At 41.3% G+C, this 144,179-nt stretch overlaps 1 protein-coding gene across 1 annotated transcript; it reads right to left on the bottom strand.

Annotated features, from left to right (window-relative positions):
• Nucleotides 1-19,462: 19,462 nt before the first annotated feature.
• On the bottom strand, nt 19,463-92,971 carry TNFRSF21 (TNF receptor superfamily member 21). The gene is made up of 7 exons (XM_025383636.1): nt 92,760-92,971; nt 92,383-92,700; nt 70,135-70,786; nt 68,139-68,633; nt 42,108-42,373; nt 23,000-23,228; nt 19,463-20,883 (listed from the first exon to the last, which is right to left on the bottom strand). Exons 2-7 carry the CDS (start codon nt 92,476-92,478, stop codon nt 20,654-20,656), a joined length of 1,968 nt encoding a protein of 655 aa, XP_025239421.1. The 5' UTR covers nt 92,479-92,700; nt 92,760-92,971; the 3' UTR covers nt 19,463-20,653.
• Between the last annotated feature and the right edge of the window lie 51,208 nt (nt 92,972-144,179).

The following is a 144,179-nucleotide window of genomic DNA, read 5'->3' on the forward strand; positions in this document are numbered from 1 at the left end:
ATAATTGTAAACTATGTATTAGTTAGGAAGTATGTATTTCATAATCATGTGAATTTGGGAAATGATGTGTTAAATAATGTTAAGCAGGTGACTTCATGGCAGGACTTTTTGAGTGTATTAATATGCTACTAATGAGCATAATAATATTCAAGGAAGGTGAAGGGGGTCAGAGTACGCAGCTTTTTTCAAATGTACTGGCCTACTGAAGTTTTTCCTGTAGAACACTCTACACATCTCGCCAAAACTTTTCCAGAACACTTTGTGAGAAATCCTGAGTGATTTCAGCTCCAGCCTTTGACACTGACCTGGATCCACTCGAACAGGGAAATTTCCCTCTGTCAGAACCTAAACAGAGCATGTTGGTCAAGACATCTCTGAATATGAGAATGAAATTGGATCCTTATTTTACACCGCACACAAAAATCAACTCAAAATAGATTAAAGACTTAATCATAACACCTTAAACTGTAAAACTCCTAGAAGAAAATATAGGGATCTAGGAGTGGAGGACAGACCAAGATGGCCATTTAGAAGCAGCTGCAACTCTCACGGAGAAGAATGAAAATGACAAGTGAATTTTGCACCTTCAACGGAGGTATCCACGTTCTTGCATTGCGACTGACTAGGCAATCAGTGTGACCCACGGAGAGCCAGGAAAAGCAGGATGGGGCGACAGCCCACCCAGGAGTGGCACGAAGCCAGGGAAGTCCCCACCACCAGCCAAGGGAGGTAGTGAGTGATTGTGCCACCCTGCCCGGGAAACCACACTTTTCCCACAGATCTTTGCAACCCTTGGATCAGAAGATCTCCTTGTGAACTTGTCCCACACCCCTAGGGCCTTGGGTCTGATGCCCAGAGTTGTGCAGGCTTTTGGCAGCTTCTCAGGCATGCACAGAAACCCAGGAATTTTTGCATACTCTGGCCCCAGGAATTCTGGTGAGGCAAGAGATCGGTCTGTGCATTCCCCTAGGAAGGAGGCTGAAGCCAGGGAGCCAAGTGGCACCATTCTGTGGACCTCACTCCCATGGCACCTCACAAGTTAAGACCCACCGGCTTGGAATTCCAGCCAGCCAGCGGCAGCAGGCTGGAGAATACCTGAGACAACCGAGTTCCAGAGTGGGGAGGGGCAGCTGCCATCTCTGCAGCTCGAGTTGGGGGTCCTGGCCTGCTGACTTTAGAGAGTTTAGGCAGTCCAAACCATGAGGAATTCCCCACAGTGCAGCACAGTTGCTGTGGCAGTTCACAGCCAGATGGCTTCTTTATGTGGGATCCCAATCCATCCCTCCTCACTGGGAGGGGCCTCCCTGTGTGAATTTCAGCAACTCTGGCCAGGATTTTACTGACAAAACCCTGATCTCCCTGGGACAAAGTCCCTGGGGGGAGGGGCGGCCATGGTCTCTGTTATTCAGTGGACTTAACCTTTCTTGCCTGCTGACTCTGGAGAGTATGGGCCGTCTGGATGAGAGGGGTTCCCCTCCAGCACAGTGCACCTGCTCTGCCAAGGAGCAGCCAGACTGCTTCTTTCAGCTGGTCCCTGATTTTCCTCCTCCTGACTGGGTGAGACCTCCCAACAGGGGTTTCCAGACACCTCCTACTGGAGCGTTTGGGCCCCCATTAGATGAATCCCCCTGGGACAAAGCTTCCAGAGGAAGGAGCAGGCTGCCATCTTTGCTGTTTTGCAGCCTTCACTGGTGATACCTCCAGGTGTGGGAGGGACTGAGACAATTAGGATCTGGAGTGGACTCCCAGCAAACCACAGCAGCTCTACAGAAGAGGGACCTGACTGTTAAACAAAATAGAAGGCAACAACAAGAACAACATCAATGAAAAAGACCCCACAAAAACCCCATTCAAAGGTAAGCAACCTCAAAGACTGAAGGTCGATAAACCCACAAAGATGAGAATTAATACAAAAATGCTGAAAACTCAAAAAGCCAGAGTGCCTCTTCTCCTTCAAATGATCACAACACCTCTCCAGCAAGGGCACAGAACTAGGCTGAGGCTGAGATGGCTGAACTGACAGAAATAGGCTTCCAAAAATGGGTAATAACTAACTTCGCTGAGCTAAAGGAGCATGTTCTAACCTAAGAATCATGATAGAACATTACAGGAGCTGATAATCAGAATAATAGCCAGTTTACAGAAGAATATAAATGACTTGGTGAAGCTAAAAACACACATGAGAACTTCACAATGCAGTCACACAAGTATCAATAGCCAAACAGACCAAGCAGAGAAAAGCATCTCAGAGATTGAAGACTATCTTTCTGAAATATGACAGGCAGACAAGATAGAGAAAAAAACGAAAAGGAAGAAACAAAACATCTGAGAAAAGACTGAACCTACTACTGATTGGGGTACCTGAAAGAGAGGGAGAGAACAGAACCAAGTTGGAAAACATACTTTAAGATATCATCCAGAAGGCCAGGTGCAGTGGTTTACACCTGTAATTCTAGCACTTTAGGAGGCTGAGGCGGATGGATCACTTGAGGCCAAGAGTTCAAGACCAGTCTGGCCCCATCTCTACTGAAAACACAAAAATTAGCTGGGTGAGGTGGCATGTGCCTGTAATCCCAGCTACTCAGGAGGCTGAGGCAGGAGAATCATTTGAACTCTAGAGGTGGAGATTGTAGTGAGTCAAGATTGCACCACTGCACTCCAGCCTGGACAACAGAGTAAGACTTGGAATAAAAATAAAATTAAATTAAATTTAAAAAAAGAGTATCATCCAGGAGAACTTTCTCAACTTAGCAAGACAGGCTTACTTTCAAATTTAGGAAATCCAGAGAAACCCAGTAAGATACTCCATGAGAAGTTCAACCCCAATACACATAATCATCAGATTATCCAAAATTGAAATGAAAGAAAAGATAAGGGTAGCCCGAAAGAAAGGCCAGGCCACCCACAAAGGGAAGCCCATCAGACTAAAAATGGGTCTTTGAGCAGAAACCGTACAAGCCAGAAGAGATTGGGGGACAATATTCAACACTCTTAAAGAAAAGAGTGTCCAACCCAGAATTTCATTTCCATCCAAATTAAGCTTCAAAAGCAAAGGAGAAATAAGATCCTTTTCAGACAAGCAAATGTTGAAGAATTCATCACCACCAGGCCTGCCTTGCAAGAGCTCCTGAAGGAAGCACTAAATATGGAGAGGAAAAACTGTTAACAGCCACTAAAGAAACACTGAAGTACACAGACTAGTGACACCATGAAGCAACTACATAAACAGGTCTGCAAAATAACCCACCAGCATCATGATGACAGGATCAAATTAACACATAACAATATTAACCTTAAATGTAAGTGGGCTAAATGCTGCAATTAAAAGACACAGAACGACAAGCTGGATAAAGAGTCAAGACCCATCAGTACGCTGTATTCAAGAAACCCATCTCATATGCAAAGACACACATAGGCTCAAAATAAAGGAATGGAGGAAAATTTACCAAGTAAATGGAAAACAGAAAAAAGCAGGAGTTGCAATCCTAGTTTCTGAAAGTATAGACTTTAAACCAACAAAGATCAACAAAGACAAATAAAGGAATTACAAAATGGTAAAGGGTTTGATTCACCAAGAAGAGCTAACTATCCTAAATATATATGCACCCAATACAGGAGCACCCAGATTCATAAAGCAAGTTCTTAGAGGCCTACAAAGAGACTTAGACTTCCACACAATAATTGTGGGAAACTTCAACACCCCACTGATGATATTAGACAAATCATTGAGACAGAAAATTAATGAAGATATTCAGGACCTGAACTCAGCTCTGAATCAAGTGGACCCGACATATAACTACAGAACTCTCCACCCAAAACCAACAGAATATACATACATTCTTCCCATTGCCACATGGTACTGACTCTAAAACTGATCACATATTTGGAAGTAAAACACTCCTCAGCAAATGCAAAAGAACTGAGATCATAACAAACAGTCTCTCAGACCACAGCACAATCAAATTAGAATTCAAACTGGAAATTCACTGAAAACCACACAACTACATGGAAATTGAACAACCTGCTCCTGAATGACTCCTGGGTAAATAATGAAATCATGGCAGAAATCAAGAAGTTCTTTGAAACTAATAAGAACAAAGAGACAATGTACAAGAATCTCTGAGATGCAGCTAAAGAAGTATTAAAAGGGAAATTTATAGCACTAAATGCCCCACATCAAAAAGCTAGAAAGAGCTCAAACTGACAACTTAACTTCACAACTAGAAGAACTAGAAAACCAAGAGCAAATAAACCCCAAAGCTAGCAGAAGACAAGAAACAACTAAAACCAGAGCTGAACTGAAGGAGACAGAGACAAAAAAAAACCCTTCAAAAAATCAACAAATCCAGGAATTGGTTTTTTGAAAAAAAAAATTAACAAAATAGATAGATCACTAGCTACACTAATAAAGAATAAAAGAAAGAAGAATCAGATGGACACAATAAAAAATGATAAAGGGGATATCACTGCTGACCCCACAGAATACAAACCATCGGAGAATGCTATAAACACTTCTACGCACATAAACTAGGCAAGAGAAATCTAGAGAAACAGATAAATTCCTGGACACATACACACTCCCAAGACTGAAACAGGAAGAAACTGAATCCCTGAACAGACCAATAATGACTTCTGAAATTGAGGCAGTAATAAATAGCCTACCAACCAAAAAAACAGATGAGGAACAGACGGATTTATAGATGAATTCTATCAGAGGTACAGAGAGGAGCTGGTACCATTTCTACAGAAACTATTTCAAATAACTGAAAAGGAAGGACTCCTCCCTAACTCATTTTATTTAGCCAGCATTATCCTGACACCAAAACCCGGCAGAGATACAGCAAATAAAAAAATTTCAGGCTAATATTCCTGATGAACATTGATACAAAAATCCTCAATAAAGCACTGACAAACCAAATCCAGCAGCACACCAAAACTTCTATCCACCACGGTCAAGTTGGCTTCATCCCCAGGATGCAAGTTTGGTTCAACATATGCATATCAGTAAACATAATTCATAACATAAACAGAACTAAAGACAAAAACCATATGATTACCTCAATAGATGCAGAAAAGGCCTTTGATAAAGTTCAACATCGCTTCGTGCTAAAATCACTTAATAAACTAGGTACTGAAGGAACATACCTCAAAATAGTAAGAGCCATATATACAAACCCACAGCCAATAAACTGAATGGGCAAAAGCTGGAAGCATTCTCCTTGAAAACTGGCACAAGGATGCCCTCTCTCACCACTCCTATTCAACATAGTATTGGAAGTTCTGGCCAGGGCAATAAGGCAAGAGAAAGAAATAAAGAGTATTCAAATAGGAAGAGAGGAAGTCAAATTATCTCTGTTTGCAGATGACATAATCCTTTATCTAGAAAACTCCATCATCTCAGCCCCAAAACTTCCTAAGCTGATAAGCAACTTCAACAAAGTCTCAGGATAGAAAAATCAATGTGCAAAAATCGCTAGCATTCAGATACATCAGCAACAGGCAAGCAGAGAGCCAAATCATGAATGAATTCCCATTTGCAATTTCTACAAACAGAATAAAACACCTAAGAATACAGCTAAAAAGGGAAATGAAGGACCTCTTTAGGGAGAACTACAAATCATTTCTCAAGGAAATCAGAGAGGACACAAACAAATGGAAAAACATTCCATGCTTATGGATAGGAAGAATCAATACTGTGAAAATGGCCATACTGCCCAAGGTAATTTATAGATTCAATGCCATCCCCATCAAGCTACCCCTGACTTTCTTCACAGAATTGGAAAAAACTACTTTAAAGTTTATATGGAACTGAAAAAGAGCCCACATTGCCAAGACAATCCTAAGCAAAAAGAACAAAGCTGGAGGCATCATGCTCCCTGACTTCAAACTATACTACAAGGCTACAGTAACCAAAACAGCATGGTACTGGTACCAAAACAGATATATAGACCAATGGAACAGAACAGAGGCCTCAGAAATAACACCACACATCTACAACCATCTGATCTTCAACAAACCTGACAAAAACAAGCAATGCAGAAAGGAATCTCTATTTAATAAATAGTGCTGGGAGAACTGGCTAGCCATATGCAGAAAATTGAAACTGGATCCTTTCCTTACAGCTTATACAAAAATTAAGACAGAGTAAAGATGTAAATGTAAAACCAAAGACTATAAAAATGCTAGAAGAAAACTTAGGCAACACTGTGCAGGACATAGGCAAAAGCAAAGATGTCATGAGGAAAATGTCAAAAGCAATTGCAACAAAAGCAAAAATTGACAAATGGAATCTAATTAAACTAAAGAGCTTCTGCACAGCAAAAAGAAACTATCATCAGAGTGAACTGACAACCTACAGAATGGGAGAAAATTTCTGCAGTCTATACATCTGACGAAGGTCTAATATCCAGAGGCTACAAGGAACTTAAACAAATTTACAAGAACAAGACAAACAACTCCATTAAAAAGTGGGCAAAGGACATGAACAGACATTTCTCAAAGAAGACACGCATGCATCAAACAATCATATGAACAAAAGTTCAACAACATAACCAACCATTAGAGAAATGCTAATCAAAACCACAATGAGATATCATTTCACACCAGTCAGAATGGCTTTTATTAAAAAGTCAAAAAATAACAGATGCTGGTGAAAAAGGAATGGTTACACATTGTTGGTGAGAGTGTAAATCAGTTGAATTATTGTGGAAACTGGTGTGGTGACTTCTCAAAAACCTAAAGGCAGCAATTCCATTCGACCCAGTAATACCATTACTGAGTATACACCCAAAAGAATATAAATTATTCTACTATAAAGACACATGCACACATATTCATCGCAGCACTATTCACAATAGTAAAAACATGAAATCAACCCAAATGCCAATCGATGATAAACTGAATAAAGAAAATGTGGTACATATACACCATGAATGCTATGCAACCATAAAAAGGAACAAGATCATATCTTTTGCATGATCTGATGGAGATCATCACGGATGGAACTGGAAGTCATTATCTTCAGCAAACTAACATAGGAACAGAAAACCAAACACCACATGTTCTCACTGACAAGTGGGAGCTGATGGATGAGACCACATGGACACACTGGGGGAACAACACACACTGGGGCCTATTGGCCGGGGAGGGAGGGAAGGCATCAGGAAGACTAGCTAATGGATGCTGGGCTTAACACCTAAGTGATGGATTAATCTGTGCGGTAAACCACCACAGCACACGTTTACCTATGTAACAAACCTGAACATCTTGCACATGTACCACGGAACTTAAAATAAAAGTTGAAGAAAAAAAAGAAAATATAGGGATAAATCCCCTTGTCATTGTTCTTGGCAATCACTGCATAGATATGACACAAGAAGCACAGGCAACAAAAGCAAAAATAGACAAGTAGGACTACATCAAACTAAAAAGCTTCTGCAGAACAATGAAAACCATCAACATTGTGAAAGGGCAAATTATAGATTGGAAAAAAATATTTGCAAACCATTTATCCAACAAGGAGTTTTTCCAACTATATATTTTCAAAATATATAAGGAACCCCTACTACTCAATAGCAAAAAATACTAATATCCCAATTTAAAAACGGGCTAAAGACTTGAAGAGACATTTCTCTGAAGAAGACGTACAAATGGTCCACAGCTATATGAAAACATGTTCAATGTCATTAATCATTAGAAAAATGCAAATCAAAACCACAATGAAATATCACTTTGCATCTGTCAAGATGACTGTTATGGAAAATTTTAAGGTAATTGTTGAGGAGGATGTGGAGAAATTGGAACACTTTCACACTATTGATAGGAATGCAAAATGATGCAAACCCTATAGAAAACAGTATGGAGGTTCCTCAAAAATTAAAAATAGAACTATTGTGTGATCCAACAATCCTACGTCTGGGTCTTTATCCAAAAGAATTGAAATCAGGATCTTGAAGAGATGTTAGTGCTCCCATATTTATTACAGCACTATTCACACAATAGCCAGGATATAGAAACAACCTAAATGTCCATCAATACATGAATAGATAAATAAAATGCATATATAGACAATGGAATATTATTCAGCCTTAAAAGAAAAATCTGTAATGTGTGACAACCTGGACAAACCCTGAGGACATTATGATAAGTGAAATAGTCACAGAAAGACAAATACTGCATGATTCCATTTATATGAGGACTCTAAAACAGTCAAATTCATAAAGGCAAAGACTGGAATAGTGTTTCCAAGGGGAAATGGGGAATTAATAACCAACAGGTCTAAAGTTTCAGTTAAGCAAGATGAATAAGTTCTAGAGACCTACACTACAACATTGTGCCTATGGTCAACAATACTATATTGTAAACTTGAAATTTTAAGGGGGTAGATTCATGTTAAGTGTTCTTAACACACATAAAGTGAATTTTTTTAAAGAAAATAAATAAGAATGAGATTGTAGTAAGTAAACAGAAGTAAGCATCAGAGCATTTTCCTTTTTTCTTTTTTCTTTTTTTTTTTTTTTGAGACAGAGTCTGGCTCTGTCGCCTAGGCTGGAGTGCAGTGGCAGAATCTCGCCTCACCGCAACCTCTGCCTCCCAGGTTCAAGCGATTCTCGTGCCTCAATCCACCACCACGCCCAGTTAATTTTTGTATTTTCAGTAGAGATGAGGTTTTACCATGTTGGCCAGTCTGATCTCAAACTGCTGACCTCAGGTGATCCGCCTGCCTCAGCTTCTCAAAGCGCTGGGATTACAGATGTGAGCCACCACACCCGGCTGAGATAGCACTTTTCAATTTTAAATTCTTACTTAGTTGCATGTCTTCGTAACTTTTTTATTTTTTATTTTTTATTTTTTGAGGCAAGGGCTCACTCCAGTTGCCAAGGCTGTAACACAGGGGCGCAATCTCAGCTCACTGCAGCCTTGACCTCCCACGTTCAGGGATCCTTGAACCTCTGCCCCCCAAGTAGCTGGGACTACAGGCGTGCGCCACCATGCCTGGCTAATTTTTTGTATTTTTAGTTAAGACAGGATTTCGCCATCTTGTGCTGGCTGGTCTTGAACTCCTAGACTCGAGCAATCCTCCAGCTTCGGCCTCCCAAAGTGCTGGGATTACAGGTGTGAGACACTGCACCCAGCCCATAACTTTATAAATTTAAGTTTGTACCACTAGACACTTAGTTGAATGACTATAATAAAGAATATTGACAATACCAAGGACTAGCATGGATATAGCGCAAGTGAATCTCTTATACATCAATATGGGATTATATTACAAGATAGTGTTGTAGTAGTTATTCAGAAATTATTTTAGCCAGATAGAGAGGAAAAAGGATCCTTGGGAAGTTTTCGTTTTTAAAGCAGCTCTTAGAGCCAGGCCAGCAACCTTTGATATGCAAATACAGGCTATTAGAAACTGGGTCCACCCAAACATGGCAATTGCCTTGGCCTTCTTGCCCTTGCCCCACATGTTCCTGGCAACATGCCCAACCCCACACATCCCCACGTGTGTAGAACCTCAAGCCCTCAATTTGCATATTAAAAGGCTAGAGTGGGAGTGCCAGCTTTTTCACTGGCTGCGTGAATGACATACCTGGTCAAACCAATCCCCTGAGCCCTATGCAAATCAGGCACCGCCTCCTCCAGCCTACTCATAAAACTGACCGGTATCCGTGGCACTTAAGTTGCCTCTCTCAGCTTTGGAGCCCCCCTCCCTCTGTCTCTTTACAGGGCAGCAGTCTTCTTTCTTTCTTCCCCCTTCTTTCTTGCCTATTAAACTCTACGCTCCTTAAAACCACTCCGCGTGTGTCTGTGTTGTTTTTTCCAATTAGACTGGAGACAAGACCCCTGGTGTTCCTCCGCTGATCAGAGCTGTATCAATAGTACCACTACTGCGAAAACAGCTTGACAGTCTATTATAAAGTTAAACATACATTTACCATATTCCCCAACAATCCTACTCTGATGTATTTACCCTAAAGAAATGAAAACTTAGGTCTGCACAAAAACCTGTATATGAATGTTCATAGCTTTATTTATAATAGCCAGAAACTGGAAACAGTCCAAATGTCCTTCAAAGTTTGAATGGTCAAGCAAACTATGGTACATCTATACCATGGAATGCTACTCAGCAATTAAAAAGAACAAACTTTATTTTTCTGTTTTTTTCCTGCTACAACAAAAGAAACTTTAAAATTTTTTTTACAGACATGAGTGCTTTAAAAAGCTCTTAACCATTATGGAAATGAAAAAATTAATAATTAATGTTAGTGTAACAGACCTCTAAATGTTAATACACTGGCAAAATAAAATAGACTTAAAATGAAAATGAATCTTAAAGCTCTGCTCTCTCTGTAAGAACATTTACCTTCTATTTTTCTTTTTCTTTACAGGTGATAATGATTACATACAATTACATACTGCTAATATAAATAGTTTTTATATTAATGACACACTTTTTAAAATAGTCTGTGGAATTTGTTCAAGTTCTTTATGGACGCTGGAAATTAGACTTTGTCAAATTCATAGTTTGCAAACATTTTCCCCCATTCTGTAGGTTGTCTCTTTACTCTGTTGATAGTTTCCTTTGCTGTATAGATGCTCTTTAGTTTAATTAGATCCCATTTGTCAATTTTTGCTTTTCTTGCAATTACCTTTTTTGTCTTTACCATGCAATCTTTGCCTGTTCTTATGTCCAAAATTGTATTGCCTGGGTTGTCTTCTAGGGTTTTTATAGTTTTGGGTTTCACATTTAAGTGTTTAATCATGTTGAGTTGATTTTTGTATATGGTGTGGGGAAGGGGTCTAGCTTCAATATTCTGCATACGGCTAGTCAGTTATCCCAGCACCATCTGCTGGATAGGGAGTCTTTTTGCCATTGCTTGTTTTTGTTAGCTTTGTCCAAGATCAGATGGTCATAGGTGTGTAGCCTTATTTCTCAGTTCTCTCTTCTGTTCCATTGATCTATGCTTTTGTTTTTGTAAATTTAGAAGAGAAAAACAACCCCATTATGAAGTGGGCAAAGGATATGAACAGACCGTTTTCAAAAGAAGACATACATGCAGCCAACAATCATATGAACAAAAGTTTAACAACATAACCAATCATTAGAGAAATGCTAATCAAAACCACAATGAAATACCATCTCACACCAGTCAGAATGGCTATTACTAAAAAGTTAAAAAATAACAGATGCTGGTGAGGTTGTGGAGAAAAAGGAACGCTTATACATTGTTGGCTGGAGTAAATTAGTTCAACCATTGTAGAAATTGGTGTGGTGATTCCTAAAAGACCTAAAAGCAGAAATACAATTCGACCCAGTAACACTATAACTTGAGTATATACACCAAGGAATACAAATCATTCTGTGATAAAGGCCAGGCACAGTAGCTCATGCCTGTAATCCCGGCACTTTGGGAGACCAAAGTGGGCAGATCACTTGAGATCAGGAGTTTAAGGCCAGCCCCCGGGCAAAATGGTGAAACCCCATCTCTACTAAAAATACAAAAATTAGCCAGGCATGGTGGCACACACCTGTAATTTCAGCTACTTGGGGGAGGCTGAGACAGCATAATCACTTGAACCTGGGAGGTGGAGGTTGCAGTAAGCCGAGATCATGCCACTGTACTCCAGCCTGGGCAACAGAGCGAGACTCCATCTCAATAGAAAACAACAACAACAAAAAGAAAATGTGGTACATGTACACCATGGAATACTATTCAGCCACAAAAAAAGAACAAGATAATCTCCTTTTCAGGAACATAGATGGAGCTGGATGCCATTATCCTTAGCAAACGAATTCAGGAACAGAAAACTAAATACCACATGATCTCACTTGTAAGTGGAGCTAAATGATAAGAACACATGGATGCACTGAGGAGAATAACACATATTGGGGCTGATTGGAGGTTGAAGGGTGGAAGGAGGGAGAGAATCAGGAAAAATAAGTAATGGGTAATAGGCTTAATACCTGGGTGACAAAATAATCTGTACAACATACCCCTATGACACAAGTTTACCTGTATAACAAACCTGCACATGTACCCCTGAACTTAAAATAAAAGCTAAGTTTTTGTTTGCTTGTTTGTTTGTTTGTTTGTTTTAAGTCCACGAAAATCTCACCGTATTTGTTTTGTTTTCTTCTTAACACTGATATACAAATTGGGACTCTTCATTCTGGGGAAAGCATCAAGTTGTCTCCAGCCCCATCCAGGTGAAGAATTTCAAAATCATGAATAAGGAGTACTGATATGCAAAACAATTGTGGTCAGGTCTCAAGGGGATTATGCTGAGTGAAATAAGGTCAATCTCAGAAGGCTATATCCTGTATGATTCCATTTATTTAACATTCTCTAAACCACAAAACTATAGTGATGGACACAGTTGCCAGGGTTTACAGTGGAAAGTGAGGTATGAGTATAAAGTTAGCAGAAGGAAGTTTCTTTGTGTGAAGAAACAGTTCTATATTCTGGTTATGATGGTGGTTCCCAAGTGAATCAATACATGTGATAACATTTCATACCCACTCCCAAAAAAGTGCAGGTTAAAAGCTAACATGAACTGTGTTCTGTAGTTTTAGTTAGTAATATTGTATCAATGTCAATTTTCTGATTTTGATAATATCTATGGCTACACAAGATATTATTCTTAGAGAAAGCTGTGTGAAGAATAGAGAAACTATTAAAATACAAAACTAGGTGAAGGAAACAGAAACTCACTGTGGTATTTTTGAAACTTGTGTGTTTTGGCCGGGCGTGGTCGGGAGTTCGAGATCAGGCAGAGGTCGGGAGTTTGAGATCAGCCAGACCAATATGGAGAAACCCCGTCTCTAGTAAAAATACAAAATTGGCGGGGCATGGTGGCACATGCCTGTAATCCCAACTACTAGGGAGGCTGAGGCAGGAGAATCGCTTGAACCCGGGAGGCAGAGGTTGCGGTGAGTCAAGATGGCGCCTTTGCACTCCAGCCTGGGCAAAAAGAGCGAAACTCCATCTCAAAAATAAATAAATAAATAAATAAATAAATAAATAAATAAATAAATATAAAAAAAGAAAGAAAGAAACTTGTGTGTCTTAAATTATTTGAAAGTACAAAATCCTTTACTAAGGAAAAAGCCCTCTACCCCAAAATTCAATTTCAGTTCAGTCTAGGTGAGAGGCTCTAGGAAAATAGGAATCAGATCCACTTTATTTGCCATTTTGTCTCCAGGATTTACCACCATGCCTGGCTCACTCATCTCTACCACAAGCCTTCCTGGCTATACCCTTTACTAGCTGTGTGACTTTAGGAAAGTCACTGTCTCTCTTGGCCTCAGATTCCTCATCAGTAGAATGGAAATAACAGATCCCACATCATAGGATTCAGGGTAAGATTGAAGAGTGAGTAATGCCAAGTGCTTTCAATAATTTATAGGAAGAATCTGTCCATGAGGGGACGTATATCCTTTCTATCCTCTGAGTATGTGATATGCGCAGAGGAATAGCATGACTGGGCCTCATGTCTTATCTTATCTTATCTTGTAATGATGGTAAACAACAAGCCCGGGGAAATGGTGGAACAACCAATTTATAAACAATACGAAATCCTTGCTTATAAAATCATGTCTACAGTATGCCTATATTTTTCCCTTTGTTTTCTTCCCCTTTTCATCTTCCTTCCTCAAGCTTTGAAATGCATGGAACTGCAACTGTCAGCCCTTTGTTTTTGACACAATTTTCTTTAAAATTAATAAGAAAGAAGGTTTACGGTAGGGGATCTTGCAATATTTTTCCTTGATTCATGTTTAGTTTCTTGCTTTCCTAGTATCTTCTTCATATTACTATCACTTCACTCGGATATATTTGATGATGTTCATAAGTCTATTTCTCTTTCTAAGCTGTGAATTCTTGAAGCCAGGATCATGCATTCATTTATTTATTCAACATTGTAGTGACTGAACAACTACCATGTTCCGGGCATGGGTCTAGATGCTGAGAATACAGCCGCGAACTAATGCCTTGTTCTCATTGGTAGTTACAATCTTGTATCACATTCCTCTTTGTACTTCTAGCTTCTAACATAGTACCTTGTAGTTGCTCAAATGTTTCATGGATAGATGAGTAGAGTGATGGAATGAATGTTTCTGTGGGAGAGTGTACTACATTTAAACAGCAACAACAACAACAAAAAGCCCATACTATGAAATTGGCTGTTCTAAGTTTCTGGAAGCAGTGAGAAACAATTGTCATGGGATTCTTGGAAATGAACTGTCTTTCTTTTTCTCCCTTCCCCTTGAGATTTCCTGTTTGGCATGTTACTGTGGATAAAGCAGTAGATGAGTGACCATGAGACAGTGCCAGTGCAGAACAGAAGCATCTCCTTTGGAGAGATGAACTGCTAAAGGATCCTTAAGAAATCTTTGATATTTTTCCTCACAGAGACATTGATTATGAGCGATATGTTTTTTTTTCTTTCTTTTTTTTTTTTTTTTGAGGTGGAGTTTCGCTCTTGTTGCCCAGGCTAGAGTGCAATGGCACGATCTAGGCTCACCGCAACCTCCTGCCTCCCGGGTTCAAGCAATTCTCCCGCCTCAGCCTCGTGAGTAGCTGGGATTACAGGAATGCACCACCAGGCCCAGCTAATTTTGTATTTTTAGTGGAGACAGGGTTTCCCCCTGTTGGTCAGGTTGGTCTCAAACTCCCGACCTCAGGTGATCTGCCCACCCCGGCCTCCCAAAGTGCTGGGATTACAGGCGTGAGCCACTGCGCCCGGCCTGATTATGAGAAATTTCTGTGATAAGAAATATAAAAAGATGTTTTGGCCAGAAATTAGCTACTCTGTCCCATCTCCCTAAATTTCAAACTTTGAATTCTCTCCATTTGAACTTTGTATTACTTTTGTGTTTGTGATCTAAGCCCAAGAAAAGGATGTCAAATTCTCACGAAGAGGATGTGGAGGGGTGGGGAAGGTGGCCACTTCTCCTGGAGAGCAGGGCAAGAGGCTGATTCCCTTTGCAGATTTTACTCAAATGCTCCTCAGAAAGCTATTGCTAGCATTTTAAGTCTAGTGCATACGACTCTTACCTTGGGCTTCATCAGTGCACATTTCCTGGAAGCCATAGAAACATTCTACAGTTTTTATTTACAACTTTTTGAATTCAATAATATATACAAATATTGTATTACTCAAAACGCTCAAAATAACAAATCATGACAAGAACATGTCCTTCTTTGCCTCCTGTCTCCTTGCTAGCCCATTTTCCTTCCTAGAGGCACCCATTGGCATGTTTCTTATGAATCCTGGCAAGTTATTCTATGAATATCTGTATTGGAAATCCAAGACTCCAAAATCCAAATGTGTTTCATGTAAACAGCTACTTCAAAGTCAAGTACAATAAAAGCCTTTTTAAAACTTAATCCTTACTCAGATGAGTGGATTTTGTTTTCTACTTACGTTCAAGAAAGGTAGTAAGAAAAGAAGTAAAAAGAGATAGCTTGGAATAATAAAAGAGTGCTGACAGGGGCTAAGGTGACCAGGCTCCACCACTAACTAGCAGATGTGAGTCTAGCTCCTCCACCAGAAAACCACAGGGCTCTCCAGGTGATGTCCAAGGCTCCTTCCAATGTAAGGACCTCAATTCTGCTCAACAAGAGATCACATCTTTTTTCTCCAGTCAAAGGCCAGCATAGGTACCTGTTGTATCTGCAGTATTGTACAATAGATTGCTGCTCCAAATGGCCCAGTCTGAGACTCTAATATAGTCAGGGCAGTTTCTTGACTCATTATATTTCACTATATCTCTTTGAAAATTGGTATTCTATCAAATATAAATACAGTAACTTAAATCATAGTAACATGATTTCCCAAATATTCTTGACTAATAATACCCTATACATTTTGCTAAAAACCATGAAGAATTGATTACTGTACTTGCAGGTAGGTTCATCAATGCAATTGAGCTTGAAGGTGTTGCCTCATCAGTGCTTGGTGTGTATCAAGCATAATCATATAAATCTTACAGTAAGGTTATGGGTCCTAAAGCAAACGTGCAGAGTCAAGTAGGCTATAGCAAAATCACTTTTCAGTTACAGATCTTCAGGTTAACTCCCTGCGAGGTTTGTTCATCAGATCTTGGGTGAGGCTTGAGAAAGGCTCTCTTCCTAAGCTCTCTTAGCTGACTATACATTGAGATCCCCTGGAGAGCTTTAAAAAATGCTACTCAATCCCATTACTGGGTATATACCCAAAGGAATATAAACCATTCTACCATAAAGACACATGCATACATATGTTCATTGCAGCACTACTCACAGCAGCAAAGACATGGAATCAACTAAATGTCCAAGTATGGTAAACTAGACAAAGAAAAAGTAGTACATATGGAAAGTGGTACCATGGAATACTACACAGCCATAAAAAAGGATGAGATCATGTCCTTTGCAGGAACACAGACAGAGCTGGAGGCCACCATCCTTTGTAAACTAATGCAGGAACAGAAAGCCAAATACTGCATGTTCTCACTTATAAGTGGAAGTTAAATGATGAGAATATATGTACATGAAGAGGGGAACAAGACACTGGGGCCTATTTGAGGGTGGATAGTGGCGGGGGGAGAGGATCAGAAAAAATAACAGATACTAGGCTTAGTATATTATTTGGGAGACAAAATAATCTGTACAATAAACTCCTGTGACAAGAGTTTACACCACACACACACACACACACACACACACACACACACACACACACACATATACAACCTGCCCATGGACTCCTGAACCTAAAGTAAACCTTTTTTTTTAAAGCTCCCCCTCCATATAAAAAAAAATTTAAAAATTTAAAATGAAAAAAAAAGTGCTGCTGCCTAAGTCCTATCTCCTGTGATTCTGACATTGTTGGTTTTGTGTATGACCTGGGCATTGGGTCTCTCAAAGTGTTCCTGCTGATTTCAATGTGCAGTCAGAATTAAGATCCACTACTGTAGAATTTGCCCAAGATTGTCTGGTTCTGGAAATCTCTTTGGATCATCAGAATCTGTTTACTTCTCTCACATGGAAGTGGTATAATCTCCCATATTAGTGCTACCCTTTGTATGAAACTGAGGCATAATTGGCCTGTTTCAGGCTACCCAGTGTTATCTGACGACCAGGAGCATCCACATCACACAGGAGCTTGTTAGAAATGCAGCCTCAGGCCGACTGCAGTGGCTCACGCCTGCAATCCCAGCACTTTAGGAGGCCGAGGTGGGCGAATCACGAGGTCAGGAGTTCGAGACCAGCCTAGCCAACATAGTGAAACCCTGTCTCTACTAAAAATACGAAAAAAAAGTAGCTGGGCATGGTGGCGGGCACCTGTAGTCCCAGCTACTTGGGAGGCTGAGGCGGAATTGCTTGAACCTGGGAGGCAGAGGCTGCAGTGAGCTGAGATTGTGCCACTGCACTCCAGCCTCGGTGACAGAGTGAGACTCCATCTCAAAAAAAAAAAAAAAAAAAAAAGAAATGCAGCCTCAGCCCAGTCCCACAGACCAATTAAAACCCAATCTGCCTTTAAGATACCTAAGTGTTTCATTTGTATATTCAAGTTTAGGGAGCACAACATAGTGGCCTCAAATTCTGCATTCCTAACACAATGCTTCCTAGTGTTATGGATACTGCCGGTCCTCATCCACAGTGGCAAGGATCTAAAGCACTTTCTCTAAGTGTGGGAAACTCATTCTGGAATTCACCACAAACCTGAATTGAATTCTCTCCGAAACTGCCTTTTTGACTGACGGCTTATTCCCAGGTGATTAGTTACATGAAAGTTTGAGAACCACTAATGCAGGCCCAACTTTTTCCCAGAGCAGGAATCATTCTCTTATTTGAAAAGCAGCTCAGTCTAATTGCACTTAGCCTACATCAGCCTAGAGGAAAGTATATTACCCTCTGGAGAAAACTACATCATCCCTTCCTTAGCCCTTTAAATAACTGAAGCTCATCTTTCTCCTGCTGCCTGGTCTTCATTGTCAGGCTTAGATTTGCTGACAGTTGCTCCTGATTCTGTTTCTTACTCTTCTTGGTATCCCACTATATCCCCCTGACACACTGGAAACCTTTCACTTCAGCCATACTCCTCAAAGTAAGACAGCCCAAAGCTAGAGGAAAGCTCTGAAGTGAGCCACACAGTATAAAAATGACACTATCATCGGCTCTGATCAGAACTTTTTATTTTTTAATAATGCAGCTGGAGGTTGCATTCATTTTAGAAAAGATATATGTCATGTTAGTTCAATATTAAGCTTTCATTTAACCACATGTCCTATGTTCCTTCCCTATGGGTCATCAACTGATGTCACCTCATTCCAATACTTTCACAAGTACTGACTGAACTTGCATATAGGGCTTTACTTATAACCCAAATAAATTTCATCACTGTGATCTCTGCCCACTATTTCAGCCAATAAGGAATTTCTGGTCACTGGTCCTACATACACGGAACAGTCAGTCTTGGATACAGACAGTCAGAAGACATGGATTCAAGTCTGATCTCTACAACTTTGCTATAGGTCTTACACAAGTTATTTGGCCTTTATAAGCCGGTTTTTTAATCTATGAAATGGACACAATAATAGTACCTATCCTATAGTTGTGAGGATTCAATAAAGTAATATAAAAATTACTTTGTAAAGTATAAACCTGTGTAAATGTGAGTTATTAATGAAAGCATCGCAAGATACAAGGTACAAATAATCCACAAACTTAACCGTAATAACAATTTGTTCATTCTTTGTATTTTCTACCCCCACGTGAAATTAGTGGCAGTTCTGAAATGCAAACTCTTGTCTCCTCCACTACCATCTGTGACCGATTCTAGTTTGCTTTCCTTCCTTACAGAGTTTCTGTCTTTTGTCGACAAAAGAAGGGGAAAGCCGGTGTAAGAACCAGTGTCATTAAATACCAGGATAGTTCTCTAGAAACCAACCATGTGGAAGCGGATGAAACCAGAAAAACCCTTTAATGTCGTTGATGTGGGTGTCCAAATGTTCAAGCAAGGCATTCACTTCCAGTTTCTCATGGAAAGAGGAACTTAAAATTGCTGAGGTTCTGGTTGTTGGAATTCTGTAGAGCCATGGTCCCCAAGAAAAGGGAGACATGCAATGAATACCAACGTGAGATCTCACCCTGCCTCAATACCATGAGAGTCCTCTGAACTTATTCAGGAACAATGAGGTATCTACCCATTTCCTATAATAAGGACAATCTCAAAAACTGAATTCTCAGATTTAACCCAAAAGACTAGGAAATGCTTGGTAGTTTTCACTAAAGTCTCTCCCTACGAAACTCCAGGTACCTTTCCAAACACAAACCTTTGCAAATTTCCACGATTTACAGATTAGAATGGCTGAGGTTTTTAGAACACACATACTTTTGCAAAAGACTAATCAACACACAACTAGAGGAAATGTACAAAGCAAGAGATTTAACGATTAAATACACTCAGACTACTTAAGTAACAAACACCTAATGTTTATTAATAAATTAGTACACTTGAAGGCATTTTTCTGATATCGGTCCTTCACCACTACCCACGAACCCCGCCCACAAAAAGGGAGTCCACGCCACCTTTGCATTGGAATCTGGCAACTGAGCATTAGAAGGTACATTTGTAAATGGGAGCATAGTTGCAAATATATCAGACAAAGGTTCTTATAGCTGCAGCCATTTTTAATTAAAGTAATTGGTGAAGGAATCCCACCAAGACCAAGGCCTTGAGAGCAGATTGGACCTATTGACTATATGTATATAAAAAACAAGACATACGTTAAAGCAAAGCTGGGCAAACTCTCTATGGAAAGGGTGCCACTGGCACTTGATTTTGACTTTCCAAAGTGCAGCAATGTGTTCCAGAACAGCTCAATTCTTAGAAGGTGAAGTTCAAGTTCTTTGGTGGCCCAGTTGTCAAGCCACTTAAATAGCAAATCCTGATGGCTTGAGGATATCATTTCTCCAGCCCAGAGCATATTAGCATAAGAAGAGTACAAGTAATCAAGCATTCTACACAGTGTCCAGGTGAAAACCATACAATCAGCAACAGTGTGGTCAAGTTTCAGCCATGAATATGAACTATACAAGACGTATTTAAACTTAATCAAAGTTGAATTGCATTACAATAACTCAAATGGGGTCTTAAATTTTCTTAATCTTTTAAGAAAATTTATAAAGGACAAATAATAATAAAAATAGTAATAATATTTGTTTTTAAAAAGTAAGTGTGAATGTTAAGAGACTTAAAGACTGCTTATAGGATTCACAAGATGCCATTATACTTTTAAGAAGTTAAGAGCCTCACAATCCAGTGTGTGGGAAAAGTCACACTGCATTTATGGTAAGTTAAGTAAATTTAAAGTGCACAGAACAATCTTGAAAATACGTAAGAAGGCAAAATGGAGAAAATATAGAACTTAAAAAACTTTAGTGGTGGGTATTTCACAACAGTTACACCTTGCAAAGGCTTATAAACCAACTTCCCAGAAGAGTTATTTAAAAAAAAAGAGAGAAAGAAAGAACTCAAGCACTGGCCATATACTCTGTTAAACACACACACACACCCCCCAAACAATAAAAATCAGAAACAGAAGAAAATAAAAAAAACCACCCTGCCACTAAATTGAGTAATTTCCAGAATGCAGTAACTCTATGTTCTACAGCAGGTCAGGAAGATGGCTATAAACAGAGTCCAGGAGGGTCTGGCTGGCTTCCTGGCTCTTGACTCCAATAATTTCGAATAGCCGGTCCAGTTTGTCCTCAGCCTGGGGAATCTCTTCAATCACCCGCAGCTCCTCAGGATTTAGAATATGGAGCATGTCATCAAAGATAGGCTGCAAGTCACAGGGGTCCAGGCGTACCTGCCGCAACACTGTGTCCTTCTTTTCTGCAGAGAAGAGAGGGAAGCAAAGACAGCTGTAAGGTGACTGTACTGGCAAGGCCTGGGGGAAGGAGAGGGGGTCCTGGAGAGAGATACATCTGTTTCCTCCCCAGCCTATTATTATCCTTCCTCCATTACAGTGAGAGAGTGACTGACCCTCTGGCACATTCGAAACAACACAAGAGTTTTTACTGGCATTGCACGTGTAAGATAGCAAACAAGATTTGCCTGATAGAGAGCAGACAAGGTCTTGCTTGAATAGCTTGCTGAGGTATCGTTACTGTGACATTTGCCTAGACTTAACTAACTTCTAAATTATTTTGGAATTCAGAAGGTGAATGGTGAGATACTTAAAGAAACCAAAGAAACAAAAACACAAAACTAAAAAACTTTTACTACTTTCCCTAACTGTAATGTGTTTACTAAACTAAGATATACATAGGCCCACGCCTTTTCCAAATGATCAAAAATTCTAAGACAAAGTAGTCTACTTATCTGACTTTCCAATTACATTATGATACTTTAGAACTAAACTGCTGAGAGAGTAAAAGCACATAAATAAGAAAATATTATTTCTTCTCAGGTCATACCTTACATTGGGATGAGGAACTATAACTTTTATTACTATCAAAAAGCACCTTTTCTAAAATATAATATATAACATAAATATAAACTAAAATATAAATGTTTTATGTAAATGTAAAGGAGATTAATATAAATATATAAAGTATATAAATTATAAATATGTAAATAAAACATTTTATAAATACATAAAATATCAAATGTAACCCTTTCACTAAAATATAACTGGAATTACCCAAACCTAGAAAATTTCTTTAAAAACTGTCATAGTGTATGCTAATTCCCTAACCGATATTAAAAATTAAAAGTTGCAAATTCTTTGCCAAAACTACCAATCCATAATGTTTAAAATATTGGTATTTGCAATGTAGTTTAACAAAATGAATTTTAGGGTATTTTTAAGTCACTAAAACTTGTAGTTTTCTTTTTTTTTTTTTTTGAGACAAAGTTTTGCTCTTGTCACCCGGTCTGGAGTGCAGTGGCACGATCTCAGCTCACTGCAACCTCTGCCTCTCGGGTTCAAGTGATTCTTTTGCCTCAGCCTCCGAGTAGCTGGAACTGCAGCGGGCTAATTTTTCTTTTTTTTTAGTAGAGATGGGGTTTCACCATGTTGGCCAGGCTGATCTCTGGCTTCTGGCCTCAAGCGATCCGCCAACCTTGGCTTCCCAAAGTGCTGGGATTACAGGCGTGAGCCACCGCACCCGGCTAGAACCACTTTATCAATGACGTTCAAGCTTGGACATTGCGCCTACCATCTGGATATGGTGCCAGCCAGAGCCTGGACTTATAAAGAGGCAAATGAGGCACTCACCCCTGGTACAAAATTTAAGGTGGCACCAAGAAACTCAGTAGTCAAGTTAAATTTCAACGAAATGGGTTTTTTTGGTTTAGGGGTTGTTTGCTTGTTTTTGAGACAGGGTCTTGCTCTGTTACCAGGTAACAGAGTGGCACAAACTCCTGGGCTCAAGGGATCCTCCTGCCTTAGCCTCTGGAGCAGCTGGGACTACAGGTTAATTTTTAATTTTTTGTAGAGACCACGTCTTGCTTTGTTGCCTAGGTCGGTCTCGAACTCCTGGCCTCAAGTGATTGGCCCACCTCGGCCTTCCAAAGTGCTGGGATTACAGGCATGAGCTGCTGTGCACGGCCTAAAACCTGTACTTCTCACTCTTCAGATAAATTCAACTTTAAATCTTTGGACACAGCAAGCTTGGTAAATAATTTTCAAAAATCTTGCCAGACTACATTTTATCAGGCCTTCCCCGACACACTCATTTGATAGCATCATGAGGCCAAAGGGTGGCCCATAGCTCTCCACCAGGCAGTGTGAGCTGTAAAGATTTCGGAGGCGTGTCTTCGCCAGCCAATGGCGAGGTTTTTCTCGGGCCAGCGTATCCTGAAGTTTTGGGCTGGTCTTCCCGGGCAGGTAATTCAGATGACTCACCTCTCAACTACAACTGGACTGTGGAAGGGGAGGGACAAATCCCAGGGGCTCTTTGGGGGGTTTAAAGTGCGTGTGTGAGGTCTGCTGAGATGCCTGTACCTTTGGTAATAAAGGAACCGTTCCTGCTTAGCGCCGAGGAGCCGCTGGATGTAGAGTCACAGCGGAGAAGGGGTTCCGACTCATCCACGAAGAAGCCCTTGTTCTTGTCCTGGGGAGAAGGCTCCACCGTCAGGAGAGCGGAATTCTCAAGTTTCGCGTTGGGGCTGGGGATGGGGCTCGGGCTAAGCGGGCTGGGGCTCATCGGGAGAGCCAGTTTGTCAGTTTCCAGCTGTAGGAGGGAACATTTTTTTTTATTATATATAGACCAAAAAAAAAAACAAAAAAAAAAAACCGTAAAATTAAAATCCCTCCTCAGAGGCTATTTTTTTCCCATTTAATATTTTATATATTCATCCTCCCATTTCAGTTGACCATAACTTATTTATATGATTACTAGACATACACACAGACTTTTAAACCCTGCAAAACTACAGTGAGGATATGCATGAGTACTAAAAACTGGGAGGCATATGAACCAAGCTATTATCTCAGGGGAGTAGAAGGGAACATGGGTGTAAGGAGAAAGATCCCCAATTTAAAATACAATTTTGTAGAGCCGAAAGGAGTCTTAGATATAATTTAGTATTATGAGCTGAATGAATTATGCCCCTCCATGTTGAAGCCCTGACCCCCAGTACCTCAGAATGTGACTATTGGGAGAGAGGGCCTTTAAAGAGGTAATTGTGGTAAAATGAGGTCATTAGGGTTGGCTACACTCCAATATAACTGGTGTCTTTAATAAAAAGAAGAGATGAGGACACAAATACACACAGAGGGAAGACACAGTGAAGACGTGGTGAGAAGGCAGCCATCTACAAGCCAAGAGAGAGACCTCAGAAGACAGCTTTCTAAGGTTCCAGAATTGTGAGAAGATCAATTTCTGTGGCTTAAGCCCTCAGTCTGCGGTCCTTTGTTACCGCAGCGCTCGCTGACTCTTACACTCAGCTTCACAGGGAATGAAACTGGGGCCTGGAGAAGTGAAGTGACTTTCTTAACTAAGGGCCACAGGGAAGTCACAGAACTAAAACTAGACCCCAGGTTTTCTGACTCCCATTTCAAATGCTCAGGAAAAAAACTGCTAAAATTAAGAATGAGAACAGGAGAAAATGAGAGGCGTCAGTGGCTGGGAGGAGAGAGTAGTGACCGAAAGGACAGAACAGAGACTGTGAAGATTGCATTCTGGATTGGGGAGGTCAGAAAGACAATACCAAACATACAAGATGGTTTCAGATAAAGATGGTGAGCTTCACCACCACTCTGGCTGGTGGGTAGAGAATGGATTTTAGGGAGGCAAGAATCAAAGTAGGGAGAGCAGTTAGGACGCTCCTACAGTGGCTACATACAGTATGACTATGACTTGTACTGGGGGCGTGCAGTGGAGATAGTGGGGAGTGATAGGTGATGTGACCTCATTTTACCAGTGAAGTGACTGGGGCCCAAAGACAGCACACAGCTACTGGGAGAAAGCAAGCAACTCAGGCCTGCTTGACATCTCTCTTTGGCCCTTTCATTTGAGAAAATACATCAGAACTCTGGCAGGCACTTGTGGCCTCTCCTAGTAATTGACTTTATCTTTTTATTGGCTCTTCCGACATGGATTAAAAATCCTGGGAGCCAGCTGGCCCGATCACACAGAGCAGGGTTCAGGGAATGATGGGCACTCTCCCCAAGCTGTTAATCACCACTCAGAATCCTCAGCCCTTCACTCACACACTTCAAGTAAAATGTTTTCAAGCTCTTCGACGAAGATATTGATATTTCAGAGTATTACATGGAATAGTTATACAAAGCACAAACCAAACACAACTGCTTCTTTTACAAATTTTAAGGCCTGAGAAATTCTTGCAACTGATTTCAGATTGTGAAAGACAACTGATGACTGACTGCACATGTCTAATGTTCCAACAGCGTTTTTCCTCTGAACCACCACCCACGCCCTGCTGCTGCTTCCAGTGCAAGTTTCAGACTTGGGAAACATGCATACCTAGCAGTCCCTTTCTGATCTACAGACAAATGTTATGTATACGCTTGTAAAATTTTAATTCCATTGACCCTGGCACGTGCCCCTCCTCCTTGAAAATGCACATGGCCATTTATGCCAACACACTTCATTTATGTTTTGTTTTCTTTTTTTGTTTTGAGACAGAGTCTCGCTCTCATCCCCAGGCTGGAGTGCAGTGGCGCGATCTCAGCTCACTGCAAGCTCCGCCTCCTGGGTTCACGCCATTCTCCTGCCTCAGCATCCCCAGTAGCTGGGACTATAGGCGACTGCCACCACGCCTGGCTAAATTTTTTGTATTTTTAGTAGAGACGGGGTTTCACTGTGTTAGCCAGGATGGTCTCAATCTCCTGACCTCCAACACACTTTTTAAATTCATTCAGTTAGACAAAGAACATTTGTCTACATTCTGGTTCTCGGGGACAATACATTGGAAGACATGGTCAGTCAACATAGTACACTGTTCTTGCTTAAAAAGGAAATTCCCACCCACAAATCACATGCCAACAAACCAAAAAGTCCACCCACCTATTTCCTAAATTCATTTGAAAACTTTAAATGTTTAATTTTCCCCCCAATTTTGCCAAAAGGTCCTATAGCAAAAATTAAGCACACGATTTCCAACATAATTGGAAAGACAGAATGCTGAACTGATGCTCTCCTGTAATTAGCAATGAATCAGGTGAATATGAAAATGCCCCTACAAATGATATTAGCATCACAACAGAGCTCACAAGCATTGCTAAAGTCAGAGACCATTTAAAAATCATCTTTCTAGAAAATCTACTCAGTTACTAAGTATAAGTATCTCTTAATTTGTGCAACAGTAGCTGGTTGCATTCTGACTTCATCTAAAGTTGTTTTCATTTTTTCTCAAAAGAAAAAATAATGTTCATAGAAATTTCTTTCCTCACTTTACCATAATATATACAATATCCATCAAAGCTGGTTTGCAGTACTGCTACTGTACTAAGCATTGTGTTACTTCTGCTTTCTAATCAGAGCACTGGAGTCATCAGAATATGTGGAATAAATTAATTGCTTGTTTTATTAATTCTGAAAGTTCATGGTTCAGTATTCTGAGTTTAGAGCCAATGAAGAACACCTACAATAAGATTTAGATATTAAAGAGAAGACAAATACTCTAAACAAGAAAGCCGTATTTCCAGAGAAGAGGATCCTCTTATAAAAACTTTGAGCATAAACTTACCAAGATACTCATAATAAAATAATTTATATCCTAAGGTTCTTTGAGCTTTCCAAATTCTCTATGAAGATATATTAGGCTGGGCACAGTGACTCACGCCTGTAATCCCAGCACTTTGGGAGGCCGAGATGGGTGGATTACTTGAGGTCAGGAGTTCAAGACCAGCCTGGGCAACATGGTGAAACCCTGTCTCTACTAAAAATACGAAAATGAGCTGGGTGTGGTGGCGTGTGCCTGTAATCCCAACTACTTGGGAGTCTGAGGCAGGAGAATCACTTGAACTCGGGAGGTGGAGGTTGCAGTGAGCCAAGATCGTGCCACTGCATTCCAGCCTGGGTGACAGGGGGAGACTCTGTCTCAAAAAAAAAAAAAAAAAAAAAAAAAAGAAAGAAAGAAAAGAAAAAAGAAAAAAAGATATATTAACTTTTACAGCTAGAAAATCAATAAATGTTGTTTTTAAAAGCAGTCACCACCGATAAGTATATTTTCCTTCGGCTACCTTGAAAATGTTGTGACCACAGCAGCTCTTATTTATATGGGTAGCCAAGAAACAGGGTAGCAGGAAGATTATCAATGTGGCTGAGCTCCTCTCTATACTTTTGTGAAATGTTCATGGACTTGGCATTCATACATGCCCCAACTTATTTCAATGAGGCAGATATTAAGAAAATGTGTCCTGTAAAGGCAATGTATCTGTCACTTTTTTGAGGCTCCTTTGGAGAAACTTGAAAACTATAGTTCTTTTTGCTTACTGCGGTGATGTAATCCTAACTTGGAAGACTCACATGAGAAATGAGGTGAGGACAGTAAATAGACCAGAATGGTAGGGGGCATGGAGAGCTCCCAAAGCAGCCCAAAAGGGAACAATTCTATTTTGTGAACTTCAAGAACGTGGCATTTCTTTTGGCCAAACAAGTCCCAAATGTCCTTCTGATTAGTTTCCATGCAAACACACTTAGTCCTTCCAGATACTTATTAGTCCAAACTGATAAGGGAAGAAAGATAAACGGTTCAACTTACTCAAGGCTGAGTCACACCTAAAGCTCTGCTGCTGAACTAACAATTTTCCTTTCCAAGCATCTCTACCACTGAGTACAAGGAACCATCCAAACGGATTAGGTAAACAGACTACTGCTGGAAATCTGGGAATCTGAACATCTCTGGGCTACTGAGTTTGGTAGCAGTGTTTATGAGAATAATGATTTAACTTACATCTGGATGGTACCACAGTGAGCCATGACTGTCATCATTGCCCTTCCCCATTTCCAGCTGTGACCTTGCCAACCCTACATTCCCACACCAACCAGACTTCTAAAAAACTGAAGTACCCACTCTAGGTGCTCAACCAAATCAAAATTGGAAACTGAGGCTGGGTGCAGTGGCTTACACCTGTAATCCCAACACTTTGGGAGGCTGAATGGGCAGATCACTGTAGGTCAGGAGTCCAAGACCAGCCTGGCCAACATAGCGAAACCCTGTCTCTACTAAAACTACAAAAATTAGCCGAGCGTGGTGGCACATGCCTGTAATCCTAGCTACTCAGGAGGCTGAGGCAGGAGGATCACTTGAACCCGGGAGGCAGAGGTTGCAGTGAGGCAAGATCGTGCCACTGCACTCCAGCCTGGGCGACAGAGCAAGACTCCATCTCAAAAAAAAAAAAAAAAGAAAGAAAAAAGAAAAAGAAATGGAAACTTTAGCTCAAAAATAATTCTCCACTTCTAATAACAAACTGAAAAATCACTTCCCTGTTGACTGGCCTTTCCTGAGATGACACACTGGTGAGGGTTGCAGTATTCCCCTAGGCCCTGGGGATGGCAGAGCCATGGATGGTAAAGGAAAATCCTTCCAAGTTTTATTCATGACAAGGGTGGTAGAGAAATGAAATAAGATTTCGAGGCAGCAAGATCTGGCAGCATTCCTGAGTAAACTCTGAGAGCAGGAATGGGCGAGAACTCCAGCCTCAGCTGCCACCTGTGTGGCATGCACTTCATGTTCCCCATAGTCAGCTCCTAAAAATCAAAGTCATGACAATCCTGGAAAAAGCATTGCAAGAAAAGAGAGACGACATAACACTACTAACTGTGTGGTGCTAGGAAAACCACTTCCCTCATCAGACCTGTGGTCTCATTTCTAACCTAAACAGGTTAGACCAGGTCACTTTTGTGTTCCTTCCATTCAAATTATGTCTTAGTTATTGCTGGTTTTACTGTTGCTACTTCATTCTCCTCATGCCCTAATCCCCCACTCCAATTCTCTTTCCCCTTCCAAGTTACCCCCAACTGAACTACCTACTCAACTAAAGTTTACCACAAAGTTATTTTCAATTACTACCCAATTACTATCTCCCTGTGGTTGCACAATCTGTTTTCATAAAACTAATTAATGACTTTGATGCAACAGTAACCCCCTGAAATGAAGTACTAATTACCTGGCATGGATGCTCTTTGCCAACCTGCTAACATGGTTCAATTGAACCCCTTGGCTCCTGACACTACCCAGTTCAGTAACACCAGGCCCCCTTTCCCTAATATAACCAGATATGCCTGATAGTCCCCAGCAGAAAGCTCCTTACAGTAAAGTTGCTGTTTTGATTTACTTTTCCCTCCAGACCTCATTCAACACTTAGAAAGAAGGAAGAGTTCTATGTTACATTTGTGAAAATCCCTATCACTTTAATAATGGTTTTTAAAAGCCCTTTGCTAAATCTAACTGAAACTTACTGCTGTTCCACATGAGGTAACAAAAACAGACCCGAAGAAATAAGCCATTGCCGGTACTGTGCTAGGTGACTCAGCGGAAAGTATCTGTGATTCGTTTGCTGCTAAGGAAGTTGTATCAGCCCCATTTTATAGATGAGGAAACTGAGGCTCTAAGAGGTAATAACTTGCCCCGAGCCATAGAAACAGGATTCAAGACCAGGTCTGTCTAGTTTCAAGGTTACCCTCTTTGCTGCCAAGTCACTTCCCTGTCTGGACCCCACAGCATTTAGAGAGAATTGACAAACCCTGTAATCTGATCACAAGCAATCACATGACCACAAAGCATTGCCTGAGCCCCTCTGCCAGAGTGAAGGGGGTAGAGGTGAGATCTGTAAGTACCTGGGACTCAATGGCAGATTTACACTCCAGCTGGATGATTGCCCTGAGATAAATATGAAAGATTCTGTAAATACCAGATACCTCAACTGTAGTCAATAACTTTGTTTTCTATTGAAAATATTTCAGATCCCAACAGACCAGTGGCTGGTTTAAAAAAAAAAAAAATTCAATTTCTACTAAAAGTTTATCTCAAAGGAATTCTAGTCACAAATAAATATAAAATTACAACTATTTAAGAATTATGATATTATCTCAAGCCCGTTTCCCCTGCTTTCCCAGCTGTCCACATAATCAAAATCAAATTAGATTTCAAGACCTTCTATAGGCCTATATAGGCATATAAGATTGGGCTCTGGGAGGAAAAAAAGGCATATTTCCTTCGCCAGAAAAGTATTTCTTGATATATGAATCTATGGGGTCTTTAGAGAAGAGGAATTCAGATAATAAGAAATGCTTTCTTATTCAAATCTATGTGGTTCCAGGATTTCAGATATAAATGAGGGTTCATATAATGAGGGTTACCAGCCTGATCACAAAACAATTTATCGGAATCTATTCAATTCCTAAGTTCCAACACTGTAGAACACTTGTATATAATGGTTTCTCCCTTAAAAAATAAAAACAAATACATCATCCTAAAAAGAAAAAGTTTCAAATGATGAGAGACAATGATTTTAAAATTATTCTTCTGAGTGTGAATTCTTGTTCAATTCAATCCTGAGTAAGGGGTCTTGGCAAGTAGAACCCAAATATACTCAAATATTTTTGCAAACAAAAATCTTAAGAGGCAAATGGAAAAACGCTGATTTCTAAATGCTTGAAAGAAGGATTATCAGTTATAAGAAATTTAGGGAAAGTCTTCGAAACGGGAATATGGACTGGAAACGTATACATACATAGATAAAGCAAATATGCCAAAATGTGAATAACTATTGAATCTAGATGGTAGATTTATTATTTGTGGTAATGTGCTTCCAAATTTTCTTTGCTTTGTAAGGCTTCTCTTAAAACGTTATTTTAAAAAATTAAAGAGAAGGGCCAAGAGTCAAGTAACTTTAAGACAAAAATTCCCCAAACTTTTCCTGAGCTTCTGATCATTGAGTTAAAACCTCTTATTTTCTTTCCTTCTTTCTTCTTCTCCTGTGCAGCATAGACTTTAGTACATGAAGCAAGGAGGTGCTTCCACTGCAGAAGTAGGGAATAGCACCAACACTTAAATCTAAATTGTCCATTGCCAAGTGGACAGCGAGGGCCATCTGCTGTCTAGAGCTCCCTGGGATCACTGGATGTCATGGGAAGGAAGAAGGAACAGGAGTACAACACCAAGATGTTCTGCTCAGCTTCCTTGGGAGCCCTTAAGCCAGACCACAGAGATGCATAGGTGAGTGAACCTTAAGCTGGGAGCCAATGCAGAGCCTGCAGAACAAACTCACCCACCATCAAGGGAATCTAGGATTAACCTGGCCAAAAAAATGCCAAAACCACTGGGGAATTATTTTTTAAAACTCCCACTCACCCTAGATCCGTTCAAGCACAAAATAATGAAAAGGTTTTGTTTCAACTGCAACCTTAGTTAAGGCATATGAAGTTAGCCTAGGTTAGCTGGTCACGGTGGGTTTCTTGCTTAAATACCCCAAACTCAAATCGAGGTAGTTGGCTATAATTGTCTGTATCTACCTTGTCTTAGAATTCTCATTCTAAGAGTTAATTTCAAAATTGAGCTCCGACGTCTATAAATCCACCCCCATTTAAGTCAAAGTGTCAATAGCCAATCCTTGCCCTAAGCAAGAGAGCTGTGCCTTTCCTGTATGTACAGGAGAAAAGCCACAACGAATAGTGCTGCACAAAGCTGCCAAAGCTGGTAAGAACCAGCTGGCTCCAGAGGAAGGGAAAAGCGGGGAGGGCCCCCCCTCAACCGCCCCGCTGCCGGCGTGGGTGTCTGCAAGCTGTCCAGGCTGCTGACATCAACGGTAATGGTGCTGCAGCCCTGAGCTGACTCACTGACTAGCTTTCTCAAAAAGAGGAAGTGAGGACAGTGAATAAGTGGGTTCTCTTGATTCAGAGCTGGAGCCCACTCACGTTAGAATATGTTGCCAAGCCTTCTGAGAGCTCAGCACCATCAGAACATGAGGAGATCATGCTCCGTTGGAAATTCCTTACGTTTCCCTAAACTTCTATTGGAAAATCTTTCCCACAAAAAAGCCTTTCGATAATCCTATCCATGAGAAAAAGTTTCACAAACCTTTTTAAAGCTTGCCATAAGACACTGTGGAGGATGGAAAGAAATTTCAAAGGAAACTCAAGACCTTGAAGTAAGAAGGCTTAAGTTCATCTTTATGATTCAGGCTTTTTGAACTCAACAAATCTGATTAAATTAGCATTGCATAATAAGTCCATTAATTAGATTCATGCCATTAGAATTACAATGCATATGGTCTACAAGTCTAAGTTACCTTTGACTTTAACCTCTGACTTCCAAGTCTCGGCAACTCAGTTTCCCTCCATGGTGGTAACTACTGTTACCAAGTCACAATATACTCGTCCAGAGATAGTCTATACTTATACCAACAAATAAATACATATATTCTCCATCCCCCTTATTTTTTTAAACAGTTTTTAACATCTATGTATATACTGTGTGTGTATATATATTTGCAATATGGTGGCACAATGTACATACTGTTTTTTGTTTTGTTTTGTTTTGTTTTTGTGTGTCTCCCAGGCTGGAGTGCAGTGGTGCAATCTCAGCTCACTGCAGCCTCCACATCCCGTATTCAATTGATTTTCGTGCCTCAGCCTCCTGAGTAGCTGGGATTACAGGCACGCGCCACCAGGCCCAGATAATTTTTGTATTTTTAGTAGAGATGGGGTTTCACCATGTTGGCCAGGCTGTTCTCGAACTCCTGACTTCAAGTGATCCGCCCACCTTGGCCTCCCAAAGTGCTGGGATTACAGGTGTGAGCCACTGTGCCCCATCCTACATACTACTCTTCACCTTGCTTTTTCTCGCTTAACCGTTCTTGAGGTTAGCACATGAAGAGCTGACTCACTTCTTCTGACAAGTGCATGCTGTTCCACTGTATGGATGTTCAATAACTTACGTAACCAGTCCTCTAGTGAAGGGCATTTGTAGATCTCCTCATTCTTTTGCTATTACACATGACACTACAATGAATACACGTGTACTTGCATCATTCGGAATGCATGTGAACCTGTGTAAGATATCTTCCTAGATGTGGAATCACAGGTCTCTGTGCCAGCCTGAGAGGTTAAAAATCTGCATGTTTAAAAAGTCTTCAGTTTTCCTTCTCTGTGAACTGTCTTGTTCACAAGACTGCACATGGTTTTCTTAATGTGTAAAAACTCCTTATTTTTCAAGAAACTTAACCCAATGTTTCAAACAATTTCTACCTGTGATTATTTTGTCTTTTGATTTGCATATAGTGTTTTCTGGCTTGTGTATTTATTGTTAAGTAGTTGCATTGTTCTTGTACGGCTTCTGTGTTTTATGTTATTCTCTACTGTTGTGATTATAAAAACAAAACATTTCCCCCAAGTTTTTTTTTTCTAATACTTTTTTGGTGATAAGTTATTTTAGTTGTTGGGCATTTAATTTCAGTCTGTCCTCTGAAAGTCCAACTGTAGATCAATCAAAGTTTCCTCTCTGGCAACTGTTTATTAAAAAATCAGGAATGACATTAGTTTCTCCCAAGGAAATGGTGACAAATAAATGATGAAAACCTCGAAATTAACTGATACAAAATAAAACCTACTGCTGACCATGTGCAATTCCTCATCAGCAAGTGTACCTGTTATTGACACTTGGGTTATAACGGGATAAGGGACACTTTCACAAACACAGAGCGGAGAAGCTAGGCCAAAGCTGGAAGCTATTCAACTTTATCTAAATTGGTGCTTTGGCTTTAAAAAGAAAAAATGAAAATGTGCTCTCCTGCACTGGTAACTGATGGAGAAAATAAGTTTCTTTTCACAGTATTGATTCTGATTTCCTCACAATGCATTTTTTAAGAAAGACAGTAAGGGTGTAGATTAAAGGGGTGGGAAATGTCATCCACTAATAGACCCAGCCTCTTCTGAATGGTGAGATCCTCTGTCTCAGAAAAAAATTAAAGCCCACTTCAATCCCTCTGTATAGCAGCTTCACAGAATATATTCTCAAGTCTGGCTCACACATCTATCCCTCCTATAAAACTGTCAGTATCCTAAGGGATGATTCTGTTTTGTATTTTGTTTTGTTTCATTTAGTATCTCAGTGCCTGGTACAGGGCTCAATACATAATAGGTGCTCTGATAATCTATCAAATAAATTGTCTGTGTTAAATTATCTCAACCTTAAAAGCAATACTAATAAGAATGTGTGTGTGTGTGTGTGTGTGTGTGTGTGTGTGTGTGTGTGTGTGTGTGTTGGGGAGGGAGTGTACATTAATATAAAGACCCCAAGAATCTGTTTCCTAGACTTTTCTCCTTACGATCTGCATACAGCAAGCTCAACTACTACATTTTTTTAATTCTATGATGCGTATTTTTTTTCACATTTTAACATCTCTGAAATGGGGATGTCTCTCACAATTATAATTAGCAGTATTTTATTTCTTTCGCAGTAATACATAATGACAATGGTACATCTTACAATTGACACGGGATTCAATGAAATATAGTAATATATCTGTACTAGTCAGTTTTCATACTGCTATAAAGAAATACCTGAAATTGGATAATTTATAAAGAAATGAGATTTCATAAGCTCTGTAGCTTATGGTTCTGTAGGCTGTACAGGAAGCATGATTGGGGATGCCTCAGGAAACTTATAATCACGGCAGAAGGCAAAGGGGAAGCAGGCATGTCTTACATGGTCGGAGCAGTGGTGACAGGGAGAGGTGTCACTTGCTTTTATACAATCAGATCTCGTGAGAACTCTATTGCAAGAACAGTGCCAAAGTGGGAAATCTGCCCCCATGATCCAGTCACCTCCCACCAGGCCCAACCTCCAAAACTGGGAATTACAATTCAACGTGAGGTTTGGGCAGGGACACAGACACAAACCATTTCACTATCTTAATTAGAATATACCCACTTATACTTCTCAGGACCATGAAGCTTGCTAAATAAACCAGTTATAGAGCACCCAGACAGTGTTTGGGATGAAACAGATACTTAGCAAATGCTGGTCCACTTTCAACTTAATGGGCACTCATTGAAAACAGGATGCATTTGCTGTTAAGTCAAAAAAAGGGCAATGTAGAATTCAAATTCCAACACAGAAAACAGTTGCTAAGATGTACGGAGCCCCCTACTCTATGTCAAGTGCAGGACTGGGCATTTACACTCACTTCTAGTTCTCAGCGAGATCTTTCCAAGACACTTACAAAGAAACTGAGGCTTGGAGACTTTATAGGACTTGCCCAAGGTCACACAGTGAGTGGCAAAAGCAAAATTCAAACCCCATTCGGAGGGACAAGGTCAAATTCTTGAATGTATCAGTTCCTTCTAGGAGTTCCTGGAGATTCAAAGTGCGATCTCTAGCACGTGACGTGAAATGGCATATTAAAACCTTACTTCTATGCCTTAAATATTACAGAACTGTTAAGGGTTTCTAAAAAGCTTGCTACCGAGCAAAACAAGAATATAAGTAAAACAGACGTTCTTTGCAGAGTCAAAGATTTGAGAAGCCCTTAATATGAAAAAGCAGGTGGGGCTTCCTAGGAGGAAATCAAATGTGAACGCTTCAGGAAAGAAGACCAAAATACAGTCTTGAAAAAACACGAGTCTGATTTTTTAAAGTGACTTTCAAATGGACAAATATATATCTGCTCTAGCTTTCTATGTATTTTTTTGGCAGGTTGAGTACTCTTTCACTCTGATGCTTATAATTCCTCATGCACACTTCAATGATAATTATTTGCACATGCATCTCCATTGCCACAAGTGAGTTATTGAAAGGCACTGACCACTTCTCTTCTTTACCCAGTACCAGGCACACAGCTGGCGTCTGACAAAAGGTTGTCGACTAACTGAATGAAACCTTGGACTATGATAATAAATAGAACAGCCTGAAGTGTCATTAAAAATCTAAAGGCTATTTATAAACATTGCTCCTTTGTGCACAATGACAACTTTAAACACAAGCATCACTAAATGTTCCTGGTTCTAAGTGTGTCAGTCAGCAATCCCTTTATAACGTCCTCTTCTCACCACCACCCCAGAAGTTCCCTAGAGCCCGCAGTCACACCCTACGAATTAAGTAACTTGACCTTAAATAACCCTCCATGCTGTAGTAACACGGCAGAGGGCAGCTGCTAGATAATATGCAAGTTTAGCCGTTACCTTAGGTCCTCAGGTCTTAGGACAAGAATCCCTGTTTTCTAAGAGATGACAAATAGGAAAATTAATGACAAAGACTAATTTGAACAGCCAAAAAGTCAACAGTTAATGTACAGCTGGTAGTTGCTTCAACTCAGCCTCACTGTATTAAATTTCTGAAAATAGCTGGTCTCAGTCAGACCCGTAGATAAGGACAGCTGCATCCTGCAGCTGGTAAGCAAAAAATCAGTAACTGTAGTTCCCTCTGCAGCAGAGGCAGGAGTGCTGTTCTCACCAAAATAGAAGGGCCAGTACTTCTCTAGCTGTTGGGATTCTCCGAGTTGATTATACAGAGCAAAGCCATCCAGGCTCCAACACAGAGTCTACTATAGTAGAGAGAGAGAGAGAGTGCCTAAGTGCACAAATGCTCTGTTCCTGAGACATAGGTCTCCTATGTGGTTCTGGAAAGGACTAAAATACCCTAACAAAGAATCATTCTATTATATAGAAATCAACAACCACCACCACAAAACACTGGCGGTGGGTCCACTGGCTGTTAAATTATAGTGTAGTTTTCATCTACTGAATCTTATGGAAGGAGAGATAAGTAGAGCATGGATTCTCCACTCCACTGCCTGCTTAACATCAGTCCTTTATATTTGTGAATCTCTGATCAAAGCAGACAGCTAAAGGAACAATTTATATTATTTTAAATTGTTGCGGTTGTTTTCAATATCATCATTTTTTAAGTATCGATAACATTTCTTTTTCTGCCCCTTTCTCTCATGAAGCAATGAAGGGAGGCTGAAACTCTAACCACAGATATAATACTTCTGAACCTAGCTGCTAAGCATCACCTTAATATCTCACTCTAGTACGGCCCACAGTAATTTGATTATCAAAATTAATTTTGATAACCACTCCGAGTGTGAAGGGCAGGTCCTGTAATTCCCATTTTAAAAGGAAACATCTCAGAGTTAGAGAAATTGCTTGCCCAGGGTTTCCTATGGAGAAGAAACAGACTCCCTTCCTCCCACCCTGTCCAAGGCGCAGGGAAAGAGTGCACTGGTTAAGTCTCTCTGCACATACAAAGGCTGTAAAATAAAAGAAGGGAGAGAAAAAAAAAAAAAAAAAAAAAAAAAAAACATGGAAAACCAAATCATAAGGAAAACCAGAAATTCACTTGCTCAATTTTGTTTCTCTTTTTCTGCCCGCTATTGAGGAAGCAGACCATTATCTGCCTTGCTAGAGAAAACATCCCAGCCAGCCTAGGAACATGTGCTCAGGCAGTAAGCAACACATACCTACAGTCAGCTGGGATTTCCAGCTCTGGGGCACTGAACCCAGATAGCAGCCTTCCTGCTCGGCCATCTGCTTTCAGCAGTCCTGGAACTGGGTGGACATCCCCACCCAACACTAAGTGACCCTCAGTATTCAGCATCTAAAAGACCCATTATGTGTATGAGTTTTCACTAGTTAGGAACATTCTTCCATCTCTTTTGCCTCCAGAACCTGGAAATAATTGCAATATTAATAGTCAACATCTGACAAGGGCTTACAGTGGGTCCCAATCACCTCATTCTCAGAGTCACCCATAGGACAGGCTCTCATGTTGTTCCTATTTCTTCATGAAGAAACTGAGGCAGAGAGGCCAACTAATTTACTCAGGTCCCCAAAGTGACTATGTTGCCAGGACAGGGATTTTACCCGGCACACGTCTCCATACTGGTGTTCTGATCAGAGCCTTACTGGCTGGTTAGATGGCGATCCAGCACATTCCTCCTCCCGACCTCTTGGATTTACTCCTTTAGATTATCTACGTATGTGTCCATTTCTTCCTTCCATCCAAGTGTAAGCTTCCTTGATGGCATTGACTTTGTCTTACTCATCTTCGCATTGCCCAAAGTGCCTGTTATAATATTGTGCACAAAATTTGTTATGTAATATAGATTTAAAAATAAAATCACATCCTCTCCTTTACTGGTTAGCAGGGGAAACTTAAACCCAGGCATTAAACGACTAAAGGAAAATAACTGGCAAGCTAGAATTTTATTTCCAGCTATCCTTCAAAAAACTAAGGTGAAATAATGCAATTTATTTATTTATTTAGAGGGCACTTTTCAGACCAAGAAAAACAGAGTTTACTGCTGGAAACCTATACAGAGAAGTATTCTTTAGGCAAAAGAAAAATTATCTTAGGTAGAAGTTGAAGCTCCAGGAGGAAGGTAGTAAGAACAGAAAAAGATCAATAAATCCGTGTGACTCCTGACTGTGTAAAACCATAACAACTCTGCCTTTTAGCAGTATTGAAAGTGTAACCTGAAAATTCATGAAAACAAAAGCGAAGTGTAAGAGGAGGATAAATAGGATTCAAGCCTTCTAAGGTTGTTGTAGTATCTGTAAAATTGTAAGAAGTACATTTATTACCTATATGTCATAATTTAAGTACGTGTGTTGTAATCCCTTGGGTATTCATTAAAAGTGAAGTAAAAAATGTGAAATTAACAAGCTAACAGATGAGGAAAAATGGAATCAGGAAAAAATACTTGATTATTTCAAGAGAAAGTAAGAAAAGATGGAGAGAGAGAGAGGAAACAAAGAGGACAGGACACATTGAAAACAAAGATACGGTAGATTTAAACCTAAATATTTCAGTAATTACATTTTTAAAATTACATTTAAAAAGCAATTATATAATTACCTAAAAATGTAAACACACTGAAATTCTCTGATTGTCAAAAGCTATCAGACTAGATTCAAGGAAAAAATCTGAAATATATGCTTCTTACAAGAGACACTCTTTAAATAAAGACAGAGAAAAAATCAAAGTAAAAGGATGGAAAAAGAGATAACATATAAATTGGAATGCTGTATTAGGGCAGTGTTTTGTTTTTTAATAGCTTTGGCAAAATTGCAATAACTTCCAACTATCATCCCACTGCTTTGCTGCTTCTTCCAAATGCTCATGTCCCAGAAGGGAAGAATAGCTATGATTCTGGAAGGCTGGGTTCGGTTTAGATGTTGAACTTGAAAGAAGAGGGTGCTGAAAAATACAGCTCATACCTCAGATAAAGAAAGAGTCAGACTCTGAATGGGTGTAATTTAAAAATGGCGAATAGGCCACCATGGTTAATAATGAACTGGCTGTTCTTGACAGAGGCAACTAAAAGCCACACCAGGGTTAATCCTTTGAGTGGAACATAACATAGGCACCTTCAGGCTTATGAAGAGAAAAAACATTGACCATTAAAAAAAATGGTCATTTTTACCCATTAAGAGTCCATTAACTCCTGGGGCAAAGCCCCAAATCCCCAGCAGTACCACCACGCAGAGGGAGTACAAGCCCATCACAGGATGAGAATAAGAAGTCTCAATTAAGTCCCCTGCCTTCTGATTCTCTTGTTAGACAGGACAAATTTCAGAAATAAACTATGGACAGAGAGTAACATACTGTGCAATTACCACTTGAGCATCCCTAATCCCAAAATTCAAAATCCAAAACTTTTTGAGCGCCAACATAATGCCACAAGTGGAAAATTCCACACATGAGTACTTAACACAAACTTTGCTTCATGCACACACTTTTTCTAATTTTGTATAAACTTACCTTCAGTCTATGTATATAAGGTATATGTGAAACATAAATAAATTTCATGTTTAGACTCGGGTCCCATCTCCCAGCTACCTCATTATGTATATGCAAATATTCCAAAGTCTGAAAAAATCCAAAATCTAAAACACTTCCAGTCTCAAGCATATCAGATAAAGGATACTCAACCTGTAATAAGAACTGGCAGCCAGAAATCCATGTTCATTGGCTATTAAAATTAGAGTTAGAGCTGGATCCAAAATGCTGCTAGACATTGATGTATATTATTACAACGTGAAATAAAAAACTTAATATTGCCTTCTGAGCCTCCATCATAACTCATAGGGTATAGCAGAACCAAAGAGAAAGCTGTAGAGTGCTTTGACATTACTGTTCTCAAAAAATAAATAACAAAAAATAGCTACTATTAGAATCTTTTGGTATTATAGAAGAGATAAGGGGAAGGAAAGGATTCAAGTGTACAAGAATTTGGCACTTAGGAAGAAGGTGCTTTGTTCTCTTATTTGTTGATCTAATGATTTTATTATGAATCACTCTTTTTGACACGCACTCTCCCCTTTTTATTTTTCCATGGGCCCACCATAGGTTTGGGTTAACCAAATCCTAACCTTGCATCAGTTGTATGTTATCTTTCTTTTTTTTTTGAGATGGAATCTCGCTCTGTCGCCCAGGCTGGAGGGCAGTGGTGCGACCTCGGCTCACTGCAAGCTCCGCCTCCCGGGTTCACGCCATTCTCCTGCCTCAGCCTCCCGAGTAGCTGGGACTACAGGTGCCCGCCACCGCACCCGGCTAATTTTTTGTATTTTCAGTAGAGACAGAGTTTCATCATGTTAGCCAGGATGGTCTCGATCTTCTGACCTCGTGATCTGCCCACCTCGGCCTCCCAAAGTGCTGGGATTACACGCGTGAGCTACCGCGCCTGGCCATGTTATCTTTCTTTTAGGCATCATCAAGAACATTAGGTGACTTATTCTCACGTATCTAAATCCTTCTTTGAGCCTTAGGCTTGTCTTTCAGCTCTCTCCTTAAACCCAGTCTCTAAGAATGCATGGCAATGCTTTGCCTCTAAACTCCCTATATTCAAACTGCAGCCATTTTACCTAATTGGAGGGTTAACATCTCCCTCACTTTTCCCCAAATCCAGCTACATAAAGCCTAGTTTTAGTTTTGAATAATATTTCACACCTAAATTATTTCTTAGAAAGTCATAAGACACTGGTGTATGCCTTTGAATGTTTATCACTTGGGTCTATTAATAAGTATTTTTTCTGAAATTCCACATTTCAAAGAAGTTAAAAATATGCCAGGAGCTTTAAAAGACCACCTTCAAAGTCAGTTAGCACCTATAAATTATTATCATCCAGTTACTTGGATAAAAGATTCACCTGATAAATGGTTACATCAATTGTCAAGAAGTACTGTGCTATCAGTATAAAAAGATAAAAGAATTTGGACTTCTAAAGTACATAAAGTATACTTAAGCATAAGTATAAAGTATATAAAATGGAATCCTTTGATACACAAAATGTGATATAGAATGACAGTAAATTGAATTGATGTCATAAAAAATCTCTACCTAGCTCTTTTAGGTAACAAGTTTGGACCACCGGAATAAAACACAGACCTGCCCTTTAAATCTTTTTTTTTTTTTTTTTTTGAGACGGAGACTTGCTCTGTCGGCCAGGCTGGAGTGCAGTGGCCGCATCTCGGCTCACTGCAAGCTCCGCCTCCCGGGTTCACGCCATTCTCCTGCCTCAGCCTCCCGAGTAGCTGGGACTACAGGCACCCGCCACCTCGCCCGGCAAGTTTTTTGTATTTTTTAGTAGAAACAGGGTTTCACCGTGTTAGCCAGGATGGTCTCGATCTCCTGACCTCGTGATCCGCCCGTCTCGGCCTCCCAAAGTGCTGGGATTACAGGCTTGAGCCACCGTGCCCGGCCTGGCCCTTTAAATCTTAAGTGGGTTTTATCAAGTCTTAGTGGCAGCACTTTCTTTACTTTGGGAATATGTTCTGAAACCTGAATCAAAGTCTGTGGAAAATATGATTCAATATCCAAATCTGTACTTTATTCATGGCCTTTCAGGGAAGTACATACAATTAAAGAAAGGTTAAGTAAAATGAGTTACATCATGGTCCTAACTACCATTTGTAGAACACTTGCAATGAGTCAGGCATTTTATATGCTTTATTTCTCGTCTTAATCTTATATAGCAGGCTTGAAAACGTGAATAACAGAGGCAAGGAAAGTTGAAGTAACTTACCCTTCGTCACCTAAGCTAATATGTACCAGAGCCAGGAGTTAAATCCAGTGTTGTCTGGCTCCAAAGCCAGGGTTCATTGGCCATAAAGAAATCACACTCCTGGGTCCCCTCAGTTCCCATCTGATGTGCTCCACGAACAACCCAAGGAGGGGAATCAGTTCTGTCATCAACTGCCGCTAGCACCACCTGCATCCTCAGGACGCGAGAATGCTGCCTTCATAAGCCACTTCACAAAAACACCCTCTGGAGGAGAGGCGGGTGTAGTAAAAAGCGTATTTTCTTGGTTTTGTTCAAAGTGTGCCACGCAAAATGATATGGTAAATGGGGTAACAAAGAGAGCTTTTAAAAATACTGATTCATACTCTGCCCCCTGGAGATTCTGATGTGACTGGTCTGCAGGTAGGGTCCGAGCATCAGTATTTTCTTTAAAGTTTTCTAGACGATTCTAACGGACGGCCACTGAGAACCCCCATCCTAGAAGTTAGGGGGTGTGTGTGTGTGCGCGCCTATCCACCGAATATGTTATTTTTCTTTGTTCCCATACAACTGATAAAATTTGAAGCATAGGGGCAATAGGTCAGTGGTAAAGACACACAACCAGGGCTCCATTACCTGGGTGGTGTCTTCCATCAGCCCACGAATCTTCTCCACAACATCGTTTCTCCGATGCTGGCGCAGGGCGCTAATTAGCTGGGCGAGGCTGGCCTCGGGTCCCCGGATGGTCCAGTGCTGCAGAGCTGCGTAGGCCCGCTCGTGGTCGGCTGTGTACCCGTTGGAGAAAGCAGCAACCTCCCTCTCACTGGCATTGCAGAGAAACTGATAGATATCTTTCCACTGGCTTCCCACTTGGGCTGCTACAAGCTTCAGGATGTCGATACCTACACCAGAGAAAAAATAAAAAACAAATGAGGGCTTGTAAGGAAAGCTTCTTATCTAAGGCAGCTCTGTTTTAATGAATGAACTAGAAGAGGCACGCTTTCCTATCGCCCTGTGTCAAAGGAATGCATTGCCTCCCTTAAGCACTTGGCACAAGCAGCTCATCTTGTGGACTAGCTGGTACCCTCATACAAATTTCACTTCCTGAGTGCGGAACCAGAAGAAGGAGCGATCACGGAATTATAATAAATCAGACCCAAAACGATGTTTTGAAAGCCAAACCCAAATAAGGTATTCACAGTGATTTCTCTGTTACTGTAGTAATCCACCCTTGTTGAAGGAGAGGGGTGGATAAGTTCCAAGATCCCCAGTGGATGCCTGAAGCCATGGATGGTACACAGCCCTTTACACACTATGCATGAATTTCTTTTTCCTTCTTCACAATGTCGTGGATAGAAGATTCCTTCTTCTTGTAGATCTTAGCAACCTCAGCATACAATTGGCTTTTTTTTTCCTTTTTATTATTATTATTATTATACTTTAAGTTCTTTTCTTATTAAGTAGGGAACTTTCACATTTTCACTTAAAGGAAGCACTTTATGGCCGCTGGCATATCCAAATTGTCAGCATCATTCCTCTCGAGCTTTGGGCCATTATTAAGTAAAATAAGGGTGACTTGAACACAGGCACTGTGGTACCAGTACCGAGACAGTCAATCTGATAACCTAGACGGCTACTAAGTGACTCACAGGCAGGTGAGGTCTCCATCATGGATATGCGGGACAACGGGATGATTCCCTTCCCCAGCAGTACAGAGCAGGATGGTACAGGACCGTGAGATTTGACCACATTACTCAGAATAGTGCATAATCTAAAACTTAACTACTGTACTAAATACAAGAGTAACCAAGTAAATTAGAGGCTCCCATCTAAAAAACATGGTGACTTCATGGTATTTAGAAAAAGGGAAGCTGCAAATTAAAACTGCAATGGACTTTACCCAGCACTGTCTAGGTAAAAGGTGTTCAAGTTCTGGGAATGGTGTCCTTTATATCAATTGACAGTGTGCTCAGCTGTTCCAGGCCAATGGAAGCATTCCTGAAGAACACCTAACTTGTGCTCAAAGTCATGTTCAACAAGCAATTTTCTAATTCATTATTCAGTCTTCCAACTTGACTTGCATAGTTATAATGAAGACAGCAGCCAAAAGGACAGTGTAATAACAATAGCTGTTATCTTCCAGGTATTATGTTAAGGCATTAGCTCACTGAACATCTTTATAAGGCATTAATATTTCAATTACACAGGTAAGAAAAAAAAATACACTTAGAAAAGTTAGGCTACTGACCCAATATCACAAAGGTAGTTGAGTTAGTTATTGAACCCAACTCACCAGGTTTGCAATTGAAATCTGTATGTGTAACCACTATGAAATGTGACAATATTGACGGCACCTTCCAAGAGGAAGGAAATGCCTTGGCTTATAAATGACCATGACTGGTTATTCTGACAGACAGCTGTCCCCAGTGATTCAATATATTGTTATTCTGGCTCAGCAGTCACTTGAAAACCCAGTGAGTGTGCATTTGTGGTCCCCAGATCTGATGAACAGATGAAATGGTGATGATGAAACTGGTGAATTGCAAAAATCAAATCTCAAGATCCAAAAACTCAGGATAAGCACCTGGCACCAACCCTTCGTGAGGCAAGGTTCTCCCTGAGTAGCTTACTTTGGTGTCTCTCTCTTTACGGCATCTTCTGTCTGCAATTACCATCGGCTTTGCCAGGATTTACATGTGGGGTGCATATATCACCCTTATAGTAAGGGCTCTGGTATTTTACTACAATGGGTGAGTAAGCCCTCTGAATCAATGTCATGTCTTTGGTTTTTTTTTTTTTAGATGAAGTTTTGCTCTTGTCACCTAGGCTGGAGTGCAATGGCGCCATCTTGGCTCATTGCAACCTAGGCCTCCTGAGTTCAAGGGATTCTTTTGCATCACCCTCCCAAGTAGCTGGGATTACAGATGCCTGCCACCACACCTAGCTAGTTTTTGTATTTTTAGTAGAGATGAGGTTTCATCATGTTGGCCAGGCTGGTCTCGAACTCTTGACCTCAGGTGATCCGCCTGCCTCGGCCTCCCAAAGTGCTGGGATTACAGGTGTGAGCCACCGCACCTGGCCAATATCACGTCTTTGAATGAGGCCATGCTCACTTGCCCTGATAACATAGCTGTTATAGTTAACAATATCTTAAAAATATTTACTAATCAATAAAAAAATAGGGTCACATTCCCAAGTGAGGCTTAGGAGAGAAAGGAAAAAAAGAATAAAGAGGGGCTTACTGTTCTGATTTCTCAATCAAAGGTTTCCTAGAAAAAAAAATTTTTTTTGCATCCATCAGTTGTTCAGAAAAATATTTATAAAATGAGCTGTCAATTATTGCCAATAAAAACAATAATAATTATAAAAGTGTCTGTAAAAATGAAGGACACTGTGGCTCCTCAACATGCATTCTTACTCTGCCGAGCAATCCTACTGAGGCAGATGATGTGGAAGACTGTATACACATCCTGAACCAATCCACTGAAAATGGTTTTCAAAAATAAGTTCCTAGTAGAAGGCTGTTTTCTTGTCAACTATAAAAGTAGAAAGCTGGCTGGGTAGGGTGGCTCACACCTCTAATGCAGCACTTTGGGAGGTTGAGGCAGGTGGATCACTTGAGTCCAGGAGTTCGAGACCATCCTGGGCAACATGGTGAAAATCCATTTCTACAAAAAATATAAAAATTAGCCGGGTGTGGTGGCATAGGCCTATAATCCCAGCTACTTGGGAGACTGAGGTGGGAGGATTGCTTGAGCCCCAGAGATGGAGGTTGCAGTGAGCCAAGATTACACAATTGTACTCCAGTCTGGGCAAAAGAGGGAGACTCTAAAAAAAAAAAAAAAAGAATGTAGAATGCCACAAAAAATAAAAAAAGGACGCCACAAATTGAGTCATTACTGTACTTCTCACAGTTTTCCCTGGCAGTGTGACGTTACTTGAACCAATTGCTTTTCAGTTTTCTGAGCAATGCTTAGTTAGATACAGAGTTTTTGATTTCAAGCAAATAGACGCCTCAGAAAACCCATATCCGATTTAAAACCCTGCAGGTAGCTTTAAGGAATAAGCCAGCTCTTTGTGGTTGATGTGGTAGACTCTTCCAAACACCAAGTCTTGTTAGTCCCTGAATCTTAATTTAGACCAATTTGACTAAGGCCCACAGTGTCTTACATGAAAACATGACCGCGTTTTCTGGTAAGTAGGACCATTGCTTAAATCCTCATAATGCCAATGACAGTGGCTTTGGGCAAACCTCTAACTGTCATGTCCATTTCCTCATGTATACAATGGAGAAACTCACTAGGGTCACTGGGGATAAGCTGATTAACATTTTCTGTAGAGTTAATTTATTTTTGGAAGTGCTCCCATCATTATGAAAGCTCCACATACGGAGCACTAAACTTAAGGCTCAATACATTTCAGATGCAAATACACGGCCTTTACGAAGTAATTACAGAGTTTAAAAGGTTTAAGTTTAACAACCACTCCTTCTTCCAAAACCCAGTACTGTATTTATCCTTTTTTAAGGCACAAAAGAAAGAAAGAAAAAAAACCCCACAAAGAATAGATACAATGAGATTTCTCATAAACTAAAATGGACTGGAAGCTAAACTTAAGGTCTACAAATCAGGTTTCATCTTGTTCTCTCTCTCAACTAGATTCTCTACTATGAAAACATGAGGTCAACTCCATGAACTGACTGGGGTCACCAATGTTCTTTACTGCTGTCCTCTCCCCCCATGGAGTTGATAAATCAAAGATAAATCAATGACTTCCTCAGGGGATACCAACCTTTTAGTCTAGCACATTATCACAAAACCCCAGTGAGGAGACCAGATTGGGGCTTTGAATGCCTTCTTTGTTTAGGAAAAAGTGTTAGGCAAAAGAAAACAATCAACTACACAGAAAAACAGGAGGATGATTTGCCAAATTGAGATAGTTACCTCTTTGGGGAGGGGAAGGAGCACAGAAGGGATTTCAAAGGTATTCATAAAGTTCTGTTTCCTAGGCTGGACAGTGGAGAAATCGGTTTTCTTTTCATGTTATTACTTTTATTTGAGATTTTACTATTCCTTTTTAAACTGTCTATATAACATACATATATATAACATACACATATATAAGATGTGTTTATATATACTTTATAAATACACAAGATTAAGTGTTCAACTTTGTTGGCAAGGAAATCGCATGCAGAGGGGTTGGTGACTAGTCCAGGTCACCCACCCAGTTAGTGGTGCCTCAGTAGTGGTTAACAGGGAATATGATGTAGTGGAGGAACATTATTATTTGCTGGAATTACTCTCCTCAGGAATGGCCATCCAGCCTAGGATGAATGCACTCAAGGCTGGTCACAGTGTGTGTGCTGCCTCCTGGTCTGTTATTATTGACCAAGTATATGTTGGTGCAAAAGCAATCGCAGGCTGGGCGGGTGGCTTATGCCTGTAATTCTTTGGGAGAATAAGGTGAGTGGATCCTTGATTCAGGAGTTCGTGACCAGCCTGGCCAACATAGTGAAACCCTGTCTCTATTAAAAATACAAAAAATTAGCCAGATATGGTGGTGCATACCTGTAATCCCAGCTACTCAGGAGGCTGAGGCAGGAGAATCGCTTGAACCTGAGAGACAGAGGTTGTAATGAGCCAGGATTGTACCACTGCACTCCAGCTTAAGCAACAGAGTAAAACTCTGTCTCAAAAAAAAGTAATTGTGTTTTTTTTTTTTTGGTCACCAAAATGGCAAAGACCACAGTAATTTTCGCACCACCTAATAGACACTGGAACAGTTTCCCCAGGGACTTTATTTCTCTTCTTGTGATCTCGGCTCACTGCAGCCTCTGCCTCCTGGGTTCAAGAGATTCTCCCACCTCAGCCTCCCTAGTACCTGGGACTACAGGTGCGCACCACCATGCCCGGATAATTTTTGTATTTTTAGTAGAGACGGGGTTTCACCATGTTGGCCAGGCTGGTCTCAAACTCCTGACCTCAAGTGATCTGCCCACCTCAGCCTCCCAAAGTGCTGGGACAACAGGCATGAGCCACCGCACCCTTTATTTCCTTTCTTTAAATCTATGATACCCTAAAAGAAAGAGAAAAAGAGAGAGAAAGAGACAAGTCAGCAAACTTTTCCTGTAAGGACAGCAGTAAATATTTGAGGCTTTGAAAACCATACAGTCTCTGTCATGACTCCCCATCTCTGTTGGAGCATGAAAGCAGCCACCAACACCACAGATGAATGTGGCTGTGTTCTAATAAAACTCCATTTACAAAAAAAGTAGGCTGGATATGGCCCACGGGCTGTAGTTCTCCAGCCCCTGCAATGACAGCAATTTAAAGAGACCTTGGGTAGGACTGTCAAATAGCATAAAGATTTAGAAAAGCATTTCATTCAAAGAAAAGAAACCACACTCAGAACACAATGAAAGTTCCCACCGCAATGATTAACCTCAATGTGAAATGACAGTGACGTGGAGACCACCTCTCTGCTTGGCCGGATGCCCAGTCATCTGTCCCATTGGAGTTCCCAGGGTTCTCATCAAAATTGATGACAGTCGCTGTGTTGAACTGATCTAAATTGTTTAACTGGATGTGGTGCCAAGTGTCTTTTTCCTTACGTTGAAAAGTAGCACAACCCTCAACCCACTGGAGGGCTGATAGACAGGGGCATAGAACATCACGTTGCCTCTTTTTTGTGTGTGTGAGACAGAGTCTCACTCAGTCACCCAGGCTGGACTAGAGTACAGTGGTACAATCTTGGCTCACTGCAACCTCCACCTCCTGGGTTCAAGAGATTCTCCAGCCTCAGGCTCCCGAGTAGCTAGAACTACAGGTGTGCACCACCACGCCCAGCTAATTTTTGTATTTTTACTAGAGACAGGGTTTCATCATGTTGACCAGACTGATCTCGATCTCCTGGCCCCAAGTGATCCACCTGCCTAGGCTTCCCAAAATGCTAGGATTATGGGTGTGAGCCACCGTGCCCTGCCAACATTGCCTTTTCTCTTGGTGCCAGATCCTGGAGTTCTGGAGAATGGATGAAGTTTCTGGGGAGGTCATCAAAGGAGTCAAGCCCTATACATCCGAGGCTGTACTAGTCAGGAACTGTCTGAGAAGGTGGCCCTGGCCCCTGGAGAAAAGTACGAGGATGGGAAGGATCAGGTAGTGGGAAGATCATCAGTAGTAGTTGCAAGACATGGTTTCAAACTCCAGCTTTGTGACTTGTTAGTTGTGTGACCCTGGGCAAATGGCAACCTCTCAGATTTCACTTTTCACTTAAGTGAAATCGAAACACCACCTCTTATCTGGTAGAGTGGTTAAGGAGATTTATGCGATCAAGCATTAAAGACTCCTAGGGTGGCACGTCAGTACAGTTCAGCTCTCCTTCCCCTGCCCCTCCATTTTTGCCTGGACAAGTGTCATTGGGTCAATGAACCTAAAAGATGGGAAGAGTTCTATACAAACACAGGTTTTAGCATCGGGATTACTGGTGCTAAACAATGGAGCCAAGCACCAGACTCCCGGCTTCCTGTGTTTCTTGGAACCTCACACGTACACATTAGCAGATCGCTGAAGTCATCCACAGGAGGAGAAATGTGGAAGGAAAAATGCCGCTGCCACCACCTCTGCCACATGCAGGCCATCACAGCCATACGCAATGGCTTCTTCCAAGCGAGCTGGTACTGACCTGATCCCCAGCCAGAGAGCTCAAGAACTGAGGTATGAGCTGATCAACTGGTTATTATGGAAGAAATGGCAATTTCCAGTGCAGTAGAAAATCTTGAATTACATATTATCTGGGGGACAATCCTAATTTGAAGCTCATTTTTTAAAAGCTGAATATCAGCTTCGGGATGCAAAAATGGGTTCCTTCTCTTTTAATAAAAACCCAAATTGACCTTTGTAACTAGAGAAAATATGAAGGCTGTTTTCCTCGTGGAGATAAATATCTGAAATGAATGTCATCACTGAGAAAACATATCAAAGCCTTCCTTGGAAGAAGTATAAAGGACAGTGAAGACAAAGTCGGAGGAAGCAAAGGCTGCCCGAAACTACACAACATAGCACTCAGTTTCATGCTGCACAACCACGCTTCATGCAGAATGGGTGCATCTAAGAGATAGGTTTATAAACTTTTTGATGGTATCAAACTCATCCTATAAAAAGATTCAAGCACCCCCAATACATCTTGCTACATGTAATGTCAGTTCTCATTATTCTTCTAGAAAGAGAGTTGTAAAGGGATAAATAATGAGAAAATTCCCGGGGAGGCAATTAATACACAACCTCCTCCCAGGACAGATGACTCCACAGTTATCCCTGTGCCAGTTTCTCAACACACACCCAGCAGTCTCCTGAGATGTACACATGGAAGATGGGAGACATGAACTCAAGACAACCTCCCTTCTAACACCCCCCAAAACCTCCTCAAAAGACATGCTCCTAGTAGGCAAGCACTGTGTCCATAACCTTACAAGCTGCAAATACAGGGACAAAGATGGCCACAGCACATACAGCAAATATACAAAGTAACATATGTCAAAGTCAGAAATTGGAATAAAAGGCTGGCTTTAACATTACTGGAATTGATGTGCCACATACAATGGTCATGTCCTCAAAGGTGCCTTTGAGGCCAAGCCCAAGTCCACACTGCTTTGACTAGCAGTATCCCCAGAACTTATCAGAGGAATACCACAAGTATCTTTGGATGAATGGATGAGAGCTTTTTTTTTTTTTGTCATCTCTATCCTCTTAACTCAGTCTCCTCACCATCTGTCATCTCATTAGCTTCTGTAACCTAAGCCACTGAGAACCTGAGTGGCCCCAGGCCCACACACACCCTAGCCTTGTGGCCCTGCCAGATCTCCAGCCTCTACAATAATGAGACGAAAGAACAACGGTTCTATGGTGTTCTGTGCTCACCAATGGGTGAAACCTGGGCTCCCAGGAACCCCGTTCTTGTACAAGGGCCTCTCCCTCTGCCAGTGCCCTCTTCCCATTGAGAGTGATCCACTGCATCCACTTTAGTGGTCAAAGCTCACAAGCGGGAAAGTTCTCCCAGATTCTCCCACTGCAGCAGAATCCTTCTGCTGGGATCAGCTGTCCAAGCTGTGGTCTCTCCGGCCTAATAACAGAGTAAGTGTTCCTAAAAGCAACATACCCACATGTACCTGTGATTCATAGTAACCAGTATACCATAGCTTGGTTAAAAATTTGTGTACCAACAGCAGTAACTTCCAGTACGTCCACTATAGAGGAAACTGCTTTATTAGTGCTGGGAACTATGTATGCCCCAGGTTAAAAATAGTCCTTTCCTAATTGAGGTGTAAAAGTTAGAAGATCTGTTTAGATTTTACTTTAGCTGCAAAAAAATTATTTCTGAAGCAGAATTTATCACTATCTGGTTGAAGGTTTAATAGACAATAACTGTAAGCTCAGATGAACCCTGGGGACTATTAAGAAAGAAAAAGAAAAAGAAAAAACAAAAAACACTGTGCAAAGATCTCTTGAAGTAAATGGACAACATGTTTTCCCATGATAGACTATCAAAACAGTAGACAATTTTCCAAATGGAAGAAATATCACTGATACTGCGAGGAAAACGAATCATCTTTTATTTCATTCCACTGGGCAAAAACCAAAACAAAAACATCCCTCCTTCCTCTTTATCTCAGTCTGTTTTTGAAGCTATCCCAAATACCTGAAGCTGTTAACTTATTCATTCAACAAAAATTTATTGAGCATCTACTTTGTGCCAGACACTTTTCTAGGTACAGGCACTTTTCATGGCAGTGAACAAATGCCAAGTGAAACAAAATCCCTTTCTTTGTGAAGGCTACGTTCCATTGTGGGGAAGTAATAAAACATAAATGGTGTTAGATAGGGAGGAGAGCTAAGGAGAACAACAAAGCAGGGAAAGAGGATAGGGTAGAAGGTGATGGGGCTGCCACATCTAAGAGAAGCCTCACAGAGGTAGCATCAAGCCCTTAATGGAGAAAGCTGTGCAGATTATCTGCGGAAACAGGGTTCTGGGCAAAGGGAGCAGCAGGTGCAATGGCAGGAAGGGTATTGGCATGGACAAGATGGAGCAAGAAGGCTGGCATGGCTGGAGCAAGTGGGCCAGGCAGAGGGACCAGTAGGAGTCGTAGAGAGAGAAAAAATTGGAGTTGGGAGAGTGCAGATCACATCTGGACTTTAAGCTGCTACTCTGCATTCAACAGAAAGTCACTGGAGACCTTGGGGAGAGAAATGACACAGTCTGACTTTACATTTAAATGATATCATTCCAGGTGTTGGGTCAAGAATACACTGAACGGGGCACAGATAAAAATGGAGCAACCAGTTAGAGGCCACAGCAGTAATCCAGCAGAGGTAATAATGGTCTGGGCCAAAGTGGTGTCCGTGGAGGTGATGGGAGATGGTGGACTTCTGCATGTATTTTGAAGTTAGAGCTGACAGACAGGATTGACTAATGAGTCAAATATGGGGCGAGAATGTAATAAAGGAATCAAGGATGCTAAGGTTTCGGCCTGAGCAGGTGGAAGGCAGGGGACCACTTTCTGTGATGGGCAATTGATGTGGAGGTATGGTTTGGAATTTGGCATTAGACATCTTTTTTTCTTTTTTTTTTGAGACGGAGTCTCGCTCTGTCGCCCAGGCTGGAGTGCAGTGGCCGGATCTCAGCTCACTGCAAGCTCTGCCTCCCGGGTTCACGCCATTCTCCTGCCTCAGCCTCCCGAGTAGCTGGGACTACAGGCGCCCGCCACCTCGCCCGGCTAGTTTTTTGTATTTTTTAGTAGAGACGGGGTTTCACCGGGTTAGCCAGGATGGTCTCGATCTGCTGACCTCGTGATCCGCCCGTCTCGGCCTCCCAAAGTGCTGGGATTACAGGCTTGAGCCACCGCGCCCGGCCGGCATTAGACATCTTAAGCAGGAGGTGCCCGTTAAACATCTGGGTCTGTCAAGCAGGCAGGAGCATATTTCTATAGTGCGTTCAGGTAAAAGATCCAGGCTGGAATATGCACTTGGGAATTACCAGCAGATAGATGGTATTTAAAGTTGTGGGTCACCAAGGGAGGGTTTGTACACTGAAAAGAGGTGCAAGCACTGAGTTCTGGAGCTCTCCACTGTTCAGAGTTTAGAGGTCAGGAAAATGAGGAGGAACCCGCCATGGAGACAGAGAAGAAACAGCCCAAGATGGAGGAGGAAAACCAGGACAACGTGGTGTTTTGGAGGCAAAGGGAAGAAGGTGTTTCAAGGAAAAGGGAGGTAAGAGTATCAATTGCTGCCCAATAGGCCAAGCAGAAGAAAACTGAGAACTGAAAAGTGGCGTTAGAATCATGTTGTCAGACTCTATGGAAAAAAGGTGAGACTGCGGCTGAAAGACCGCCATGTTTACTAATTCTAAGACACCTGAATGTATATTTTAATCAATGCCTTCTCATAGTTTGTTTGTAGTGTTTCCTTTTTCTCCTTAGTGGTGTATAAAAGAGTGGTATGTCTCACAGTTAACTGTGTCTCAGATTTGGTGAAATATAGGAAGAGGTTTTTTTTACTTATACATTTGAATTCACCTATTCGTTAAAATTTGACACATCATCAATAAGCCTAATATGTCAAATTCTATACATACATTGCAATGTTAACCACCAATTACTCGTGAAGAACATCAGCAGAATTCCAGAAATTCCTCTTCTTCTGCAAAATCTGCTTATGTAATACCTGACCAGGTTGACTCAAGGACATACATTTTTAGATGTATTTTTTCTATTTGTATTTGAGTCCTATGTGGGGGAAATGCTGATTTGCTTTTCAATATCCGAAACAGCTTAAATTTAAAAGCTGTTTGTTAAAACAGAGAGTGACATATACATTTTAAAAATAAATACCTTAGGTTGGGCACAGTGGTTCACACCTGTAATCCCAGCACTTTGGGAGACCAAGAGGTCAGGAGTTTGAGACCAGTTTGGCTAACATGGAAAAACCCCATCTCTACTAAAAATACAAAAATTAGCCGGGCATGGTGGTCCCAGATACTCAGGAGGCTGAGGCAGGAGAATCACTTGAACCTGGGAGGCAGAGGTTGCAGTGAGCCGAGATCACGCCACTGCACTCCAGCCTGGGCGACAGAGCAAGACTCTGTCTCAAAAAATAATAAATTAATTAATTAATAGCTTCACCCTAAAGGCTAGAGAACAAAGTCACTAGAGGGCGGGTCTGAGGAGAATAACAGTCTCTGACTCCCAAAGTCAAAGGCCATGCCTCTGGCCACCTTGTACATAAGATAATGCTTTTTAGGCTACAACCATGAGAGGCTTTTTTCCTGCCAACAGTTTTGTGTGCTTTATAATCCTCAAACACCCTAAGAGGTTAAAGAGAAAGGTGCTGTCTACTGGAAATGGCATTCCTGGACTCAGAGGTGGAAAAGGCAGTGGGATGGGGGTGGGGGTGAGAACAGTCCAACCCCGCCGCTGGAAAATGACTGCGGCCGTCAGCCCAGAGCTGGAACACTAGGACACAGCAGCCTCTTAAAGGGAATAACCTGCTCCTTTCAGCCTGGCTTCCTGCTGTTTACACTTCAAGCCTACTTCCCATAGGAAATTCGGGCTGACAGACAGGATGACTGTCTGGAATTTTTAGTCAAAAAGTCTACCTGGCAAAGGAGGGAAAGCTTCTTTGGTTGCAGCAACTGCTGCTGCTGTTGCCACTGCTGTCTGGTGCTGAGAAAAACATCAAGTTCAACAGAAGTGAGTTCAGATTAGAAGGACTCCATTACCTCTGACTTGAAACAGCCTCTATTTCTTAAAACAGCCTTGTAGAGCCTTCAGCCACTGGGTGTCTGGCTTTAGAATTTTTTTATTTCAAGCAATTTATGAACAAGTAGGAAATCTGAGTGATTTCTACAGAGGAAAATTTACTGCTGATGACAATTTTGTAGGCGTTTTATTTCAGAACAAGCTGGGCTTTGCTAAGGTAAATAATTTTTTTCTTGATTGAGCAGTTTTGGTTTTTTTTGTTTTGTTTTTTAAATCAACCACAAAAGGTTAGACCTTTCTAGCACCAAGTAATTTATGGGAAAATCCAGATTCTGATCATTAAGGGACAGTGTCTAGTGTCAGATCAGTGCCTGACTTTAAAACCTGGCACTGCTACTTCCTAGCTATGTGACCTTGGGGAAGTTACTCTTCAAACCTCAGTTTCCCCATCTGTAAAATAGGAATAGTAGTGGCCTTCCTTCTAGGGTTATGAAAATGGAGTTGATATTTATAAAGACTTAGAACAGGACATGGCACTCAGGAAGTATATCAATCTTTGTTAAAGAAAAGTAGAATGTGAAAACAATGTAGCAGAAGGAGCCTTTCCTATAAAGGTTAAAAATGTATATCACAGTAATCACATTTTATGTCATCTTTGCATTCCAAATCTCCTGATCTTGCCTATGCTGGTAGTAACAAACACCCCATAACTTCATTTTAAGCAAAACCAAAGTGGCAAAGTGCTAACATATCATCCCTAACACACTTGATTTGTTCATTTTCAAACACTGCATATGGTGGTTTTAATGATTCAGATAAAAGTTTTCTTCAGCTATTCCTGATACTTGATTGAAGAGTTTATTAATATTGTTCAAATATATCCACAGCACAGCTTACAGTTGATCAACTTCTGTCACCTAACCACTGAAACCTCTAGGAAATCTTTGTATAAGAAACATGCAGTTCCACTCCTACAATTGCACTGCATTGCAAATGTACTCCCACTATTGGACTGGCCCTTACTACTTACCCTAGAAAGAGGGAGAAGTCTGCAGAGTTCTGAGTCTGGGAGATGGGTTTTGTTCACAACCCCCAATAAAGACAAATTCTCCCACATTTGACCAATCCTAAAAGAGGAATCACACTTGGGGAAGGAAGGAAACATTTTTTTCTAAGCCTGTGGTTGGGATTCATAGGAACTTAGAACTCTGAACTGGGCTGTTATTGATTAAACCATTTTTGCTGGTTTGCTAGGGAAAGAGGGATGTTATGATTTGCTTTGCTTGAGTAGTACATTGTGGATAAGGGATAGAATGGAAGAAATAAAAAACGTTATCACCAGAAACTCAAGTCCTAAAATATAACTTAATTCAATATATAAATAAATACGCTAAGCAAATTATGTCTTGGTTGTTAAGCAGCGTTATTTCCCCAAAGAACAGTCTTTACATTCAAATTGAGACATCAAAGTTATGCTAATAAGAGGTTCGACCACCAAGCCAGCTGGTCTGTACTTTAACTTAGTATTTGAATTTCAATCCTAAAATACAGAAGGGGTTGGTTGTAGGTTGTTTCCAACTGCAAGTTTCAGTTTTTGCATCTCCGAAGAGAAGGATTTTAAGATGAAAAGAGACATTCCAAATAATTTGAATCCAAGACCTTTATCATTAAGGTGAGCAAAATCAGGCCCACGGGGTCCTTCCCTCTGCACAGCTTCCCTCCCGAGCCAATGCTGCCCCACTCCACACATCTCCCAATGAGCAGGTTTGCTTTTTCACTGGTACACAGAATATTCCGTTCTATCGCCTCCCAAGGCTGCACCCATCAACTTAGCAGGTGCCACCCATCCTACAGGAGCAGACCCATGTGAGTAAATTTCCTTCCTTCCAGCCTCTAATATTGTTAGTCAGACTACCCATACCACAGTCTGATTTTCTTTTTTCTTTTTTTTTTTTTTTGTTGCGATGAAGTCTCATTCTGTCACCCAAGCTGGAGTGCAGTAGTGAGATCTCGGCTCACTGTAACCTCCGCCTCCCAGGTTCCAGTGGTTCTCCTGCCTCAGCCTCCTGAGTAGCTGGGACCAGAGGCACGCACCATCACGCCCAGCTAATTTTTGTATTTTTTAGTAGAGATGGGGTTTCACCACGTTGGCCAGGCTGTTCTCGAACTCCTGACCTCAAGTGATCAGGCCCCAGCCTCCCAAAGTGCTGGGATTTTAGGCGTGAGTCACCACACCTGGCCTCACACTCTGATTTTCTTTTCCACTCTTCTTGTACTGGTCAATCTTTAAGTCATTTTATAGTCAAAGTTCCTAGTGCAGTTGTTGCCTCTGCAACCACTTCTTCTGGCCTATGTGACTCATTATAAATTTTGACCCTAGACAGATTTCTACTTGGGTTGAAAATCAGATACAATGTCCCTCCGCCTGACCTCAGCTCTCCATGAATGCTTCAGTATGGCTCATCTCCCTGACCTTGTGGGGAAGAAAAAGGGGCAACCAACCTGGCAATTTTATCAATGTTACATATTATATCAATCAATCTGCATAGACATCCCATGAGATAGGAGTCACGTCCACATTACAGGTGAGACACAGGCTTGGTACCATGGCATAGACAGGACTGATATTCAAAACCCAAGTATATCTGACGCATGAGCCCTCACCTTTCACTGCACTATGCTGCCTCCCAGGGTGAAGTAAACAATTATCAACCCCATCTTTCTGAATCTTGGTTGCTTCTTTGAATATAAATCTCTTGAATATGTCTCTCCATCAACCCCCACTCCTCATCATGGGGTCCTAGAAAGGGAAACAAGTAGAAATTGAGGAGAAATATGTTGCAACAGTGTATTTGTGATGGTCTAGGTTTCAAGCGTCTGTCCACACCTCCACTCCTCCTTCACCAAAGGATGGAAGGGTAAGAGTGAGATGCAGTATATGCACTAGTTCCCAGCTCCGGATCCAAAGCCATATGCCTGAGAGCCAGTCCCGGCTCACCACTGACTCGTGGTGTGGCCTTAGTCAACTTACTTTATCTTCCTGTGCCACTGCTCCTCATGTGTAAAACTGGCATGATCCTGACATCATAAGATTATTCTGAGAATTCAACAAGAAAATATATATAAATCCCACAGAACAGTGCCTGGCATATCATAAGCATTCAGCAAACAGGAAGTATTATTCTCTCCCTTCCCTCACCAATAATAAGGTTCTCCTAGAGGAACTTTCTTATAGATTTATCCTGGACGAGAACATGTTCAAGTAAAACTGAGTTAAAGTCAGAGAATGTCAAAAGCAGCCAGAAAGGTGCTCAAGTCTCTAAGAGGGTTCAAGGAAAGGAGACATGAGAAGAATACCTTTGTCTCTTCAAGAGAAAGGTGGGAAGGTTTCATGCATGTTGAAAGAGTTTAAGAATTTCTTTAAGTTGCTTTCACCTGGAGCCAAGATCGCCTAATGTATCTCACAGCCACCAGTTCTTTCACCTCCCGCAGCCTGAAATCATCCAGGTAAAAGATGCTCATCAAAGGTAGACACATACCGCTTCCCCTTCTGGCTTGATTATCATCTGGGAACCATTACCAGTGTCACCCAGGTTATCCAGGGGGAGATAGCAGGTCAGGATCTGAGACACGCCTTCCATCCCTGCCTCCTCATCTACCCTATGCCCCTGATAAGGGCCAAAGGGCTATATTCCTTCATTCCTTTGCTTCCCTAACCTCAGTCTCCAGTATCCTCATTTATCTTCTAGGTGTTTCCATTGCCTGTGTGTTTTCTCATTCAAGAAACTTGAGTAATTGTTTACAAACCAGAATGTCCTCTGCACTGAGCAGAAGAACCCTGCAGTCCTTTGACCAGGAAAGCAACATGTCAAATATAAAGAGCACTGTCTCGGGAATTAGAGAGCCAGGCCTTGGCTTCCCTCTAACCCTACTGGCCATGTGACTTCGGGCAAGTCACCCTTCCTTCCTGTGCCTCAGCTTCATCCTCAGTATAATGAGAGGACTGGACTAAGTGAATCTCTTCTAACCCTGACTTACATACAAACACACACACACAGACACAGACACACACACACACGCACATTCCCCATGATCTTCATTGCTCTCCAACTTGCAAATTTTCCAAAAAATAAAATGAAAACAAACACTATGTTATTAAAGCCTAGTAAGCCCTAGTCCTGGAACAGTGCTTTGAACATGGTGTTCAAATATATATAATTAAATAAAAACATCACAAGTTAAGCAGTTGAATAAAAAGTCTTTTTAAAGATTATTTTCTAGTTTTTCCTTTGCCTTGAGATCCCTTAAGAGTGAACCTGGTTACAAACTTATCCCAAACTTCCCTCCATCATTTCAGAGTAGGATAGCATGTTTACTTCATATAATGTATTTCCCTGCTTTAGCCAAATTCCAACTAATTCAGAATTGGGCAGACTGACCATTTAGCTTCTATTTAGGCAAATAATGCAACCTATAGATAACAATAACTCTCAACCAAGAGATAATACACCAAAAAGCAGAACAAAGAGGGAGAAATATCATCTAAGACAGTGAATAATTCCTCTCTAATTTAATATCTCTCATTTTTCCAGGAAGAAATTTGGCTGTCATAGCTAAAAATATACCCTGTGGACAAAAGGTCTGCCTGGGCCCCTGGAAAGCCACCTTCCCAGCAGAGCACTTAGCCTGTAACCTGCATGTGAAACCAGACGTGGACATTGCCTTTCTAGAAGTGAAATAAATTATTTCTATAACCCTAGCCTCCACCCATATATGAGTGACAGTTTTCTCCATTTGCAAGAATCACTTTTATGTTATCTTGTAAAATTTAAGCACGTAGTCCCAACAAATTACAAAGATTCACTGATCTGTGGTAAACATGTAATTTAAGGAAGTTTTTACTGGGGAGAGTCATGTTCACACTAATAAGCCATGATCAGAAATACTAAAGTTAAGAAGGATTTCCAGTATAGCCAAAACCTGCACCTATTTATTAATACTTAAGAGACTGGGAGGGTTTTACTTCCAGGACATGTGTATCCCAGAAGCTGGCTACTCTCTACAGGTGGATATGACCTGTTGACCTCTTACCAGCCCATACAAGAATTGAGCAACTTTTCCAAAGCAAGTAAAGCATTTACTAGGTATGTAAATACCTCGTGACCCACCTTGTGACCAATGCAAGGTTGTTCTCAGGAGTTCTGTTTATGGCTGGGGCTCCTTGGCTCATATGAAACCAAAGTGTCCCTCATCATAAATATTCAGAGATGGATGAAACCTTTGGATAGGACTTTTCCATTCCTTTACAATCAGGCTGCATGCTAGAATATTATAATTTTTGGTTACACACTTGAAGGGAATGAAAGACTCAAGACATTACTAGTTCTATAATAACTGCTCAATTTCAATCACTACAAAAATATCTCACATTCGGAAGTAGGATCAAGATGGCCGAATAGGAACAGCTCCAGTCTGCAGTTCCCAGCGTGATCGATGCAGAAGATGGGTGATCTCTACATTTCCAACTGAGGTACCTGGTTCATCTCACAGGGACTGGTTGGACAGTGGGTGCAGCCCATGGAGGGCAAGCTGAAGCAGGGCGGGGCATTGCCTCGCCTGGGAAGCACAAGGGGTCAGGGGATTTCCCTTTCCTAACCAACGGAAGGCCCTGACAGACAACCGGGAAAAACAGGACACTTCTGCCCAAATACTGCACTTTTCCCAAGGTCTTAGCAACTGGCAGACGAGATTCTCTCCCGTGCCTGGCTCAGCGGGTGCCACACCCACAGAGCTTTGCTCACTGCTACTGCAGCAATCTAAGATCGAACTGCGAGGTGGCAGCCTGGCTGGGGGAGGGACATCTGCCATTGCTGAGGCTTAAGTAGGTAAACAAAGCAGCCAGTAAGCTCGAACTGGGCAGACCCCACCACAGCTCAAAAAGCCTGCTTCCTCTAGACTCCACCTCTGTGGGCAGGGCATAGCTGAACAAAAGGCCACAGACAACTTCTACAGACTTAAATGTCCCTGTCTGACAGCTCTGAAGAGAGAAGTGGTTCTCCTAGCATGGCATATGAGCTCTGAGAAGGGACAGACTGCCTTCTCAAGAGGGTCCCTGACCCCCATGTAGCCTAACTGGGAGTCACCTCCCAGTAGGGGCCAACAGACACCTCATAAAGGCAGCTGCCCCCTAGGATAAAGCTTCCAGAGGAAGGATCAGGCAGCAATATTTGCTGTTCTGCAATATTTGCTGTTCTGCAACTTCCGCTGGTGATACCCAGGCAAACAGGGTCTGGAGTGAACCTCCAGCAAACTCCAACAGACCTGCAGCTGAGGGACCTGACTGTTAGAAGGAAAACTAACAAACAGAAATGAATACCAACAAAAGGTCGTTTGCACCAAAACCCCATCTGTTGGTCACCAACATCAAAGGCAAAAGGTAGATAAAACCACAAAGATGGGGAGAAACGAGAGCAGAAAAGCTGAAAATTATAAAAATCAGAGCACCTCTTCTCCTCCAAAGGAGGACCTTGTGACCTAATTTAAATAGAAATTTTCACTAACCTGCCCTCACACTCTCATAAACCTGGGGGAAAGCGCTTTCATGCTGCAGTGAGCACACAATCCTTCTGTGGCTTCAGGTTGGCATTGAGCATGGTCTCTTCCCTCTGACTAGCAGCGCAGTGTTCTCCACCCTACAGCACATTGCAGGACCCCTCAGGCCAATGTTTTTCCTGATAGAAACCAGCAAGACAGTAGGCACACTCAGGTAAGGCACAAATAAACTGTCACACTGATCAAAATCTGGTGGCCCTTCTGTGATGGGTTCAAGTCTCCTGATTTTGCAAAGAAAGACGAGATGAAAAGAGAGGAAGTGCCTTGCCTGAGATCATCCAGCCTTTTAGTAGCAGAATAGATCTGAACCTCAGCTTTCCCAGACCCCCTCCTCTCTTCTCTATGGCTCCAGTTTGGTAAAGAGATGAATTGTAGCAGGTACATGGTATGTACACCTGTGAGGTGGACCCATACATAAGATGGAGCTCTCCCGGTGAAAGCTGACATCTGTTAGGAGATGGAGGAAGCATAGAACAATTTTTAAAGGAAAATACAAGGACAGCTGCCACCTTTTCCTTGCTCCCACTCATAGCTGATGGTTCTCCTTTGTTACCTGAAGGGTTAACTTCAGCAGACTTAGAAACAGTTACTGCTAGAGGAAAAACTGAGCTCGAACTGTTGAAATTTGAGAAAGTCTCCAAGAATCAGACTGTTTATCCAAGCTGTGCAAGCCAGCAGAAGGTGAAAAAGAAGCTGCTAAAAGATGACCAGTCTATGGTGTAGACCAGATGCTGGTACACGACAGCCTGCAGGACAAACCACCTGTTCTTGCAAATAAAGCTTTGCTGGAACACAGCCACACCCATCATTTACATGGTGTCTCTGGCTACTTCATACTACTGACTTTCAAACAGAGTGGAGTAGTTGCAACCTATAATCCTAAAAATCTCCTAGATTCTCTTAAAATACTTCGTAACTTGCTGACCCGTGGTATAGATAGCTTAGGGAAAATATTGTTTTGGACAGCATATATTTACATCCAAGTCTAAAGTCACTGAAGGTTAATCCATTTCCACACTAGTTAAACATAAGCACCCAAGCATTTACAAAGCTGCCTTGGCCTTTGAATTAGCAGGGTTCTCTCTCTTGGCATCACCCTGCTCTCCAGTGTTCATTGGCTGATGTGTTTCACTTTGAAATAAGCAAATCAGATAAGGGATGTCAGCAATCTTTTCCTAGTCAGTTTTTGCGTATATTAAAGCAGTGCTGTTATAGAAGTCTCCTTTAGCTCTGAAAAATAATTCTTATCATCTATGGTAATTTAGTATAAAGAACCCACCTGAAGGCCTCTATGTTTAAATCCCTAACACCAACATCGGTATAAGTCAACAAGAAAAAAACCAATGCAATGTCTTTAAAACAATCCGGTCTTAAAAAGTATATGTAGATTAGTTAATTTATGGGTGCTGTACACCAGTGCTATCCAAGAGAACTTTATATGATGATGGCAGTGTTCTCTATCTGTCCTATCCAATAGGGTAACCACAAGCTATGTCTGGCTACTGAGTACTTAAGATGTGGCTGGTGCAACTGAGGAGCTGAATTTTTAACTTTAGTTAATTTTAGTTTTAAATTAAATAGCTCATGACGCTAGTGGTTACCATATGTGCCAGCTCAGCTCTGGACCACCCCTCCTCGAGCCCTATTCCAGGCATAGGGAAACACACAGTAAGACCCAATGTCTTCTCTCTAAGAACTTAGAAGCTATGTGGGGAGACAAACCACATAGCCACAAAGAGTTAAACAGTGACAGATGGCGAGAGCTAAAGGAATGAAGAAATTGCATCTTAGAATCCAGTTCTACAGGGTAAGACCTTTGCCCTTTTGCTGTAGTGGGTACAAAACAATCTGCTTGAGAAACAGTGCCTGCCCCGACTGATTTCATAATCCCTGTTGCAGCTGATTTAAAGGAGATGCTGCCTATCTACAGCATGTGCCTCATGTAACTACGTGGAGAGGGATCACTGTCTCTAACAAATGCTTACTGCAGTGTCTCCTCAAGGCAGAGCACTGAAGAATGTGCTAATCAGAAACTGAGCAGGTTTAAACTATATCCGATTCCTTTGTCTCCCACCTTTTTTCCCTCACTTTTCTTCACAGTCTGAAGGAAAAAGGAAATATGATCCAAGCCAGAAACTGCCGATGTTTTGTTCCTTTAGTCACTTTGCAGAGCTTCTTTGTCCATAAGTACTTTCGGGGCAATTCTTACTCCTCACCTGCTTTTCAAACTTCCCCTCTAAATTTCTAGGCCAACTTGTTGCTGAGAACAAGACTTCCTACTTTTTTCAAATGGTTAAAGAGGGAGGAAGAATGGGGAGGGAAGGGAGGAAGGAGAGGAAGAAAGAAGGAAAAGGGAAATAGTAACGGCACAAATTAAAAACAGCAATGAGCGAACAGCAATTGGGTTCTGTTCTCAGCTACACTGTTTTTCAGTTGGGACTGGAATACACTTTTGTAGCCTCCATAGCTATAAGGAAATGAACAAAGTGTTTTCAGCTCATTGGTGACTTTTCTTAGTGCCATGTATGGCCAATTGTATAGGGATTAAGTTCTACTATCGTTACTTTTGTTCTTTTGTGACAAAACAGATCAAATAAAAAATGTTTTCCATGTAACCTAGTGGTTAATGTGAATCCACATATATCCTTAATTTTTAATTAAATTGAACTTTTTGGACACTCCTCCGCCACTTACCCCATTATGTTGAGGTTATACAACATAAAGATGATAAAAGCATGACAAATTGAGTATTAACAATATTCTTATCTTGCTGACACTTCAACCTCTTAACTATAATTTTGTATATAAACATTCTGAAGTACTTCCAATTCCTGTTGCTGAAGTAGATATACTACATGAAACCACAGTCCAGTCCCCAAACACATACCAACATCTACCAAACATAAAATTGCTCTGACTTCAGAAAGGAAGAAAGCGTACAAAATACCACAGCACCCTCATTCTTCCATCTCCTAGCCATGTGAGGCCTCATCTTATGTTTCCAATACTAGGACTCCATGAAAGTACGATTGTAGCTTTTAAAGTTTTTCAACTTTAAAAACTGTAAGTCCATGGTAGATGAAGATGGATGAGTAGAGCTGAATAATAAAAGAGGTTTCTGTTCGCAAGAAAGACGGAAACCAATGGCCTAGCTTCAGAGTTCGGAGGATCTATATGGCATCCAGGAGCATGACTTGTTCTACTGAGGGTAGGCAGGGATAAGTGAGATTTTAGAAGACCTCTGATAGAAAACAACCCAAGGCTAAGCCATTTCCTTCCCACCTTATCCTCATGAACAATTCAGTGTGAAATAGACAAGGACCAGGAAAAGATCTTATTATACAGGATTATCTGCTGGCCAGAACTCAGTGCAATCAGACCAACAAAGCCCTGTTTCTAGAAGCCACTCTGAGCACCTGGAATGGCTTTACTAAACAGAACCTCTCTTTGTAATAGGATTTTACCCGGTTGCATGTTTGAGACTAGCAATTTGGAAAGAAAAGACTTTCCTTAGAAAAGCATCTTAAATATAAATATCCCAATGCAAAAATCTGAGGAATAAGCCTAAACTATTGGAAGAGACAGTTATGCCTCAGTGAAACTACTGTAATTTAGTTTGAAAAGCACATTGCTGAGGTACTGCTTTCACAGAAGGGTAGGATCGGGCTTTGTTTGATTTGGCACTTCCATTATTTTTACAAAGTAGGATATTGTTTTAAGGACACAGGCATAGTAGTTTATAAGGTTACTATGGTCATAAGAACATCTAAGATCATTATATTAAATTGCTTTCTGCTGCTGGACCAGTTTTTACTCTACCACTTGCTGTGTTCTCAAGAATTTTAAAAACCAGACTGCAAAAGAGAGTTTTAAAATGTAGCTGATCATAATCTAATCTATAAAAGCAACTACTAAAGGAATGGAGTTGCTTTTGTAATAAAGTGAATAATGAGAGGACAGTTCCAGATATTTAATTATCTACCAGGATGTTCACATTGTTTTCTACTAATTGGGTAAATCTGCAACAGAACAAATATCCTGACTAGCCACTTACAGGGCAGTTTAATGCAATTCTGATCCTAGACTGGATCCTACGCTAGAGAAAAAAAAGTATATTATCTACCAAGGGCCTTATTGCGTCAACATACAATATTGGCAAATGAAAGGCAAAGGATTGTAACCCTGCTAAATTTATTAAGGTTGAAAACTGTAGTATGTTTTCTGCAGAGAATAGTCTTATTGTCAGGAAATACATGCTAAAGTATCAGGGGATAAAAGGCCATAAAATAATTAAGAAAAAATATTTTTTCCATGTATGTATGTGTATATATGTACATAATTATGTATTATATATTACATGTTATATAATGTATAATAAGCTATTCTATAATGCATATTTTATAATATAAAATCTATGTGTGTGTGTGTGTGGTTTTTTTTTTTTTTTTTTGAGATGAAGCCTCACTCTGTGGCCCAGCTGGAGTGCATGGCATGATCTTGGCCCACTGCAACCTCTGCCTCCAAGGTTTAAGTGATTCTCCTGCCCCAGCCTCCTGAAGAGCTGGTACTATAGGCATGTGCCACCACACCTGGCTAATCATTGTATTTTTAGTAGATACGGAGTTTTGGCATGCTGGCCAGGCTAGTCTCAAACTCCTGACCTCAGGTGATCTGTGTGCCTCAGCCTCCCAAAGTGCTGGGATTACAGGCATGAGCCACCGCACCTGGCCCTATAGGTGTATTTTTTATGTAGAGAGAGCAAACGATAAAGCAAAAGAGCAACATGTTAATAATAGGTAAATGTTGGCACAGGTATATAGGTATTCTTTGTACTGTTGTTGCAACTTTTCAAAAGTTTGGAAATATGTACAAATAAGATTTTTTTTTTAATTAAAAAGAAGGGGGCAATTGAAGCTTTCCCCAGACAGGCTTCCAGTAAATAGTTGTCTTATTCAAGTTTATGCAGGATTAGACTGCTAAGACCCAACTAGGATGTTTGCCTCTGTCCGACTTTCACTTGACTTTTGACCATTTACATCATAGGTGTCCAATCTTTTGGCTTCCCTGAGCCACAGTGGAAGAAGAATAGTCTTGGGCCACATAAAATACACCAACAATAGCTGATAAGCTTTAAAAAAAAATGCTGGGGGAGGTGGCTCATGCCTGTAATCCCAGCACTTTGGGAGGCCAAGGCAGGCAGATCATCTGAGGTTGGGAGTTCGAGACCAGTCTGACCAACATGCAGAAACTCCATCTCTACTAAAAATACAAAATTAGCTGGGCATGATAGCACATGCCTGTCATCCCAGCTACTCGGGAGGCTGAGACAGAAGAATTGCTTGAACCTGGGAGGCAGAGGTTGCAGTGAGTCGAGATCGTGCCATTGCACTCCAGCCTGGGCAACAAGAGCTAAATTCTGTCAAAAAACAAAACAAACAAACAAAAAAACCCTCATAATGTTTTCAGAAAGTTTATGAATCTGTGTCGGGCCACATTCAAAGCTAAAACTTAAAGCTGTCCTGGGTCAGGGGTTGGACAAACTTAATTTACACAAATCAACAAGGGGAAGCAAAATGAGTTGCAAGACTTTAACTTTTCCTAAATTTTTCATTATAGAAGTAGCATGTACTTAGTACAGACAACTTGGGGAAAGTACAGAAAACTAATAAAGAAAAAAGAAAACCATGCATAAATCCCACCACACTGGGGAAAAAGAAATGTCACTTTAGCATATTTCCATTCAGTCTTATTTTCAAGTTTTATGAGAGCTGGGATTATATTCTATAAAGTATGTGGTTTGGTGTTTGTTTTTTTCCTTTAACCTAGTATAAACACTTTCCTGGCTAAAATCAAAAACTTCATAAAATCTTGAATGTCAACATAATATTCCATTCTATGAATACACCATAATTTACTTAGTTATTTCCCTAAAACTGTCCTTCTGTTGTTTTCAATTTCTGTGAGACATGATGTTGGTTTAAAAGTTTAAGATCTTTGGCCGGGCGCGGTGGCTCAAGCCTGTAATCCCAGCACTTTGGGAGGCCGAGACGGGCGGATCACGAGGTCAGGACATCGAGACCATCCTGGCTAACACGGTGAAACCCCGTCTCTACTAAAAAATACAAAAAACTAGCTGGGCGAGGTGGCTGGCACCTGTAGTCCCAGCTACTCAGGAGGCTGAGGCAGGAGAATAGCATAAACCTGGGAGGCGGAGCTTGCAGTGAGCTGAGATCCGGCCACTGCACTCCAGTCTGGGCGACGGAGTCTCGCTGTGTCTCAAAAAAAAAAAAAAAAAAGTTTAAGATCTTTGTGCTTATAACTGTGTTTCAATTTTTCTGATTATACCTTTATGATAGAGTCACAAGAATGGAATTGCCATGCCAAATGGTATCAATATTTGTAAGACTACAAAAAGCCAAACTGCTGTTTAGAAAAGTAGATACACCCCTTTCTCTTTGAGGGGAGAGGACACACCTGAATGGGGTTATCAAAACTGGGCTGAAGTTTCATTTAGGATTTAAAGAAAGGGAATTTACTGCACAGTCTGAAAACTGCAGTCTTCAGATCAAACTGAGCTCTGGGACAAGTTCTGTAAGCTATTTTTTTGCCCTCAAAAGAGGAAAGGCCAAAATATTCCAGCCCATATGCAACACATGCTGACTACCAGGAAAGTAACACTGAGCCTCAGATGATGACCGACCTATTATGCTTCTGGGGTCTACAATCCAAAAGACCATCCTACCCTCCTGACAGACATGGGATCCTAAAAGGTTAAGTGGGGAAAATATATATGTGAGGAAATTGTTAGGAATCTAAAAGCAAGGTTCTGACTGAAGAAGGCAAACTTATGACAAGTTGGGTTTTGTCCCCTTTACTTGCTTCACAGCCTAATCGTATAGAAAAAGCAAGTGCTCCAACAGTCAGGAGTCTCGTCCCATCTGTCCTCAAAAACAACCAGCCTCTTGTTTGGACCAATGTTGCCAAACCTCTCTGAACTCAGATTCCTCATTTGTTAAATGACAAGGTCAAACAAAGTCCCTAGGGGTCACCCAGGTCTCTGATTCTGCAACATTCTTCTGTTTTAAAGGTACCAGGGGAAAAGGAGGAAGAGAGATTACTCTCTCTGAATGTATTACTTCTAATAAGACAGTCAATCTCTTTTTCTATAACACGACTGGATCAAGTAGTGTTTGGTCTACGAAAGAGATTCCACAAACTATGCATTCCCATTCCTTCAGAAAACAGGGACCAGGGAAAAAGCAGCAGAGAGATCTGTGAGCGAGGAGAAAAGAGAGAAGGCTCACCATGGCCATTGCAGTAGTAGATCCATTTCTCCCGGTTCTGGGTTGGAGTCATGGCTTTCTTCAGCCCTGCCTTTTCCACAATGGCACTGGGATCCTGCCGGGGCCCCTTTTTCAGAGTCCTCGAGCTTTTCCGGATACTGCACACCACAATCACCACAAGCACCAGCAGCAGGAAAAGCACAATCATCCAGGGCAAATGCTCATTGATGTCAAAATGCTTGTGTAGGTTCTGTCTAGGATGTCCCCTCTTGGGGCCCTTGATGGGCGTGCTGGACTTCTCGCCCCCAGTGGCCTCCATGGACGGCAGCAGCTTCAGGATGTGTCTGTGGTGGGGGCCTTGCTGGTGGTTGACTACCTGAAGGTTTGGGAGGGTCTTGTTCACGTCTTCCTTCCCCCTTGCTGAGCTTATGTTGTCAGGGACTGTCCCTTCCTGGATGCTACTCAGTACCTTTGGTCTAACAGAGGCAGAAGAGTTGGATTCTGTTGAGTTCATGCCTAGAAAAAAGAGTAAGGAGGGGGGAAGAGCTTTTCCATATTTGGGGATCTATACATTCCCTCCTTTCCCAGGTCATCTCCAAGCTAGGCCAGATAATCAAAGATGAGATGACCTTTGGGGCTTAAGAATAAATTATGTTGCACATTTTCATAAAGACCCTATGTGGAAGGCAAAAATGGAACTGAACCACTAAACTCACTTTCTTACACCAAAACCAAGGGCATCCTTAAGGATCCAACAGCTGAGCTTGACAGCAGCTTCTCCTGTACTTCATATACTGAGTAGGCACATACATATGCAGAGATCTAATCAATTCTTATTTTCAGTTTTCAGAGAACCAGTTCAAATTTAATTCTTTTGTCCATCCTCCTTCTCCCACCTTTTGACTATTTTATGATGCAGTGGTAAAACTGAGACTATGACTAAATAAAGAAAAGAAATCAAATGCAAATTTGACTAGTGAAAGACTTGGTGGGACAGTTCAGTGATTAAGAGTATCTGTTATCAAGAGATTAAACAAAATTTGGGCTGGCAGCTTAGCGGACTTCTCTCAGAGAAGTCTCCACAAGTAATCTTCATTAAGAAGTATGAGAGATGGGAATCTTGAGTCCCAAGAGACAGGACTTAGCCTAAGAAAAGCTGGAGTGGCCATCTGAGCTCTTGGAGGCTGTTTCTTCATTTCAATTGGCAGTTGTAAGATGGCTCTCTCCACAGGGTTAGCATGAAGGCTAAGTGTAATCATGCATGAGAGGACACTAGGAGGAACAACTCAAGTGGGTCATCATCTCATGAAAATTACATTCAATCAAAAAGGATTTGAAAATAAAGCATAAATTTTATATTCTCCTGGAGGTTCTGATGGAAAACTTGAATAATTGATACAAGGAGTAAAGTTGAAATCATTGGGAAAAAATAAAGTTATTATTTTCCAGACATGAGTGCTAGTTACCTTCAATCCGATACAAATTTGCCTATTTCCTGATGCTTCTAACTTTCCTACCCATTCTTTGCCCCACCTGGATTCAAAATTCATCCCTCGCTTCCAGATGTAATGGTATTTTCTCCCTTTCTCCCTCTTTCTCTGCTCCTGCCTGTGTCTGCCTGGGACTGACTCCATGTTGGAAAACTTTTAATCTGGAAGGAACCTGAAACATCTGAATCATTCATTTGTTTGACAACTTTGAAACCGAGGCCTGAAGAGGTTAAGTGACTTACATAAGGTCACACACTGTCCTTGTTTCTCTTGGTTCATATTTTATAGCTTGATGTGACCTAGTTTTTAGATATTTGATCTCCCCTAATAGAAAACTTCTGAGTCTACATGTTTCTACTAAGTCCAAAGAAGCCAGATTTAATTAGCCACCATTTGAAGGCCTCTTCTCCAAGGGGTGACTTTGGAATACACAAAGTGGAGAAAACATCTTTGGTATAAGCCCACTCTTGGTACCGCCACTGGGCTCAAAGCCTTCCTCAAATAAATAATTCATGAGGTTAAGTTACCTTTGGGAACATAAGTGGAGGAAGGGACTTCATGGGAATCCATGTGCTCTGGGGGTGAAAAGATGGCTGTGCCAGGGGAAGGTGAAGTGGAGCTGGAGAAGGACGGAAGTGTGCCACAGACGTTGTCTGCCTCCTTGGTCCCCGGCTTGATCACCACCAGGTTCTGACTCAGACAGTCTGTGTATGCTTTGCATTTCATCACACTAGAAGGCACATCTGAGAAGGTACCCCGAGCACACTGCTTACACCGCACATCCTCAGTCTCTGTCCCTTTCTTCCGCACACCCCAACCCACAGGACACACCGTATGGGGGGCACAGGTTGCGTTAGACTGGAACATGCCAGGTGGGCAAGTGCATTCTCGGTCAGTCAAGGCAGCACAAGGTAATTTCTCAATCATTGGCCATGGGCATGGCTGACTACAGTCATGGCATTTCTCTATGCCATTCTCATGCCTGGTAAAGGTCCCCACAGGGCAACTGCTGCAGACACGCAGGCTTGTGTTGGTACAATGCTCAGAGACATAGGTTCCTGCTGGACACTTGTCACAGGTTAGCACCTGGCCGGTGGCACGGTCAACATGGCGGTATGTGCCAATGAGATTCGAGGCCTTCTGTTCTGGCTGAGCTGTGGTGGTGCTAAGGAATCCAAGCTGAAAGAAACAGAAGGGAAGGGAAAGGAACAAAAACCAAGAAGATGTTACATAGGAGCAGGGGAGAAAAAGGGTCAACAATTCCAGCACCACCATCATCATTCCTGTTAAAGATCCGACCAGGACTGCATCCTCTTGACAGCGTGCTGCAACACAGTAGAACTACAGAAACGAAGACGTGGATCCCATCCTACAGCTTGATCTACTGGCTGTGACGCTTTGGTTTCATTGCCTGACCTTTGCCTCAGCTTCCTTTTTTTCCATTTGTAAAATGAAACTGACAATGCATCTCAAATTGATTATAAAAATCAGTTGAGAATATGGATGTGAAAACACTTCGTAGCTGAGATTTAAAATGTTATATACGGCTGGGCGCAGTGGCTCACAATCCCAGCATTTTGGAAGGCCAAGGCACGCGGATCACCTGAGGTCACGAGTTCGAGACCAGCCTGGCTGACATGGTGAAACCCCGTCTCTACTAAAAATACGAAATTAACCTGGCGTGGTGGCACATGCCTGTAATCCCAACTACTCGGGAGGCTGAGGCATGAGAATCGCTTGAACCTGGGAGGCGAGATCTCGCCATTGCACTCCAGCCTGGGTGACAAGAGACTCTGTCTCAAAAAAAAAAAAAAGTTATATACTAGACAAAATCCAAATGCAATAGGAAAATAACTTGCTAAATAGTTCTCTTCCTCTCCCCAACCCCATTGTTAAGCTGCCATTTCATGGTGGGAGAATAGGGCAGCTGAGAACCAGGAAGGCATGCATTCAAGCTGGCACTTCCACAGCACCAGATTGCCTGCTTGGCATTACCTGACAGTCACGGCATGATTTTTTCATACAGTTTGCCTATGTGAAGCTAAACTTTTATTTATTTGTCAAAACAGAGGTGGGCCTTTGGCATTTCTGTAATGTGCTTTAAACAATAGAGTTGATGCTTTTAGATTCACATTCACACTCTGTTTGTTCAGCCTTCGAAGACCATAGCTACGAAAGCATGGGCCTGCAGCCACCCAGGAGAGGAAGCACAAAGCTAGACCCAGCAAGAGGGAGTCAACAGGCGCTTAGGGGAAAGGAAATTATATTTGTGGGACTAAATCCTGAGGTCCTTCTGAGAAGACAGTGGGGGAGAATAAGAATATTAAGAGAAAGTTTTTCTGCATTAATCAATATTGAGAAGTTCCAACAGTTTTCACTATCCTTTATGAAATGCACAAAGTTTATGTGTCAGGCCAATAATGGCTGCCTCAAACTACCAGCTACCCAGCAGGGCAAATTCCCTCTAAGTTGGCTGCTATAGCAGTGACTAAGAGAATATATCAAAACATTTTTTCATAGTGATCAGTTTCTGTCTTTTTAGCACCTTGACACTTAATTCAAGGTTCAATTCTCTCCCACCCCAAAATTTAACTATTTGAATCAAAAGTATTTCCCTGAAGTCCCTTCCCCTATCCCAGAGCTGCCCATCTAGTTAAATGACAATATTGAAAACTAATTTTCAGCTTATGACGGTATATTCATTTTTTCTGTCGAGACCCTCCCCCCTCCACCAAAAAAAAAAAAAAAGGGACAGTTGTTGATTCTCTTGTGAAGAAGCTTAACCTCATCTTAGAGCCTGGAAAAAATCTCCTGCTTGATGATAAAATCTGTAATGTCTTCCCTTTTCCCTTCTGACTTTACCTTTTGTTTTCTTGTTCCTTCTATTTGCAAAATAAGCCCCAGCCACCTTTTTCCGAGCACAGCAGATGCACTGGATAAAAGGAACCATCCTGCGGAGCCCAAGTTACATTTGTCAAGAATACCAGCCGGGCACAGTGGCTCACGCCTGTAATCCCAGCACTTTGGGAGGCCAAGGTGGGCAGATCATTTGAGGACAGGAGTTCGAGACCAGCCTGATCAACATGGTGAAACCCTGTGTCTACTAAAAATGCAAACATTAGCCAGATATGGTGGCGCATTCCTATAATCCCAGCTACTCAGGAGGCTGAGGAGGGATAATTGCTTGAGTCTGGGAGGCAGAGGTTGCAGTGAGCCGAGACTCCGCCACATTACTCCACCCTGGGCGACAGACTCAGACTCCATCTCAAAAAAAAAAAAAAAAAAGAAGAAGAAGAAGAAGAAAAGAATACCAACGACGGGATTAGACCCTATCTCCCCACTAAAGACCCAACCCAAGAGGTTGCAAAAGTGGCTCTGCTCTGTACTTCCTGGCGTGTCTACATGCAAAAGCAGTTTTAGATAGCTGCGGTGTTCTGAAAGTTTGAAAGCTGTATTAGTAACCCAAATGGCAGCTTATTACTCTTCAATTAATGAAAGAAGAGAACTGAACCCAAGATCTGGGCAGGGAGTGGTGGTCCACGCTGAATATCAGTCTGCTGCGCTGTGCGATCTAAGTCAGCCTCCCTACCTGTGTGGGAGGATGGGCGGTCAGACACACCCACACACACTCACCAGGGTGGTTCTGCAGAACGAGCACAGGAGGTCATGAATAGCAAGCATGTGTGGATTTGGGTATAGAGTTGGGGTAGGCTTCCTACAGCTTTTTATATTTCCCCCCAGATATGCACTTCTAAATCTAAAGTAAGGAACCCTGATTACTGAGTTACCAAAGAGGTTTTCCCAGCTATACATAAAACCCACCTCCAAACGCCACAGCCTCCACACTCTTTCTCAGACTTTAAGTGGATTTTAGAGCTCTTTGTTCATTTGGAATAATAGATCAAGTTTCTAATTAAAGCAAAACTCGGCCCTGTTTAAACTGTATCATACTGGGTAACCCACTTTAGACAATATGTCTCTAAAAAAGAACCTTTAAATTACCTCACACAACAAGAGACAATTCCAGTTCCCACAAGCAGAGCCCACAAACAATGATCCTTCCGCAGTCGCATGCGGGCTGAACACTAGAAATGAGATATGGCAAAAACTAGACACTATGAGTTCATTGGACAAATGCTTACTGGCGATCTAATAGGTGTGTGCAAGACATCATGCCATGGGCTGAGGATAGAACCTTGAGAACTCTATTCCAGCCCTTATGAAGTTTACATTCTAGGCTGGGATGAATAGAAAAAGAATATACTCAATTCTCAACTCCTGACCTCAAGAAAAAGTAATTACTCGATTAGAATTGAGATCACTGCTGAGAAAGAGAAATATAGAATCCTATGACAGGGAATTTAACAGGCGCTTCCTGGCTCAGGGAAGTTAGAGAAACATTTTGATATAGCTCTTAAGGATGGAGAGGCAGAAATTAACTCCAGGTCAGAAGCAGTGAAAGGGGGTTAGACAGAGGGAGCACCAAAGCAAAAGTGTGAAGCAGAAGGAAGCTCAGTACAGGAACTAAAAATCTTGTGGCTCTATCTCAAGATGGAACAGAGGGGCCACAGTTATATCTGAAGAGCCTCCACGTGCTGATCTTAATTCAAAATGCAATGAGAAGTCATTAAATGTTTACATGATAGGTGGGGGGAGGAGGCATATAATTGCACCTGTGAATAAAAAAGTTGTCTGCTTCAGAGCAGAGGGTGAAAGGGGTATATGGGAGAGTAGACGAGAAAACTCAGTTAGAGGGTGAAAACCAACATGGAAGGTGGTGGTGACTCGGACTAGGGTGGTGGATGTGGAAATGGAGAGAAGGTGACAGATTTGAGGGCTCAGGTTAGCTGAAGTTGGTGAACGATTACTTATGGAAGGGGAAAGAGGAAGAAATCAGTGGTTTTCAAACAGGACTTAAGCGAGCACTGGACAGAACACAGCTCTCAGGATGTCCCTTAGACTAGGGAGCAGGGGAGGTAAGCTCCAAGCCCCCCATCTCTGCCTAAACCAAGCATCTCCACTTTATCAATTTGCTAATACGGCTTTCCAAGTAAGAATTTATTTGCAAGGGGTTTATTCCTGAAACAACTGAAAATCACTGAACTAGAGGGACCTCGAAGGCCTCTTCCAATTCTGAAGTAAACAGTTAACCCAATCTGTGCTGCAAAGCTGGAGGGACCGCTCCATGGGCTCTTTTGCCTGAGCGAAACCCTGCTGAGAGGAAGACTTGGCAATATCGCTTTCTCTTTATAGAGACTCAGATGGCACCTGAGAAAAGCCATTTTCCTAAGGCCTTTTAGTCAACTTATGATCTAAAACTAGGGCTTTTCCCACTAGCCTGGTGGCAACCCTCTGATTTCTAAGAAAATTAAAACACTGTAGAAATTATTCCCAATGATGATCTGGGAGTGAAGCAATGGGAAATGGGGATGAGGTGGACCCCATTCAAAAGTGGCATTTAAGAATATAAATGCATTTTAATATAATATAATATAAGTGGCATTTTCCATATAATATGACAACAAGTTGAGACGCCACCCAAAGCTAATGCCAGGAAAACACCTGAATTAGGGGACGCAGTCATTGAAAAGTACAAGAGAGTGGGAGCCAAAAGATCTGAGGCTGAGTCCTACCTGGTCAAGATCCTTAATTCCTTCATTTGTACAGAGCTGGATAAACTAGATCGGAGGCTCACCAAAGCCTCGGGTCTCAAAGGCAGCATCAAAATTACCTGGAAAGCTTTTTAAAAAAAAATCACATCCCAGCCCCATCATCTGAGATCACTGTGGGTCTGCAATGGGGCCAGGAATTTATTTGGTTTTAGCTTTGGTTCATTTTCTTTTTAAGCTTTCCAAGTGATTCTGATGCCCATCCAAGTTGTGGACACCCTGAACTAAGGGCTCTAATCTCTGGTTCTGAGACACATTTTGGAGACAGCCCAATCACACTCTCCGTACCACTCTCTCAGCCTCTTAACCAATCTGGCACTTTTAATTGTTTTAATATTGCCCTGTATTAATTAATATTTTTATGATGAAAATAAACATTCATGTAATAATTCTAATAATTAGGAACTAAAAAGTAAAACATTTAAGTCTCTGCTCAAATGCACTCATTTCCAGAGAGACTCTGTTAATTTTGGTGCACATCTTTCCAGACCCTTTTCTGAGCATTTACACATAATACATACGTACATGCATGCATACCTTAAATTGGCTGTTCCCATTGATTTTTGTTTTGTTTTGCCTTACACTTTCAAGGGGACTGTGGATACATAGTGTTCTGTGATTTGCTTTTGTTCATCTTCTAACACTGCATCACTAAAATTTGCAAGTTGGACTAGGTTGTATTCACCTCTAACCCTCTAAGTGTTTACAATTATTTCTGTCAAGTTCCACCTTCCTCGTAAAGCCTTTAAAATTATTCCTAGACACCCAGATTCCAAGCAGATGAGTGAACTCTTCATCACATTTCCTGTTTCTGTTCATCTTATTGGTGCCTAATTATATATTGTCTTGTGATGTTTGCTGATGGCCACTTAAGTGTATATACTTATCTTCCCATAATGATTACAAGCAGCTCAAGGCCAGGAACGACCACATAGATTGCATTTCCTCCCTTGCACCACTACCTCAATAATGAAGATCATGGGAATAAGAAGCAAAGCATTCTCCAAGCCAGGGTTCAGCAAACTAAATCCCACATGCCAATTGTTCCTATAAACACGTTTATTGGAATTCAGCCATTTATGTGGGTATTGACTGTGGCTGCTTTCATGCTACAGTGGCAGAGTTGGATAGTTCCAAAAGATACCTTATGTCCTGCAAACTTAAAATATTAGACAGCCCTTTACAGAATACACTATATATACTATATGCTGGATAATATACTATCCAGCCCTTTATGGAGAAAGTCTGTCAACACCTGCACAGGGCAGTCAAAAGAAATGTCAAAAAATACAGAGAGCAGAAGCTCACTCACAGAAATCGTCAGACCTCTGAGAGTTTAGCAATGAGTACTGAGATCTTGGCTTCCTTTCTTGACACCCACTCCAACTCACACACCAAATCTCATCCTTTCATCCCCTGCTTAAAACTCTCAATCACTTCCCACATGACTCAGGATGAAAGGCAAAGTCTTTAACAAAGATAGGGCTTTCTCTGGAATGCCATCCCTGACCACCTCTCCACTAATAAAAACAAGTTTCACAAGATCCCCTCATTCCCATTTTTTCCCCCAGTATGGCTACCACAATTTTGTACTTACCCATTTTTCTGTTTAGCATGTATTCCCCTATAGATCACAAGCTCCATGTGGACAAGGATCAGGTCTATTTCATTTACTGGTGCTATCCATGCCCTCAAGGACCCGACTCATGGTAACGTCTGACAAGTGTTAGTTGAATAAATGAATGAATGGACTTACAGACCATACATAATTAGAACCAGCATATTAGAAGTGGTGGTAGAGGAAGTTGCTAAAGATGAGTGCAGGGTTTTTTTTTTGTTTTTTTTTTTTGTGACAGAGTCTTGCTCTGTCGCCAGGCTGTCTGCAACCTCCGCCTCCTGGGTTCAAGCTATTCCCCTGCCTCAGACCCCCGAGTAGCTGGGACTATAGGCGCCTGCCACCACGCCCAGCTAATTTTTTTGTATTTTAGTAGAGATGGGGTTTCCCCATGTTGGCTAGGATGGTCTCCATCTCCTGACCTCGTGATCCGCCTGCCTCAGCCTCCCGAAGTGCTGGGATTACAGGTGTGAGCCAACATGCCCAGCTGAGCGCAGGTTTAAAAGCAAGCAGGAGAAAACCCAAAGCCTCCACAATGTAGCCACAATAACTCAAGAGATAAAGCAGTCTGGCCTTATACCCTTCAGTACAAAGGCAGATACTTCATTTCATCTCCAAAGACCCTGAGGACATCACTCTGTTTTAACAGAATGACAAATGGCTTACAAGAATTACACTCTGCAGGGTACTTAAGGTGACAAGCAAATGTATCAAAGAGTTAAAACATTCCCTCCTCGTTTCTTTCTCTTTTTTTTTGAGGGGGGCCAGGGGGTCTCACTATGTTGCTCAGGCTGATCTCAAACTCCTGGCCTCAAGCATTCCTGCCACCTCAGTCCCCGAAAGTGCTGGGATTACAGGCATGAGCCACTGGACCCAGCCTCCCCTCTTATTTCTTCAAAAAAGATGATACTAACTTGGTGATTAGAATTATAAGCAGCATAATAAGATTATCCTCTGGAAGTTATCTATGCTCTGTCCTAGTTTAAACTTTAGTTATTTGGAAAATTTCATTTATCCAAGATATTTATTTCACCAACAATGGATACATGAGGTAAATATCAGTGTGCCATTCCAAACTATACAGGATTTATGAGCACTATAAAATGCCTACTGAATGACTGATTAAAAGGTAAACCCAGAACAACACAAATTTCAAAAAAGGGAGGAGGTAGCTCTAAATAACCAACTCTAAAGACTCCCTGGGTCTCAGCATACACCCTGGTGAGCCACATCACACCTCTCCTGTTGTCACTTCTATTCTAGGACACAGAGATGGGCCTGACTAAGGACAGGAAGCACCCAGATCTGCAAAGACATGTCAGAATGTTGATGCCTATTTATTTAACAATTCTTACTCCATGACTTCATCCTTCAAACAAACAAAAGATTCCTCACAACTGATGGTTACAATATATTTTTGTCATTCTTGTTCCCTATCAAACTCTAATAATTTTTAGTGGAAAATGAGCAAAGTCAAGGCAGCGATACACTTTTTTTCTATTCATAAAGGGCAGGCAGAGAGACTGCCTATGAGTTTGTTGTAGAATTTTTTTAATGCTGCATAAAACTAATATTTGGAGAGGAAACCTGTTACTGTAGAGATGATAATGCAACCAAGTTATTCCTGAGATGGTGAATCTAAAACATGATAACAGATGATCAAAAGGCAAAAAGCCAGGCAGAGCTAGACCTTTCAGAATTTCTGATCATTTTATTTTGAGCATCACATTAAATGTGTCATATCAAGACACTGGCTGCTTAGAATTCTGTAGATTTGAAGTGGGGGAAAAGGAACGCTCAAAGAGGAAGGCTTCAAGGACAGAGCTTCCACAAATCACAGACAGAACTGTTCCCAGTTATGTTATATACATTTGGTCAACTCTTGCATTTGCTACTATCCTCTCTGATTTAAAAAAAAAGTCTTCTGTTGCTAAGACAAAAGCAGGGACCGTTTTTAAAACTGGCGAACATAGAGGATGCCAAGGCTAGAATGTGCTGACTGCAGGACTGGGAGGAGGCAAGCTCAGGGGACACTGGAAAAAGGAAAAGCCATGCGAGACTTAACCCAGGTGCTGTTTTCCCTGGAACCTGCAATGCAAGAGAGTATACACTCAGCAGCACTCAGTCCTGGGGCCACAGAACCTCATCTCCTTCCGTGTCCTTAGAAATAACTATTTCTAAGACTTCTGCATACATGAAGAAGCCAAGAGTAGGCTACCCATTTATTTAGTCACTAAGTAGTAAATGAATTGGCATTCCATGCAAGACAGGAGGAAAGATGCAGAAGGAATGTTACTCTGTGCTCACTAAGGATTTAAAGAAAAGCCTATAAACCAAGGCAAAACCAATGACTCCAGCCAGTGCAGCAACTCCAGTATAAAAGCACACATAAACAAAACCTATTAATATTTTAGCCTATAGCGTGCTGAGCAGCCCAGATCTACCAGGTACTAGCTAGGTGTGATAGTGTGATCTAATAAATATATATTTGGTCTCTGTCCCTGGTTTCTGGTGCACAACTCCTAAAACCTTAAAATCTCCAGTCATAATAGTGTCTTTTGTATGCTAATGAGATGATTGGTGGCTGGGGGCTGCTAAGTAGCTTCAGGATAGGGGCTGGTCATAAGAAAGACCAAGGTATGATTGAAGAGTTGGGACTTTCAACCCCACCTCCAACCTCAGGGAAGGGGAGAAGGACTGAAGGTTGAGCTGATCACCAAAGGCTAGTGATATAATCAATCATGTCTAAGTAATGAAGTCTCCGTAAAAGCCCAAAAGGACTGGGGTTTGGAGAGCTTCTGGACAGCTGAACACCTGGAGATTCCCGGAGGATGGTGCACCCAGAGAGGGCATGGAAGCTCCATGCCCCTTCCCACACACCTTGCCCTATGCATTTCCTCCATCTGGCTGTTCATTTGTATCCTTTATTATATCCTTTATTAAGAAACTGGAGTTGGGCATGGAAGTACACGCCTGTGGTCCCAGCTACTCAGGAGGCTGAGTAAGTAGAGTGTTTCCCTGAGTTCTGTGAGCTGCTCTAGCAAATGAATCAAACCTGAGGAAGGGTTTGTGGGAACCTTGATTTACAGCTGGTCAGGCCAAAGCACAGGCAAAATAATCTGCGGCTGGTGCTTGACATCAGATGTTGGGGGCAGTCCCCCGGGACTGTGTCTTTAAACTGTGGGATCCGACCCTACCTCCAGGTAGACAGGTCAGAACTCAATTGAATTAGAGGGCACTCAGTTGGTGTCTGCTGGAGAATTTGGTGTCAAAGGTGTTGTATTGAGCCTTGTGTGCGAGTAGAAAAACACGTTGGATTTTTTTTATCCTTAATTCTGGGTGGCCTTGGCAAATGACTCACTTCTGTGTCTCTGCTTCCTCATTAGTATAAAGGAGTTAATTAGCAATACCTACTCTTCAAAGACTGTCTTGAGAATTAATTGTTAATACAGATAAAGCAGGCAAAACGTGTCTGACACATAGTAAGCATTCCATAAATGTTATTTTAATTATCCATCCCGCCAACTTAACGATGTACTATATTTTAACAATCTTTTAGTTTTTTACTTTTATTTTTCAAATTTTCTAACCAGTGATGGAAAATCCTTTCTCTTTTTACTTTTCTTTTTTTTTTTCTTTTTTTTGAGTTTTTTGAGATGGAGTCTCGCTCTGTCACCCAGGCTGGATTGCAATGGCACGATCTGGGCTCACTGCAACGTCTCCCTCCTGGATTCACGCAATTCTCCTGCCTCAGCCTCCCCAGTAGCTGGGATTACAGGCGTGTGCCACCATGCCCAGCTAATGTTTGCATTTTTAGTAGAGGTGGAACTTCACCATATTGACCAGGCTGGTCTTCAACTCCTGACCTCAAGTGATCCTCCTGCCTCGGTCTCCCAAAGTGCTGGATCACAGATGTAAGCCACTGCACCTGGCCAAGACAATCTTTTAAAACACCCCAATTAAAATGCGAGTATTCAATTCCTGAGAAGTGTATCAAAGACTTCAGATTTTTAAAAGCTATAATCCTGAAACAAACCATCCCGGACTAAGAGCAAATAACGAAACAAAAAATACAGACTGCACAGCAAAGAGTTAAAAGAGAAACATGGGTCCACTAGCATTTTCAAAACATTTACAATAAAAACTTGGTATACAGCAAATGAGAAAACACAAGAGAGCAGAAAGGATTTACTGTTAATAAGTACTTTAGATAACTGGACCAGAATTTAAGTAAGCATGTCCCACAGTGAGTTTCCCTGACCTAGTCCCATGAGATATTAATGATTCTACGGTCTTTAAAAAGAGTGAGCATGGGAGGGCAAGGGGAGAGGATCGCTTTAACCCAGGAGCTTGAGACCAGTCTGGCAACACAGGGAGACCCCATCACTACAAAAAATTAAAAAAAAAAAAAAAAAAAAGCCAGGTATGGTGGTGTTCCAGCTACTCAGGAAGCTGAGTGAGGTAGGAGGATCACTTGAGCCCAGGAGGTTGAGGCTACAGTGAGCTGTGATCACACCACTGAACTCCAGCCTGGGTGACAGAGCAAGACCCTGTCCCAAATTAAAATAAATAAATAAACATTTAAAAAGAGTGAGTAAGCTCCAGTACCTGCCTGTTTCTGCTCACAAGCTAAGATGGGTTTTTACATTTTAAATAGTTTCTTTAAAAAATCAAACAAATAATCATATTTTGTGACATATAACAATGATATGACAATCAAATTGTAGTGTCCACAAATAAAGCTATATTGGAACACAGCCACACCCAATCTCTTAGGTATTGCCTAGGGCTGCTCTCAGCATTCAAACACAGAATTAAGTAGTTAAAGCAATAACAATACTCACATGGCCCATTAAAGCTGCACATATATACTATCTGGTCCTTCACAGACAAAGTTTACCAGCCCCTGGCCTAAAACTTTAGAAAGTGCTCCTGATTAGAGCCTTCTCTCAGAAAGGCACAATTAATATTAACCTATTGACGGCTCCAGCAGGCCCTGCAGGAGAGCTGCCAGAAATGGTGACTTAGTTGAACCTAGCACTCCCTAAACATATTTGACCACAAAACCCTTTCCTCATACAATGAGTATTACTGTCTTGCAGAACATACTAATGTAGTTCTTACCACAAATATGACACTAAAGTCCGAAAAGTCAACAAACCCAACGTTTAAAACATCACATAGAAAATTCAAAGTTATCAGAATAGTTCATTGCACCTGCAAAGAGATCAATTTCTGTTAAAATGAACAGCACCAACAAAATGAAAATATTCTCAGACACAAAGTATTTTCAGACACAAACAAAGAAAAAGGTTTAAAAATATAAATCTCAGCTGGGTGCGGTGGCTCACACCTGTAATCCCAGCACTTTGGGAGGCTGAGGCAGGAGGATCACTTGAGGTCAGGAGTTTGAGACCAGCCAACATGGTCAATATGGTGAAACCCCGCCTCTACCAAAAATACAAAAATTAGTCAGGCAGGGCGGTGCATGCTGTAATCTCAGCTACTCAGGAGGCTGAGGCAGGAAAATCGCTTGAACCCGGGAGGAAAAGGTTGCAGTGAGCCAAGATCGTGCCACCTGCACTCCAGCCTGGGGGACAGAATAAGACTCTGTCTCAAAAGTAAAAACATAAATCTCAACTTTTATGTTATTAAATATAATAATATTAAAAGTAGAATGTAAAAATATGACATACACTGCTAATAAAAGCTTATAAAACTAAAAATGTATATAAATAATTCATGCAAATGTGGCTAACATAACTCCTACTCAATAGTTACGACAGAGGGCTACATGAGTACATAATTACAAAGATGATCATCCTATGGATAAATGTCTGATATCCCTAGGAGCTATTGAAATTCAAATTTGCACAACCAAGGACCCTCACATATCTATAATTAAAGCAGCATAAATAAATTATAGTTATAAACTCCAATACTGGCAGTCTTGTGGGCTAGAAAGCACATTTATAGGTGGCTGGTGGCATTCTAAATTAATTCAGTTCTTCTGGACTACAGTCTGGCAATGTGCAGCAAAAGCCATAAAACTGTTCATTCATTTCCTTTGACCCAGCAATTCCACTTTGAGGAACACACTTTGGGGAAAAACCAAAAAGGAAAAAGAGCCATTGGTTTATACAGAGACAACTTCATTAGTGCTGCTTGCAGTGGAAGACCAAAGAGACAGCAAGCCAAGCATCCAACAACCGTAGAATGGCTCAACACAGTGCCAAGTGGAGGGGATAGAGCTATTAAAAAGTGGCAGCCATAAAGGCTTGAAATGAGTGAATCACAGGCACCTCAAACTTATTCAATATGCATCCAAACTTAAGGCCTCTCAGTTTCACCCACTGCTCCCCAAGCCTTCCCTTTCAAAGTAATCAGACCACCATAGACTGCTCAGTGTGGGAACCTAGGAATCAGCCTTGATCACTGCTTTGTTTCAATATCACCTGCTCCTTCCTATCTCGCCATCAGCAAATCTCTCCAAAATTTCTATCTAGTAATCCCCATCTTCATTGTCACTGCCCCAGCACCATCATCTGTGCCCTGAATTACTGTAAAAGGTGCTAACTGGCCTCCAGCTTCTATGCTCCCCTTCTCTAATTCATTCTCCACAGAGCTGCCAGTGAGTTTTTTTTTTTTTTTTTTTATTGCATTCAAGTCATATTATTACCCTGCTTCCCACTGCACTGAGTGATGTCCTGATCCCTTAAAGGATCTTGTATGATTTTGCCTCTGCCTGCCTTTTCAAGCTCGAGCCATTGTCCCCATTCACTGAGCACCAACCACCGTAAATCTTCTTTCTATCCTCCGAACATGTAGGCTCTTTCCTCCCTCTGGGCCATCCCACATACCGTCCTTCCTCCTGACATATTCTTCCTTCTGTTCTTTAAATGGCTGGTTCTTATTAAGCATCACCGCTCTTATGGCATCCAAGAAGAAAGCCTATGAATAGCCTTTCACTATCATATACCCAAAGTCTAGCAATGCCTGACATTTAATAGATGCCCCATAAATTTTATTAAATGGATAAAATATAAATATCTCTCTCTAAGATAACAGAATATATCTACACTAAGAAAAGTAGAACACAAGCAGGTACATACACATTAGTTTTAACTATACATAAATACTGTAAACAAAGGGAATTGAATTGAAATGACACATAAAGAGAATTCTACATCCAGTAGGTTCTTCTAGTCTGCCAACTTACATAAGTTTAAATTGTTCTTTCTTAATAAGTCAACTATTCTTCAGTTGTAGTTCAAAGGACTGAGATGTAACTCTAGCTCCAACTAACCTCTAACTTGTCTAGAATGAATGAACAGTTAGTTTAAATCAAAATCCTTCTGAAAGTCATTAATCATTTATTGCTTAACTGCTATGTGTCAGGACATTGAGCCAGAAACACAAAGATGAAGAGCATATTGTCTTTGAGAAGCTGAAAAACAGTATTAGCCCTGAGCTTTTCAAATGAGGAAACACACACAAACCTTGCCTATTTTGTTATTTTTCCTTGACCAGGTCAGCAAAGTTTAAACCCAAGAGGAGAGTGGAGTCATGGACTTCTACACATAAAGGAACAGCAAAGATTGAATCATGATATAGTTAGGATGTACGTCCTCTCCAAATCTCATGTTGACATGTGATCCCCAATGTTGGAGGGAGTCTTACGGCAGATGTTTGGGTCATGAGGTGGATCTGTCATGAATGGCTTAGCATTGTCCCATTGGTGATAACTGAGTCCTCTTAATTCCTACCAGACCTGGTTGTTTAAAGAGCCTGTACTTCCTTCCCTCTCTCCTGCTCCCTCTCTCACCATGTGACACACCAGCCGCCCTTCCCTTCTGCCATGAGGTCTTACCAGAAGCCAACCAGATGCTAACTCCATGCTTCTTGTACAGCCTGCAGAACCATGAGTGAAATAAACCTCTTTTCTTTATAAATGACCCAGTCTTGGGTATTCCTTTATAGCATCACAAAATGGATTAACAAAAATATCCAGCTAAATTATTCTGGGGACCTGTTACCATTTGCCTTGGAATCTCTTTCTTCCTTCCCAACACTCCTACCTCTCCTCATCCTGGGTAAGCTGACCTGGCCGTATATAGGATGAAGTCAAACAATGGTCTTGTCCCAAAGGTTATTTGGGAGACCAGAATTCCAACCTGTTTTCCAGGACAAATGATTAAATGATTTCCTCCCACCCTTTGCCTTTTCCTAGTTTACACAGTCTCTACAACCTACAAAGCGATGTTTAAAAGCTTACTTAAGCGAGTGCTACCAGTCAGTATGATAAGCCACACACAAACACATGACCTCTGACCCCCCTCAAACCATGGAGTTAAACTGGTTTCCAAGAGACCTGAAATGAAAAGTGAAAAAAGGAAATACTAATAACAGATGGCACAAGCCCGTGCACTTATCCTATACAAATAACTAGGCTGGCAGCAAAGAAAACCCTAAAAGGTCCTCAAGTTCTCAGGATAAGTGAGTTGAAACTACATTGCTAAGCAGAACCCATGTCACACCGTTACTCACTAAACAAATATTTTTCAAAATGACCCAAGTAGCAGGAAAGCAAAGCATTCATTCCCTATTTATAACATTTCAATTTACAGGAGTGTCTTTCCATCTTAGCCATGGCACCATTGCCCGTCAGAGTCACACCATAGGAAAATGCTGGAAAAAGCTTACCAATGACTGCATACCCTCCCCTTTCAATCGTTGCTCTCACTTTATGACCAGCAGTTTTAGTTAAACTTCCAAGTACCATCACGGAGCAGAATTGCTCATTGAATTTCTGGAAAGAGAATGTTCAACTCTAGAGTAAAGTCATTCTCTTTACAGAAAACAAAATTCTGGTAAATTAAGGTGACCTCTCTCTCCTACCAACAACTTTCAGAAAAAGCAGTGTGCACAAAGCCACATTGACCTAGATTTAAATCCTGTCTCCAGCAGTTGCCAACTGCAGGACCATAAGATTTTTCAAACTCCATTCGCTTATCTATAAAATGGGGCTAATGCTACTACCTCATAGACTTGTCAGATGTATTGAGATCATTTGTAGAAAGTATTCAACACAATGTCAAAGATAAGTACTCAATAAATAAGTGATAGCAATATCAATGATTAATATTAACACCCACTTGCTTATTCCTCCCCCTCTGGGCTCTCAGAGCTGAAGCCCTATTGAATCCACAGCTGCTCTCATTTGATTCCAGAACTCATGGACTCACTCCTCTCCTCTCTCCTAAATCCATTAAGCTCATGCTCCTTTTCCCAAAACGGATAGATTTGCAAGGGAGCCAAGCAACAGAGCCACACAGCAGTACTGAGAGCAGCAGAACAAATAGAAAAGTATACAAAGATTAGATAATGAGCCTTGCTATGACTTAGCTTACTAAGTGCCCCCCCTTACTTTTCTTGTTTTTATTTTTGTTTAGCAAAGTCTTAGGTATAATTTTTAAATATGAAGCCACAGGGCAACGTCCTGATCCCCACCCACACCCTGCTCAGCCCCACACCTGCCTGAGATCTCTCTGAGCGCAACTTTCCCACCACCACACACATCTGTCATCTCGAAGCCAGGATAAATCTTCTGGTGGCTTTTAACACCTCTCAAGAACACTGAGATTGCTATTGCCCACTGATCTCACTGAGATCACTATTGCTCACTATTGCTTTGAGTCAGCAGCCTAAATATCAGTGAACCCCACCTCTGGATAGTCCTCAGTCCTGCCTGTACTCACTGATATCTGCCAGGTTCCTCCCAGGTTATAACCTCTGCCCAAGCTCCTCCCCTCTTGGATTCAGGCTAGAAATGAAGGTGGTAAGAAAGCCAGGTGGCAGCGTGCAAGCCAATTTAGGATTCCTATTTTATTTTTTGGTATTTGACAAACACAAACACTGGGGCAAGGCCAGTATTTATTCATGATCTCGCCCCTATCCTAAATAATCAAAGCTCAGCAGCTGTTGCTGCTACAGCCACAAAACCCAGCCTTCTGCTAATGCTAAATGAGGATCCAACTTTGGGGACCAAATTGATTCCTATTATGGCTCCTATTGTCATTCTGTCAAACAGACATATCTTTGTCTAATGGTCCACACTGAGTCAGCTCCAAGTGATCACTGGACACAAGCCCAAAGCTCGGAGATAACCTGGGCTCTTCCTGTCACAGAAGAGAAGCACCTGAGTTTGCCAAGAAGTTGCTGATGACCTGGTATCACCGGAATTTGCCAGGCCTGCTTGGGGAAAGAAAGCCAACAGAATATTATTGCTTACTGGAAAATAAGCATGAGGAAAAGTCACTCAATTCATACCAGCCCCTGAATAGTAATGGTCTGATAATGCACCTGACCATTTTGTGTCACCAAAAACCAAACCAAAAAAAAAAAAAAGATGTTTATTTAAGGCAATTAGAGTTTACATGCTTTATGAAGGACCAGCAGAGCACAAAATTAATTTGTAAACTGTCTATGCAGCCTCCAAAGAGGCTTCACCTCTCATCTTCGTGGATATAGTTGCCTGCAAAGTTAAAGTGTGATGTCTCCATATTCTGGTCTATAATGCAGAAAGGACAAAGACCATCTGCCAGAGCCAGCCCAGAAGCTCACACCTATTTGTTCCGACCCAATGAGAGCATACCTGGAGAAAAGGACTGTCTGCAAACTGCCCCAGAAAATAGAGCATTAACTGTGCATACCATATCCTGCTTGATAGACTTTGTCAACATTTAGCCACACTAAAACATGTCAAGCAGGCATTAGGTGGATATATGCCTTTTCAAGTCTCCCTTTTTTTCCTTCCCACCTTAAGGTAGTCCTTAAATCCCATTTACAAGGAACTTTTTTTATTGCTGATTTGATTTACTTGTGTAGTTTATTTACACTAGAGGTTTGCTTGTTTTGGACTAGACTTGAAGAAGATTCAAACACATGTCTTCAGAAACAGTTCAGATGAGAGAGCTCAACTCCGTTATACACATTTTGAATGTGATGATAACCCATGGGGTCAGTCAGGACTCCTGCATTCCAGGACAGGTTTTGCACTCCCCATTCCTCTGATTAGAAGTTGCTTTCTCTACCGAGGCTAATGTATGTCATTCTCAGATTTGAAAGTGTTTTTTTTTTTTTTTTTTTTCTCTGATTCTCAGACCAACAGCCAAAGTTACTTCAGGTATTTTAAAGATTTTAACATCAATCATATTTTGTGTATTACGGTAAGTATAGTACCTTCATCCACTGATTCCATATGAGCGAGTAAAACCCAACCAGCACTGGTGATGGCCATGTTCATTTTATATAGCATATATATTGTACCTTCATGGCAAGATCCAAACCCCAGTTCATCCCTGGGTTCCCACTGCCCAGGATAGTGCCTCGCTTAGAAAGGGTGCTCCATGCAGGTTCATTTGTAAACATGAAAAATGAGTCACTTTCCCAATAGAGTATTTTTTTTTCTCTCAACCAAAAAATATAGGGTGTTAAATCAGTATTTTTTATGCTCCCTTCCAGCTTTCTCATTCTAGGATTGTAGAGCTAAGATATATAGGAGGGAGAACATCTTTTGGATATAATATCAGCTCTAATTTAAAGTTCTGCTTGAATTTGCCACCAAGTCTTGACGTGATTCAGAACTTCAGCCCCCACCAGACCACTCCACGCCTGCCCAAACAGCCAAAGTGAATTGCCAATGTGCCAGGTAATGTACTTTGATAAATGAAGATCAGGAAGTAGCACTAAGCTACATGTCTAGTTTCAGTAACAGAAAAACACTATTACTTGGCACTTTCTAGGCAAACACACAGCTGGACAGGCTATAACAGCAAATAGCCCTCTATCTGGAATTCATAATGCTTGCAAAAGAGTGTTTTCTAAAGCTTCACACCTGATACCCTTACCAGTTATGGCTCCCTTCTCTTCTGACTGCCTCACTGGGAACATCCTATCTATGCAGTTAAAGCAAGCTCCCTGAGGGCAAGAGGCGTCTCTGACTATGTATTGTCATGCTGGGCAAGCCATTCTAGAGTATTCCTTATCAGTGGAACAAACCTAAAGGTCTTGTCTCTGCCTTACAGAGATATGATATAGCAAGGGTGAGTGTCTCAGGCAAGAAAGTACAATTGGTAAAGTCAAGATGGTGGAAGGTAATCTTAGATTCTGAAGACAAAGCACGTCCATGCACATTAGACTTACTGGGTGTTGAGCAACAAGAATGTTTTGTCCACCTGAGCCCCAGACTTTTGAACCCAGCTCTTGTCTTTCAGTGTATGTTTTACTTCCTATTATCATGCAGACACTCATCAGAAGTAGAAGTGCAAGCAGCAAGAATACTTCCTTCCAAAAGCATTCCTGTAATTCTCATTCACGTTCTGTAATGAACCAAACCGCCATCTTAACTGTTCCCCAACAACAACTTCTCTGTTGTTACATTTTATTACCAAGCAATTTGGACTTGTGAAACACGCAGTGTAGCACAGGGCTAAAAGAGGACATGAGCTGAAGAGCCGGGCAGTCCTGAGTTCTGGCCCCAGCAATATCACGTGCAAGCTGTGTGGCCTGGGACAAACCAATGAAATTTCGGGAGCTTCCATTTTCTCAACTATAAAATAGAGATAATATCACCTGCTTCACAAAGGTGCTATGAATAAGTGAGATATCATATACAAAGCACCTGGCATGTAGCAATTGCTCACTCTATACATATACAATTGCTATATATGTGTGTTTATATATTATGTCATATTGTGTGCATATATATTTGTATTTTTATAAGCTTATAGTAAGCTATCTTTCATGCGGTTAGCCAGTCATGACAAACAAAAAGTCGCAACACAAAAATGACGACAATAAATATTGCCACACAAAAAGGGAGATATTTGAAAGAAGAGCGTTAGAAGACATAATAAACAGAACACTTTATTTGGATTATTACTTTTTTAATCTAACTGCAATATGTGGGCATGCCACTAACTTGCCCACCTCCCCCAGTAGTGTTCTGAGTACCCTGCCACGTGTACCCAGGCTCCAGTACCTGGTGTCCATCATGTTCACATGGCCAATGATCCCAATGGGATAAATACTCCTTGGAACAGTATCATGAGATCATCATTTTACACATTAACAAAGCCTGTCCTGTGGACTTGGGCATGCAGAGTAAGAATGTGAAAGACAAAAGGCATTTCCTCCCCACCCTGGATGGGGATTATAACATAGTCTCTGCTGATTCCTGGCACACCCTCCAGTCACCCTTCAGGATGAAGGGCTCAACCTCATGCCATTCTATGAATTTAACTGAAGTCTTTTTAGCATAGCTAGCAGAAGAATAAGGAATCCTGTATTGGTTATCATCTTGAGACTGCTCCTAATCCCCGTTAGAAATTTTATTTTTTTCAAAGCAGCCAAACTTAAATTGTCAGGTCTTCAGTTGCAAATCTAGTGCACAATTTTTAGGATAGGTTGAGTTTGATGACTTATTTTTTATTTTGGTTTTTGAGACAGGATCTCACTTTGTCACTCAGGCTGGAGTGCCATGGCATGATCGCAGCTCACTGCAGCCTCAACATCCTGGGTTCAAGCCATCCTCCCACCTCAGCCTCCTGAGAAGCTGGGCATACAGGGGTACACCACTACCACACCCACCTGATTTCTTGTAGAGATGGGGTCTCACTATGTTGCCCAGGCAAATCTCGAACTCCTGAACTCAAGCAATCCTCCCACCTTGGCCTCCCAAAATGCTGGGGTTACAGGCATGAGCCAGGGCGCCTAGCCTGATGATTCAAAAAAAGGAGCTGGACCCTTTCTCAGTTAAAGCAACCTACCGTTTGATTACATCAAGATCTTTGTTTAATTACCTACCTCATGCTAAAAGGTAAAATAAATGGAGTATTGCACAATGACTTAAGATTTAATCTGGGAATGGACTCTATGAGGCATATAATAATCAGATGTGTTGGAAGCACCTGAAACATAGTAGTGGATAGCAGTGGATCTACGGCCGTGAAAAACGAACCGATGATAATTCTCACTCCACTGAACTAGGATCAGTGTTCCCATGGACCTAGATGTGTTTCTCTCCACACCAAGACTGTCAATTCAGGTTCATTGTCCCAAGAGACTCCCCCACTACTGCTTACCATCCACCACACTTGTTTCAAAGATATAAACCTTGGCCATGCCATTAATAAATGGGCAGAAAAGAGTTTCTGAAGGGAGACTGTGACTTGCTTCATTATAAATGCTAACAGTAACAAACTTTTCTTTAGTCTCTCTCTTCCTCTTAAAACACACACACAAGGAACCAGAGTGTCTGTAGGATGAATTCCCAGGCCATAGCAACTGCAATGCCCTGAGATCTAAGCAGTTCTTGGCTGGCCAGGCGTTAAGCCCTTTTGGGGAAGGAGACAGCAAGCCTGCTTTTCCCTTACACAGCCCTGCCATGAAAACAAGCTCTTGTTTTTTGTTTTTGTTTGGTTTTTACCTAAGAATCTCCATCCTTCCTGCAGGGATAAAAGATAGGCAAGGGAAGCTCAAGGGTTTGATCTCAAATTTTCTTCCATCTAACTTGCCCCTTCACCCCAATAGTTGGAAATAGTGGGAGGGAATTTGGGGGAAGTGAGGGTAAGTTTTTGGTCAAGATGATTGACCCGAGATGTGGATGCAGCTTGGGCGATGAGGAAGACTGCACCACCCTGCAGGGTCACCTGCCTAGCCACAGGTAAACGAGGGATCGGAAAGACCGCAGAAAATTCATCTTCCTTTACACACATCTCCTTCCCCCTCCCCCCATTCGAGTGCCAGCGCGCTGGCTGGCTGGAAGCCGGCGCTTTGGAGGCGCCGGAGAGTGGGTCTAAGGGTGACATTTCGGCAGGCAGAACCTGAGACCCCACCCAAGCCGAGAGGGTAAAGGGATGGAGGCGGGGGCTGCTTGCGCTCTGCTCGGGAATGCACCGCGAGGCAGCACCCGGAGGTCTCCGGTGTCCGGCGCGCACCGGTACCACTCTCTTCCACTGCGGTAGCATCCCGACATGACATTGCAGCTGCAACAAAGCGCCGGGCTCGGCCGGCCCTCGGAGCCCCACACCGCGGCCCCGGCCCCACACCACGCAGAGGGGCAGTGGCCAATGGGTGGAGGGCTGTGGCTGCGGGCGTGGGGAGCTCGAGGTAGGCCGAGTAGGGGGAAAAGCCCTCAAATGCGCAGAAGCCTGGCGGCCACCTCTAGCGCCTCCTCCAGCAAAGCCAGACTGCAAGGAAAACAATTCGTCTTCATTCCCCAGCCCCGGCTGAGCCCTGTGATTCCCCTAAATAACCTAGTCGAGGCCCTCCGGTGTGTTGCCTTCCCTTGCAAACCCCTCAGTGCCCGTAACCCAGTCGGCCGGGCCCCGCGCCTCCCGAAGCCCCGGCTCGGAGATCCGCCCGGCTCCCGGAGAGCGGTTCCTTCTGCTCCGGCGCCGCCGCCACCCCTGGTCCCCGCAAGCGCTCACCAGCAGAAGGGAGCCCGCGATCATCGTGGCTCTGGCTTGGCGGGCGATGCGGCTGCAGGAGGCGAGGGCGGTGCTGCTGGTCGCAGAGGTCCCCATGGCTGAGCTGGGGACTCGCAGGGGCGCCCGGGGCGCGCGGCCCCACGGCAGCTGGAATCGGCGGCTGCTTCTGCCCAGCGCCGCATCCACCGCCGCCTCCCGGGCCGGGAGCCCATCTACCTCCAACACCCCATGTGCACTGCTGCAGCCGGGCAGAGGAGGGAGGCGGCAAGGGAGGCTCTAGGGGCGCTCAGCACCTGCCCAGCGGCGCGGCCGCCCAGGCTGGGAGAAGCCGCCGCGACTGCAGCCCGCGCCTCCGGGTGCTCTCCTCCGACAGCGGCTGCGGAGAACCAGGGAGGAGGGCTGGGCGCGAGAGATCAAAGAAACAACTTCCCATAGCGAAGCTTCCAGCCACTGCCAACCACCCTCCTCCGCTGCCCAGACTGGCCGGCGAGGACTGAGTCGGTGGCCACCGGGCGCAGGGACACACGTGGTGGCGCCGAAGGGGCGGGGGAGCGGCCCTTTGTGATGTCACCCGGGAGGAGGCCGGGCTCTTTGTGCGGTTGGAAAGAGGAAGGCGTTCCAGGTACAGCGGGGAGGGAGAGGGTGCCCCTTGGCGTTCGCTGAGGGAATTGCACTCTCCTGTTGGCCCAGGGAAAGCGCTGAGACAGCATTACACCCCTAGTCTAACTTTACTTCTTTTTTCCAAGATAATTCCAACTAAATTATTTCAGCTGCAGACGCCTTTCCATTGTTTCGGACACGATGACTAAATCAGACGGCGGTGGTGAATAGACCACAGAGCACTTAGATCAACTGCGTGACAAAAAAGGAGACCTGTGCGTTGCTTCCCCAACTTTGCTGCGCTGTGGAATCACCTGGAGAGTTTAAAACATATATATTTATTCCTGGGCCCCACCTCTAGAGACTCTGATTTAATTGGAACAGGACATGACCTGGCCTGGGCATTGAAATTTGTTGCTGTTGTTGGTTTGTTTTTTAAGTTTTCAAGGTGATTTTAATATGGGGCAAAGTTTGAGAACCTCTGGGCTTATGAATGCAATTAAGGAAATCCAAACTAACAGGATTTAAAACCCAGAGTCAGTGATTTTGGGTCCATGGATGGTCTTGGAGAGACTCCTTGAAATGTGTCAAAGATGCATTTTCCTAATTTAAAAATCAAGAATTTAGAATCGGATTATCACTGAGATTTTTTTAAATCAAACTTTCCCCAAAAAATAATGCTAAGAATTTTTGAGTTGATTTCCAAAGGCCTTGTCAGGATGTGGATGGTAGAAGAGGTAGCACTCTGCTTCAGAAGGAGAAATGGAATATTCTCGTGGATGCTGGCATCTCACACACTTCTGAATGTGAGAGAGCACCTATTATCCCTTTCTTTGTTTCAACTGCAGGAAGGCCGAGTCTCCTGACTGTGTCCACCATTTCTAGTATAGTGTTATCCATCATCTAGGTACTGACAGCACACGGCACACTGTATTGATATTACCTCTTCAGCCATCCAGTCAACACCCCTAAGTTGGGAGCCCTGTGGCGCTGGGCTTATCTTAGCCTTCTTTGGTCCCATTTCAAAAGAATCACACTCTTTAAACTATCAGCTTCAAGATCCAACACCCAATGCTTCTGAAGGTAACTTGCTAAGTCATAAGTACCAATGATTTACTTTATTAGTTAACATGTTGTCCTTTGGTTCTTTGTTCTATGCACACTTTGGAAGAAACTAAAATTAATATGAGGGTTAATTCCAATCTATTATTTCAAACATGTGTCAGTATTGTCTATAAATGTTCGAGTGGGTAAAAAGCTACAATATATAACCTCTAGTGAAATTCAAAGAAGTTTTAGAAAATATTACCACTAAATATGGAGTTTTGGGGAGAGGATGATGGTTGCACTTGCCACTCTCTAGCTATTTTCAGAAGTTGAAAGAATGAGGGATAGGTGCTGTGTTTTCATGCATAACAGTATCAATTTTTTCTTCAAAAATTCAAATGACTGGCCAATACTATTATAAGGCTGTTTTGTTTTTTTTTTAAAGAAGTTACATAGGTATTAAAGAGGAGGAGGCATTTCAAATACGTTTTTATTTAGTCCATTTTACTCCTTGCATCCAAACTCACATTTTTCATATCTGAGTAATATCTGATGGATTTGCTCTAAAAAGTTGGGCAAGTTTAGAGTTTAGTGTCTGGGTTACTAGGCAGGTATAAGAAGTTCTCAACTATTTATCTTCCTAAAACTAAAAAAAAAAAAAAAAAATGGTTTACTTGTGCTTGGACCACTTTGAAACTTCATGAATTCCTGGTGTTCCACTGATCACATCAAGTTGAAATTTAATATACATTTTGAGAGATGAAAAAACCTACTCAATTTTGTTTACTACTAACATTTAAATACATGTCCCTCTATAGAGTGACAGATTATAGATAATTTGAATCTAGATGCAGTGTGAAATTTTATTATTTTGAATTGAAATATATAAATGCCTTCCATTTTGAAGTAACAATGCTGCAACCATTGAATAACTCACTACCACATTTTCAATATGGTAACTTAAGATGTCTGTTTTCTGGGAAAGGATAAAAATTCAATGATACATAAGGAAGTTCCTTCCCAAGTTCCAAGGAAGGAGGAGATATGTGTTGATAAATCATAATTATAGCTAAATTTTAAAGTAAGGCCTAAGTGAGTTAATCCAATGTCATCTTTGCCATAAAAATTACTCTGTCTCCACCCTCCATCCTAACTGTGGACTTTCTGTCTTTCTGCCAATGTTGTACAATTGTCCTAGTTTTCCAGCCTCAAAAATCATTGCAGTCTTTCCTCTTCCTCAGTGCATTCCAATTAATGCTTTTCTAACTTTTCATTTTTTTCTATTTTATCTGTCTTTCTTGTTAAAAACCTGATATACACATCTGGATACTGAAGAAATCACCAGATTTACCATCTTACCTTTTTATTTTTTTTTTTAACTTATCCTGCACACTTTCAGAAGTTCTAGTAAAATTTCATTTTTAAAAAATCTAAGTACTCATTCTTTATAATGAAAATAACAATTGTCCACATTTTGAGAAGTGACTGCTGCATGACAAACATCCTGAGCTGATCTATGAAGGAATGACAGAAAGTTGATGGGAAAAGGTGTGAGCATAGAAAAGGTGCATGGATTAGCTGAATTTAAGCTCAAAGGGAAGAACCTGAAATATGTCTAAGCAAGTCTGGACAGGGTGGCTAACACCTGTAATCCCAGCACTTTGGAAGGTCAGGAGTTCGAGACCAGCCTGGCCAACATGGTGAAAACCCATCTCTACTAAAAATACAAAAATTAGTCAGGCATCCTGGCAAGCAGCTGTAATCCCAGTTGCTCAGGAGGCTGAGGCAGGAGAACCGCTTGAACCCAGGAGGCAGAAGTTGCAGTGAGCCGAGATTATGCCACTGCACTCCAGCCTGGAGACAAGACTGAAACTCTGTCAAAAAAAAAAAAAGAAAGAAAGAAAGAGAGAGAGAGAGAGAGAGAGAGAGAGAGAGAGAAAGAAAAAAGAAAAGAAAAGGAAGGAGAAAAGAAAAAGATATGTATCTAGGCAGTGGCAGGATTGTTTCATTGCAATGCATACTAAGTATCTATGTATCTGCTGTGTGTCCGGCACTATTGGCTACTGCAGATACAATATCTCCCCTTGAAAAGCCTAATCTTCAACGTCTCCAGAGAAGAGAAAATAAAAGGATGATTCAAATACTGCAGCTATAATACAGATACGGGTGGCAGAGATTGCCCTTATCCCACTTGATAAGTGTATACCTATTTTCAGCTGATCCCATGACTCCCCAGAAAAAAAGACTACATTTCCCAGCTTCCAATTGTGCTATGCATGGCTATGTGACTGAAGTTCTGGTCAAGCTGAATTGTCATATGTGCCTTCTGGGAAGCCTTCTCATTGGCTAAGACTTAATTATCCATTATCCCTCTCATTCCATATGTCATCGAGACCTGATAATTTTATCTCAATCGAGTCTAATTTAATTATATCTCTACCAGTTGTGTCCCCTGCCCCTTCACAATATCCCTTCTGCCCTAGGTCTTTTTCCTAGATGAGTACACAAACCTCATGATTGTTCTCCCTGCCTCTAGTGTTGTCTGGACCTCTTAGTCCTGCAAAAATCTCTTCTTCATATGCTAAGGAAAATGAGCTTTTCAGAATCCAAAACTGATCATGTTCTTCTCTCACCAAAAATCCAGCAGAGTCCTCATTATCCTCAATTTGAAGTTCAAAGTCCTAGTAAAACTACCCATATTCTGATCACTGCTTATGATTGAACCCTCTGCATTGCTACAATATGGCACATAGAGCCTTTACTTACTATATCCAGTTTAGTTTTCCATTCCCACTGCCTGCCAATCTCCGGGGATCCCTACCCCAAATTCTGCACAGTAATCCGATTTGATTATTCTGTTCCTTAACTACGTTTTTCCTGTTGTGCTTCCAAGCCTTTGTTGGAGTTGTTTTCATTTCCCTTCGCATGAATCAACCCTTTAAGATCAAACTCAAATGGCACCCCATCTGAGAAGCCGTTCCTATTGCTCTCTCTTCACCTATTCTACCTCCATTTGGAACTAGCTGTTCCTCTTGTGAGTTCCATGTGTGTCTGTTATAGCATATGTGATATTATACTGTAGTTGCCTTATTTCTGTGTGTCCCCAGCCAGACTTTGAGCTCTTTGGGGTCAAAGTTCATGTCTTAGTTATCTTCATATCTCCATACTCGAGATTTGAGATAGTTACCTAGCTCAATAAATATTTGCTGAATGAAACAAACTTGGAAAGTTTGACAAGCAGCATAAGAGTTAACACACATGATGTTCCAAGTCTTAATTCAAACATCCTGAGTTGTGCTATCCAAACAATAACAGATTTAATATTGTGTATTACTAAAGTGCTATGTACCAGACTTGGGTTAAACATTTGTCAGCAGTCTGGTTCTTTAGAAGAATTCATTTAAGAACCTGCTGTTCTTTGGCCTAAGAAGGAACATCAGTCAGTGAGCAACAGATTGCAAGATTAAGTGCATGAGCATGCGTTTGATCAAGTCTCCATGGTGACATGCTACAAAGATGGCACTCTTGGATAAGATAAAATGGGGACAGAATTGCAAAGCAGGCACAGTTCCAGAAGCTTCCTTCTCTCTTGGATGATAAGAAAGGAATAATTTGAAAACTAAGATGGCCAGGTCCTTGAGGATAAGATACTTCTATCCCACTCCCAAGAACAGTGGGGCCATTTATTTCCCTTCTCTTAGGAAAGAAGCTGCAAAATACAAAGCACTGTGGAAAAGGGAGCTCATCTGGAATTGCCCATTCCCCATCTGCTTTGGAGTCTGTATGTGTAATGTTTTCATTTTGCCATAAGCTTTTCTCACAATCCTAAATCATTTGTCCCTTACTGCAAGAGTTGGTATGAAAATAGACCTTGTTCTTCACCCTTCCCTGCTCTAGCTAAAAGAAATTTTAACAGTTTACTCAAAAGGCAGTGGGCTTGGGGAGCCACCAGGTATTGGATCAAATCTCCATTATACTACTTATTAACTGTGTAAATTTAAGCAAGTATCTTAATCTTTTTGCATCTCTTCACTCGTAAGGCAGTCAAAAACTATCTCATAGTGGAGATATGAGGAATAAATGAGACAAAATCTATAAAATTTCCAGTACAGGACTTGTCCCTTAGTATTTACTCAATAAATTAACCTTCCTTTCTGAAATCCCTTTTTGAAAGTATAGTCTTTTATAAACTACTCAGATTAAAGAAGAAACTTTGGGTTGGAAAGTTAGAAATTTCTTCAGACACATTAGAATTTAGGGTTATGATAAATAGAAAAATTGCTTACTTCGATATTGATGCAATGTGATGTCATAAAAGGTGTAATAGCCAGGAGATCTCACTTCTGGTCTTGGCTCTGGCATTAACCAGTAGTGTGATTTTGGACAAGTCACTGTACTTCACTGTATCTGCTTGGATTTTTAAGCTTCCTCATGTGAAAAATGATAAAAGTGGACTAAATGATCTTTTATGATCCTTTTCTGTCACTGAAGTGCTAGGATACTAATTGGATCATGTGGTATATTTCTCTTGATTATGAGAATTGTGGGCTGTTTGAAGTAGGAAAAGAGTAGATTGAAGAAGGAATTATTTGGGGAGTGGGAGGTCCAAGCAGATGCTTTGAAGTGTAGAGGGATCATGGAACATAATTAGCTTCTGTTCAGGAGCTGTTTATCCAGTTTAGGAGTTATCAAGTCATTGTCATCTCCAAACTTTTTACTTGTTATCTCTCTCTCATCTCCTTTCATCTGCGCAATCACCAAGTAGTTGCTGAGGGCTCGCTTTGGCCGAGTGCTGTGCTAAGAGGCAGAGTTGCAAGCAGAATATCAGGCAAGGTCTCTGCCTTCCAGAAGCTTTCAACAAAACCGGATTGATGAGATTAACATACATGAAAGCATATGGTACAGACCCATAATTTAGTACCGAGATATGTGACCCAAGTTATATGCATAGAGAAGGATTAAAAAAAAAAAAAAAAGATTATTGAGGTTTGGAGTACTTAGGCAAGGCAGAATAGTTATTCTTGAATATGGGGAAATTTTGTATTGGAAGAAATCAGTTGGGTTTCTGAGCCAATGAAGCAAAATAAGCAAAGGTGCAGAAACAAGGAAGACACGACATTGCCATTTGACACTCTAAGCTGTTTCCTATCTAACCAAACACTGTGCCCTTTTCTCTGTCCTTCAGCCCTGCTGAGCCTGACATGTATTCTTATCATGGTTTCTGATCTATCTACCTCTCTGCTTTCCCTGTTAGTTATCCCTTCTCCTATTGTCAAGTCACTTGCCCCAGAGCCATGCTACAGGTCTTCTCCCTGTGGCCTACCTTTCCTATCTTACGAGGTACATCCTGGTTGGCATAGCCCTGCCTTTATTTTCTCAGATCTTACCCTGTGAACATTCAGGCTTGTTAAAGAAATCTTGTCTACACTAACAGAACTCCATGCTATTTAACTGAACTTGATCCTCACTGCTCTGTGAAAATCAAGTGTTTGGCCGGGCGCGGTGGCTCAAGCCTGTAATCCTAGCACTTTGGGAGGCCGAGACGGGCGGATCACGAGGTCAGGAGATCGAGACCATCCTGGCTAACACGGTGAAACCCCGTCTCTACTAAAAAATACAAAAAAACTAGCCGGGTGAGGTGGCGGGCGCCTGTAGTCCCAGCTACTCGGGAGGCTGAGGCAGGAGAATGGCGTGAACCCGGGAGGCAGAGCTTGCAGTGAGCTGAGATCCGGCCACTGCACTCCAGCCTGGGCGACAGAGCCAGACTCCGTCTCAAAAAAAAAAAAGAAAATCAAGTGTTTTTTTTTTCTTTTTAGACAGAGTCTTGCTGTGTCACCCAGGCTGGAGTGCAATGGCACAATCTCAGCTCACTGCAATCTCTGCCTCCTGGGTTCAAGCAATTCTCCTGCTTCAGCCTCCAGAGTAACTGGGATTATAGGTGCACACCACCACAACTGGCTAATTTTTGTATTTTTAGTAGAGACGGGGTGTTGGGAGCAAGCCCCCCAAAATCCGGTCATAAACTGGCTCCAAAACTGGCCATAAACAAAATCTCTGCAGCACTCTGGTATGTCCATAATGGCCTTCCAGCCCAAGCTGGAAGGTTGTGGGTTCCACAACCCCCATTATAGTAATGAGGGCAAGGAACACCTGGCCTACCCAGGGTGGAAAACCGCTTAAAGGCATTCTTAAGCCACAAACAAAAGCATGAGTGATCTGCATCTTTAAGGGCGTGTTCCTGCTGCAGTTAACTAGCCCAACCTATTCCTTTAATTCAGCCCATCCTTTCGTTTCCCATAAGGGATACTTTTAGTTAATTTAATGTCTATAGAAACAATGCTAATGACTGGCTTGCTGTTAATAAATATGTGGGCAAATCTTTGTTCAGGGCTCTCAGCTCTGAAGTCTGTGAGATCCCTGATTTCCCACTTCACACCTCTATATTTCTGTGTGTGTCTTTAATTCCTCTAGTGCCGCTGGGTTAGGGTCTCCCTGACCAAGCTGGTCTTGGCAACAGGGTTTCACCATGTTGTCCAGGCCGATCTCCAACTCCTGACCTCAAGTGATCCACCCACCTCAGCCTCCCAAAGTGCTGGGATTATAGGCATGAACCACTGCATCCAGCCACAATCAAGCTTTTGTCTTATGTTGATTGCCCCAACCTCTTTCTGTTTTTCTCAACTCCTCTGCCCACCCTCCTTTGCCCTTTCACTCTCATCAGGTAATCTTGATGATCATGATTCTGTAATGTAAGCTCCCTCCACTTCCTTCTTTACAAGTCTAAGTAGGCCTGGAATGGTGGCTCGTGCCTGTAATCCCAGCACTTTGGGAGGCCAAGGCAGGTGCATCAGGAGGAGGGGAGATCGAGACCATCCCAGCTAACATGGTGAAACCCCATCTCTACTACAAATACAAAAAAATTAGCTGGGCACGGTGGCACACACCTGGTATCCCAGCTACTCAGGAGGCTGAGGCAGGAGAATCGCTTGAACCTGGGAGGCGGAGGTTGCAGTAAGCCAAGATTGCACCACTGAACTCCAGCCTGGTGACAGAGCAAGACTCCATCATAAATAAATAAATAAATAAATAAACAAGCATGTAAACAAATAAAAGTGTAAGATCCCTTACACTTTACCCTGCAACCTCTTCAAGTTACTCCTTGGTCTTTCTTCTTCTTTTTAGGAATCAACATTTTGGAAAAGTAACTGTTTTCTTCCAAGTCGGTTTTTTTATCTCTCTTGAGATTTCCTTTCATCAAACCACAGTCCCCACCTCCCCACCCCCTGTCATGTCCCCAGTACTCCTGCTCCACACATCCTTCAGCATTTGTGCTGCTGAATCCATCTTCCTCCTGAGTATGCATTGCCATCTATTGGCTTTTGCTGTTGTAGCATTACCTTGAGGTGTCTAATTTTCTCTCTTTGTTTCTGCCTTATTATTTGTTTCAGTTTTCTTTCTCCCTAAAAATATAGACATCCCCTGATGTTCTTTTTTCAGCCCTTTCTTTTCTCTCCATGCCTTCTCCTTGGTTATGTATTTATTATCACAGTTTCAGCTGTTTCTATTCCTTTAACTCTCAACTCTTCACCTCTGGCTCTATCATTCAGTCAAGACCCATTTTCATTTCTAGCAGTTTGCTCAATGCCACTTCTACAATATGGAAATGGCCCTCAAACTCAACATCTCAGCCGGGCGCAGTGGTTCTCACCTGTAATCCCAGCACTTTGGGAGGCGGAGGCTGGTGGATCACCTGAGGTCGGGAGTTCAAGACCAGCCTGACCAACATGGAGAAACTCCATCTCTACTAAAAAATACAAATCTAACCAGGCATGGTGGTGCATGCCTGTAATCCCAGCTACTCAGGAGGCTGAGGCAGGAGAATCGCTTGAACCTACCGGGGAGGCGGAGGTTGCAGTGAGCCAAGATTGCACCATTGCACTCCAGCCTGGCAAGAAGAGTGAAACTCCGTCAAAAAAAACAAAAACAAAAACAAAAAAACTCAACATCTCTGAAGCCATTCTCCTGTTAACAAGGTCACAGCTCTAAATAAACTAACAGCTCTTTTTGCGATCACTGTTTCTGTTTTGTTTTGTTTTTTCATTGGTTTGTTTGTTTTTAGTGACAACACATTTCTTCCCCACTCATAGGCCTGGTTCCCAGAATTGTCTCTGAGTCCTCGTTTTCTTTGCTTTCTCATACCTCCTACCTCTACTCTGCTGCTAAGACCTGTACTTTAACAAAGACTCTTATATCTTTATATGCCTTTCCATTTCTTTCTAGCAACAAACTCATTGAAGTTTTGAACAACGTTGCTTAGTTAAATTCGTTAGCTTTATACCTGGGCTACTCCTCACTAGTCCCTCTCCTCTAAGACACTTAAACACCATGGCTAAATTAATCTTCCTAAGTAACAGACTTGATTATTTCTCACAGTTGTTCAAGAACCCTCAATAGCTCCCTATTGATTGAAAACTATGTATGAAATTGTCAAGCATTCAGGGCTCTTCACAATATAGCTTCAAACTCATTATCCACCACTCTCAGCTACAGAAAACATGAATATCTCACTGTCCCCAGAGAATACCTTGCATTTTCCTACTAAGTGATTTTGTTTAGTCCATTTTCTCTGTGTGGAATCTCTACCAGTTAACATTATCAAGCAAAACTCATTTTAATATTTCTCCCTTTAATATTTCTCTATTATTGATTCCATTCAATTCAGCAAACATTGATTAAGGACTTTCTATGCAATGCGTGCCATACAGAGGTGTGCTCATACCTTTGAGCACTGGGAACAATATTGGGAAGACAGCCATATATATAAATATCTTCATATTTTCATGTTCTGTAATGAATGTCTAGCATAGAGCCTGCCACAGAGATTATGCCATACAGATTTGTAGAATGATTGAATAATTAAGCATTTTATGAGATGCAAATAGTGCAATACCAGCATACATGAAGTAAGGATTCATTCAACTGAGACACCACCTGGGAAAGCCTAAAGAAGAAGTTGGATTTCCAGCAGAGGGAGGCTCTGCAGTCTAGTAGGTAAGACCACAGGCTTGACAGAGAGTTAAATTAGATGCTGTTGTTCTGAAAACCATCTGCCTGATAAAGAGAGCCTGGAAGAAACAACCTTCTCTCTCCAGAAGATTCTCACAGTGTTTCTCCAGCCTGCCCTCTCTATAGAATTCTACCTCACATCTTTCTTCTTCCCAGCATCCAGGACTTCCCCAAACCTTTCTGGGATGTGTCCCAAGAAAATTCCAAATTGTTTTGTGTAGAAAAACCTTTATATACTAGAAAAGAAAGTTTTACTTTGTTATACAGAGTTCCTTGACTTCCTTTGTCTTGATACCATGAAGCGTGCCTTTCAATTAGACATTTTGCAAAACAAAGGAGTAGTTTTTCCCTTTTGCTAACTCCAAATGAAGAAATCTGACTCTATTTATGATGAGAGCTAGGAAAAGCTTTAGGGTAGTGTAGTTTGAAGTACTACTAATCACCACATATATGAAACATTTACTATGTATCAGGCACCATATAAGTCCTTTACATACATTATCTCATTTGATCCACACCGCAAACTTTTGCAATATGTGTTATTAGTATCATCTTTCCCATTTTGTAGATGGGCAAATTGAGGCCTAAAGAGATTTTCTGACAAATGTAAGGCACTGATGGGGACAAAATTTAAACCGAAGTCTTGTGGCTTTATATAGCTCATCTCTTTAGCTAATGCATGGAGAACTGCCTCACAGTAATAGGTTGTTGGTTGTTGGTTATTGTAGAAGATCCTGCGGATAAACAGGTACTACACCTACTCTCTTGAGCACTATTGTTAGCCTTTATAATTGGTAAGGGCATCAGTTAAAGCCTCTGACAAATGAACAAGAAACAGCTTTATTAGCAATTAAAAAAAACTGGATCCAGAATCATTTAAGTAATAAAAATGTAATGAACAAGTGGGATTCATCCCAGGGATTCAAGAATGGTTCAACATATGTAAGTCAGCAAATGTGATACATTAACAAGATGAAGGACTAAAACCGTATGATCATTTCAATAGATGCAGAAAAGGCATTTGATAAAATTCAACATCCTTTTATGATAAAAAAAAAAAAAACTCTCAACAAATTAGGTTTAGATGGAATGTACCTCAACAAAACAAGGGCCATTTATGACAAATCCATAGCTAACACTGTACTCAGTGGGGAAAAGTTGAAAGCGTTTCCTCTAAGATCCAGTATAAGACAAAGACACCCACTCTTGCCAGTTCTATTCAAGTTACTACTGGAGGTCCTGGCCAGAGCAATTAAATAAAAGAAAGAAATAAAAGGCATCCAAATTAAAAAGGAAGAACTTAAATTGCCCCACTTGCAGATGACATGATCTTATATATAGAAAATTTTAAGGACATCATTAAAAAGTTAAAACCAATAAATGAATTTGGTAAAGTTGCAGTATATGAAATCAACATACAGCATTTCTACACACTAACAGCAAACTGCCTTAAAAAAAAAAAGAAAACAATCCCATTTATGATAGCTACAAAAAAAGTTACGAATAGTTGAACAAAAGAGGTTGAAGACCTCTACACTGAAAACTATAAAACCTTGATAAAAGAAATTGAAGAAGACATAAATAAATGAAAATATATTCTATGGACTGGAAGAATTAATATTGTTAAAATGTCTGCACTACCCAAAGCATTCTACAGATTCAATGCAATCCCTTTCAAAATAGCAAGAACATTATTCACTAAAAGAGCAAAAAACAGTCCTAAAATTCATACAGAACCACAAAAGATCCCAAATAGCCAAAGCAATCTTGAATGAAAAGAACTAAGCTGGAGACCTCATACTACCTGACTTCAAAATTACACTACAAAGAGATAGTAATGAAAAGAGCATGGTATTGGCATAAGAACAGACATATAGACCAATGAAACAGGATAGAGAGCCCAGGAATAAATCCATGTATTTACAGGCAACTGATTTTTGACAAAGGTACCAAGAACACACAAGGGGAAAGAACACTCTTTTCAATAAATGATGCTGGGAAAATCGAATATCCTTATGCAGAAGAATAAAATTAGATTATTATCCCATATCCTATACAAAAATAGACTCAAAATGGATGAAACACTTAAATGTAAGACCTGAAATTATATAACTATTAGAAGAAAACTTAGGGGAAAGTCTCATGATATTGGTCTGGGTGATGGCTTTTTGGATGTGACCTCAAAAGTAAAGGCAACAAAAGCAAAAATCGACAGTCAAATGGGATATATCAAGCTAAAAAGCTTCTGCACAGCCAAGGAAACAATTGACAGAGTGAAGAAACAACCTACAGAATAGGAGAAAATATTTGTAAACTATGCATCTGATAAGGGTTTATATCCAAAATATCTAAGGACCTCAAACAACTCAATAGCAAGAAAACAAACAACCCAATTTAAAAATGGTCAAAAAGATCTGAACAGATATTTCTTAAGACATACAAATGGCCAGCAGGCGTATGAAAAAAATACTCAACATCACATATCATCAGAAAAATGCAAATTAAAACTGCAGTGAGACATCAGTTTACACCTGTTGGAAGGGCTAGCATCAAAAAGACAAAAGATTACAAATGTTGGCCAGGATGTGGAGGAAGGAAACCCTTGCACACTGCTGGTGGGAATGTAAATTAGCACAGTCATTATGGAAAACGGCACGGAGGTTCCCTAAAAAACTAAACATAGAGTGACTATATGTCCCAGCAATGCCCCTACTGGGTATATATCCAAAGGAAATGAAATCGATGTGTTGAAGAGATGTCTTCCCTCCCATGTTTATTGCAGCATTATTCACAATAGCCAAGATATGGAATCAACCTAAGTGTCCATCAGTGGATGAACACATAAAGAAAATAAATGCACATAATGGAAAACTATTAAGTCATAAAAAAGAAGAAAATCTTATCATTTGCAGCAACATAAATGAAGCTGGAGGACATTATGGTAAATAAATCAGGCCCAGAAAGACAAATACTGCATGATCTCACCCATATGTGGAACCTAAAAAAGTTGATCTCATATAAGTGGAAAGTTATAGAAGTTACCAGGGCCTTGGGTAGTGGGGAAGGGTGGATTGGAGAATGTTGGTAAAGGAATACAAAATTTCATTTAGATAGGAGGAATAAATTCAAGAGCTCAATTGTACAACACAGTGACTACAGTTATTAATATATGGTACTCCTAAAAAATGCTGAGTGTGAATGTATTCTCTTCACAAAAATGACAGCTTTGTGAGGTCATGCATGTTCATTAGCTGGATTTAGTCATTCCACTGTGTATATACATGTGTGCGTGCTTGTGTGTGTGTGCATATATATACACACACATATATGTACATGTATACATATATGTATATATACATATGCATACATATACACATACGTGTGTGTGTATATATATATATTTCAAAATATCATGTTGTAAATAAATATACATACAATTTTATCTGTCATTTAATAACAAATATATTTAAGCCTCAGTGCAGTGGCTCAAATCTGTAATCCTAGCACTTTGGGAGGCCAAGGCAGGGGGGAATCACTTGAGGCCAGGAGTGGAAAACCAGTCTGGTCAACATATTGAGACCCTGCCTCTACAAATAAATAAATAAATTTTTAAAAGAAGAAAAAAAGTTGAACCCAGGTCTGCCTAACTGGAAAATTTGTGCCCTTCATTTGTTTGTTTGTTTTTGTTTTGAGTCAGGGTCTTGCTCTGTTGCCCAGGTTGGAGTACAGTGGCTCAATCACAGCTTATTTCAGCCTCAAACTCCTAGGCCCAAGCAATCCTCCGACTTTGGCCTCCACAGTAGCTGAGACCACAGGCGTGAGTCACCATGCTCAGCTAAATTTTAAAAATTTTTGCAGACATGTAGACTCCCTATGTTGCTCAGGTTGGTCTTGAACTCCTGGCCTCAAGTGATCCTTCTGCCTCAATCTCCCACAGTACTGGGATTACAAGTGTGAGGCACTGTGCCTGGCTTTATACTGTTTTTTAAAAATACACCAGAGTGGGTCAATTGGTCCCAAGATGGCCGAATAGGAACAGCTCTGGTCTGCAGCTCCCAGCATGATCGACGCAGAAGATGAGTGATTTCTGCATTTCCAACTGAGGTACCTGGTTCATCTCAGTGGGACTGGTTGGTTGGACAGTGGGTGCAGCCCACTGAGGGCAAGCTGAATCAGGGCAGGGCATCATCTCACACGGGAAGTGCAAAGGGTCAGGGATTTCCCTTTCCTAGCCAAGGGAAGCTGTGACAGACTGTACCTGGAAAAACGGGACACTTTCACCCAAATACTGCACTTTTCCCAAGGTCTTAGCAACCGACAGACAAGGAGACTCTCCCCCATGCCTGGCTCGGTGGGTCCCATGCCCACGGAGCCTTGCTCACTGCTAGCACAGCAGTCTGAGATCTAACTACGAGGTGGCAACCTGGCTGGGAGAGGGGTGTCCACCATTGCTAAGGCTTGAGTAGGTAAACAAAGCGGCCAGGAAGCTCGAACAGGGTGGAGGCACTGCAGCTAAGCAAGGCCTACTACCTCTATAGACTCCACCTCGATGGGCAGGGCATAGCTGAACAAAAGGCAGCAGACAACTTCTGCAGACTTAAATGTCCCTGTCTGACAGCTCTGAAGAGAGCAGTGGTTCTCCCAGCATGGTGTTTGAGCTCTGAGACGGGACAGACTACCTCCTCAAGTGGGTCCCTGATCCCCATGTAGCCTAATTGGGAGACACCTCTGAGCAGAGGCCAACAGACACTTCATAAAGGCAGGTGCCCCTCTGGGCCGAAGCTTCCAGCAGAAGGATCAGGCAGCAATATTTGCTGTTCTGCAATCTCTGCTGGGGATACCCAGGCAAACAGGGTCTGGAGTGGACCTCCAGCAAACTCCAACAGACCTGCAGCTGAGGGATCTGACTGTTAGAAGGAAAACTAAAAAACAGAATGGAATAGCATCAACATCAACAAAAAGGACATCTACACCAAAACCCCATCTGTAGGTCACCAACATCAAAGACCACAGGTAGGTAAAACCACAAAGATGGGGAGACATGAGAGCAGAAAAGCTGAAAATTCTAAAAACCAGAGTGTCTCTTCTCCTCCAAAGGATCACAGCTCCTCGCCAACAACAGAACAAAGCAGGACAGAGAATGACTTTGATGAGTGGACAGAAGTAGGCTTAAGAAGGTCAGTAATAACAAACTTCTCCAAGCTAAAGGAGCATGTTTGAAACCATTGCAAGGAAGATAAAAACCTTGAAAAAAGGTTAGATGAATGGCTAACTAGAATAAACAGTGTAGAGAAGACCTTAAATAACCTGATGGAGCTGAAAACCATGGTACGAGAAATTTGTAATGCATGCACAAGCTTCAAGAGCTGATTTGATCAAGTGGAAGACAGGGTATCAGTGATTGAAGATCAAATTAATGAAATAAAGCAAGACGACAAGGTTAGAGAAAAAAGAGTAAAAAGAAATGAACGATGTCTCCAAGAAATATGGGACTATGCGAAAAGACAAAAATCTACGTTTGATTGGTGTACCTGAAAGTGATGGGGAGAATGGAACCAAGTTGGAAAACACTCTTCAGGATATTATCCAGGAGAATTTCTTCAACCTAGCAAGGCAGGGCAACATTCAAATTCAGGAAATATAGAGACCACCACAAAGATACTCCTCGAGAAGGGCAACCCCAAGGCACATAATTGTCAGATTCATCAAGGTTGAAATGAAGGAAAAATGTTAAGGGCATCCAGAGAGAAAGGTCAGGTTACCCACAAAGGGAGGCCTATCAGACTAACAGCAGATCTCTTGATAGAAACACTATAAGCCTGAAGAGAGTGGGGGCCAATATTCAACATTCTTATTCAACATTCTTAGAAAAGAATTTTCAACCCAGAATTTCATATCCAGCCAAACTAAGCTTCATATGTGAAGCAGAAATAAAATCCTTTACAGACAAGCAAATGCTGAGAGATTTTGTCACCACTAGGCCTGCCTTACAAGAGCTCCTGAAGGAAGCACTAAACATGAAAAGAAAACCAGTACCAGTCACTGCAAAAACATGCCAAATTGTGAAGATCACTGATGCTATGAAGAAACTGCATCAATTAACAGGCAAAATAACCAGCTAACATTATAATGATTGATCAAATTCACACATAACAATATTAACCGTAAATGGAAATGGGCTAAATGCCCCCATTAAAAGACACAGACTGGCAAATTGCATAAAGAGTCAAGACCCATCAGCATGCTGTATTCAGGAGACCCATCTCATGTGCAGAGATACACATAGGCTCAAAATAAGGGGACAGAGGAAGATCTACCAAGCAAATGGAAAACAAAAAGAAAAACAGGGGTTGCAATCCTAGTCTCTGATAAAACAGACTTTAAACCAACAAAGAGACAAAGAAGGCCATTACATAATGGTAAAGGGATCAATTCAACAAGAAGAGTCAAATATCCTAAATATATATGCACCCAATAGAGAAGCACCCAGCAAGTCCTTAGAGACCTACAAAGAGACTTAGACTCCCACACAATAATAATGGGAGACTGTAGCATCCCACTGTCAATATTAGACAGATCAATAAGACAGAAGGTTAACAAGGATATTTAGGACTTGAACTCAGCACTGCAACAAGCAGACCTAGTAGATATCTACAGAACTCTCCATCCCAAATCAACAGAATATACATTCTTCTCAGCACCACATTACACTTATTTTAAAATTGACCACATAATTGGAAGTAAAGCACTCCTCAGCAAATATAAAAGAACAGAAATCACAACAAACTGTCTCTCAGACCACAGTGCAATCAAATTACATCTCAGGATTAAGAAACTCAGTCAAAACCTTGCACAACTACATGGAAACCGAACAACCTGCTCCTGAATGACTGCTGGAGAAATAATAAAATGAAGGCAGAAATAAAGATGTTCTTTGAAACCAATGAGAACAAAGACATAATGTGTCAGAATCTCTGGGACACATTTAAAGCAGTGTTTAGAGGGAAATTTATAGCACTAAATGCCCACAAGAGAAAGCAGGAAAGATCTAAAATTGACACCCTAACATCATAATTAAAAGAACTAGAGAAGCAAGAGCAAACACATTCAAAAGCTACCAGAAGGCAAGAAATAACTAAAATCAGAGCAGAATTGAAAGAGATAGAGACACAAAAAACCCTTCAAAAAATCAATGAATCCAGGAGCTGGTTTTTTGAAAAGATCAACAAAATTGATAGACTGCTAGCAAGACTAATCAAGAAGAAAAGAGAGAAGAATCAAATAGACGCAATAAAAAGGATAAAGGGGATATCACCACCGACCCCACAGAAATACAAACTACCATCAGAGAATACTGTAAACACCTCTATGCAAATAAATTAGAAAATCTAGAAGAAATGGATAAATTCCTGGACACATACAACCTCCTAAGATTAAACCGGAAAGAAGTTGAATCTTTGAATAGAACAATAACAGGCTATGAAATTGAGGCAATAATTAATAGCCTACCAACCAAAAAAAGTGCGGGACCAGATGGATTCACAGCCGAATTCTACCAGAGGTACAAAGAGGAGCTGGTACCATTCCTTCTGAAACTATTCCAATCAATAGAAAAAGAGGGAATTCTCCCTAACTCATAAAATGAGGCCAGCATCATCCTGATACGAAAGCCTAGCAGAGACACACACAAAAAAAGAGAATTTTAGACCAATATCCCTGATGAACATTGATGTGAAAATCCTCAATAAAATACTTGCAAGTCAAATCCAGCAGCACATCAAAAAGCTTATCCACCACAATCAAGTCAGCTTTATTCCTGGGATGCAAGGCTGGTTCAACATACACAAATCAATAAATGTAATCCATCACATAAACAGAACCAACGACAAAAACCACATGATTATCTCAATAGATGCAGAAAAGGCCTACAACAAATTTCAACAACCTTCATGCTAAAAACTCTCAATAAACTAGGTATTGATGGAACGTATCTCAAAACAATAAGAGCTATTTGTCACAAACCCACAGCCAGTATCACACTGAATGGGCAAAAACTGGAAGCACTCTCTTTGAAAACTGGTACAAGACAAAGATGCCCTCTCTCACCATGCCTATTCAACATCATGTTAGACGTTCTGGCCAGGGCAACCAGGCAAGATAAAGAAATAAAGGGTATTCAATTAGAAAAAGAGGAAGTCAAATTGTCCCTGTTTGCAGATGACATGATTGTGTATTTAGAAAACCCTATCATCTCAGCCCCAAATCTCCTTAAGCAGATAAGCAACTTCAGCAGTCTCAGGATACAAAAGTGTGCAAAAATCACAAGCATTCCTATACACCAATAACAGACAAACAGAGAGCCAAATCATGAGTGAACTCCCGTTCACAATTACTACAAAGAAAATAAAATACCTAGGAATCCAACTTACAAGGGATGTGAAGGACCTCTTCAAGGAGAACTACAAACCACTGCTCAGTGAAATAAAAGAGGACACAAACAAACGTAAGTATATTCCATGCTCATGGACAGGAAGAATCGATATCATGAAAATGGTCATACTACCCAAGGTAATTTATCGATTCAATGCCATCCCTATCAAGCTACCAAAGACTTTCTTCACAGAATTGGAAAAACTACTTTAAAGTTCATATGGACCCAAAAAGAACCTGCATTGCCAAGACAATCCTAAGCAAAAAGAACAAAGCTGGAGGCATCACACTACCCAACTTCAAACTATACTACAAGGCTACAGTAACCAAAACAGCATGGTACTGGTACCAAAACTGATATATAGACCAATGGAACCGAACAGAGGTCTCAGAAATAACACCACACATCTACAACCATCTGATCTTTGACAAACCGGACGAAAACAAGCAATGAGGAAAGGATTCCCTATTTAATAAATCATGCTGAGAAAACTGGCTAGCTGTATGTAGAAAGCTGAAACTGGATCCCTTCCTTATACCTTATACAAAAATTAATTCAAGATGGATTAAAGACTTAAATGTTAGACCTAAAACCATAAGAACTCTAGAAGAAAACCTAGGCAATACCATTCAGGACATAGGCACGGGCAAGGACTTCATGACTAAAACACCAAAAGCAATTGCAACAAAAGCCAAAATTGGCAAATAGGATCTAATTAAACTACAGAGCTTCTGCATGGCAAAAGAAACTATCATCAGAGTGAACAGGCAACCTATGGAATGGGAGAAAGTTTTTGCAATCTACCCATCTGACAAAGGGCTAATATCCAGAATCTACAAAGAATTCAAACAAATTTACAAGAAAAACAACCCCGTCAAAAAGTGGGCAAAGGATATGAACAGACACTTCTCAAAAGAAGATATTTATGCAGCCAACAGACACATGAAAAAATGCTCATTATCACTGGTCATCAGAGAAATGCAAATCAAAACCACAATGAGATACCATCTCATGCCAGTTAGAATGGCAATCATTAAAAAGTGAGGAAACAACAGATGTTGGAGAGGATGTGGAAAGATAGGAATGCTTTTACACTGTTGGTGGGAGTGTAAATCAGTTCAACCATTATGGAAGACAGTGTGGCGATTCCTCAAGGATCTAGAGCTAGAAATACTATTTGACCCAGCCATCCCATTACTGGGTATATACCCAAAGGATTATAAGTCATGCTACTGTAAAGACACATGCACATGTATGTTTATTGCAGCACTGTTCACAAAAGCAAAGACTTGGAATCAACCCAAATGCCCATCAATGATAGACTGGATTAAGAAAATGTGGCACATATACACCATGGAATACTATGCAGACATAAAAAAGGATGAGTTCAAGTCCTTTGTAGGGACATGGATGAAGCTGGAAACCATCATTCTCAGCAAACTATCACAAGGACAAAAAACCAAACACCACATGTTCTCACTCATAGGTGGAAATTGAACAATGAGAACACTTTGACACAGGAAGGGGAACATCACACACCAGGGCCTGTTGTGGAGTGCAGGGAAGGGGGAGGGATAGCATTAGGAAATATACCTAATGTAAATGACGAGTTAATGGGTGCAGCACACCTACATGGCACAGGTATACATATGTAACAAACCTGCACATTGTGCACATGTACCCTAGAACTTAAAGTATATATATATAAAAAAAAGAACTATGTTATTCAGCAATCCCACTAGTGGGTATATATACAAAGCAAATACAATTGATATGTTGAAAAATATTTAACTCCCATGTTCTTTGCAGCATTATTAATAAAAGCCAAGATATGGAAGAAAAAAAAGAAAATGTGGCACAGATACACCATGGAATACTATGCAGCCATAAAAAAGGATGAGCTCATGTCCTTTGCAGGGACATGGATGAAGCTAGAAACCATCATTCTCAGCAAACTAACACAGGAACAGAAAACCAAACACCACATGTTCTCACTCATAGTGGGGAACTGAACAATGAGAACACTTGGACACAGGGCGGGGAACATCACACACTGGGGCCTGTTGGGGGTGGGGGGCTTGGGAAGGGATAGCATTAGGAGAAACACCTAATATAAATGACGAGTTTATTGGTGCAGCAAATTAACATGGCACATGTATACCTATGTATCAAACCTGCATGTTGTGCACATGTACCCTAGAACTTAAAGTATAATAATAATAAAAAAATACATCAGAGTGATGAGATCCATCAAAAAAAAGTTATATATTATCTTTATTATTTTTAACATTGGATTTTGCCTTTTTAGTCCTTAATGTTAGCCAGTTTAATGACTGCATTTAAAACACGAGGCTTATTTTCACCCTTCATATCCTCAAATATGAGCCCCGCAGCCCTCTGGCATTTTAGCTACAGCAGGCAGGAGTCAAGGAGGCCCACTCCCATCGACAGCAATGGCGTGAGGGCTGACTTCCCAGGGATCAGACTGCCCCTTCTTTTTTTCTATTTCGTTTCTTTACTCTTCTTTTGATCTTATGCTCTCAGCTTCTTTGTCCAAGCTCCTCCCTCTTCTCTCACCTCTCCTCCTACCTGACCCCTCCTATACTTGTGAACTCCTTACCACCCCAAACGCCAAGAATGTGAATTATGTAAAAAGGCAAAAATATGAGATGTAAACAGAATCAGACAATGGAGAAGGAAGCAAAATAGCTTTTCAAATAAAGGAGGAAAAAACAAATCCTCTAAAAGATCCTATTACATGGTGGTGACTCAGATACTGGGGCTTGGGGAGGGATGGGTCATTTCAACTCTCACAGGAAGGTAACTTTGTCCTATACAGAGACTGTGATCTTGAGAAGTGTTAACTTCCCCCAAGGTAAGGTACTTGTGATACCGCCATCTAGTTAGAAACATGTGTTTGGTCTCTGTTCCTGATTTGATAGAAGTGCTCTATCTTGTAGACAGAGGTACTAGGAGAATCTTTTGTTCTAATATTTGGTCTTTGACCCTAGTTCCTGACACAGAACTTCTAAACCCTTTGTAATTTCCTGAGTGATAGGAGTGTCTGATACAGAGCTCCTAAATCCTTTAGAACGTCCTGGGTAATAGGACCATCTTTTGTTCTAGTGAGGCAGGCAACTTTTGGTGGGCTTCTGGATAGCCTCAGGATGGAGGCTGTTTGCCAGGGGAACCAATCATATGACTAAAGGTTGAAACTTTAAGCCCCATCCTCTGATCTCAGAGGAGGCAAGAGGGGCTGAAGGTTGAATGGATCCTCGATGACCAGAAATGTAATCAATTATATCTATGTAATGAAGCTTCAATATAAATCCAAAGGGACCATGGTTTAGAGAGCTTCCACATGGCTGAATAGGTAGAGGCTCCTGCCCCGTAAGGGCCTAGAAGCTCTGTGTCCCTTCCCGCACGCCTTGCCCTATGTATGCATCTCTTCCATCTGGCTCTTCATCTGTATATTTTGTAATATCCCTTATAATAAATGGGTAGATTAAGTAGGGTGTTTCCCTGAGTTCTGTAAGCCTCTAGCAAATTAATCAAACTCAAGGAGGAGGAACTCCGATTTACAGCCATTTGGTCAGAAGTATAGGTGACCTACTCCTTGTGATGGGCATCTGAAGTTGGATGGCAGTTTTGTAGGACTGTGCTCTTAACCTGTGAAATCTGACTCTAATTCCAGGTAGATAGTGTCATTATTGAGTTAAATTATAGGACACCTAGTTGGTGGTGTTAAAAGAAAAACTTCAGCTGAATTAAATTTAAAGGAGTTTAATTGAGCAATGAATGATCCGCGGATAGGGCCGCCCTCAGACTCAGCAGATTCAGAGAGACTCCAAGCATGCCTCGTGGTCAGAACAAATTTACAGACAAAAAAGGGAAGTGACGTACAGAAATCAGAAGTGAGGTACGGAAACAGCTGGATTGGTTACAGGTTGGTGTTTGCCTTATTTGAACACAGTTTGAACACTTAACAGTCTATGAGTGGTTGAAGTATGGCCTCTGGGATTGGTCAAGACTCAGCTATTGTTACAGGCACATACTCCTAAGTTAGGTTTTCAGTCTTGTCTGCTTATCTTAATAAAGTTACAGTTCATCCACCAGGTCTCAAATATAAAATTACAGAGTCCTTCTCAGCCCATCTTGAGGTTGCTTTAACAGTGTTCACTGGAAAATTGCTTTTGGTGTGTGAGAAAAAAAATCCCCACACACATTTTGGTGACCAGAGGTGATGTATTCTATATTGGGTGTGTAAGAAAAACACTTGGTTTTCCATCACATACTCCCAGAGCCAGGCGAGAATGCAGGAGGCCTGTCAGTAATGCCTCTAGGAGATACCAGAGGGCTTCTCGGCAGAGGTGACACATGAGCAGGCTATTGCTGAATGCAGTATGACTCTCCAGTGGATACAGGGAGAAGGGCATCTGTCTCCTACATCAAAGGAGCAGCCAAACAATGACATGAAGTCCTCAAAGCCCCTCCATGGTGTGACCTCTGGAATCCCCTCCAACTTCATGTATCACTCCCTTCTGTGCTCACTCTGCTCCAGCCACACTGACTTCCGTGCTGTCCCTTAAACTTGCCAAACAAACCCTGCCTTGAGGATTTTGCACTTGCTGTTCTCTCTGCCTGCCGACCTCTTTTCTCACTCCTTCACTGTATTCTGCACTCACAGTCATCACTTCAGAGAAGCCCTCTCTGGCCCCCGTTCTAAAAGAGCAATCCCTGTCATTCTCCATCCACTGTCCTATTTTGCCTTTATCAGCATTTTTCTCTACCTGGTATTACATTTTTTTCTTTCTGTGTTTATCTTATCATTTTCTGTCTTCCCCCATAAGAAGTTAAGCCCTGTACTTACAAGACCTTTTTCCACAAGCTTCTTAGCAGACTTGGAATTGATTCCTTTGTTTTGGGCTGACTGCACAATTTTTTTGCCTTAGAATTTCATCACCAAGAAGCCTTCACACACAAAGTCTTCACAATCAGAGCAAATGTTCCTCAAAATTTGTTTTTTAAATCCACATGGGATTTTCCTACCCTGTTTAACCCTTCCTATCTGTCATTCATTGGCTTTGTGAATTATCTCAAGCCTGAATTATTCTCCTCACCCCAGACTGTCTGCGCCCTGGCTATGTCAAGAATTCTGCCTTAGCACTGAGAACCTGCCTGAGATCTGGGGTTTAAAATGTCAGGTGGACACACTGGCATAATTGTGTTTCAGTCCAGACTTGTTGAGCTGCCTGGGTGCAGACCTGTAGTAGGTGGAGGGCTAGGTTACCCAGCGGTGAAGCTTACAACAGAAAGAGGGAAGGGCAAGCATGTTAAGGGTGCATGCAGTGGAAGATTCACAAAGACAGATTGTGAAGTCTACCTGAGGAAGTGTGGAAGTGGGGGACAGGCCATGGATGGTTGTGGTAAACTGAATAACCTCCCCCTAAAATATTCACGTCTTAAATGGCCAGATCCCATGAATGTTACTTTATATAGACAAGGAGACTTTGCAGGTGTAACTGAGTTGAGGAGACTTTGCAGGTGTAACTGAGCTTAGGATCTTGAGATGAGATTATCCTGAGTTATCTAGTGGACTATAAATGTAATCACAAGGGTTCTTATAAGACGGGGGACAGAAGGTCAAAGGAAGAAGAAGATATGTTGATGGAAGCAGCAACAAGAGTGATGCCCTTTGAAGACGGAGGAGGAAAGCTATGAAGCCAGGAATGTAGGTGGCTTCTGGAAGCTGAAAAAAGCAAGGAAAGAGATTCTCCCCTAGAGCCTCCAGCAGAATGCAGCCCAGCCTATGCCTTGACTGTAGTCCAGTAAGACTGATTTCGAATTTCTGACCCCTAAAACTGTAAGAGAATAAATTTGTGTTGTTTTAAGGAGAGAGACAGAGAGAATTTTCTGCCTTAAGGCCAGGTGAGAGCTGTCAATTGCCAAGGTGTCTGCTGAATTTAACCAGGAAAACTAACCACTCTCATTGAATCATCATCATTACCATCCTCCTCCTCATTATCAGCACCTCCAGGATCCCATTGCCACTACCACCACAGCAACTGCCTTGGTATGTGTTTTACATGCATTATCTAATTTCTGTATTTACAATAATCTTGTATGGGAGGTACTATTATTAACCTTATTTTAGAGGTGAAGAAAACGGGACTGAAAGGTAACTTTTTGCACAGAAGTTTCATAGGCTTTCTACCAGGTGGGGAAATACACATATTTCCTATTTTATGGTTTGCCTGATGGTGCTGAACAGGGTTTGAGACCGGGAGTAGGGGAGGGGGCAGAGTAATGGACATAATCCCTTAGTACTCCCTTTCTGATATCTGCTTCTTTCTTTGGTATTTGGGGTCAGGGAGCAGGCACACCAACCTAAGACAAATCTTAGTCCCTGATCCATGACTCTAGCAATGGTTTCCTGGAAGAGATCCCAGTAATAATAATAATCACCACTTTGCAAAGCTACTATGTACTCAGCACATTATTAATAGACTTTCCAATCTCCACAACTATCTTGCATGGTAGATATTACTGACATTTTTCAGGTAAGAAAACTATATCTCAGCTAGGTTAGATGACTGGTCCAAGGCCACGCAGCTAGTTAGTAAATGCCTAATCTTAGATTCAAACCAAAGGCTGATGCCATCATCTATGTTGTTTCAATTACTCTAAGCCACTCTCTAACAACCAGCTCGCAGAGAGCACATGTTGAAGTCCATTTCAGATTTTTACCCATATTTGAGTTGAGCATCTGATCTTATATGGCAAAAGAGACTTTGCAGGTATAACTGAGTAAAGAGCCTTGAGATGGGGGGGACTGTCCTGGATTATCCAGTGGGCCATAAATGTAATCACAAAGGTTCTTCTACTGGTTTTATTTGGGCTTCAGTGGATGCTGTGCCTTCTGCAGTTCAGACTTCTTCTGAGACAGGCACTTAAAAATTGGAGTTCAGGCCTTTACACCTAGGTCACAGCTACCCCAACCCTGGGGTGGGTTGTTGACTGGCTGTTTGGCCAAGCAAACCTCTGTTTCATTCTGAGATATTCACAGGTTCTGGGAATTAGGACATGAATGTCTTTTTGGGGACATTGTTTAACTACCACACCAGGTAACGCAGATCAACTTCAACCTTGGGCCTGAAGACCAAGTTTCTCCCTTTAAAATCTGGCTTTAGATTGAATATCTCATAGGACACTTTGTCCCAGTGCCACAACTGGTAAAATCCACTGGAAATGTAATGACAAATAGTTATCAAGTGTCTACTACTACATGCTAGTCACCGTGCTGGTCTCCAGGGATTTCAGAGTTTATGGTGCTGCGATAATTGCCAAGCCACATGTAGAAGAATGAAACTGGATTCTCATCTCTCACCTTATACAAAAATCAATTCAAGATGGATCAAAGACTTAAATCTAAGACCCGAAACCATAAAAATTCTAGAAGATAACATGGGGAAAACCCTTCTAGACATTGGCTTGGGCAAAGACTTCATGACCTAGAATCTAAAAGCAAATGCAACAAAAACAAAGATAGATACATGGGACTTAACCAAACTAAAAAGCTTCTGTATAACAAAAGAAGCAATCAGCAGAGTAAACAGGCATGTTTACTCCAGGAAAAATCTTCATAATCCATACATCTGACAAAGGACTAATATCCAGAATCTACACGGAACTCAAACAAATCGGCAAGATAAAATCAAACAATTCCATCAAAAAGTGAGCTAGGACCTGAATAGATAATTTGCATTAAAAAAGATATACAAATGGCCAGCAAACATGAAGAGTGCTCAACATCACTAATGATCAGGGAAATGCAAATCAAAACCACAATATGATACCACCTTACTCCTGCAAGGATGACCATAGTCCAAAAATCAAACAATAATAATAAAGGTTGGCATGGATGCAGTGAAAAGGGAACATGTTTACATTGCTGGTGGGAATGTAAACTAGTACAGCCACTATGGAAAACTCTGGAAATTCCTTAAAGAACTAAAAGTAGAACTTCCATTTGATCCGGTAATCCTACTCCTGAGTATCTATCCAGAGGAAAAGAAGTCATTATATGGAAAGGATACTTGCACATGCATGTTTATAGCAGCACAATTGGCAATTGCAAAAATATGGAACCAGCTCACATGCCCATCAATCAAGTAGGTAAATAAATTGTGGTATACACAGATATAGTAGATTACTACTCAGCCTTAAAAACGAGCAAAATAATAGCATTTGCAGCAACCTGGATGGAGATGGAGACCATTACTCTAAGTGAAGTAACTCAGGAATGGAACGCTAAACATGTTCTTACTCATAAGTGGGAGCTAAGCTATGAGGATGCAAAGGCATAAGAATGATACAGTGGACTTTGGGAACTCGGGGGAAAGGATGGGGGTGGTGAGGGATAAAAGACTACACATTCGGTACGGTGTACACTGCTCGGGTGATGGGTGCACCAAAATCTCAGGAATCACCACCAAAGAACTTATTCATGTAGCCAAACACCACCTGTTCCCAAAAAGCTACTGAAATTTAAAAAAAAAAAAAAAAAAGATAAAAAATACTTGAGTTCTGTAGGAAAAGAAAGAGCTAGACCATGTAAAGATCACGAGGGGAAAACATTCCAGACAGAAATGACTAGACTAAGGCCTTTGAGAGAGGTTGGCACACTCAGGAACTGAAGGAGGAGTGTGTGGTTGCAGAGTAAGGAAGGGGAGAATGTCACAACATGGCTGGAAAGGCAGGCAGGGGCCAGATTATGTGGATGTTTCAAGTCATGAAAGGCCTTGGGATTTTATTCTTAGAGTAGACAGAGTCGACTGACAGGAGAATACTGTTAATGTGGCAGTGGAGGGTGGTTAATGATATTAAAGGACTCCAAACCCCAGTTACATGTTTCTTGAACAAAAAAATGTAGGCTAAAGTGAAAGTCACTTATTTTATTTTATTTTTTTAAATGGAGTCTCACTCTGTCACCCAGGCTGGAATGCAATGGCACAATCTCGGCTCACAGCAACCTCTGCCTCCTGGGTTCAAGCCATTCTCATTCTTTGGCCTCCTGAGTATCTGGGATTACCACCAGGCCCAGCTAATTTTTGTATTTTTAGCAGAGATGGGATTTCACCATGTTGCCCAGGCTGGTCTTGAACTCCTGACTTCAGGTGATCCACCCTCCTCAGAGTCCCAAAGTGCTGGGATTACAGGATTACAGGCATGAACTGGAAGTCACTTCTTAAAAATAGACTTCCTTCTCATGATGGAGAAAACTCAACACTACTAACGCATTTTTCTCCACTTGAGAAAAGAGTTCTGGCATTGCTTCTATGTCTACCATTGCAACTTCTTTACAACTAACATCAAAGATAACTTTCTTACTTTAAAAACCTTCCTGCTTTTCGGCCCAGTACTTCCAGATCTGGGAATCTATTCTAAGGAATAATAATCAATGTAAATAATGATTTATATAGAAGGATAATTGTAGCGTCATTGCAATAGTGAAAATATTAAAACAACCCTAATATTAACAGGGGGAATGATCATGTCTATTGAAATGATAGAATATTATATAGTCACAAGAATACTATCTTTTGAGAATGACATCTTCTTACATGTTTATTTATATAAAAATCTTGCTAATATAACTTGAAGTTAAGATAGACTATTAATAAATATATACCCACACATGTACATAAACATATTCTCTCTTTCATTTAAGACAAATGCAAATGAATGTAAAAATAAAAATATTTACAATGGGTATCTCCATGGCTGCTCCTTACTCAGTATAAGATACTAATTGACATTTCTTGAATATCACCCAGTCTATAGTAGACACTAGAATAATAATTATTGACTAAAGAATAAATCCTGGCCGGGCACGGTGGCTCAAGCCTGTAATCCCAGCACTTTGGGAGGCCCAGACGGGTGGATCACAAGGTCAGGAGATCGAGACCATCCTGGCTAACACGGTGAAACCCCGTCTCTACTAAAAAATACAAAGAACTAGCCGGGCGAGGTGGCGGGCGCCTGTAGTCCCAGCTACTCAGACAGCTGAGGCAGGAGAATGGCGTAAACCCGGGGGCGGAGCTTGCAGTGAGCTGAGATCCGGCCACTGTACTCCAGCCTGGGCGACAGAGCGAGACTCCATCTCAAAAATAATAATAATAATAATAATAACTCCTTGAGAATACAGAACTAATTCCAGATACGTGAATGACAACTTAGCTTTGCTTTAGTGCAATGGGTGATGGCAAGTTTGAGAGTCCTTAAATTAGAAACATTTCCCCCTTATAAAAAGATTTTCCTGTCCTTTGTTTTGTTTCTTCTGAGCCTCTTTTAGAGCATAAAATGTGATTATTTCTGCCAGTTTCAACAGCCCTATTCTGTGTGTCTCACAAAAAAAAATCATTAATATCTCAATCATCATCAAGAAATAGAGGTGGTAGTGAGATATTTAATAGAAGTTTGGAACTGCATTGATTGACACAGAGAATAAATGACTGTTTGTTTACATGATAATTGGAGTAGTCCGGGGAAATGTGCTCCCTCCCAAATCTTTCTTTCCTTCTAGCTGTCTGAAATATCACATTAGAGGAGAATTTGTTCAGCTTAAGGTATCATTAAAAATGTAAATACTCAAAGAAACAGAGTGAGCTGTTTTCAGTTATAATTAATTAAGTAGATCCTGTTCAATAATACCAAGATCTGAGAGAGAGGGCCTTGCTCTGCAGTGGAGGAGAAACAACAGGGTGCCACAGGAGAATGAGGAGCTAAGAGGCAGGACACTGGTAAGGAAGAGATACACAGAACTAGGGAGCGGGCGAATGAGGCATGTGAATGCCTGAATTTAGGCTCCACCATAGTCACTAATAGTCACTAACAGAGTCTGCTTGAAGAGAAGGTTTGACACATGTTAGGGCCTGCCATCTCCGTAGTCCCTTCTGATGAAGGCAGACTATGGCCACCCTGGTCATGGGGTGGCCCCAGGACAACTGATCCACAGGCCCAGTGGCAGCTTTCATGAGAGTCTGGCACAAGAACTTTGTCCATAAGAAATAACTGTGAAACTAAATGAACCAACCAATCCCTCTCTCTTCAGGGGTGTGAAGGATAGAAGGAAAGAGAGTTAGCAATGGGCACAAGCTGAAGGAACCACGGAGAGAACCAGAAGGCAGGAACCTTAACCAGAAGAAACTGAGAGTCAGCAGAAGCCATAAACACTGATTAGTTGGTTTCTTTCAAGTTATTAACCTTCTGCGTCCATAGAAGTAGCAGGAGCAATAAAAGCCGAGACTGAAAGGAGCAGGAACATGGCAAAGCTTAACCCTCGAGCAGAGAGGAGGGGATCCCTGCTGCTGGGGTTGTGGCCAGATGGCCTGCATCCTCTGCTGTCTCAACGCCTGCAGGAGTGTGCCAGCAGCCACAAAGCCCAGGTACATGGGATTGTGGCTGACCTTTTCACTTCCCTGTCTAGACCAGGACCTGCCACCACACATCCCCTCTAACACCCAAACATGTACACACACACACACACGCACACACCCCTACATACCCACCCATGAGTAAGGGAACTAGGATGTGCCTCTGTTGCTTCTAACTCCAGAGCTTGTTCATTTTAGATAAGTTTCTCTGAGACAAAAAGATTTTTCTAAAATGAAGCATTTGGACAAGACAGTCTCTAAATTCGTGTCCAACTCTTGCCTTTGGAATTCCACGAATGTAAGGTGTGAGGAGATTAGGATGGGATCATATTTCATATTACAGTAACTTCCCCCACATAAAGGGAGAGAGATTCTAAAAAATTTATCCCTTCTTCATTATAGAAATCACTGAATATTGTAATTTGCCGTAACAAATAACAAGAACAGGACAGCTATAAATCTATAAGATGGGCAAAGTGTGTGTGTGGTGGGTAAAAGGGCCCGAGGAGTGGGGAGTTAAGGAAGTAAGACTTTGCTGAGAAGACAAACTGAGAAGTGAAGTGGGCTGAAGCAGGCAGAACTGATTAGGAAGGGCGGAGGTTTGCTGCTTTCAACCTAGCCCTAATCACATTATTTGAGAGTACACAGTGGGTCTGGTGCCTTTTCTCCAAATGATGTAGACATATGGCTGCTCAAATAAATTAATACTCTCATCTTATCTGACTCATTTGGTGGGGATGACAAGCACACATCTGACTGAAATAGAAGAAGGACAGGGCACAGTGGCAGGATGAAGGAAGACAGAGATATTGCACAAATGATCAGACCTTCCCCTCGCCATGGGATAATACCCAAACTCCCAGCTGCAGGCATGACTGGCCCTACCTCATCTCCCTCATCCTTGCCTTCCTACTGCACATGGCATGAGCCAACTATACTAAATTTTTTGGCAGTTTAGTTATATTCTTGCTATTTCTTGCCTTTGTGCTTCTATGTATTCTCTTCTCTCTGTTAGGAGAATCCTGATTCTCTTACCTACACAGAGAACTTCTATCCTTCCCTCAAGTCATGAAAGAAGCTTTATATCCCCCCAACTAGAATATAAACTCCGATAGGACAGGACCTTTGCTGTTTTGTTCATCACGATATACCCAATAGCTAGAGCAGCGTCTGGCACTTAGCCAGCTCTCAGTCACTGTTTGTTAGCTGGATGGATGGCTGGTGTTAAAGAAAAAAATTGTTCATTCTGAAACGTGTTAAGAACAATAAGGTGAACTTTAGTCAAGTGAGGCTATTATAATAAGTATACAGGAGAGCTGCTACAAGGGGGTCTTACAGAAGGACAGAGAAATTGGGCTTGACTCCAAATACAACAAGGAAAAGTGGAAATTTATAGCTAAGAAGCAGAGAGGTCAGTGAATGGAAATCTACTGAGAGGAAACATTGAGGTAAGGAAGAATTCTGGCTAAACTGACCTAACAGGATTCTTGCTGAATCCTGATATCCTTGCAGGCCAGGATATCAGACATCACCTGGGGGATATCGAGGGTAATCATATATCGAGGGTAGGCAGTTATGGTTAAAATGACTTAGCAGAATTCTTGCTAAAATTGTAAAATTCAGAGATGAACACAGAAGCCCAAAAGTTGACCTAGTTGAGAAAAGAGCTCAGGAAAGCCAGAGTAGAGTTTAGCCAAGGAGATAATCTTTTTGTCAATGGATAGGTGGCTGGATGGTTGGATGGATGGATGGATGGATGGATGGACTGACGGACGAAAGAACTTCCTCTTAACCCCCACAACTCCCTTTAGGTACAAATTGCTTCTTTCCTGGTGTCCATTTACCACATTTTACAAATCTTTATTAGGCCTTATTCCCAAGAGACAGAATCTCCTAAAGAGAAGATATCGTGTAATAACAGAAGCAGAGAATGATGGGTAGACAGGGGAGAAGAAGCAGACCAGCTATTTATAACCATCAATTCCCATCTAAGAAGCTGGATTCTATTAAATAAAGAGCCCCTGCTGTTCTGTTGGACTCTTGGGTCATTTTGATATCCAATGGATCTGAGAGTATAGGCTGCTGGGAATTGGATACCTTCCCATAAAACAAACAGGAGAATTTAAGGGAGGAGAAAAGACACTAGGAGGAGGAGAAGAAAGTGGTGTGACTGGCAGTCTGTTCTGGGTGAGAGAATATGACAGTAAAAAGTCACTGTTAATGGTAAGGTTGGATGACTTTTTAGATTTGAAGATATTTGTCTTCCTGCAACATAAACCCTTTTCTGTGTCCCTCAGTCTTCAATGAGTCCTATGCCACGTGCTTGAAGTGAAAGGGACTGAACTCCCTATTAAGCAGGAAGAAGCAAGTTTTGCCAATGATGAATCAGCCTACAAACTGAGGAAAAGCAGGAGTTTGAACAGGAACACATTGTAAGTCTCCTGGGAATGCAGTCATCGTAGGGTGAGTTTCGGACTCCCATAGGACTGCGAACAGGGGTTCAAGACAATCATGTCTATAATTTGTGACCAGGAATGACCCAGCTCATGTTTAACTCATAGAAGACTCTGAACAACTTTGTTGCGGAGGCGGGGGGAACAGAGGAGGGGAAAAATGAGGAAAGAGAAAGATGTAAATACTTGTACTTGTTTTCAGAACTGAGTCTTGATTACTTAATGTAAACATGGATATAAAAATAGTATACTTACAATAAAAGAGTTACTCAAAGAATTTTCATTTATAAGCTGTCAGAGGCTTTAGCAAAACTAAACATTTGAGAAAATTTGTCTTGACCTCTCATTCATTACCTCCCAGACATCAGTCACTCTCCCCAAAGCATTTGCTTGCCAAACGGGAAACTTCGAACCCTAAAAGACCTTTAAATTAAGTAATTAAGATAGTCTGGGTGGAGTAGTTTTATGCACAAGAGGTCAACCTGCTGGATCAGGGAGTAAATTACAAGGATTTAAATTTGCACCCTCACACCCTTTTCCTCTATAAATCCTCCAGTCCAGGAGAGAACACAGAGAAGGACCTGATAACTGCGTGTTCACCATGCACAATATTCTCCACTCCCTCTCTCTCCTTTAGTCTCACAGCCTTAATTTAGGATCTCGTTGTCTCCCTCATCTTATTCCCGAACTAGTGGAATAGCTTCCTGACTGCTGACTAAACTAATAGTTTGCCTCCTCTCAATCAGCTTTAACTTTCCATCCTACCATTAATTTTTTTTTTTTTTTTTTTTTTTTTTTTTTTGAGACAGAGTCTTGCTCTGTTGCTACGCTGGAGTGCAGTGGCGTAATCTTGGCTCACTGCAACCTCCACTTCCCGGGTTCAACCAATTCTCCTGCCTCAGCCTCCTGAGTAGCTGGGATTACAGGCGCGCACAACCACACCCAGCTAATTCTTTGAATTTTTAGTAGAGATGGGATTTCACCATGTTGATCAGGCTGGTCTCGAACTCCTGACCTCATGATCTGCCCACCTCAGACTCCCAAAGTGCTGGGATTATAGGTGTGAGCCACCGCGCCCGGCCCCATTAATCTTAAGCAACATGTCTCTTGTGCTTATTCTTTAAGTCTGTGCTCAGACACCATCTCTAATTCTCTGCTCCCTCAGGGAAAATTTAGTTCTCCCTGTTCTCTAGATAGAGTGCTTTTTTATACTCTCCTACTATTAGAATTAATTGTTTATGTGTCTATCTCCACACAAGGCTGTGACCCCCACCAGGACATGACCACACCTTTGTTTTCCGTAGTTCTGTATCTTTAGCCCAGTGCATGGACTACATGACTATTCATTGGATGCATGATGGTGTGGAGGCTGAAGTGACTCCATCTTAGATGCTAGTCCACATGATGACTTCTGATTAACCTCAGTTCTGAGAGTGCCTCTAAGATTTCTATTTTATCTACTGCTCCTTGAGTAAGAGCATGTACTTGCCAAAAATCCTGCCCATAGGTCAAAATGACCTTGACTATAAATCCTGCCCCTAGTCAAATTCTATGCCAAGACATAGTGTTCTTGCCCTTCCCTAGCAGGTCAACTTCAATTGCCCTACATAGTCTTTCCCTGTGATATATAAGCCCTGGATCTGGAGTGGGTGATGGTGCTGGGATCCACCATCTTGTCTGCCCTCAGACATGGCTTCTGTTTATAAATCCCTATTAAGTGTTTCTTTCTAAGAAACAAGACTTCTCAGCCTCCTTCTTCAACCTCTCAGCTTCCTCAGGCTTTGGGGGTAGACTTGCCCCCTACAGAACAGATAAGCATGAAATAAATTATCTTTAAAGTAATTATGAAGCTACAGTATTTAAGGTCCTCACAATTTGAAGTAAGACGGTTGTGAAATAATAGAAAAATAAGGATTTGAACAGTAAAGACAGACCAAGGTTTCAATCTAATCCTTGTGACAGAGTGGCTATGTTGGCCAAATTCCATACACCTCCTGAGCTTCAGTACTTTAATTTGGTTGCTATGAGGGTGGGATGCAATCCACACAGAGAAGCTGGCCCATAGAACGTGCTCTAACAGAGCAGACAGCTAATATTACCAGCTTGGTCCAAGTTTGCCTTTCCAGAATTTCCTCCCATGGTTTTCTCTTGCTATGTGGCATGTGGGTTAGGAGAGGCAGGCTCGGCATTGGGTTGTCTAGTTTCAAATCCTGGCCTGACCTCTTGCTAGCTGTGTGCTTTTTTTTTGAGATGGAGTCTCGCTCTGTCGCCCAGGCTGAAGTGTAGTAACGGGATCTCGGCTCACTGCAAGCTCCGCCTCCGGGGTTCATGCCATTCTCCTACCTCAGCCTCCCGAGTAGCTGGGACTACAGGCACCCGCCACCACGCCTGGCTAACTTTTTTTTTTTTTTTGTCTTTTTAGTAGAAACGGGGTTTCACCATGTTAGTCAGGATGGTCTCGATTTTCTGACCTCGTGATACACCCGCCTCGGCCTCCCAAAGTGCTGGGATTACAGACGTGAGCCACGCGCCTGGCCCTGTGTGCTCTCATGCAACTTGCTTTCCCTTTTTGCCCTTCAGTTTCTGCATCTGTAAATGAGAAAAATAACGCTACCACCTCGCAAAACTGTGTGCGAAGATTAAGTAAGATAATGTAGGTAACATACTCAGGATAGTACCTGCTCCCAGGAAGTGCTAAGTAAATGTTAGCTCTTGTTACTGAAACTCCTAAGCACAACCCACACATTAAGCCTCTTACCTTTGTACATGTTATCCCTTCCTTCAGGAGCCTGGTCTTTCTCATTTCTGTCAAAATCCTACACATTTCCCTAATCCTCCAAACCAAAATTTGTAGTTAGCTTATTTTTTATTTAATATTGATTCAATATTGATGAGAAGCACCATAGCAACCATCTCTAAACTTGGCCAGTCATAGGATTCATCTATGGTGTTTGTAGAAAATACAGATTTGTGATCTTATCCCAGAATTCCTGAATCCTGAGATGTGCATTGTTAACAATATGCCAAATGGTAATTATGATGAGCAAGTTTAAAAAGCATTACCACATAGCAAAGTTCTTGAATCTCTTTACCAAGCTCCATGACCTGGGTAAGTTTATTTAACTTCTCTAACTCTCAGTTTCCTCATCTGTAAAATGGATATAATAACTGTATCCATTTAACCAGATTGTTATGAGGAGGAAATGAGATATTGTGTAATGCATTTACCACAATACCTGGCACAGAGTAAATGCCCAATGTCCGCCTGTATACACAGTATATTATACTGTTTGCTAATATTTGACACACATTATCTATTGCCCCTGCCAAGGGTATAAGCTAAATATTATTATCTTCATTTTACAGATAACACTAAATTAACATGTGTTGAATAATTACTATGAGAAAACAGGCTCATAAAATTTGACTGCCTTGACTGAGTGTGGTGACTCATGTCTGTAATCCCAGCACTTTGGGAGAGGCCAAGGAGGGAGGATCATTTGAGATCAGGAGTTTGAGACCAGCTTGGGCAACACAGTGAGGCCCATCTCTAAAAAAAAAAAACATTTTAATTAGCTGGGTGTGGTGGTGCACACCTGTAGTCCCAGCTACGTAAGAGGCTGAGGTGGGAGGATCCCTTGAGCCCAGGATGTCAAAGCAGCAGTTAGCTGTGACTACACCATTGCACTCCAGCCTGGGCAACAAAGCAAGACCTTGTCTCAAAAAGCCAACATGGTGAAACCCTGTCTCTACTAAAAGTACAAAAATTAGCTGGACATGGTGGCGTGTGCGTGCAATCCCAGCTACTCGGGAGGCTGAAGCAGGAGAATCACTTGAACCCAGGAGGCAGAGGTTGCAGTGAGCCGAGATGGCACCACGGCACTCCAACCTGAATAACAGAGTGAGACTCCATATAAAAGAAAAAAAAATAGCTACATTGTCCAAGATCATAAAACCAGCCAATGCTAGAACTGTATATCAGTAAAAACCTTTATTGCCTCAAAGACCACCATCTTGCCACTATACCACACTGGGTCACACATAAGATTTCTTTCTCCTTCTCCTCCTCCTCTTCCTCCTCCTCATCCTCCCTCTTGTTACAGTTTAGGGCAGTAGGGGAGGTGTTCCCGGCATTCAGTGGCTAGAGGTTAAGGATGCTTCTAAACATTCCACAATGCACAGGACAGCCCTTCGCAAGAATGATCCAGCTCTGAATGTGAATAGTGCCGAGGTTGAGAAACCATGCCTATAAATGACAGATTTCCTAAGGGCAGGAACTAGGTACCACTCATGTTTGTATCCTCTACAGCTATCCCTTTCAATATGTGCTGCATTCTGTAACCACTTGGGAAGCTGTCTGAATCACCCTCAAAATGTTTGACTTAATTGTTCTGAAGTAAAGCCTGGGCATTAGCATTGTTAAAGCTCCTGGGATGATGGAGATGTTCGAAAATTGAATTGTGACAAGGCATAATTCTGTAAACTTACTAAAAAATCATTGAATTATACACTTAAAGTGGGCAAATTTATGGTATGTGAATTAAACTTCAACAAAGCTCTTAAAAAGAAGAAAAAAGAAGCTCCCCAGGTCTCTTATGTTCCTCCCTCTGTGAAAACAGCTTTTCTTAAGGGTTTGCCACAGTGTTTTGTTCATAGCTGCTGCTCGGCAGACATTAACTGTACAAACTGAAATGTAACTAGATTGATTTAAATGTGCAGAATGATGACCTCTACCTAATAGCCAGAATATAACTGCTTTAATTTCCTTTGAAGGCTATAAGCTCTTCATAGACATTTGTATTACATTGAAAACGGCAAAGTCCTTTGGCCCAAGAGCCTCAGCAGTTTGGACATCTGAAGCCGGCTGAGTGATTGACTTCCTAGGGATCATTATGACATAGAAGCTGAAAGGGCACTCAGTGTACATTTCTATCAAGCAGGACACTCAGCTTCCTGCACCCAGAAAAATCGAAAGCATCTCTTTTCCCAGTGAATTGTGGGGAAACAAACTGCTTATATATCCATGAAATCATCCATTGTGACTTAAAGGTTTGAGATTAGATTTCACAATCAACACCCCCTTGCCAGTTAATCCATATTTCTTTCTGATTGGTAGTAGTAAGATAAAATTGACCTATCTTTTGTGGTGTGATGTATCATTACAGGCCTATGTGAAAGTATGAGTTTAAATGAACTAGGAAAGGAGAATCCTTTCCAAAAGTGAGTGCTGCCTTATTATTTGGAGAAAATAAAACTTAGCAACTTTAGACTTATCATGAGGAAAACTAAACTGTCCACCTCCCTTTTTGGCATCAGAATAAGGTGAGGGTAGATCACTACTATACTTGTGGAGGGCAGAACAAATGATCTGAGTCCTCCTTGCTGGAGTCCATTTTAAAAGACATACAGACAAGTAAGTGTAGCTTCTCTGGGGATAAAAAAAAATTCATTTGATTTTGTGTTACCTAAAGCACCTTTTTCTGAAGATGATTTTCAGACTTTTCATGTATTTTGCTGCCAGTAATAGCCAGTGGAGTATTTTAAGTGGAATGCAGGACTCCCCCAGTCCTTACCTGTTTACAGCACTGTGGTAATATACAGTCAGGCTACTGCTCTAATGAGTATTCTTTTGGGTTTGCATGTACACAGGTTGGAGTTGTAGTATGTCTGTGTTAGGCTGTTGTTACATTGCTATAAAGAAATACCTAAGGCTGGGTAATTTCTGAAGAAAAGAGGTTTAATTGACACATGGCTCTTCAGGCTTTACAGGAAGCATGATACTGGCATTTCTGAGCTTCTAGGGAGGCCTTAGGAAACTTACAATCATGGCAGAAGGCAAAGGGGGAGCAGTCTCGTCACATGGTGAAAGCAGAAGCAAGCAAGCGGGGGCGGATGCCACACACTTTTAAACAACGAGATCTGGCAAGAACTCACTCACTATCTCAAGGACAGCACCAAGAGGATGGTGCTAAACCATTCATGAGTAATCCATCCTTACGACCCAGTCACCTCCCACCAGACCTCACCTCCAATAATGGGGATTACAGGTCAACATGAGATTTGGGTCGGGACAGATATGCAAACTATATTAATGTCCTCTTCTGTTCTTCTTTCTGAGAAGGTGGGCTTTTCTTAATACCATTTATTGTTATGTGACCCTTCCTTCTCAGCTTTGTAATAATGAGGTCACCTGGTTATGAAGTTTTCTGAGAAGTACCCTAAAGGAATGCTCATCTCCCCCACCAAGATTGCTGGGCTCCCCATTGACCACATAATGCCAAGGGAGGCCTAGGAAAGTGTACTTACTGGCTGAGCCTTGACCCCACCAAATCCTTTTCAGGGGATTGAGTGGAGAACAAGACACCTATGTCACCCACTTACTCACTGGGAAATCTGCAGGACAGGCATTTCCATACACTAAGACATCTGTGGCAGGGTAGGATTTTCTTTTCCCCATGCCTGATTTAACTACAGGACGGTAGCAATTCCATTTTCCATTAGGCAATAGATATAGACCTTGTGCGTGTTATTCAAACTCTATGCCTGTTTTCTCATTTGTAAAATATGAATAGTAATAGCACACACTTCATAGTCATAAATACAAGTGGTCAGTAAATGAGAGGTAATTTTTTATAAGGCAATAAGGAAACAGAAACTTTGTCAGAAGAGTGAGGCATTGAAGTTATTCTCTGAGCAGGATTATCTATTTACCAAAGAAATATTGTTTGCTTATTGATCTGAAGTGCACCCCACAGAAGAGTCTGAAGGACTTAAAACCTTTTTCACTTACACCCAGGGAAGACCTGAAGTCACTTCAGGATGGAGCCATTAGTGACTCCTCCAGGTGCCCTAAAAAGAGCACAGAGGGAGGAAGAAAAAAAAAAAAAAGATTGTGAGGGTTCATCAGGGAAGGAGAAAAGATGCCATATTGGAAAAGGCTCCCAGTTGCCTGAGGTAGGCGCTCTGTGACGACTAAGAGGTGACTCTGTAGGAACACAGGAATGCTTGGCACCATCCTCTGCAGTCAGATTGTCTGTCCAACAGTAACATTTTGCTTCACTTTCTGGTAATAAACTTTTCCTGCACACTTGTCCAGACATGTACTCAGCTGAGATGTTTTCCTAGAGGCTTCTAGGAAGGGTGGGTGCCCTCCAGTCAGGATGTCCACAAGCACTTGTTAAGCACCAGTTTTTCCAGGCGCTGGAGGGAAGAAATGCAAGAAAAGGCAGAGAGTGAGGACAGAAGGAGGAAAAGAAAGTTCCTGTCAAGCTGTTTCTGGAGAGATAAGACTTACATCATGAAATGAAACTACAGGCAAGACAATAAGTTATTGAGTTGCACCTACATGTGTTTTGAGAAAGGAGAACTCTATGGGGACATAGGAAGTCAAGGAATCTGAATGGGGAATAATGTGTAAATACTGATTTGAGTGCCTGCTCTAATCTAATATTTTAGCCCTCACAACAACTCAAAAGTTAGATACCATTTTCCTCATTTTACTTAGGAAATTGCGGCACAGTGACACTGAACACCATGCCCACCCTCACGTGGCTAATGATAAGAAGCTGAATCTAAGCTGGTACCCAGGTTCGTCTGTATCCAGTGCCCTTGCTTACTCCACTCTCTCTTGGCCTTGAGATGAGGTCTGAAAGATAGTTATGAATTGGATAGTGGTGATAATAAAGTGGGTGGATTCCAGGTTTTAGTTCAGGAGAAGGAAGTATAGTTTGAAGAGGTGGTTTATGAGGGTAAATCTTCATTTCTTTTACTTTGGAGATTACTGTACAAAAAAATATATAAGGCAAAGAGAGTTAAACCACACAGTGGTCTTCTTCCCTTGGAAATTATCCTGATGATCTGGTGCTACAGGATTTTACCTCAGCAGCTTTGTGGAGACAATCCAACCCAGTGCTGGAAAGTTCCAACAGCCTCTCTATGATTTTATGAGCAGATGGCACCATTTGGACCATATTTCAGAACTTACAGATTTTGCCTGGAATTTTTTATTTTTCATTTTCTATGTATAATTCATAGGAGCCTTGACAGCTTGCCTTGCTGAAATATTTTCCTTTTATACTCTCGTGCTCTCAGTTGGTCTCTACCTGGCTGAGCCACTGGCCATTTCAAACAAATAAATAGTAATTTTTATAATAGTAATTCATGCCTAGTTTCTATGAGAGTAATTCAAACTATAATTTTTGTAGGAATTTTCAAAGTCTATCTAGAATATTTATCTTTCTTGTTCAGATGCTACCTCAATAAGAGAGTCAGAAAGGAAAGGAGACCTAGCAATGCCTGGTTGCACTGCTAGGCACTTATACACACATTATCTCATTTTACTGCCGTCACTAATATTTGTGAGACTCTTACATCCAGAATCTGAGTGATAGGATGAATCATACTCTATAGTTTGTAGCACCTGATTGACAGCACAACCTGCATAGGTCCTTTTAAATTTAATTGTACGCATTTTTTTTGTCATCTTCACCTCCCATACTCAGTACCACTTGCCATCTCTTCTCTCATCATGCACATTCAAGCTCACATATTTAACGCATGTCATTCCATCGTCCATACCTTTATTCACTTTGTGTAACAATGAACAACATAAACTATTATTTTGTGTTTTATATAAATTGCATTGTGCTAAGCATTTTATTTTGCTTTTTTACTTTTTATACTCAATATTACATTTGTGAACTACTCTCATTGATATATGTAGATCTAGTTCCTTCTTTTTGATTGAAACACTGTATTTGATCATGTACCTATACCACATTATGTTCTTCTGTTCCCTGTTGATGAACTTTTGGGTTGGTTCCAAATCTCTGCTCTGACAGATATTAGTAACAATGTTTCTTTGTGAAATATTTTCCAAGATAATTGCCCAAGCATGGGATTTCCTGAGTTATAAGAGAAATGCATATTTAATTTAACTAAAAACCACCAGATGGTTCTCCAAAAGCTTGTACTCTCAGCAGTGCATGAAGCTTTCTGCTTCCCCATTTTTTATCAACATTTGATAGCATATTACTTACTGCCTATTGTTGAAAGAAAAATGAAATGTCATTTTAATTGCATTTTAAATGACTGCTAATGAAGCTAAGCCTCTTTTCATGAATTTATTAGCTATAAGAGTTTCCACTTTCTGTGAATTGCTTACTCACATCTACTGTTCCTTTTTCTGTTAGGTTGTTGATCTTTTGTTGCAGATTAGCAGGGATTTCTATGCATTCTAGATGTGTATCCGTTACAGTATGCAATATTGTATTATCAATGTACTTTGTAGACATTTTATTTCAATCAGCCACTTTGTGGCCAGATAACTTCTTATATGCCACCTGTTGTTGAACAAATGTTGTTGAACAAATGTTTCTCATTTAAATACAGTAAAAAGTCAATAAAATGTCCCCTTTATGGTTTTTAGATTTTTGTCTAAAATAATACTACTCCTTCCACTTCCAGAAGACCAGCACGAAGAGATCTAAGGACCCCGCTCTCCAGGAAACAGCTGTAATTAATGAAAATTATATTAAAACAACCATTTCACATCTCTGAAACAACCATTTCACATCTCTAAGGGCATATGCAAATAAAGAAAATTTTATTCAAGAAAATTTACCACATCTCAGTAAGAACGCCAAGAGTCTGGCCCTTGAGCCACCACCACTCCTGTCCTCATTCATCCATATTTCAGTGCAATGCCTGAAGCTCCAATCTGGGTAGATGGCCAAGAAAACAAGGTTCCTCAACTCTCAGCCTCCAGTTAAGTAATACGTTATCTTACCAAGAAGGGCAGACCAACAGCATTTCTCATCCCCTCCAGCTCCAAGTTGCTGAGGCTAAATTCTAGATAACTGTGATCAAAATCCACTGTTTCCTTTCCTCCACTCTTCTCACACTTTTAGAGGCACAGGCTTAGCCCCAAATGTGGCAGGCTGAAAGTAATCAGATCATGACTACTCTTGCCTCAGCTTATTCATGGAACAGAGTTTCCATGCTGGAAGAGGCAAGCCAGAAGAGCAGAGGCTATCACCTCTATCCAACGCTCTGCTTCTTAAGCAGGAATGTCACTCCAAGAGAAGTCTGGCACTGTTTGCTTCTCCTGCTCCAGAACAGGGACTCCAAAATTTTGTTCAGGGGCAGAGGTGCTCCCTTTCTATTTTTTCTTTTTTCAAGAGAATAGAAAGTTCCAAATTTCTTCCTAAAGAAATGGGCTTTATTCGAAACACAGTATAGGGAAGTTCAAGCCTGAGGTCACTCTCAAAAACAATGAAGATTTTTGACAGTAAGCAATTAAGAAGAGGCTGGTAGCTCATTTGAGTAACGAGGTAAACTATAGGTTGGCTAGAAACTGCTAAGGAGAGCCCTCCAGGGGTCAGAACAAATCTCAAAGGCTTGCCTCAAAAACTATCTCTGCAAAGGGCCCAAATTTAATTGTATCAGACCATGAAGTAAGTTAACATCCTGTGCATTATCCAAAACAACAGAGCAATCAGACAGTAATTAATGGAGCATAAAAGCTGAGTGTGATACTAACAGAAGCAGATAATTGAACAGAGAAATTACGGAAATACACAGTCAAAGCAAGCCCTAATAAAGTCACTATAATTCTACTATGACAATTTGTAATAGCATATAAAATGAAATAATTAGGAAAAGATTTAACAAAGTTTCATGTACACTGAAAACTACAAAACATTGCAGAAAGAAATTAAACACATAAATAAATGTTTGTGGGTTGGAAGTTTTAATATTATTATGATGTTAATATTCACCACATTGAACTACAGATTCAATGCAATGTCTATCAAAATTCCAGCTACCTTCTTTGCAGAAAAGGATGAGTTAATTCTAAAATTAATACAGAAATGAAAGAGACCTGGAATAGGCAAAACAATCTCAAAAAAGATAATATTAGGAAAGTAAAAAGACAACCCACAGATTGGGGGTAAATTGTTTTAAATTATCTGATAAGGGTTTAGTATTTAGAATAATAAAGAACACTTAAAACTTAACAACAGAAAGACAACCCAATTTTAAAACAGGCAAAAGATTTCAATAGACATTTCTCCAAAGAAGCTGTACAAATGGGCAATGGAAATAAAATGCAAGAAACATATCTAAGTTTTTAATTTTTATTTTTATTTTTTTGACATGGAGTCTCGTTTGAAGTGCAGTGGTGTGATCTCCGCTCACTGCAACCTCTACCTCCTGGATTCAAGCAATTCCCCTGCCTCAGCCTCTGAGTAGCTGAGATTACAGGCACCCGCCACCACACCTGGCTAATTTTTGTATTTTTAGTAGAGACGGGGTTTCACCATGTTGGCCAGGCTGCTCTCAAACTCCTGACAGCAAGTGATCTGCCCGCCTCAGCCTCCCAAAGTACTGGGATTACAGGTGAAAAATGTATAACTTAAAATTTTCTGGTAGCCGTATTTAAAAAGTAAAAAAGAAACCAATAAAATTGATTTTAATAATGTTTTATTTAACCCAACACATTCAAAATGTTAATATTTCAACAAATAATAAAAATAAAATTATTGATAAGGTAGTCTACTTTTTTTAATGGTAAGTCTTTGAAATCTGGTGTGTTTTACATTTACAGCACATGTCAATTTGGTCTACCCACATTTCAAGTACCCAGTAGCCACATAGTAGCATAGTTCTAGAGCAACCTATGCTTACTTCTGTCATTACACTTATCTCTCAAGATGGTTACTCTTGTTTGCTAGCCTGTCTTTCCTTATACTAAGCCCTTTAAAGGCAGAGACTCTATCTTCACCGCTGTTATAGCCTTGGCATCAGCATAGGACCTAGCACATACATACTTGAGTGTATTTGGTTAGAAGGTAAGTATGCCTACCTTATTCTACTTGAGATGTTCACCTATGATCTTCTTCCTTCCCAGAATATTCAGAAAAACTGCAACTTGAGAGTTCTTTTCAGGAAGAAATACCATTGGCACCTTCTCTAGCTAACAATATTAATCATCACTACTCTCTCTTTTTTTTTTTTTTTTTTTGAGACGGAGTCTTGCTCTGTCGCCCAGGCTGGAGTGCAGTGGCCGGATCTCAGCTCACTGCAAGCTCCGCCTCCCGGGTTTACGCCATTCTCCTGCCTCAGCCTCCCGAGTAGCTGGGACTACAGGCGCCCGCCACTGCGCCCGGCTAATTTTTGTATTTTTTAGTAGAGACGGGGTTTCACCGTATTAGCCAGGATGGTCTCGATCTCCCGACCTCGTGATCCGCCCGTCTCAGGCTCCCAAAGTGCTGGGATTACAGGCTTGAGCCACCGCGCCCGGCCAGCAATCATCACTACTCTCAAGTCTTTTTCCATTTTTTATCATGTTGACACAAAATTCTTGTGAGGTTGAAAGAATTGTATTCTCCCTCATTGAAAGATGAGGAGACTGAGGGTTAAATATCCTAAATTACCTGCTCAATACCTAGTGGTATGCTGATTAAGGTTTTAAAATGAGCTTTTTCTTAGTGGAAGGTATTGAGGAAGCCCTGACTTACAGCAATTTGCTAATATCCATGGTGTAAATACTCCCACCATAGCAAATTTCAAGCAATCCACATGATATCCCTGAACATGAAGTAGGGAAGAGATGAACACAATTGCACGTAACTCCAGTGTGAGCCAGCTCCAACACATCACTATATGAGAAAGAGGATTTGTCGAAAGGAGGTAGCAACTGAAATTTGGAGTACTTGTTAAGTATTGAGTAATCTTCAAGGTGCTTTACCAATGTTATCTTATTTGATCATTGTAATAAACCTTTGAGGTAAATATTCATTATCCCCACTTTACAGCAATGGAAAATAAGACTTGGGTTAGGTAACATGCCCAAGGTTACCTGCTAATACATAGGATGAACTTTGGCTAAATTAATGGCTAACCCTACTGCCTTCTCCTTTACTTTTCAACTCTCTCTTTACGTATTTGGGTTCTCCATTCTTGGCCTTCGCAAAAGTCTTATTTTTATCTGGACTGTGATTCTATGCTAGCTCCCTCAAGGCCCTGCCCCAAGGGGAGGGTCATACCAGCTTGACTCACCAAAAATTCTTATAGCTTCACTTTCTACGCTAGAGAACTTTAAGTGATCTTATGGTTTCCACAGAACAGAAGCCTAGTGGAGGCTGAAGTGAGAAACTTTCTAGTGGGCAGAAAATGTTTGTGTGGTGACTCTGGCTCTAGGGCATCCCTCTGCAAGCTGGTTCCATAGTCCGTGTCAATGTGAGCATGAGATGTGAAATAAGACATCATCAAATGCCCTCTTTCTCCCTAGAATATCAGAAACAATAACTCCTACCAGTTATTGAGTAGTATATTGCAGCACATGGTTTACATAGTCATTAATTAAAAAAAAAAAACCTGGAAGGTTTGTATTGTTATTCCTGTTTTAATCTTGGAAATAGGACTCAGACATTTAAATAACTTGCAAAAAGACTCTCAGCTGATAAGTGACAAAGCTAGGATACGAATCTGGGTCCGCCTAACTTCTAGGTACATCGTGTCTCTACCATACTTTGACGAAGCACAACAGTGAACTCTGCTCTCCCAGCTGCCTCTCTTGGGTTCCTTTTATGCCTTTTGTTCCTGTTGTTCCATGTTCCCTTGCTTGGCTTGGTCTATTTGACGTCTGAATGTTGGGCAAGTGACACCTGGCATGTTGGGCAAGTGACACCTGGCATGTTGGGCAAGTGACACCTGATATGAGGGCAGACAGATAATTAAAAGACAAATTCCACCTTTCCCGTGTTCTCTTTGGTTAGACAAACAGCAACTAATGAAGCTTGCTGACGTCAAAGTTGCAGTCCTGTGGGAGGGTGTGGTGCTCACACACCCATTTCATAGATCAGCTGGGCAAACAGAACACTAAAGAAAGAACCAGACCTACTGAAAACAAATAGGTGGGAAGAAAAGCCTAACACTTCATCCCATTGCCTCATCATTCGTATCTGTTCATATACATCACCTTTGAGAAAATGGTAATATTCTGTAACTTTATATCTAAAGGTACATTTCAGGGGTTAGTTTTTGTTTTTATTTAATCTCTGCACTTTGGGAGGTCAAGATGAGAGGATCACTAGAGCCTGGCTAGAGCCTTGTAAATTAGATTGACAAAGACAGATTAACAAGAGAAAAACAATTTATTAGCATGTACAGGAGTACCCATAGATGACTAACTTAAAGGATTGGTTCTAATTTGCGATTATCTAGCATCTTAGCAGAGGGACAATACATTTTTAGATAACTGACAAGACAAAGGAAAAGGACTTTGTATTTCTAGGGGCAACAGATTGTGGGAAGGCAAATATATGGAGAAAAAGTGAAGGGTTAAGGGCTAATTAGTAAAGTTTGTTATGTAGTTTCCTCTGGTGCCATCTCTAGGCTCATAAAGGTCTAAAGTTGTCTACGTTGATTAACTTTTGTTCTTCATAGTAGAGAGAGGAGGGGGGACATATATGCAAATTTATGCATGTTTTTAGGCAAATAAAGGATAGAGAGGTTTCCTTGTATTTGCATCTTCTCAACTGCCTTCAGCTCAAAATAATCCTTATGCCCAAATGGCATATTTTGGGGTGGTATATTCTGCTACCTTCCTACAATGGTAACTTCCGTTTTTCCCAATCAACATAGATAGTAAATAATTCAAGAAATCTATTTTTCCAGAATCTGCCTTAAGTCTCCTTGCACTGTTCCATTAATCTTTCCTGTGTTCAGTGATCTGTGGTTGCAGAGTTTACATAATGAATTAACTGAACCATGTTTGGAGGCCTTTAAAACCTGCCATACCTTTGTAGCCAAACTTCTTACTAGTCCTTTAAGCCCTGAGTAACAAATAGTTTGGATGGAAAAAAATAAAGGTTGATTAGGCAAAGATACTTATTAATTATTAAAAGGAAATTCAGAAAGTACAACAAAAATGGAAGGTAAGATTCTTGCCCCAGGAAAAGCGCATCAGTTAAATCACAAAGAAAACATGTGGGAGAAACACATGAATAAGCATCCATCTGGAACTTTAGGCCTGATGAAAATTATACAATTAAGAAAGAGTGAAGTTCATTCAGTGCACAGATATTGACCAGGAGATGATTTTATGCCAGCTCCTGCTCTAGACACTGAGGATAACACAACGCATTAGCTAATGTCCCTGCGCTCACAGGTCTTACGTTCCAGTGCGAGACAGAGGCAATACACAAATTATCAAATAACTATATAATGTAAGGTTAGGTACTATAGGCAAAATGAAGTAAGGTAAGGACATATAATTAGTTGTGGCAAAATAGCATCTATTTTATATAAGGAAGTCAAGAAAAGAGGGGACATTTTGATCAGAGACCTGAATGAAATACAAAGTACGGGGGAAGAAAGTTCTAAGGAGAGTCAAGGCAATACAATATGATTGGCCTTTCAGGGACCACACAAAGACATTGAGGACAGAAGGAAATGAGTTTTCCATTCTCCTAGTAGGAGCCCAGATTCTGTAGTCTTTTAGGGTGTGGTAGGAATTCTATCTGAAAGCCATCACACACCAGGAGCCACATATTTCAGAGCTCCCTAAAATATGGTTCCCTTATATTCCCCTTCCAATTCCTTCAAAAGACATTGCTTTGACACCCTCAGTCTGAGAACAAAACAGGTATTTAAAACGTGGGTCACAGCCTACCATTAATGGAGTTAATTATAGGAACACCACCAGAGCATTTGGTTTTGAAGTGTGAATTATTATCCTCCCCCACTTTCTTATCTCTAAATGCCATACAGGGAGGGAGTGGAACAGAGGAAGAAACCAACCTTGGTAAGCTTTATTTCTGCTCAGAGGGTTTTTACTTCTGAGTATCCAATTTGTATTTAGATATACCCTCACAGTTTATTTATTAGGGGATTTTTAGATTTAGCTTTTAGCAACAATCACTTGATGTATAACATTCCTATTTGAGAAATAAGAAAAGTAAATTTCAGAAAGGCTAGTTACAATGTTCAGTGCCACCCAACAGGACTGGGTAAAGAGATTTCACTACATAGGATCCTGGTTCCCATCTCAGGAGCTCTAGACAACTCTCCAAGACACTGTCACAAGCCATGAGGATCTAAATATGCATCACTGAGGGAGAGGCTGACAATGAGGTTACTTTAGGAAATGTTGATAAAATGCAATCTCCCAGAAAATTCGAAAATTCACATTAAAAGAATGATAAAATCTTCCCTTTTTATAGTAGATATTTTGTAATATCCCTTTCACTACCCTAAAATGAAATTCACAGATAATATAACCTCCTGTTTGTTTGTAAAATGCAGATACTTTCCAGACCCAGACCATTATAAACAGGTTTTTCACCTACGTGAATGTCCTCAGGAACACATGACAAGTTGGGGACAACTTGGGAAAGTTGCAGAGGACGTGGAACAATTCTTCAAGCTGGAGTGTCTCACACATTCCAAGGCAAGGAACAACACAGATTCTTGCCCACTATGCCAGTGGTGCTCCCCTTCACTGTAACCCTCCAAAGTCCCAAAACTCTCCCCAGGTGGCATTACATTTCACTTCAAAGTTCTTTCCTTTTGAACATTAGCATATCTAATCTGCAGCAGAAAGTTGGGCCACTTGCCTTTAACCATGTGTTGTGGGTGGAATGGCTGTCCTCAAAAGGCTGTCTACATCTCAACTCCTACAACTTGCGAATGTGAGCTTATTTGGAAAAGTCTTTGCAGATGTAGTTAATAACTTTGAAATAAGATCTTCCTGGATTATCCACGTGGGCCCTAAATGCAGTGATAATGTCCTTATAAGAGACGGAAGAGAAGACACAGAGAAGAGGAGAAGGCCATGTGACTACAGAGACAGAGGTTGGTATTACACTGCCACGAGCCAAGGAATGCTAGGAGCCTCCAGAAGCTAGAAGACGTAAGAAAGAATTCTCCCCTAGAGCTTTCCCAAGGAACATAGCCCTGCTGGACCTTGATTTTAGACTCTGGCCTCCAGAATGATGAGATAATTGATTTCTGTTGTTTAAATCACCAAGTTTATGGTAATTTGTTACAGCAGTTCAGGGAAACCAAGAGTACCTCTTCTTTGGAGGTAGGTTTTCAAAAAAGCTTTACACAATTGGATCCTGGATCTTGACATTAGATTCACATTCTGCATTCTCTACAAAGACATCCTGTACCACATTAACCATAAGTAATAGATTACTTACTTTCTCCTATAAACTTGTATAGCAATGCGAAGCGCTAAAGAGTTCTGTCATCTCAGGTAGGGCACAGTGGCTCATACCTGTAGCCACAGCAATTTGGGAGGCCAAGGCAGGTGGATCAGTTGAGGTCAGGAGTTCGAGACCAGCCTGGCCAACATGGCAAAACCCCGTGTCCACTAAAAGTACAAAAATTAGCCGGGCATGGTAGTGTGTGCCTATAATCCCAGCTACTCAGGAGGCTGAGGCAGGAGAATCGCTTGAACCTGGGAGGTGAAGGTTGTAGTGAGCCGAGATCGTGCCACTGCACTCCAGCCTGGGCAGCAGAGCAAGACTCCATCTCAAAAAAAAAAAAAAAAAAAAAAAAAAAACAGACAAAAAACCAGTTCTGTCATTTTAGTTTACAGATGAGGAAACTGAGTATCAAAGTGACCTGCCCAAGGACCAGCAGCTGGTTGGTGACTGAGCAGTGAACAGAACTAAGGTCTTTTGACTCCCACACACGGTTGTATCCACAGCACCAGGCTGCCTTCTCCTCTAAAAGATCACTACTGTTAACAGCAAAGACTTGGCACTTGGCATTGTTATCTCACATTCTGTGCTCAGAACTCTCACTCTGTAACTTTACTGCAGGCCCACGAAGAGCAAGCATATGTCTTTTGTGTCTCCTTCACCAACACAGTGGCCTGAAGATGCTACCAGAAGGCTAATCACTTTGAGGTTTTTCCTCTCTTCGGCCACACCCACCATTCCAGCCTCCGCTCCTACTACTTCCTCCTGCCCTCCGCTCTAACAACACCAGCCTTCTCATTATTTCTCAAATGTACTACATTTATCCTTTCCTCAAAGCCTAAATGTGAATGGATTTATCAATGACTCTTCCAAGTGAAGGTTTCAAAAAGTACCCTGAAAAAAGTATGGCAGAAACCAGGCAATGAATACAGAGAGAGGGAAGAAGACAGCAATTGTCATAGCTAACATTTACAGAGTCCCATCTACCCAGGCATTATTCGTATTAACTCAGTGTATCCTCACATCTGCCTGGGATGTAAAAACATTATTTCTCCTATTTTACACATAAGGAAACTGATGCAGAAATGTTAAATAACATGCCAGAGTCAATAGTCAGGAATGAGAGACCCAGAATCAACCACATGTGGTTCAGATTGTTAGTGTATTTCACAATTTGCCCTCAGTAGGATCTGCCGCCATGATGAAAACAACCTATCTTATTTTATACTTTAAATACCTCTCATGCCTTAAGGTTTTATATTCATAATACGAGATTCTCAAATTTTGTGTAAAAATAAGTATTATTATCCCTATTTTACAGATGAAGAAACAGAGGGGTTGAAATGGCTTGCCTATGGCCAGCTTCCTGTGCAGGGTAGAACTGGCATTCCCAAGTTAGCCCCTTATTACTGCCGGGATTTTGGTGGTCAAGCCATGACCAATGATAAGTCACTAAGGGGAAAACAGAGACCCTGCTGGGAGTGTTTGGAAAGGCTGCCCCCGAGGGCTGACATCATAAAACTCAACATGTGGCACTCAGGTTCTATAA

This window comes from Theropithecus gelada, chromosome 4, assembly GCF_003255815.1.
Source record: "Theropithecus gelada isolate Dixy chromosome 4, Tgel_1.0, whole genome shotgun sequence".
Lineage (NCBI taxonomy): Eukaryota > Metazoa > Chordata > Mammalia > Primates > Cercopithecidae > Theropithecus > Theropithecus gelada.

Bases quoted from the DNA above. Each gene is read 5' to 3' on its own strand.
- TNFRSF21 (XM_025383636.1), bottom strand. From the start codon at position 92,478: ATGGGGACCTCTGCGACCAGCAGCACCGCCCTCGCCTCCTGCAGCCGC. The intron at 70,787-92,382 runs GTGAGCGCTTGC...TGTTTCTTTCAG, and splicing joins TCGCGGGCTCCCTTCTGCTG to CTTGGATTCCTTAGCACCAC. The intron at 68,634-70,134 runs GTAACTTAACCT...TCTTTTTTCTAG, and splicing joins CTCCACTTATGTTCCCAAAG to GCATGAACTCAACAGAATCC.